This window comes from Patella vulgata, chromosome 4, assembly GCF_932274485.2.
Source record: "Patella vulgata chromosome 4, xgPatVulg1.2, whole genome shotgun sequence".
Lineage (NCBI taxonomy): Eukaryota > Metazoa > Mollusca > Gastropoda > Patellidae > Patella > Patella vulgata.
The window spans coordinates 46,367,445-46,511,623 of NC_065882.2; the positions used below are offsets into that span (position 1 = coordinate 46,367,445).

At 35.7% G+C, this 144,179-nt stretch overlaps 3 protein-coding genes across 8 annotated transcripts in view; 2 read left to right on the top strand and 1 right to left on the bottom strand.

Annotated features, from left to right (window-relative positions):
• Window positions 1-21,782: 21,782 nt before the first annotated feature.
• On the top strand, window positions 21,783-97,156 carry LOC126817600 (chromodomain-helicase-DNA-binding protein 1). 6 transcript variants are annotated; one of them, XR_007679064.1, is made up of 41 exons: window positions 21,783-21,878; window positions 22,141-22,257; window positions 41,811-42,019; window positions 42,387-42,612; window positions 45,197-45,280; window positions 45,657-45,703; window positions 45,893-45,982; window positions 52,797-52,952; window positions 66,365-66,501; window positions 67,154-67,379; window positions 67,646-67,746; window positions 68,104-68,291; window positions 71,154-71,281; window positions 72,969-73,185; window positions 73,889-73,978; window positions 75,216-75,406; window positions 77,756-77,891; window positions 78,017-78,069; window positions 79,567-79,714; window positions 80,619-80,771; window positions 81,267-81,338; window positions 82,137-82,286; window positions 83,503-83,651; window positions 83,999-84,101; window positions 84,986-85,118; window positions 85,865-85,986; window positions 86,605-86,819; window positions 86,999-87,141; window positions 87,302-87,434; window positions 89,369-89,519; window positions 90,255-90,365; window positions 90,566-90,814; window positions 91,038-91,139; window positions 91,838-92,016; window positions 92,348-92,450; window positions 92,895-93,055; window positions 93,389-93,568; window positions 93,849-93,944; window positions 94,226-94,450; window positions 94,694-95,836; window positions 95,887-97,156. XR_007679064.1 is itself a non-coding variant. In XM_050544672.1 (40 exons), the coding sequence occupies exons 2-40, from the start codon at window positions 22,249-22,251 to the stop codon at window positions 94,806-94,808; spliced, it is 5,481 nt and encodes a 1,826-aa protein (XP_050400629.1). In that variant the 5' UTR covers window positions 21,783-21,878; window positions 22,141-22,248; the 3' UTR covers window positions 94,809-97,156. The 6 variants fall into 6 exon arrangements, 5 of the variants coding, with proteins under 5 accessions (XP_050400629.1, XP_050400630.1, XP_050400631.1 ...); XM_050544672.1 differs by having other exon boundaries at window positions 94,694-97,156; XM_050544673.1 differs by having other exon boundaries at window positions 84,002-84,101; window positions 94,694-97,156.
• A 16,529-nt stretch (window positions 97,157-113,685) lies between these two features.
• On the top strand, window positions 113,686-122,780 carry LOC126817613 (opine dehydrogenase). The gene is made up of 3 exons (XM_050544706.2): window positions 113,686-113,842; window positions 119,959-120,170; window positions 120,276-122,780. Exons 2-3 carry the CDS (start codon window positions 119,973-119,975, stop codon window positions 121,287-121,289), a joined length of 1,212 nt encoding a protein of 403 aa, XP_050400663.1. The 5' UTR covers window positions 113,686-113,842; window positions 119,959-119,972; the 3' UTR covers window positions 121,290-122,780.
• Window positions 122,781-141,635: 18,855 nt separating this feature from the next.
• The window catches only part of LOC126817614 (opine dehydrogenase), a 10,860-nt gene continuing 8,316 nt past the window's right edge, over window positions 141,636-144,179 (bottom strand). Inside the window, exons 2-3 of the mRNA XM_050544707.2 lie at window positions 143,838-144,049; window positions 141,636-143,172 (exon numbers count right to left, since the gene is read on the bottom strand). Of these exons, the coding sequence (XP_050400664.1) occupies window positions 142,159-143,172; window positions 143,838-144,035 (1,212 nt within the window). The 5' untranslated portion in view covers window positions 144,036-144,049 and the 3' untranslated portion in view covers window positions 141,636-142,158. The remainder of the gene's footprint in view (window positions 143,173-143,837; window positions 144,050-144,179) is intronic.

Sequence of the window (144,179 nt, forward strand, 5' to 3'; positions counted from 1 at the left end):
CAAAGATTCAGAAATGCAAAAAACATATAGATCAATTCAAAGTTCCAAATATAACAGCATTCTATCATTTTTTTGGGGGGTGGGGGGGATATTTGTAAACTTGTAAGATGTTGTATAACATTCTGGATAATTATTGTTGAATGTGATGTGCCACCAAGCGAAAACAAAACGTTTGAAGACATAAATTTAATACAAGGCCTAACTATCTATTCATTTAGCTATAATTATTGCAGTGTGCCATGAATTGGGCATGGTATGCTTACTCTTTTTACAACACCTAAATCCATTTCTCATTTGAGAATTTCAGATACATGTATCTAACAGACAGGTTCTACTTTTGAGTTAGTATTTTGAACCCTGCTGCGGTTCAAAAAGGTATCATTGATAATACATTATTATAAGTTTTATATAGAGGGAATGGGGTGGGGGCTAAGTTATAAAGGTTACCCTCCCTGACTTGAGGAAAGACTCAACATTTATGGTTAGATTTTTGAAAATCGCATTATCCACGCACTGATACAGTCATATTTATGTTAAATTTCAGCCATGTAACTGATGACCTCACAAAAATCCCCATTTTTAGGGCGTGGTCGGGCAGATTTTAGAGCAATCTGACTTGGGGAAAGCCCCCAAACCGTCTAGACGAAAACAGCATGTACCAAGCAAACTCAGAATGTCCGACTTCCTCGTAAAAATTAAATTTTTTATCATGAAACCAAATATAGAGAATTAGCAAACGACGTTTACTTTTATTTTACATGTACAGTGGTAAAGAATTGTACTGTATTTGGGAGGTAGGGGACGGTTAAACCAGTATATATTTCATCTGGTGTAATGACACGTACCTGCCATATAGATTGACATGTTTGCATGTAGCTTCCTAATAAGCATCTCCTCCTATACGTCTCCCGTAAACTTCGGAACCGTGACTCTAGGACTAATGAGTTTTAAAACAATAAGAATTGTTCCTAGTATATTTAACCCCCAGTGATACGAGGCAAATGTTCAGATCTTAGAGAATGCGTTTCTGGAAGATACGGAACTATACAGTTCAGAATGACACTTAATAAATAAAAACTAAGACTATGACCAGTCGCTAATAGATAATAATAGTCGTTACCAATTCGTGCCCAAGTTAGAAGAGCTTATTATTTTTGACTGATCTTTAATTAAATGATTCCAAGAAAACAGATGAATTATCATTTCAATTATCCAAGTATTGCAATTTTAATATGTATTGAAATTACTGTAATATTTGATATGGGCTATATAATTGAGCATAATAATTGTCATAACAGTTATTCTGATTATAATAAGTTTACAATATTTCATAGACTTGTACGTCACTTACATACTATGACGTTGGTAAAAATTATAAATTATATTTATTGTCATTGGAAATTAAAATTTATAATAGCTCTCGTATGTGTCTTACAGGCTGTGTCACTATAGCTCCGCTGCCCAGGTTAGGATATAAATCACACATGACCTGATTTCCATACGGTATACATGTACAAAGAAAGGTGTGTGTACACAAGTCATTAGATAGAATTGAGAACTTAATAAATACATGGATACAGATCTATATTAAATTTATGGTTTTGTTATCCCGAATATAATGACGTCGTGGCGGCCTTGAGATTATCATTTAACCAAAAACAAATTCAAACTGATAACCAAATGTTTATGGCGTCTGTAATCGTCTGCGAGCTTGTTTCTTTACAGTTTGACGTAAACACGCGAGTGGTTTCTTCCTAGCACATTAATTTTATTTCTTTAAAGGTTCAGCAGTTGTACGGGTTTCGCCCATTTTGAAGATGTTGACGTTTGCCGAGTTAAATGTGACGAACATTTATGCTGCTTCGAAGACTAATTTACCACACAAATTTAACGTTAGCTAATGTCAACAGAAGTTATTTCAGCTTACCAATACAGATTGTTTTTACGTCAATTTATTGGTCGGCAATATTTAGTTGTTTTCGGGAACAAATGCGTCATAATTGGTAGTAGCAAAAAATCGTTAAAAAGAAGTTGTTGGTTTGAAACAATGTCGTAATTTTACAGATGAATTTGAGATACTAATTTGAGAGTTCTCAACTTTAAAAGCACATAGTAAACTCCTGATTAAATGATGTGCATTTCTCAAATCCTAATGAACAAGAAAATTATTTGTTGGACAAATAGAAGAATTACAACGGATCAATTGATATAATTTTTAAAATTAATTAGACACTACGAATAGCCATGCAGATTAAACCAAAATACAAAAATGAGGATACATCAATCCAGGACCGTAACTAGCTCAGAGCAAAGGGGGCGGGAAGTGTTCTCAGGGGTGCTGTAAAATTGACGAACAATGTATCTATTTTTTTTTATGGTCGACAATTTCAATTTCAATGCTGATATTACACAATGGTTTTTTCTGGCTTATGTTCCTGATTGTTTGTTTTTAATTTTGAGTGAAGTCTGTAAGCCTACAGACCCGGGACTGCACAGCGCAGTGGAACCTTATACGGCTAGCCCCCGAATCCATAAACATGCAATTTACCGCCCCACATTTCAGTCTGACCAACCTCTCAAACCAAAACCTGGCAAAAAATGTATTTTTAGACCCTTTTCTTCGATTGTACACCAAAAAGTCAACAAAAATCGCAATGCAACGGTGGGGGGGGGGGGGGGAGAAAGACTAAAATAACTTTCGCCCTTCCTTCGTTGGTGACGGCGTAGGAGAGCTGTGTCCAAGAGATACGATTTCGCCTTAAATTTCCTATCATGCACTCATTCACTCCCAATACTACGCTTGGGTATAGCCTCTCAAACAGGAAACATTAAAAGAACGAACGTACACCATTTTTCACCTTATTGTGTGCGCTTGTAGGGGGGGGGGGCATGTGCAAGGAAAAGGTACACAATCAACAGAAACAATTTACTCTTTGGAGGCGTGTCTTCCTTCGCGTCTTGTATTTTATTGCCCCCCTTTCACGACGATATGAAGGATGAATACAGTCAGAAAAATGACATAAATTACAATTCTCCATGGCAGCCAACAACTTGGCTTGGCTAATAAAAAAGAGAAAAATGACCGAACTATCGTGTTTTCTTGTTACGAAATGGGCGAGATTTTAAATGGCAACAGTTACTATCAGCCACACAGATACGAGTTATATAATTTCTTACGAAATGGGCGAGATTTTACATTACTATCAGCCACATAGATATAAGTTATATAATTTCTTACAATTCGTACGAACCACAGTCCAACAAGCTGTCGTATAGTGTACGTGGTGATTTAATAAAAATAAAAGATAAAAAAGAAGGGAAACCATCTAACCAAACCTCCCAAACCTATGTACAAGAATAACATTTAAATATTTTTATTTACCTATATAGATAGATAGACCTACTCACTAAATAAAAGATAATGCTAGCCAAATTACAGGTGGGTCTCTATCGGCGGTTTTCACGGTGATTTGTTTATCAGATATCGAGGTTAAACGGAAACCAAGAGTTCCGACAACTACTCCAAATATTGTTTATGAACCATTTGTTATGCTTTTATGTCAAGTAACGTTAACGTGTGACAGTTTATAGTCTAAAGTACGGTTAAAAAAGACCATTACCTTTATTATAGTACATAGTACAGTTATTGAAATAAGAAATGCCAAGGGGTTTGTGAGTGGTAGAGTGGTATAATGAACACTTTTATATAAACATATGTAGATCAATCACGTACGCCGCAGCTTGATTTTAGTTATTATATTACTTTGAAGAAAAACGAATTTCGTGGGCGAAAATATAAAATTTAAATAAATAAACATGTTTATGCTATGGATTGTTGCTAATAAAAAGTTTAGGTGATTTTAGTTTTAAAACGGAATGAGCACGTAGATTTGTTAGAAATCGATGGATCAGGAAGATACCTGTCAGATAATGTTTGCGTGGAAAATAAATCAGAAAGTTAAGACTGGATGGGCTATGTAAATTACACAATATACGTTTAAACAACGGACAAATAAAAATGTGTCAGTCCTTTTTAGTACACGATTTCCGCCTGTATGCAATAATCTCTATAAATCATCGTTATTGAAGTCGAAATAAGAAAACATTGAAAAAAAAAAGGATATACAAGTACTTCAATTTCATTTCTTTTTTTTTCCTATTTTTGTTTTTGTTTTTTTTAATATTTATTTTGCTGACATTAGCCTGATATCAATCATACAACATCTTTAAACAAATCCGGAGTTGGTCTTACTCTATCATTACTAAAAGAAACGTAAGACATGACCATAGAAACCAATTCCAATCAAGATGTGTTACCTTGGCCAAGAACGCTTCGAGCTATAGATTTCAAACAGAACGAGTGGCTGCATGAATATATTCTTTTTTTTTTAAAGAAAAGAAAAAAAAAGCTAGATCTTATTACAGTGTAGATTTCTTAATTGCTGAAATAAGAGCCATATAATTTTAATTTGATTGCTCTAAATCGTAGTAGTTGACTTTTTTGTCTGGAAGAAGCTAACCTTTCCCCGCCTTTTACGCAGGTTTTGTTTTGGATAAAGTCGCAGTTAATTCCAAAGGACGCAAGCACTTTAACTGGATGAAGCTGTACTGCAGATTTGGCTAAATTTGACGTGATGGATATCTTTCTTCGTTTTAAAGTTTGCATCAATGTGCACATAACTTAATGATATATTTTCTTTTTAGTCGCGATCTTTTAAGAGGACATAATCATCGATTGGAAAACCTTAGATATCAATCTGTTGAAATAGTAGTTAGCTCATGCTAATGTACTAATTTGATCGAGATTTTTTTTACCTTTATCCATTGACCTGGCCGAAGAAGTAGAAATCTTATAGTCCAAAGTGAAATGAAATGGGGTTTAACGTCCTACTGCTAACCTGGGCTAATGAAGACGGGCATACGCCATACAGTGTGCTATGAGGGAAATTTTGCCCGGGCAGTGGCGCTATGGCCTACTCTTATATCGAATTCCAACTGCCAAGGAATTTTTTTACGTGCACGCCAATGTGTACACGGGACCTTGGTTTTTCGTCCGACCCGAACGACTAGACAGCCGCCTTGTCAGGCCCTCCATCCTGCATGACTGACAAGGGGAAACCACGCCGGAAAATGTGAATGAACTTTCTTGGCCAATGCAGGGATCGAACACCCGACCTCCAGGCTAGCGAGCCAGCGTCTTACCCACTTAGCCACGTGATCCCCATAGTCCTAAGTAATTTGTTTATTAGGCAATAGGCCAATTTTACAGGATGAACCGATTTTGTTTTAAACCGTTCATATTAAAGTAACCCATACCCCACCCCTCCGAAACTTATTATTAATTAAATTTTTAGCTATGTTTTAGAATGCCCAACACGCCTGTTAGCCGTAATTGATGGTCGTTTCCTTCATATACATATAGCCTACTTAATTCGAGTGAGTCAAAAGTGGCAGTAGTTTCAAATAACACTCTAGTCGTACCATATAAGTTTAACTAAGACATTGACATATATATCCTGACATGCCCAAACAGAAAGGTTTCACTTGTGATGATTGTTTCTATCTCTGACTTTCATCTCATCTTATAGTTATGGTTTCATATAGTTAATTAGCGTCTTGATGTTACGGTTTCATGTAGTCAATTATCCTCTAATCTCTTCCTTTTGTATTATTAGTAGTCAATTATCCTCTAATCTCTTCCTTTTGTATTATTAGTGTTATTCTTTCATCATGTTAATTTATATAACTTCTTTGATCTTGATAATGCGTTGTTGATAGTATTGATTATTCTGTTAAATGGTTTCCACTTGTTACCTATATATTGTACCACATTTATTGTTGATTATCATTATTTGCTTGAAAACGATATCTGTATGTGTATCGAAACGTAGCATGTTAATAAATTCAGAAGTAGTATATCCATATAAGTGTGTTTTATTTTTAGAAAAAAAGACATCTGAAAAGTCTGTATTTTAATTAACGATTTAATAATAATTATCACCGTCTAGAACCTAGACTACCAAATACAAACTGCAGTCGGGCCGATAACTGTCGAAATTGTTTATTGACTGTTGGTTGTAATCTTGGGTAAGAGGGATGGAAAGGGGTGAAATGAGCCCTTATCCAAACTCTATTAAATAGTCCCGTAGATATAAATAAATGCAATGATGATTTAGATCGCTTTGTATCCATGGAACATAACAATCTTAAAAAATATTTTAAAAAATACACAAAAATATAGCATGACTCATAGATATCTTTATGCAGACACAATGTAATGGCTTGGTGAGATGCTCTTCCTTAAACCCGCCTGACATGCGTGTCACATAGATTAAAATTTATAGTTGCCTGGAAGTAGTAAGTAGAATAACATGGTGGCTCTGTGGGTAAGGCGTTGGGCCACTAATCGGTAGTTCTAGGGTTCTATCCCGGTATTGGTCGAGTATTTTCCCGGCATTTTCCAGTGTGGTTTCCCTTGTCAGTTGTGCAAGGAACAGCATCGTTTCGGCATGAGAAGTTAAGGCTAAATACGTTAAATGGGTGCCAAAAAGAGCGAACTGAGTCAGTCCATTTCCACTAACGATCTAAAACCGGTGGTCTCATTCTCATCGAAAAAGCCAAACAAAATATACTATTCAAAAAAAGTAGGGGATATTTGATTTTGGGGGCATAATACTAAAATATGCAAATGACTACGAAAAAAGTCACTATAGAACCTAACAGAAGAAACATTTCCAGTTACATGTGACGCCCAAACGCACCAATAGCTACCGCATGGAATGCAGGTGATGCTTGGGATCATCATGGGGGTCCAACCCAAGATTTGCACGACTCTGACTTTGAATGTTACAGTCATTGTGGCATTGAATTCCAGGGTGGAAACATCAGTTTAATTGTTTTAGTGACCAGAAAACAAATTTTGATATGCGTCGGCTTACCCAAAATGAAAGGTTACGTGCCCTTGGCATGCTACAGATCGGCACAACACAGGCGGTTGTGGCGCGGACGATGAATGTTTCTCAGTCTGTCATAAGCAGGCTATGGTCCAGATACCGTGATACACAATCTGTACAGGACAGACCACGCTCAGGTCGACCAAGGGCGACAACTCAAGCCCAGGATCGATTTATCCGTACCTTGGCCTTGAGAAATCGTGTCATCACAGCAAATCAGATCAGCGCTCGTCTTCAAACAGACACTGGTGTGAGAGTGAGTGGCCAGACGATTCGGAATCGACTGCATAGGGGTCACCATCGCGCCCGATGTCCTCGCGTGATCCCTTGTTTGAGAGATCATCACATTCAGGCAAGACGTCGTTGGTGTAGGGATCGTCAACACTGGGATAATCGACGCTGGAGCAATGTGATGTTTTCAGATGAGTCAAGGTTCACTGTTGATTTTTGGGACAGACGTAGGAGGGTGTGGCGTCGTCGAAAGGAGCGCTTCCAAGACGTTCACGTCATCAGACATGATCGATTTGGGGGTGGTTCTGTTATGGTGTGGGGAGGCATCACTGTTGCTGGAAGAACGGCTTTACATGTTGTTGCAGGGCGTGTTACAGGCCAGTACTACCGGGACAACATCTTGGCAGTCCATGTTGTGCCGTTCGCACGACGTCATGGCCGCTGTTTCATCTTCCAGGATGACAACGCAAGATGTCACAGGGCCAGGATCGTTACAGGTTACCTCCAACAACAGAACATCACCACATTACCTTGGCCAGCACTGAGTCCCGACCTCTCCCCCATCGAGCATGTCTGGGACATGCTTGGACAGAGGTTACGTCAACGTCAACAACGTCCTGCCAATGTCCAAGAACTTGCTGCTGCGTTGCAACAGGAATGGGACAATCTGGACCAAAATGACCATAGACGTCTCATTAGGAGTATGCCACGTCGGATCAATGCTTGTTTGGCAAACAGAGGAGGATTTACCCGTTACTGACTTGGTTGTGATGCTGTGGTAACTTTGCTGTTTGACCCCGGGTATCATTTTACCCTTATAATGGTCAGTCTGTGCCTTACTTAGTCTAACGATCATTTGGAATAAATCGATGAATGTGAACTTCATTTCATTTTGTCATTTGTTTCTTCGTCAGTTTCATTAGGTGACTTTAATAACACTTAAAAATCAAATATCCCCTACTTTTTTGAATAGTATATGCAAATAGTACGCTATTTACAATTCAGATTTCTTGAGTTTGGTATAAAATACCCTCTCCCCCCGGACCTATAAGTCACCTAAACACTTGGTGGGTCTGTTCCTTATCCCAGGGGGTGGGGGTGGATGACCGAATGGTTAGCATGTGCGCGTTGTATCATACGAGTCAACTGTCGTGGTTTCGATTCCCCGGTTGTAAGTGACAAGGAGTAGGGTCGCCTGTCCAACCTCGTGGGTTTTCTCCGGGTCCTCCGGTTTCCTCCCACTGCTAAAGACCCCTACTCGATAGCGAATTATTGAAATAAAATTGAACCATGTGTTAGTCCCGAAATGACCTAGTTTGTGTCGAGTGGACGTTAAACCCATCTCTCTCTCTTTCCCTCTCTCTCTCTCTCTCTCATCTCAGCTACTGAACTACCACGATAATCAAGCCTCAATGACCGCTTGAACTCTTTAAGCCAATCCCAATCCCAATATTTTCACTCAGTGCCCGAGCGTAACTCTAAAGATTAAATTGTTCCAAATTTGGTTTAAAATGACATAGTTATACACCAAATAAAATCATTTATTCTTTAAGCGCACATGTACATTACTATACAATTTACCCCAAAAATTAACATTTGACGCAAGACACATCTTCCGTTCTTGTCGATATAATTCTGTATAAAAATAACATAAATTGTTATATTTAGATATCCTTTCTTGTAGAAAAGGGAAATATTTAGTCCAGAAATAGATTTATAGTAGCTTCTAATATCATTATTTTTAAGATAGTTGGAGATAATATATACTGTTTCAGTCTTTACGCTGCTGGATATAACAATTCCTCTTATTAGCCACACAGAAGCCCACGGCACGCAACTTCCCACAGAGTAGATTTTATAAATGACGAATAGAGAGCATAGCGTTTAGTATTGGTCGCTTACTAAACCTTTTCTGCAATTTTGAATCGGCATTCGGCATATTAACGGGTATCCTTACACAATTTTATCACATTAATATTCTAGAATTAAAGATTAAGCAGTAAATATTATTTAAACAGTTTATGCACTTTCTATTCATAGCAGATAGTCGTACCCAAGCTCCATGAGCCAATGTTCCGTCTTCCTGGTCGGTGCTAGGTGCAACTATTTCTGTTGAAAGTGTTCTTTATCCCAATCTGATTAAAATGCAGATCCTATTTCGTTTCGTTTTTATAGTTCAAAATTTCGTTTTACTTGTCTTTACTACACTTGGATCTGGAAGAGTTGTTATTTAACTCGTGTTCTGAATGGTGTCAGGGATAAGCCAATGAAACGGTCTGTTACGGCGAGCTTTAGGCGTGTTTATTACGGAACTGTGGGTAATCCACTAGTAACATCAATGCTGATTGGTTAATCAAATGTCTGACGTCATAGGGTCATAAGTCGGTCTTTTGACCCCTGACGCGACCTATCGCTATAACTTGTCAGATCTTCATGTAGTGTTGGCCATTGAAAGTATAAAAAAACGAAACGAAATATAGATCTGTATTTTAATTAGATTGTTCTTTGTCCAGGACATACTACAGATCGTATTTGTTCGAGTATTTGTTTAATTTGAACATTTTATCGGAGAAGCCCACGCCCGAACAATCTTTTGGAAAATCCTGCCCAGCCGCTAATTAAATATTATGCAAATATGTGTTCATTTATAAATTGTCCCGGAAAAAACACCGAAACCCAGTTTGGGTTGTAATGGAAAATTAAAAAGTCTTACACGAGCGAGGTTCAATCTAATTTTACGTAGTTAATAATATTATTCTATAATGGGTGACCTAAACTGATAATGGTTTGCTGTTGGGTCTTTTTATTATCTTAGAAAATACATAATTCATATAAACTGAAAGACTTTTTAAACAAATTGTTCGACTTCTAAAAATATTATAAATAACTATTAAATTATCATCATCCATAAGCCGCCTACAATCACTGAATATTATTATGGTTATGTAATACACATGTACGAAGCTTGAAACAGGAAGTTAAACAACACCAATTAATAACTTGCTTCATTATACATTATTTCGTTATACTTCCTTTGTAAGGTCTTTGCGTAATATCATTTTTCTCATAAGCACAGACTAATGATATAAAGTTCACAATAAAATAAAACGATCACAGCCGGCAAACAGTCCACGATTCAGAAATCAGCTGAAGCTTTATTATAAAATTTGTGCTTTATTCTTTGGCATTTATGACAAGGACAATGACGTCAACTGTGTCTACAGCACACGCAATGCCTAGAGTTATGACATTTCTTTCCTCTAGAGAACGACATACCTTGCCAACATCGCCTCTAATAAGTTACATTACGAGTTATAGATGTGCAAATCAGACATGGTACATGTAATATGTTATGGGTGTTTTTGTAAGTTCTTGGTTTGATCGAATCCGTTGAGAAACTGTCATTGTTGCACCGTATTGATTGAGTATTTCGTTATGTAAAACATGTATTTATGGTCGTCTTGGTGCTATTTCAATGTCTGAATAACATAACAGTCCGATTATAGCATAATATCAACAAGGGTTACGAATGAGAATGTAGCATATCTAATTAAATTTTTTAGATTAGGTGCATAGTATAGGCGGAATGCATTTGATGTCGGATGTCATAAATTTGAGACCGTTATTAACTTAATGGCACTTAACATGTAATAGAAATTACATGTACACAACGTCGGATTAACCATGGTGGGGGCCCTGGGGCCTGGAACATGTGGGGGCCCCCTGATCACCAACTGCGGAGCCCCGCAAGGGGGGTTTGGGGACCCCCCCCCCCCCCGAAAATTTTCAGAAATTGGAGGCCGGAAACGTGATTTCCTGGCATTTCAGGCACTTGTGTGGAGCCATTTAGAAGTACCTCCTCCAGAAAAAAATAAAATTCTGCCACAAAATTAGCGCATTCTGGCGTTATTTCAGTGGACCAATCCATGCGAGTGCTATGAAATGATGGCATTTCTAGAGGAGGGGGCTGGACGCAACTGAGATTTTTGTGGGGGCCCTCTAATGTTGGGGGCCCTGGGGCCTGTGCCCCATGGTTAATCCGGCCCTGCATGTACAGCGAGATTCAATCCATTTCGACGTAGTGTGTGGAATTGTTACTTATACTAGATCTCAAACGAATAGGAGACCAACCAATTGCAGTTGAACAGTGGCGGATCCAGGAATTTTTGCAGGAGGGGGTTTGCCAGGTTCCTGAGACAATGTACCCCCCCCCCCCTCCGCATGATCTCTATGGTCATTTTGGCGTATATACATACACATTGATCTTTTTAAAACAGAGAAATTCAACACTACGTTTGATGTCAATTTTTATTATGAATTAATACAATGACTTTGTCATTCAATTTCATGGATGCAAAGCATTAATTGTGATATCACATAATGTCTATATCATTATCTCGTGTTTTGAGTGCCCATCCTGTCCCACATCTGACGATAAAGGATAAAGCACAAGGCCGAGAAACTTTTCTCGTAAAAAGTACTGATTTACTAAAAAATTTATGTAGCTGAGCAGGGGGGGGGGTCGACCCCCCCCCCCCTTGATCCGCCCCTGTTGAATATTATTATGTTAGCTTAGATCAGAATCATTTCCCGAAATGTATATCAGAAAAAAATGTAGTCAATCAAAGATAAACATATAGATATTCGAGCCCAGAACACGAGGCTGTGTTATACACTGTATGCATGCGCCCGATCTTTAACGATGGAGTCAATCCAAGTACAATTGGATGTTTTATGATAGCCTTGATCAGCAACATTTCCCGAAATATTTATCAGGAAAAAAAACATAGTCAATCCCAGATAGATGATATTCGAGTCCAGAATTCGGGGCTGTGTTGCACTGTATGCCACGGGTTGATAAAATGAAATAAATAATTATTGCACCTTCACATTATGATTAATGGATTTGATATCAAAGGTAATCTGTTTCTGACGGAGAATGAACCCGACAGAACCACACGCACTGTTCAGATTATAGGCTAATTATTCGATAACTACATTCTAACATACCAAGAGAGTATTAATACTTACAATCTGGCCTGTTTTATGTAACGTGCACTCTGTTACATTTTATCTACATTTACACTTGGGGTTTTATAATTGCTAATTGATAAGTGTGGTATACAATCAAGTACTGAACGTATCTTATTTTCTTAAAACTGGGCAATTAAAGTTCAGATTGGAATTTATTCCTCGCGTCGAATTAACACTTCGTACCGTTCTGTTGTTTACGCAAACATGTATTTAGATGTTTATGGAGTAACCAACAGAATATATAGAACGACAATAACATCCAGTTTAATAAAATTGTTATTTCCCTCAAACCCGACATAACCCCACTTTGAACAATAGTTTGCCCGGGCAGAGGCGTCCGCTCCTCATTGAATGTCAGCTATCATGGTTTCTTTTACGTAAACGCCAACATATACACGGTTATTCTAACTACTAGACAGTTATCATTGCTAGGCTATTCGTCATGCACGCCTGACAAGGGGAAACCAGGCTGGAAAATCCCGAAGAACTAAGACCAGGATCGAACACATACAAGAGGACAATAAAATAATAATACTACAAACAGTGTTAATCGTATTGAGGTGTACATAGTATACATACCTCCGTGGTTAATCTCAAGAGGCGTTATGGTTGACAAGTACTCACACCTAAAAACAATTACTCGTTCCGTTCCCAACCCGTATCCGCGCCTGCTTACACTTACCCAATAACAATTATTTTTGTTATTTTGTTACATTTTTAAAAAAAAAAATACCGACTTTAGCTCAAGATTCTCACAATAACGGTCATTGACTGTCTTTCTTCTCAGTGATTTGGGGGAAGGCATGGGGTTACTGACTGACAAATCTATCACCTTCCACCTTACAAAGGTGGTCAATGTGAAGACGAGCAACAACCCTCCATATAACATAATTTAAAAGAATCGATAAAACTCAACAGTCGCCTCGATTAATTATGGCGCAACATGTAGTTCGACAAACGCTCTGCGCTAATGGCAGTTTTACTATAATTAAATAATGTTGCATCAGCTTGACACAAGTCGTCCATATCGCCCATGTTTGTTCAAGAAAGTTTTTGGATATCACTCAATTAATTTCTCCTGCGTTATGTTTTGAAAATATATTTAGTTAAATTTACGGCAGTGATATATTTTGTGCCTGTGTTATTCTGTGATTTTGTGACTAGTCGTATCTGCTTTAAAAGCAATGTTCAAAAATCATGTCCGCCCGGGTCCCGCCAGGCTCTCTACTCGCATCACATCGCCATCATATTTAATTAACGAGGTAGTACCACTTATTTTATGGTGGAACTGACTTTACCTTACAAATGCTCGGTTCCCACTGAAGTGCGCTACGTTTATCCCTATCGAGGCCACGATCTGGTACGAGCAGATGCGTTCGGACACGTTTCAATACCATCAACACGATTGCTACGACTGACCTCAATGTATGATAAGACCTGATAAGATCATCACGATTATTCCACGATTAAAACCACGATTTTAATCGTAGCGCGAATTGTGATAGTGGGAACATAAGCATAATGAAGCGATATACGAAATTAGTAATGTAAATGCCTACACAGTTAAAAATAATAAGGAAGTTTACACCAATTCGGGTGGCAATTAGTTGCCACCTAAATAGGAGTAACTCCTAGCCTTTAGTGGTGTAAACCGATAACACCCAACTAGTGTAGAACATTACACCAATTCAGGTGTAAACTAGTTGCCACTTCCAGTAGTGTAACCTGCCTGATGCACTCAGTGTAATGTTACATATAAATAGTTTACACCCGTGGGTGTAGATTAAGCATTATCCGTATTCGTAGGAATGTTTCCCTAAAATAATTACACCTGTTGGTGTAAATGCAATGTAACGCTTGTATAGGGGTAGCTCAAACCAAACACCCATTAGCGGCTACAATTACACCTATCCTGGTGTTCAGTACTCATGAATATCGATTACACTTTTGCAACCCAATAGACGCTGTAAAATTAACGCTGTTCTATGATTTATTCCCCAATAATATACTATTCAAAAAAAGTAGGGGATATTTGATTTTTAAGTGTTATTAAAGTCACCTAATGAAACTGACGAAGAAACAAATGACAAAATGAAATGAAGTTCACATTCATCGATTTATTCCAAATGATCGTTAGACTAAGTAAGGCACAGACTGACCATTATAAGGATAAAATGATACCCGGGGTCAAACAGCAAAGTTACCACAGCATCACAACCAAGTCAGTAACGGGTAAATCCTCCTTTGTTTGCCAAACAAGCATTGATCCGACGTGGCATACTCCTACTGAGACGTCTAAGGTCATTTTGGTCCAGATTGTCCCATTCCTGTTGCAACGCAGCAGCAAGTTCTTGGACATTGGCAGGACGTTGTTGACGTTGACGTAACCTCTGTCCAAGCATGTCCCAGACATGCTCGATGGGGGAGAGGTCGGGACTCAGTGCTGGCCAAGGTAATGTGGTGATGTTCTGTTGTTGGAGGTAACCTGTAACGATCCTGGCCCTGTGACATCTTGCGTTGTCATCCTGGAAGATGAAACGGCGGCCATGACGTCGTGCGAACGGCACAACATGGACTGCCAAGATGTTGTCCCGGTAGTACTGGCCTGTAACACGCCCTGCAACAACATGTAAAGCCGTTCTTCCAGCAACAGTGATGCCTCCCCACACCATAACAGAACCACCCCCAAATCGATCATGTCTGATGACGTTAACGTCTTGGAAGCGCTCGTTTCGACGACGCCACACCCTCCTAGGTCTGTCCAAAAAATCAACAGTGAACCTTGACTCATCTGAAAACATCACATTGCTCCAGCGTCGATTATCCCAGTGTTGACGATCCCTACACCAACGACGTCTTGCCTGAATGTGATGATCTCTCAAACAAGGGATCACGCGAGGACGTCGGGCGCGAGGGGACCCCTATGCAGTCGATTCCGAATCGTCTGGCCACTCACTCTCACACCAGTGTCTGTTTGAAGACGAGCGCTGATCTGATTTGCTGTGATGACACGATTTCTCAAGGCCAAGGTACGGATAAATCGATCCTGGGCTTGAGTTGTCGCCCTTGGTCGACCTGAGCGTGGTCTGTCCTGTACAGATTGTGTATCACGGTATCTGGACCATAGCCTGCTTATGACAGACTGAGAAACATTCATCGTCCGCGCCACATCCGCCTGTGTTGTGCCGATCTGTAGCATGCCAAGGGCACGTAACCTTTCATTTTGGGTAAGCCGACGCATATCAAAATTTGTTTTCTGGTCACTAAAACAATTAAACTGATGTTTCCACCCTGGAATTCAATGCCACAATGACTGTAACATTCAAAGTCAGAGTCGTGCAAATCTTGGGTTGGACCCCCATGATGATCCCAAGCATCACCTGCATTCCATGCGGTAGCTATTGGTGCGTTTGGGCGTCACATGTAACTGGAAATGTTTCTTCTGTTAGGTTCTATAGTGACTTTTTTCGTAGTCATTTGCATATTTTAGTATTATGCCCCCAAAATCAAATATCCCCTACTTTTTTTGAATAGTATAGTTACACCCTTTGGTGTAAATGGAGTATAACACATGTAGTGGTGTAGCTTATCCAAAACACGCCACAATCACACCTATTCAGGTGTTCAGTAGTCATGAATATCGGTTACACTTGTTAGGTGTAGTTCTTTTAGTCGGTTACCCTTGGAAAGGTATTACATTTAAACAAAGCTAGCTGTGGTGTAAAGTTTACACTTAATTAACACTGCTTATAGTTTTTAATTACACCCATTTTTCACAGTGTACTTGTCTCGGAAAGCGTGGTAAATATTTGGGTATTTTTTGTAGAGCATCTTTATTTCATAAATCTTTTATTCCTTATTGAACAACTTTGTATAATCTTGATCAGAGTATACGTTATAAGTAACAATCAAGCAAAATCAATAATCAGTTGTTAAATACACCGTCCTGACAAACAATCCTAACCAGTTTCCAAATACACTGTCCAGAAAATCAATCCTAACCGGTTTTAAAATACACTGCCCAGACATCAATCCTAATCAGTTTTTAAATGCACTGTCTAGACAGTCACACCTCACACTGAACATTATGTGACACATACCAATATCCCCCGGTACCACAGACGCGTTATTACGCAAATTCGTTGCGGTTCTCTCCCCACAGCCATCGACGGGTATTCCAGACCCCCATTACCGTTATGCGACTGAAAATGTGTTTTCTGTAACTTAAAGCTACGTTTCCAGAAAAGTATTTATCGGGTGGTTATTTCCAATAAAAGTATGGCAATTTTGGTATATATGGAAAGTAGAAATATCCAATCTTACTAGAAAAATACTGGATTCCCTGAAAAACACTCGTGGAGCGCATACAGGACAAAAATGTACGGGTTTCCCTAATCGACAGTCCGACGATTAGAAGTGTCTGCACGCATGACGCCGAAGGTTGCACGCGGAGATTGAGCACTTGATGTACATGTTGATAAACTTTATGAAGAGTTAGACGTACAACACTTTCTGAGATACAAATCACGGAAAAAGACGCGTGCAGTAGATAATCCGAGAATTTAATTAGGCTTCGATATTTTTAATAAATAGTCAGCGATAAAGGCAACATCGTCTTGTGTATGCAATGAATTCTCCCCCGACTTCGCACCCATTGTGTCACGTGACACAAACATGACCTCTTTTGGTCGATTTTTTTTATAGCCGGCTATTCCCTGACAATTGCAATGTTTTGAGAAGGATTTAAAGCAAAATTATGATAAATTAAACATGCATTATGCAAGAGCAAAATCTGCTTATTACAAGTCTTTCTTTAGGCCTGAAATGTTATCTAAATTATCAATTAGACATTAATTAACTTATCCAGACCATAATAAACTCTCGATGTCAAGGCTAGCCTTCGATGTTGGCTGGATTAGATTCCTATATGTCGCTAACGGCTATGGATAATTAAATCAATAAAAGTGGATAATCGAGACTATGCTGTTTATATTAATGATTTTAGTAATGATGACCGAGACTATGCGAAATTTTCACCCGCTTCTTTCTCGGCTCATAGTGGATCAATTTGACTGAATTACTTAATCTATCTATAGATATATTTATGACTGTCGTTTGTCTGTCTGTCTGTCTGTCTGTTCGGGGTTGGCGGCTACACTAGGTCTGCCCCGAGTCTGAAATTTGGGGTATAGGGGTAACTCGGACCGGGGAGTAACATAGGCCAGGTGGCGTTAGTCCACCACTTCCGGTTTCGGAGTTATGACCCCCGAGGAAGCCGGTCTGTTCGGGGTTGGCGGCTACACTAGGTCTGCCCCGAGTCTGAAATTTGGGGTATAGGGGTAGCTCGGACCGGGGAGTAACATAGGCCAGGTGGCGTTAGTTTACCACTTCCGGTTTCGGAGTTATGACCCACGAGCGAAGCCGGGTATCTGTCTGTCTGTCTGTCTGTTCGGGGTTGGCGGCTACACTAGGTCTGTCCCGAGTCTGAAATTTGGAGTATAGGGGTAGCTCGGACCGGGAAGTAACATAGGCCAGGCGGCGTTAGTCTACCACTTCCGGTTTCGGAGTTATGACCCCCGAGCGAAGCCGGTCTGTTCTGGGTTGGCGGCTACACTAGGTCTGCCCCGAGTCTGAAATTTTTGGTAAAGGGGTAGCTCGGACCGGGGAGTAACATAGGCCAGGTGGCGTTAGTCTACCACTTCCGGTTTCGGAGTTATGACCCACGAGCGAAGCCGGGTATCTGTCTGTCTGTTCGGGGTTGGCGGCTACACTAGGTCTGCCCCGAGTCTGAAATTTGGGGTATAGGGGTAGCTCGGGCCGGGGAGTAACATAGGCCAGGTGGCGTTAGTCTACCACTTCCGGTTTCGGAGTTATGACCCCCCGAGCGAAGCCCGTCTGTTCGGGGTTGGCGGCTACACTAGGTCTACCCCGAGTCTGAAATTTGGGGTATAGGGGTAGCTCGGACCGGGGAGTAATATAGGCCAGGTGGCGTTAGTCTACCACTTCCGGTTTCGGAGTTATGACCCCCCGAGCGAAGTCGGGTATCCTGCTAGTATATATACTAATATTTGTGATTGTCGTTTGTCTGTCTGTTCGGGGTTGGCGGCTACACTAGGTCTGCCCCGAGTCTGAAATTTGGGGTATAGGGGTAGCTCGGACCGGGGAGTAACATAGGCCATGTGGCGTTAGTCTACCACTTCCAGTTTCGGGGTTATGACCCCCGAGCGAAGCCCGGTATCCTGCTAGCGGCTACACTAGGTCTGCCCCGAGTCTGAAATTTGGGGTATAGGGGTAGCTCGGACCGGGGAGTAACATAGGCCAGGTAGCGTTAGTCTACGACTTCCGGTTTCGGGGTTATGACCCCCTAGCGAAGCCGAGTATTCGGGTATTGCCGAATCTATTATGGCAACACATAATTTGAGCCCAGGGAAGTGCTGTACCGGTAAGCTCATTGGCCATACAATAAGGGTGCCTGCTAATACTAACCTGCGCGTCTGTGTTTAACTCAACAAATTTTATGCTGCAAGTCGGAATGTAATGTCTGAAATTCAGATTTCTCAGGAAAACAGATTTCATTTTACACAAAGCTATAGAAAGGAAAATAATGAGTATGTTTATTGATTTAAAAATATTTAACAGTTAACTCTTAAGTAAATCTGTCATAAACATATTTAGATATAAATCAAATTTCATTGTAGTATAAATTCATGTTTTCTTTCAGATATGACCAAAACTGCTGCAGGGAGACAGAAGATATGTAAAGAGTGGATTATTAAACTTATAAACGTGTGCATAGAGAAAAGAAGGGGAATTTCCGATAGGCCATGGTAGCAAACGGTGGCTGTACGAAATCACAGAATGATATGACACTTCTGTGATCTTTGTCTGTTACAGAGAACATGCATAAGTTAGCAGCGTGGTAAAATTAGATCCAAGTGTCAAATGATTTTATCTACATGTATATCAAAATAACTGACAATCTTAGTGATGGAAGCTAGTTAGATTTATTAATAACACCGTTTACATTACAAATTTTAAGCGTGCCAGGCACGGTACCAGGCACGGCATGGTTAATTTTTTCGTAGTGTAATTTGTAAACGGGTCAAACATAAGCTGGCCGTACTGAGTACCGTGACAATTTGGCACACTGAAGTGAGGTATGAGCATCCGTGTTACGAGTGGCATTCTCTAGCGTTCAGATCACATGTGTAAAGGGAGATAACCCAAAACAAAGTTGTGGAAGCAGACCACCATTAAACAGACATGCAAGAGCTAAATCTGCCTATTGCAAGTCTTTATTTAGGTTTCAGATGTTATAGAAATTATCAATTAGACCTTTATTTACATGACAAGCTCAAAATCAACTCTGTAGATTCTCGGATGGCTTGGATATAGCTTGGATTTAAACAGACGTGCATTTAAAATTAAATCAAGAAATGGCCGACCAAACTAATGTTTACCGTTAGTCACTACCGGAAACTAGTGATGAAAGGCCTACCAAGCGAGGGTACCATAGCCATTGAGAATGTTACTTGATAATCGAGAATATGTGGGTGGAATTATCACCTGTCAATCAAACGATCGGTAATTCTCGTAGACGGTTCGGACACAGTTGAGCCTATTTCTAGTTCAAACTTCCAACAGCGACAACTTCGTTCACAATACAGTAATTTGACTGAAATTTTCAATATTTTCTTTTTTTATCATCTATTTTTGAATTATTACAGCAAGAATGGTCAACTCTTTATTAAACTCTTAACTAAGGTATCTTTAAAGTATCTCTAATGAATCTTGGCTACCAGTTAAATCCAGCAATGTCTATAACATTCGAGCATACCAATTTTAACGCCATTGGTTAAAAAAATTATTTTTAAGGTATTTTTAGCTATCATAAACTCACAGCGTGTGATTTAGATAGTTATGCTTACTCTTTCTGGAAGTTCTAAAATTAATGGGGTTTTGTACTGTCCTCATGATTGGCTTTTAATGTGTTGCTTTGTCTTGAGGGATAATATGACGTGTTATGAAAAAAAGGACTAAACTTTATCTTTCAAAAATATCACCACATAGCGCTTGTCCCATTGCAAATCGTCTTAGTAACACACCCGATCAAATCAATTCAATACCGGTACTTTATTTTAAGCTAAACACAATCATGTGCCCGCATTTAAATTAACTCCTCCAAATATTTTGTTCACATTTACAAATGCAAAACTATAGTAAATTAGTTCAGATCTATGGTCATGTTAGCAACAACAAAACAAAAACAAAATCCCAATCCTACAAAATGTTCGTAGTGAGCTAGGCCTACCGGTAGCCTATTCAGTAGCTTTTTTTATAGAATCCTATAAAATTAATATAGCACTGTACTTCCATAGGGTTTCATGACCCCTACCAAAAACGCCCGCATTCCACGCCCCCCCCCCCCCAACAAAACAACAATTGCCGCATTAGTCATAAACTGGCCTTAGTAATAGTAAGTGCAGGGGGACTGCACCACACATAATTTACACAAAAACAAATACAATGTATTATATGGACAAGACATAATACGCAGAAATCACAAACGAACAATTCAAATAAAGGTGTTCATGTAAATAACATATTAGGCCTAAGCATTTTTTATGCCAATATATTTATTCTAGCAGTGAAATTTGACTTTATTCATCATTGAAAATGAATAAATAATTGTTTAATATTAATAATAAAATCGTTCTGTTCAGGTGAGTGGTATCATTTGCTGGCCTCTATGTTAGTATGTACATGTATTTACCCAACTTGGTTCAATAGAGAAAGTTTTTCATTTTGCATTTAAATTGAATGTCTGTCATTTCATTTTTATTTTTATTTTAATATTTATATTATAATACCGTATTTATATTAAAATTCCTGTACCGTACGCGATATTTGTTTTTATTTGCGTAAAAAAAATTCGTTTTAGTGATTCTCATATTGGTGGAGCAATATTTTAAATAAAACAACACATTTTTATTGTTTTCTCTTTTTTAGTTTTATATGTACCGGTAGGCCTATAGATGATTAACATGCCTATTGCTATTCCCTAAACTTTACTGAAAAAAAGGAAATAAATGCGATTCCCTAAACTTTATACTGAAAGTGAGAAAAGGAAATAAATGGAAGAACAACAAAGCAAGAAAGACAACTCTTATTGTTATCGTAGTGGATCCTGGTCTTTTGATCTCAAAACTGGCTCAACCCAGGCTGTTTCTTCCCTACCATTTTTTTCATAAGCAGGGTCCGTGAGAATAAGACAGGAGGGGAGGGGAGCTGCAGGAAGCTTGTCCCGGAGTAAAAACAATAAACAACTACAATGTGTTGTTTTATTCAAAATCGGGTTGTTTTGGGTAAATCTATAGACCGCAATATAGCCCGTTTGGAGCTGACGTACCATAAAACTCCATTTCATCTCACCATTTTCCATTTTGTGTTCTACCATTTGCAATTCATTCAAGTAAATCGCTAAGAAAAGACAGCAGGTCGCTCAGCCTATTGAACACGAAGGTTCACTCGTGTCTAAAAATACAAAACCATAATGCATTGCGGCTTCGCGCAGCCCGCAGATTAATAATGGCCGCCATTTTATAGAAGATATTTCAGATTATTTACCTGTTTTATGCAGAAATGTAGTCCTTGTTAAACGTATGTTTGCTTTTATAGTTGTTATTGGGGTAAAATAGACCGAAAGCTTTCAAAATAGTTACATTTTGGAAATATCTAGGGGGTGTAAAATGATTTACGGAGTAAGAGTTGTGCATTTTTTGAGGACAAATAGCATTTTGTATGAGCTGAGGTCCGTAGCCCTTTGGACATTTAATAATTCTGGTTGAAAAACCGTTAAATGTCATATTGTGTTGAATTCATGTGGTAGATCTTCTCAAAATGCGTGAAATTTTACTTTTAGGGTAATCTCTGACGTAGATTGGAACAGACGTAACACGTGATTAGAAAGGAATTTGCCTCATTGTTACATTTGCTCAGACGCCATGATGACGGACCGAGACTGGCAACGATGAGTAAGGTTTGTGTTGACACTTCTCTTTAGAACTGAGCCTTGATAGGTCTGATTAATGAACATTGTCTTTATTAATTGACTTTGAACTCTTTTTATTGAATTTGATAATTTTATCTGAAGCGATTTATTCATATTTGCAACGAGACGCTTGGCCGCCATATTGCAAATTTTGATTTTGATCCTGAAAAATTTTCTTCATTGAAATTTTTGATATTTTAATTGTTTTTAATAATTTTTTTAATTTGTTTTTGCTCTTTTGGAGTTTTTTGAACTCTTGAGAATGTATTATATCATCATTTGTATAGATTTGCCTACCCGTGTTGGAGAAATATGCTTCAAAATAACATGACAGTATCTTTGTTTTTGGTAGTTTTATTACAATTCTGGATGTATTTTTGGCAAAAAAATACCATAATTGAATATGAACCACTCTAATTTTTATCACAAAATGTTCCAGACATGCATGTCTTTGAAATGACCTTGGTTAATTTCAATATCTTGGGGGGCCCATTTTTGATATTTTGACTTATAGTTTGGTAAATATTCATATTTTGTATGATTTTCTACTTTATTCTGATATTTTGGTCAATATTTTGTTATAAAATATTGTATTTTTTGTGTTTTGCTTAGGTTATCCCATCTGCATTGACAAAGTGTCTTTGCTGGTGTTTATTTTGGTAAATTTTGGTGTAATTTCCTGTAAAACAACTTTGTGTTGGAGTGACCGCCAATAAATGTTTATATTTTGTGGTCGTTCAGTGTGCTTGAATTGTTACAGACATTAATGTACCCAGTGCCTACTTTCATTGTTCGTTTATAATGCCTTATTAACTGTGCATTTAGTTTTAATAAACGCTGTCTTACCAGCAAAAATCTTATATAAATTTAGAGGATTTCGCATGGTAATGCATTCAAAATGGTCTGAGCAATTGATGCTTGAATGAATTTGATATTTTTATTATCTTTCTGCTCAATAATGTCATTAAGCTATTAATATTTTGCAATTAAAATGAATTTATAGCCTTCAGAAGCCCATGGTTGTTAAAATTAATAAATTAAGTATGAAATACTCTGATATTGTTTGATACAAACAGTACATCTTTTTGATTACATGACTTTTTAAATCATTTTGGAATTTACATCTGTAGGTCACCTTTCTATTTAGAAATATGCATAGCCACAATCATATGAGATACGTTTAAATGAAAAAATTGAATTATTAAAGTCTTCATTGTGGATATTCATTATTGAATAGACTATCTTCCTTCTTTGGTCAAGAGATTGTAAGCATCTAAAGCAACTAGTTTTTCCTCTATAAGCTTAAATATTTAATCCGCAAAACAATTGAATTGTCCAGTTTGATATTGCTAATTAATGGCACTGGTGGTACTATTGATTGAACAAGGATTAAAAATATGTTGCTTACAATCATTAAATGGTTGACTTCTGGGGTTGCTTTTAACAATTTGATGGATAATGTTATATCTGAAAATATTATTTCAATACACTATTGAAAAAAAATTGAAAGTAGGTCATCTGGAAAAGGAACTTCTTGGATTGTTTTAGATGTAAGCTCACTCATACATAGTTTAAATCCCTAATAGTAACTTAACATGTGCATCACACTTAATGTAATTGTTAACATTTGATAGATTTGCCTACCTTTAATATTTTGACAGATTAGTAAACTCAAGCAGTGGAACCGCTTACGGTAATTAGGTCAACTATGGAAACATCACCTGAAATCGCATTGTAGACCTACCCCTATTTCTGAATTGCGCTAGGACATCACCAGAACACAATGTTGGGACACGCTGATCATAGTGTGCGAAACCCTTTATGTTATAAACGAGAGATCCCACTATAAGACTGATGGTAGACATCATACTGAAACCCATGTTTCAGAGACCTATGAGATCATCACTGATGTTTCATGCCATTGTACTGGTACGAGGGCAAGATTTTTAAATGTAAATAATATTGCAAGTTCAGTTTTGTCATTGATATCTATATTAAAAGATCAGTCATTGATGTGTACATGTATATTCATTTATGCATGGATGGACTAGCTTACAACACTAACATAATGAGAATGTCGGTAATGAATTGGTTTCGATTTGTTGCTTCTTGTACATTGTAGAATTCAAAGATGAAAGGTATTTATATTTTGATGAATTTGCACATTAAATCTTCCTTGCACTTAGTACATCTGTACTTAGGGTTTTTACCTTCAAAGATAAGTGAAATAAAACCTTATTTAATACAAATACTTTAAACTTATATACAATCAGACCATGCAATCTAGCACTCCCTGTTTTGGTAATTGCAGGCTATAGTCCTATTTACTTACTGTTATAATCTATGAAGATGATTTCTGCTGTAGATAAAATGTTGCTACATGGACATCACGGAATGTTGACAGTTGCTACATCAAATAGAAGACCATTTTGCTAAAGCAACAGCTGTGAGTTTTACGACATCTAGCCATTGCTAGATTAGTCTGAAATTCTCAAACTTTCAATTAGTTATCTCCCTTTACCACAGACAGATGATACAAACACGTAAAGGAATATATTTGTTTACGGCTGTTGAAAGCTTTTTTTTTTTAGTTGAAAAACAATCGGAAAACAAAAGAAATGCAACCTTACTAGCATAATGGAAGAACAAAAAGTAAATTACAAAGGCTTAGACTAAGATGTGAAGTGGGTCATCGTTGAAAAGCAGAAAATGCCAGCAACCTTGACATTGAGCAAACCTTGAACTTTGCTCTTCCATTATCAGTTACACATTTCAGTTGGAAAGCGCGCGACTTGGTATTCGCGATATTTTCTATTAAGGCATCTAACAGATTCCCAGGTGGGTCAGCGACCAATAGAAATTAGTGTTGAAAAATGTAGGGTATTATGTGAAGGCCTAGATAACATGTATGGTGGAGTTAGAGCGAGATCAAGTCTTCTATTGAAGATGGTAGATGACTTTACCTAAAATGTACCTCTGTTTTTAGTTCAGTGTATTTGGTGTATATGTACAGGCATTTAGACTTTAATACACATGAGATAGAGTTAGGTTTTATATCTATCTTGGCTCTTATTACTACAATATTCTGAAGTATGATATATTCAGTTTGTATATTATAAAGGAAAGCTTCCATTATTATTAGTAACATTCATTTGTATAGTATACACATACATACATACATGTAGGCCATGATCTGAAATACTTTGTTTTGTATGAGATTATAGTCAGTTGGTATGAAGAATTAAATTAAAGGCAGTCTTTTATTTTAATAAAATGCTTTCAAAAGTAATACTTTTTGTTTTTTAAGAGTAATGAAATTCAAGGGAGATAACCAGTTTCAAAATAACTGTTTGGAAAATGGAAATATTTGGACTTCATTTATAAATGTTTATGCAGGTTTTAGGGGACAAAACTATGTGGATGGGATTAAATTTATGAAAATTTACATATTTTTAAAGTAAATCAAGTCATAATCCTTTGTAATGTTGATCTTTTTATCCATTTCTCTATATGCTTAACTCAACTATACCGATAATTGTTAGCAAAATGAAATAGTTTGAACTTTTCACATTCAGATAATCGTTCTAGTTTCAAGAAAAGTGAATTTTTTGGTTATTATTGAATGTGGACCATGCTATTTTGGTTGTTATAATTACAATTAGTGTATTATTGATTACTAGCCATTACTTTTGTTCAGTTTTCTTTTGGACCCATTTTTAAAAATTGACTTTGAAATCAATTGTATTGCTATGATTTGGTTCGGTTCATTGTATTGTATTGAAGTGAATATGGTAACAAACGGTCACATTAATAATGAACTATACTGTCGGTGACTTTAATTAAATTTTTTATTTTGGATTGCCACAAGGATTTCATTAAAATTGATGATGGTGGTTTGACTTAATAATATGCATTTTCAGAAGTAACTTGCCCTGTAGCCAAGATTACCCCCATCCAAGTATTGGCTTATGAATTAGATCAGATTTCTGTAAATTGTCATCTAATGTTTATGTATTAATGAACTTTGTGAAGGGAGGTAACAGGTAACTACATTTGTGTGACATTCTCACAAAATATGAACTTAAAATGTCATCCAGACTTAAGTACACATGAAACTGAGTTAGGTTTTGTGAGCTTTACTATATCTATCTTAGCTCTATTACTACAATGTTCTGAAGTATGATATATTCAGTTTGTATATTAAGGAAAGCTTCTGTTATTATTAGTAACATTCATGTGTATAGTATACTCATACATAGGCCATGATCTGAAATACTAAACTATTTTTGTTTATTATGCGATGCTGATTATATTCACTTGGTATGCAGAATTATCTTAAAAATAGTATTTTATTGATGAAATGCTTTCAAAATTCATCTTTTTTGTTTCATGAGTAATAAAATTCAAGGGAGATAACCAGTTTCAAAATAATTGTTTAAAAAATGGAAATATTTGGACTTCATTTATAAATGTTTATGCAGGATTTAGGGGACAAAACTATGTGGATGGGATTAAATTTATGAAAATGTACATATCTTTAAAGTAAATCAAGTCAAAATCCTTTGTGATGTTGATCTTTTTATCAATTCCTTTATATGCTTAACTCAACTATACCGATAATTTTTAGTGAAATGAAATAGTCTAAACTTTTCAAATTCACCTAATCGTTCTAGTTTGAAGAAAAGTGAATTTTGGGGTTATTATTGAATCTGGACCATGCTATTTTGGTTGTTATAATTACAATTAGTGTATTATTGATTACTAGCCATTACTTTTGTTCAGTTTTCTTTTGGACCCATTTTTAAAAATTGACTTTGAAATCAATTGTATTGCGATGATTTGGTTCAGTTCATTGTATTGTATTGAAGTGAATATGGTAACAAACGGTCACATTAATAATGAACTATACTGTCGGTGACTTTAATTAAATTTTATATTTTGGATTGCCACAAGGATTTCATTAAAATTGATGATGGTGGTTTGACTTAATAATATGCATTTTCAGAAGTAACTTGCCCTGTGGACAAGATTACCCCCATCCAAGTATTGGCTTATGAATTAGATCAGATTTCTGTTAATTGTCATCTAATGTTTATGTATTAATGAACTTTGTGAAGGGATGTAACTACATTTGTGTGACATTCTAACAAAATATGAACTTAAAATGTCATCCAGACTTAAGTACACATGAAACTGAGTTAGGTTTTGTTAGCTTTACTATATCTATCTTAGCTCTATTACTACAATATTCTGAAGTATGATATATTCAGCTTGTATATTATAAAGGAAAGCTTCCATTATTATTAGTAACATTCATTTGTATAGTATACATACATACATGTAGGCCATGATCTGAAATACTTTGTTTTGTATGAGATTATAGTCAGTTGGTATGAAGAATTAAATTAAAGGCAGTCTTTTATTTTAATAAAATGCTTTCAAAAGTAATACTTTTTGTTTCAAGAGTAATGAAATTCAAGGGAGATAACCAGTTTCAAAATAACTGTTTGGAAAATGGAAATATTTGGACTTCATTTATAAATGTTTATGCAGGATTTAGGGGACACAATGTGGATGGGATTAAATTTATGAAAATTTACATATTTTTAAAGTAAATTAAGTCATAATCCTTTGTAATGTTGATCTTTTTATCCATTTCTCTATAGGCTTAACTCAACTATACCGATAATTGTTAGCAAAATGAAATAGTTTGAGCTTTTCACATTCAGATAATCATTCTAGTTTCAAGAAAAGTGAATTTTTTGGTTATTATTGAATGTGGACCATGCTATTTTGGTTGTTATAATTACAATTAGTGTATTATTGATTACTAGCCATTACTTTTGTTCAGTTTTCTTTTGGACCCATTTTTAAAAATTGACTTTGAAATCAATTGTATTGCTATGATTTGGTTCGGTTCATTGTATTGTATTGAAGTGAATATGGTAACAAACGGTCACATTAATAATGAACTATACTGTCGGTGACTTTAATTAAATTTTTTATTTTGGATTGCCACAAGGATTTCATTAAAATTGATGATGGTGGTTTGACTTAATAATATGCATTTTCAGAAGTAACTTGCCCTGTGGACAAGATTACCCCCATCCAAGTATTGGCTTATGAATTAGATCAGATTTCTGTAAATTGTCATCTAATGTTTATGTATTAATGAACTTTGTGAAGGGATGTAACTACATTTGTGTGACATTCTAACAAAATATGAACTTAAAATGTCATCCAGACTTAAGTACACATGACACTGAGTTAGGTTTTGTTAGCTTTACTATATCTATCTTAGCTCTATTACTACAATGTTCTGAAGTATGATATATTCTCTTTGTATATTATAAAGGAAAGCTTCCATTATTATTAGTAACATTCATTTGTATAGTATACACATACATACATACATGTAGGCCATGATCTGAAATACTTTGTTTTGTATGAGATTATAGTCAGTTGGTATAAAGAATTAAATTAAAGGCAGTCTTTTATTTTAATAAAATGCTTTCAAAAGTAATACTTTTTGTTTCAAGAGTAATGAAATTCAAGGGAGATAACCAGTTTCAAAATAACTGTTTGGAAAATGGAAATATTTGGACTTCATTTATAAATGTTTATGCAGGATTTAGGGGACACAATGTGGATGGGATTAAATTTATGAAAATTTACATATTTTTAAAGTAAATTAAGTCATAATCCTTTGTAATGTTGATCTTTTTATCCATTTCTCTATAGGCTTAACTCAACTATACCGATAATTGTTAGCAAAATGAAATAGTTTGAGCTTTTCACATTCAGATAATCATTCTAGTTTCAAGAAAGGTGAATTTTTTGGTTATTATTGAATGTGGACCATGCTATTTTGGTTGTTATAATTACAATTAGTGTATTATTGATTACTAGCCATTACTTTTGTTCAGTTTTCTTTTGGACCCATTTTTAAAAATTGACTTTGAAATCAATTGTATTGCTATGATTTGGTTCGGTTCATTGTATTGTATTGAAGTGAATATGGTAACAAACGGTCACATTAATAATGAACTATACTGTCGGTGACTTTAATTAAATTTTTTATTTTGGATTGCCACAAGGATTTCATTAAAATTGATGATGGTGGTTTGACTTAATAATATGCATTTTCAGAAGTAACTTGCCCTGTAGCCAAGATTACCCCCATCCAAGTATTGGCTTATGAATTAGATCAGATTTCTGTAAATTGTCATCTAATGTTTATGTATTAATGAACTTTGTGAAGGGAGGTAACTACATTTGTGTGACATTCTAACAAAATATGAACTTAAAATGTCATCCAGACTTAAGTACACATGACACTGAGTTAGGTTTTGTGAGCTTTACTATATCTATCTTAGCTCTATTACTACAATGTTCTGAAGTATGATATATTCAGTTTGTATATTAAGGAAAGCTTCTGTTATTATTAGTAACATTCATGTGTATAGTATACTCATACATAGGCCATGATCTGAAATACTAAACTATTTTTGTTTATTATGCGATGCTGATTATATTCACTTGGTATGCAGAATTATCTTAAAAATAGTATTTTATTGATGAAATGCTTTCAAAATTCATCTTTTTTGTTTCATGAGTAATAAAATTCAAGGGAGATAACCAGTTTCAAAATAATTGTTTAAAAAATGGAAATATTTGGACTTCATTTATAAATGTTTATGCAGGATTTAGGGAACAAAACTATGTGGATGGGATTAAATTTATGAAAATGTACATATCTTTAAAGTAAATCAAGTCAAAATCCTTTGTGATGTTGATCTTTTTATCAATTCCTTTATATGCTTAACTCAACTATACCGATAATTATTAGTGAAATGAAATAGTCTAAACTTTTCAAATTCACCTAATCGTTCTAGTTTGAAGAAAAGTGAATTTTGGGGTTATTATTGAATCTGGACCATGCTATTTTGGTTGTTATAATTACAATTAGTGTATTATTGATTACTAGCCATTACTTTTGTTCAGTTTTCTTTTGGACCCATTTTTAAAAATTGACTTTGAAATCAATTGTATTGCGATGATTTGGTTCAGTTCATTGTATTGTATTGAAGTGAATATGGTAACAAACGGTCACATTAATAATGAACTATACTGTCGGTGACTTTAATTAAATTTTATATTTTGGATTGTCACAAGGATTTCATTAAAATTGATGATGGTGGTTTGACTTAATAATATGCATTTTCAGAAGTAACTTGCCCTGTGGACAAGATTACCCCCATCCAAGTATTGGCTTATGAATTAGATCAGATTTCTGTAAATTGTCATCTAATGTTTATGTATTAATGAACTTTGTGAAGGGATGTAACTACATTTGTGTGACATTCTAACAAAATATGAACTTAAAATGTCATCCAGACTTAAGTACACATGAAACTGAGTTAGGTTTTGTTAGCTTTACTATATCTATCTTAGCTCTATTACTACAATATTCTGAAGTATGATATATTCAGTTTGTATATTATAAAGGAAAGCTTCCATTATTATTAGTAACATTCATTTGTATAGTATACACATACATACATACATGTAGGCCATGATCTGAAATACTTTGTTTTGTATGAGATTATAGTCAGTTGGTATGAAGAATTAAATTAAAGGCAGTCTTTTATTTTAATAAAATGCTTTCAAAAGTAATACTTTTTGTTTCAAGAGTAATGAAATTCAAGGGAGATAACCAGTTTCAAAATAACTGTTTGGAAAATGGAAATATTTGGACTTCATTTATAAATGTTTATGCAGGATTTAGGGGACACAATGTGGATGGGATTAAATTTATGAAAATTTACATATTTTTAAAGTAAATTAAGTCATAATCCTTTGTAATGTTGATCTTTTTATCCATTTCTCTATAGGCTTAACTCAACTATACCGATAATTGTTAGCAAAATGAAATAGTTTGAGCTTTTCACATTCAGATAATCATTCTAGTTTCAAGAAAAGTGAATTTTTTGGTTATTATTGAATGTGGACCATGCTATTTTGGTTGTTATAATTACAATTAGTGTATTATTGATTACTAGCCATTACTTTTGTTCAGTTTTCTTTTGGACCCATTTTTAAAAATTGACTTTGAAATCAATTGTATTGCTATGATTTGGTTCGGTTCATTGTATTGTATTGAAGTGAATATGGTAACAAACGGTCACATTAATAATGAACTATACTGTCGGTGACTTTAATTAAATTTTTTATTTTGGATTGCCACAAGGATTTCATTAAAATTGATGATGGTGGTTTGACTTAATAATATGCATTTTCAGAAGTAACTTGCCCTGTAGCCAAGATTACCCCCATCCAAGTATTGGCTTATGAATTAGATCAGATTTCTGTAAATTGTCATCTAATGTTTATGTATTAATGAACTTTGTGAAGGGAGGTAACTACATTTGTGTGACATTCTAACAAAATATGAACTTAAAATGTCATCCAGACTTAAGTACACATGACACTGAGTTAGGTTTTGTGAGCTTTACTATATCTATCTTAGCTCTATTACTACAATGTTCTGAAGTATGATATATTCAGTTTGTATATTAAGGAAAGCTTCTGTTATTATTAGTAACATTCATGTGTATAGTATACTCATACATAGGCCATGATCTGAAATACTAAACTATTTTTGTTTATTATGCGATGCTGATTATATTCACTTGGTATGCAGAATTATCTTAAAAATAGTATTTTATTGATGAAATGCTTTCAAAATTCATCTTTTTTGTTTCATGAGTAATAAAATTCAAGGGAGATAACCAGTTTCAAAATAATTGTTTAAAAAATGGAAATATTTGGACTTCATTTATAAATGTTTATGCAGGATTTAGGGGACAAAACTATGTGGATGGGATTAAATTTATGAAAATGTACATATCTTTAAAGTAAATCAAGTCAAAATCCTTTGTGATGTTGATCTTTTTATCAATTCCTTTATATGCTTAACTCAACTATACCGATAATTATTAGTGAAATGAAATAGTCTAAACTTTTCAAATTCACCTAATCGTTCTAGTTTGAAGAAAAGTGAATTTTGGGGTTATTATTGAATCTGGACCATGCTATTTTGGTTGTTATAATTACAATTAGTGTATTATTGATTACTAGCCATTACTTTTGTTCAGTTTTCTTTTGGACCCATTTTTAAAAATTGACTTTGAAATCAATTGTATTGCGATGATTTGGTTCAGTTCATTGTATTGTATTGAAGTGAATATGGTAACAAACGGTCACATTAATAATGAACTATACTGTCGGTGACTTTAATTAAATTTTATATTTTGGATTGTCACAAGGATTTCATTAAAATTGATGATGGTGGTTTGACTTAATAATATGCATTTTCAGAAGTAACTTGCCCTGTGGACAAGATTACCCCCATCCAAGTATTGGCTTATGAATTAGATCAGATTTCTGTAAATTGTCATCTAATGTTTATGTATTAATGAACTTTGTGAAGGGATGTAACTACATTTGTGTGACATTCTAACAAAATATGAACTTAAAATGTCATCCAGACTTAAGTACACATGAAACTGAGTTAGGTTTTGTTAGCTTTACTATATCTATCTTAGCTCTATTACTACAATATTCTGAAGTATGATATATTCAGTTTGTATATTATAAAGGAAAGCTTCCATTATTATTAGTAACATTCATTTGTATAGTATACACATACATACATACATGTAGGCCATGATCTGAAATACTTTGTTTTGTATGAGATTATAGTCAGTTGGTATGAAGAATTAAATTAAAGGCAGTCTTTTATTTTAATAAAATGCTTTCAAAAGTAATACTTTTTGTTTCAAGAGTAATGAAATTCAAGGGAGATAACCAGTTTCAAAATAACTGTTTGGAAAATGGAAATATTTGGACTTCATTTATAAATGTTTATGCAGGATTTAGGGGACACAATGTGGATGGGATTAAATTTATGAAAATTTACATATTTTTAAAGTAAATTAAGTCATAATCCTTTGTAATGTTGATCTTTTTATCCATTTCTCTATAGGCTTAACTCAACTATACCGATAATTGTTAGCAAAATGAAATAGTTTGAGCTTTTCACATTCAGATAATCATTCTAGTTTCAAGAAAAGTGAATTTTTTGGTTATTATTGAATGTGGACCATGCTATTTTGGTTGTTATAATTACAATTAGTGTATTATTGATTACTAGCCATTACTTTTGTTCAGTTTTCTTTTGGACCCATTTTTAAAAATTGACTTTGAAATCAATTGTATTGCTATGATTTGGTTCGGTTCATTGTATTGTATTGAAGTGAATATGGTAACAAACGGTCACATTAATAATGAACTATACTGTCGGTGACTTTAATTAAATTTTTTATTTTGGATTGCCACAAGGATTTCATTAAAATTGATGATGGTGGTTTGACTTAATAATATGCATTTTCAGAAGTAACTTGCCCTGTGGACAAGATTACCCCCATCCAAGTATTGGCTTATGAATTAGATCAGATTTCTGTAAATTGTCATCTAATGTTTATGTATTAATGAACTTTGTGAAGGGAGGTAACTACATTTGTGTGACATTCTAACAAAATATGAACTTAAAATGTCATCCAGACTTAAGTACACATGACACTGAGTTAGGTTTTGTTAGCTTTACTATATCTATCTTAGCTCTATTACTACAATGTTCTGAAGTATGATATATTCAGTTTGTATATTAAGGAAAGCTTCTGTTATTATTAGTAACATTCATGTGTATAGTATACTCATACATAGGCCATGATCTGAAATACTAAACTATTTTTATACTTTAAATTTATACACTGTGTTTAAGGTCATGAGACGAAGAAGCCTATTGATTTTCAGCGATTTCTGATAATTACTGCCAGAGTTATGGCCCTTGATCACTTCAAAAAATCTTATGGACACTCTAGAGGTCAAAGTTAATATCCGATTGACTTTAAATTAATACACAGTGTTTAAGGTCATGAGACGAAGAAGCCTATTGATTTTCAGCGATTTCTGATAATTACTGCCAGAGTTATGGCCCTTGATCACTTCAAAATATCTTGTGGACGCTCTAGTGGCTAAAGTTAATATCCGATTGAGTTTAAATTTATACACAGTGTTTAAGGTCATGAGACGAAGAAGCCTATTGATTTTCAGCGATTTCTGATAATTACTGCCAGAGTTATGGTCCTTGATCACTTCAAAAAATCTTATGGACGCTCTAGAGGTCAAAGTTAATATCCGATTGACTTTAAATTAATACACTGTGTTTAAGGTCATGAGACGAAGAAGCCTATTGATTTTCAGCAATTTCCGATAATTACTGCCAGAGTTATGGCCCTTGATCACTTTGTAAAATCTTGTGGACGCTCTAGAGGCTAAAGTTAATATCCGATTGAGTTTAAATTTATACACAGTGTTTAAGGTCATGAGACGAAGAAGTTTATTCATTTACAGCGATTTTTATACGTCCACATTCATAATGTGAACGTATTATGCCGTCGCCCCTGTCTGTGTGTGTGTGTGTGTGTATGTATGTATGTGTGTGTGTGTGTGTGTCTGTGGTTCGCCTACAGGGCGCAATTCTTCATGGATTTTCTTCAAACTTGGTATACTTATTCCTTATACCCCAAGGAAGATCCCTATTGTTTTTGGTGCATGCCCGACCCCCCGGGGCAGAGCCACGCCCATTTCTAGTATTTGTTTGTTTGTCGTCTACAGGCCACATTTCTTAACTAATAATCTTGAAACTTTGCATACACATTCTTTGTACCCTAAGGAACATCCCTATCGTTTGGGGTGCATGCCCAACCCCCAGGGGCAGAGCCACGCCCATTTTCTTTTCGTGTGTCTTTGTGTCGCCTACAGGGCGCAATTCTTACTGGATTTTCTTCAAACTTGGTATACTTATTCCTTATACCCCAAGGAAGATCCCTATTGTTTTTGGTGCATGCCCGACCCCCAGGGGCAGAGCCACGCCCATTTCTAGTATTTGTTTGTTTGTCGTCTACAGGCCACATTTCTTAACTTATAATCTTGCATACACATTCTTTGTACCCTAAGGAACATCCCTATCGTTTGGGGTACATGCCCAACCCCCAGGGGCAGAGCCACGCCCATTTCCCATTTTCTTTTCGTGTGTCTTTGTGTCGCCTACAGGGCGCAATTCTTACTGGATTTTCTTCAAACTTGGTATACTTATTCCTTATACCCCAAGGAAGATCCCTATTGTTTTTGGTGCATGCCCGACCCCCAGGGGCAGAGCCACGCCCATTTCTAGTTTTAAAAAGTACCATATCAATCAAAGCAGGAATGTGGACGTATATTGCAGCGGTAGCGATGCTCTTGTTGATAATTACAGCCAGAGTTATGGCCCTTGATCACTTAAAAAGATCTTGTAAATGCTCTAGAGGCTAAAGTTAATAACCGATTGACTTTAAATTGATACAGAGTGTTTGAGGTCATGAGTCGAAGAATCGTATTGATTTTCAACGATTTCCGATAATTACTGCCAAAGTTATGGCCCTTGATCACTTTTAAAAACCTTATCACCCCGATTGACTTCAGATTCATACACAGAGTGTAAGGTCTTGAGACAAACAAGTATATTGATTTTCAATGAATTTTTATGACTTGAACAGCTAAATCCATGATGTTAAAACTTTTCTATACTAAACGTTAGCATGGGGCAAAACTTTATAAAAAACAAACAAATTCTAATGGTTTTCTGATAATTACTTAATGAGTTGTTACTCTTAATCAGATTTTAATGTATTATAAATGTTTCATTACCGAAAAAAGTAAAAATATGTGACAACTCTTGTTGACTGCCCGGACGAGTTAGCTGCTGTGGGCGTATGTTTCGTTGCCTGGCAACCTATCTTTGTTTATTATGCGATGCCGATAATATTCACTTGGTATGCAGAATTATCTTAAAAATAGTATTTTATTGATGAAATGCTTTCAAAATTCATCTTTTTTGTTTCATGAGTAATAAAATTCAAGGGAGATAACCAGTTTCAAAATAATTGTTTAGAAAATGGAAATATTTGGACTTCATTTATAAATGTTTATGCAGGATTTAGGGGACAAAACTATGTGGATGGGATTAAATTTATGAAAATGTACATATCTTTAAAGTAAATCAAGTCATAATCCTTTGTGATGTTGATCTTTTTATCAATTCCTTTATATGCTTAACTCAACTATACCGATAATTGTTAGTGAAATGAAATAGTCTAAACTTTTCAAATTCACCTAATCGTTCTAGTTTGAAGAAAAGTGAATTTTTGGGTTATTATTGAATCTGGACCATGATATTTTGACCGTTATAATTACAATTAGTGTATTATTGATTACTAGCCATTACTTTTTGTCAGTTTTCTTTTTGACCCATTTTCAAAAATTGACTTTGAAATCATTTGTATAGCTATGGTTTGGTTCATTGTATTGAAGTGAATATGGTAAGTCACCTTTTGAAAATGAACTTTATTGTTGGTGACTTTAATTAAATTATTTTTTTTATATTGCCATTAGTGCCGATATCAAGTAAAATTTTATGCATCGATGCATCGGATGCAAACATCGATTCTCGCATCGATGCATCAGGAATTTTTTTGCCGTCATTTTGTTAATCAGAAATAACATTAGTATTTCTGATAGAATTATAAATTTCCCTAACAGTATTATTAGGCCTATTATAGAAATGTTGATTATTTGAATAAATTTATCTCCACACTATTCTGTTATTTATTATGACATTAATATCGTCCGATTCACTTCAATTGACACTCGTTAGCCATTGTTCAAATTTGTTGTGAAGGGGTGAGTGTGTGAGGTGATTACTAGAGACAGTTTGCATTATTTATACGAACGTATCAAAGCCTGTCTATAGGGATTTATGAAGTACATTCTCTATTGCCCGTGACAGAAAATAAGACTGAATTGTTTTAAAACTAACATTAAAAACCCTCCGGGAAATATTATCCTCATGACATAGTTCCTTTGGTCATTTAAATGAACCGTGAAATTGACCTTGGGGTTAAAGGACATGATAGCCAGGGGACGTAACCAGCAAACGCAGTCTTTGTAGTCACTGGAAAATGGAGACAAACATAAAGGAAGCGTAGGGTAAACAGGTCAAGCCTAATACTTTGTTCCGTTACATATTAGCTTATATTGTTTTATTTTGAATTATAAAAAACACGCAGAAAAACGAATTGAAACGGTGTTACTTATTCTAGTTGCTGAACTCCTCGGAGTCCTCGGACACATAAAGCTAATTATTAGTATTTTTTGCCGATGCATCGATAATACAAAAAAGCACAGAGAATCGAATCGTCGTCAGCCGAATCAATCGATGAATCGTGAAGCATACTTGATATCAGCACTAATTATCATAAGGATTTCATTAATGTAAGGCTTGCTTTGATGATGGTGGTTTGACTTAATTATTATGCATTTGCTGAAGTAACATTCTGTCACCAAGTTGACCCCATTCAAATATTGTTTTATAATTATTTAGATATTTCTAAAAATTGCATCTAATTTTTTTATTTTTTTATTGATATTTGTGAAGGGAGGTAAGGCCGCAGTTAATTACATGTCTGTTTCTCATGACCTGTGTTTGTGAAATATATATGCTACATGAGGGAATTATTAATTATTGAGATGGAATGCCGTTTCTATTTCAGCAATAACTAATGTCGGTTACTTGGTCATTGAAAACTCAACTGTATCAGGGGTCCATACATGATTTATTCACATTTAATAAATTTTTATACGCCTACATGGAAATGTGGTCGTATAATGCATCCGTCGGTCCCTCCTTTTGATAATATTCGAATCCACAGTTGTACGTGACGAGGAGTAGGGTCGCCTGTCCAACCTCGTGGGTTTTTCCTGGGTCCTCCGGTTTCCACCCACTGCTGAAGACCCCTACGCACAAGCGAATTAATGAAATAAAATTAAACCATATGTTAGTCCCGAAATGACCTAGTTTGTGTCGAGTTGGCGTTAAACCCCATTTCTCTCTCTCTCTCTCTCTCTCTCTCTCTCTCTCTCTCTCTCTCCTTTTGATAATCACACATATCCGAACATAACTTACTGGATTATTGCCCCTGATTGTTCGAAAAATCGCATCTTTAGCTTGTAGTTTCTCTAGAGGTCAAAATTTCTTTTTTGATTTTAAAAACCGTTTAGATATATCACCATTCCACCATAATGATGGTTGAATTGGGGATAATCGAAATGAAACTACCTGACAAAATGGCCGCTCTTTCTACGCTAATTGTGTAGAACCATGTAATACAAAAGATATGGACTCTCTAGAGGTCACAATTTTTATCCGATTTTGATGAAACTTAAAACATCTCTCAGTCCCTTTTGATATTTGCGCAATGCACATTTCAGACCATAACTTTCAGGATTATTATTCCCGATTGTACAAAAAATCGTGTCTGTTTTTAGTTTGTTCTCTATCCATCTCTTGCAAAATGTGGGCGTATTCTACCTGACAGTCGCTGGTTTCAACAATTAGTAATCAGAAAATAGGTGTTTTTGGTGCTTTGAGCAATGATATGTATGAATTTTCAATTGGACCCCTCATTAAAAGAATGACCCATGTCTCCCAGAGCTCTTACTATGTGTGTCGCCACAGAGCAACTTCACCTATCAAATTCCAACTGCCAAGAGATTTTTAATGTTATTCGAATGCTATTTGAATATTTGATTACATGCATATTTTTTGGTGCATTTTCAAGATTCTATATTTTACTGAATAAATATATTGTGATATTATTGTAGTTCTCATGACTAGTAGTATTAATTACAATCCAACTACGATGATCCGCCGTGTTATTATTATGTTATTTGATTTCTTGAACGTCGTCATGAAATATGTTACTTTCGTGTAATGTGTGTCCTTGTATCATTACATTTTTCCGATAGCAAACGTTATGTTCTAGAACATGTAAACTCCTCGAAATTCCATAAAATGTCATTGTAAATTCGTACGATCTCAACCTAGTCGTCCATGATAGATTTTACAAACAAACGTCATTGAAATGTCAAATATATATATTCTATTTAAACCAGAAATGTTGAATATTGTTAACTTATTTCTACTGTTATTGTATTTATATTGTTTTTCTAACTTATAATTGGCCGTACTTAGTAATGTAAAGTGCGAACTACGTTTTGTCCATCACTTATTGTGTAATGACGCACGACGCCACTAGGCTTATGTGTGCTGGGGCTTTGTGTTGATACTTGTCCGTTTTATGATTATTTCATTAATTCTTATTCTGTATATTTTAAATCAACTACTGCTAAATTTAAGCAGATCGGACATGCACCGGACAAGTCGGCATAGGCTGTTATCGTTTTAAATTATAATGTTATTGTCGTTAGGCTGTAATTAGTTCCGACGCTCCCAAAAAGGGCAACCTACCATTGGTCAATCCGGACACCTGGTACGTTGGTGTTGCCTATATAAGACTCTGTTGACGACGTGATGGCAATCGACTTCGGTCAGCAGCATCTCTACTCTGGAGCCTTTTGAGTATTCTTAAGATCAATCACATTATATTTCAAACTATTCTAACAGTAGCACCTATTGTTTTACATGATTGTTACATTTTCATTCTTATAATATTATACGATATTTCATGATGTTTTTCAAGCGTTTCACGGCTTCTACTATTTGCCGCTTTAAGGAATTGCGGCGCCATTATCATTATGCTCAGGTGTGCGTAATGCGTCTTCCTTAGAATTTGGCTCTAGACAATGCTATCTCCCACCACGTAGGACATCGAACGCTATGCTTTCAATATTGTTTTTCCAATGAATTGTAAATACTTATTTTAATACATATTGCATACAGTAATCATATTCGCAGTTGCCTAAACCGAATAAATAACTTTATTGGCCTTGGTAAATACGGCGTTACTTGGTTACTAGTTAATGGGCTGCGATATGTCCAATGGAGTTATGCCCCTTTATACGCTTTAAGGCCCCAAACTACCGTACATATTCCTAGCGCATAATTACCTGTTCACGGGAGGAATGGCATCAGCATTCCTGGAGCAGCAACGGCGGAGTGATGGAGGGCTTGTCTAACAGGACAGTGACAAAGGAGGAGGCATGGAGAACCTAAATCAGAAATTGAGGGGATTAACTATTAAGGCCTTGGTGGAACTGCCCCGTACAGGAGCGCCTTAATATAAAGCCATAGTACTGGAAGAATTGCTGTCGTAGGAATGGAGAAAGGACTTGAATACTCCCCCCCCCCTCCCTCCGTGTATGATAATACAGATCTCTGTATTTTTTCGTAACGTCTCGCCGGCAATGCTAGGATGCTGGGTGGCTTAACAATATTAAATATTTCCTCCTGTTTGAGACAAGAAACTGATTAAATTCCACAGTTTTTTAGCGAATACCTTAAAAAATTATTCAGATTAATTGCCTGTATTAAATGGGAACTTCAGGTTTAAGATTCAATTTCTGACTAAACGTATTGATCGTTTGTGAGTTAAATAAATTTTAAAAGTATTTTGTATTAATGGGTAAGGTGACATCACACAAATAAGATTCAGTGAGTCACATGGATTTTTATTTTCTATCAACAGAAATGTTTGTTTCTGAAATCAAAATATTCAAGTTGGTATCATCGGGCTAAAATATCAGTTATTGGCACATACCGATAACAACCATATTGGCTCATAACTAAAGATATGTAGTGGTAAAGTTTACCAATCTACCCTGCAAAAATAATTCTTAAAACCTGCTTCACTGAGATAACTATCAAGTCATAACTAAACACTTCAAATAAATCATTTATAATTTTTTCATTACTAAACAGCTTTGAACAATTGTTGAATACTGTACATGTACTTAGAAAACAGAAAAGTTGTTGGTTGTTTGCTATTTCAGTTTGATTGGTCAGATGTAGTGCAATGTTTTGATGATTTAGATATTGGAGTAGAACTTGAAATAGACTTGCAGGTTTACAATCAAGTTCTTGTGTTCAGTGGTATTTTGTTAACCTGTTGAATTCTACTACAGAGTTTGCTAATCAAGTCTCTGATTCAGTATTGATGAAAATGATTATTATTGATGTTATTTTTCTGTTTTTCCCATTTCATGTTATTTCAGTTACTGTTAATTATTGATAATTGATTAGTTACTGTTGATTATTAATAATTGATATGTTATTTTTTTACCATTCATCAAATTTGTTGTTTATGTTACTTGTTTGTGTTTATTCTTTGGCTAGCTGTTTATGCTTGATCTTTGAATAAGAATGATAATTGGAATATTCAAAATAAAAGATAAAAGCTCCTATATTGATGGATTCCTAGATCCAGTTCACTTGTTAAGATTCATCTGTCTAATGTTTATTGTTTAATACATACTCAAGTTTAAACTACATTTGTTTAAAAAGTGATAAAATTTCAAAACTGGTAATTTGAAGTGTGATGCTTTATTATTAGTAATAAAATATTTTGTATTAATATTTTCAGGTTGAAATATCTGATATTGGAGATTTCACCACCCCACTGTTTGGGCCAATAAAAGAAAATTCTAATAAAACCCTTGAGACGACTTCAAAACTTCCTGCTACTGATTATACTGCTGATGTAAACTATAAACATCAATTACCAGAACAGAAAGATGGTAATGTAGAGAAAAGTGGTAGTTCTGCATCTGATTCCAGTTCTTCAGATTCTAGGTAGAATTAGGTCCACTTTCCATACGAATAATCTGCATTTTTCCATGACTTATTATGAGCAATAGATAAACTAACATGTTGAGAAAATGATGAAATAGAAATTGATGTCTGGACCTCTGAGAGTAACTTAATGTTTTCTAATTTCTGATTTTATCTACAAAATGGACTTATATGTTAAACGTAGAGTATAGAATTATTATTTTTCATAACTAAACTATTAGGCTTATTTATTATTTTTTTATGGTAAACATTACAGAAATAAATTTAAACATATTAACTTGAAAGATTAACTGATGTCTTAAATGTAGTTTCAAAAGGACATGTATTTAACATTGAGAGACTTGTATACTTTCTTTTAAAATTTCAGCAGCTCAGATTCTGATGCTTCGAAGTCCAGCGATTCTAAGAGTGGATCAGATTCCAGCAATAATTCAGACAGTGATGTGAAAAGTTCAAAACACAACAGTTCGAATCAGTCAAATAAATCCAGCACTAGGGTACAGAGGAGTGAATCAGAAGATGATGATGACGATGATGATGATGAGGTTGTTTCACAGAAACCTAGGAAACGAAATACTAAAGAGTTAAAAGATGTAAGCTATTATTGGATGGGTTCCTGCCACCCGGGATAGGTTGCTGTTCATCCAATATTTTGTCATGGATTTAAACCCATACTGCTTTCTATTTTAAATTTACATGGACAACTTTACAGTGAGCAAAATATTGTCTTGAAATAACAGAAACTATGTATTTTGACTACGTTTTTGTGATATCAATTATTATTAGTTATTAGGCCATGAAAAATTGATACCTTCTTTCTTCTCGCCCGTTCGCTTAGGAATTGGGACACGAAAATCACCCACACAGCGTCTTAACACAAGATAAAAATACATACTAAAAAAAATATGAAGTTTTAATTGAATAAGCGATCTCTGAATGTTCACAAGTTCATATTATGCCGATTCAGGTCTATAGCCATCGATGTACATAGTTGGGGCTTCGGTATACTGTAGATAATGTAACAATGCCTTTTATTAGCCAGGGATGTCTGTTTTTATATGCCCACATGGAAATGTGGACCTATATTGCCGTCGCCCCTGTCTGTCTGTCCGTCGTCTACAATATCTTGTGAATGCTTTAGCTCCAAAAGTTATTATCCGATTGTTTTAAAATTGATATGTGGATTACATTAGTGAGGTGAAGAAGCCTATTTAATATCAATAATTTCTGTTCATTTCTTTGAGTTATGACTCTTGTTTCACTTTATTGAACCTTTTGAACGCTCTAACGCCAAAAGTTAACATCCGATCTTTCTGAAATTTATATGCATTATTTAAATTAGTGAAACGAAGAATCCTATTGAATTTCATCAATTTTCGTCAATTACTTCTAGAGTTATAGCCCTTCTTTCACTTTCTTGCAGCATGGGAATGCTCTACATGTAACATCAAAAGTTATCTGCCGATCTCTATGAAATTTACATGCGTCATTTAAATTAGTAAAGAGAAGAATCCTATTGAACCTTGTGAATATAAATGACATTATTATTATTACCCTCAAATGGCAAAAATCATAATCGGATCTGTATGGAACTGGCTTGTAAATGCCCCCAGTTACCTACAAAGGAATAAATATGCGACAAACCTTGTCGACCTCTCAGAGGATTTAGCTGCTGTGGGTGTATGGTTCGTTGCCTGGCAACCTATCTTTGATATCATCCAATGAAAATATGGATATTAAAAAAATGTCAGCATGCCAAATTCATATTGTATAAAGGCCTTACAACCAGTGATGCGATTTTACCCGTATATTCCGGACTTGTCCAAATCTTTTTTCGAAACGCCCAATATTGTCCGAGCGGGAATATGCCCAATCGGACATCAAGACATGGTGAATAATATTCAAATTCCAAAATTAATATAGTGTACTGAGTGTATAACTACCGTGCAACCCGATTATCGTTGAGAATAGGCTGGATTGATTAGGTAATTAAGTGATCGACTATTTATCGTCTACACACCTACCTTGATTAACTACTTATTCTGCCTTGATTGGCTGAATTAATTCTTTATCGGACAATTCATCAAATCAATCCTGAATGGACGATATATCAATCCAATAAGAGTGATTATAAACTTAATCTGATTAACCTGTGATTTCTCCATTGTCTCACGTTTTAATCTCCTTTGTGTCGGACAATAACACGTAGAAATTAGTCACATATGTGTAACATATCTTGATAAAATATAAAACCTCAAATCAACATACATTGTATCCGATAACTTGTCTGTCATATATTTTCGCTGGCAGCCAAAGTTAAATAAAGATATTTCACACACACGCACATGGCGCTTATATAGTTCAGTAATTAAAATGAAAGTACAAATCTCGCGAGACATGTGAAATTAAGAGATATATACATGCCGAATGCAATACGCCTGATATCCAAGAAAAGATTCTATTCTGATGGCATATTGTCGGATTTATGATCATATAAATAAACAAACACGCTAAGAAATGTTGACGAATATTTCGATTGGAATGACGTAAGTAGTTAATTGTTTTAGACGATAGCGCGTGCTACAGTCGAATGCAATTATTTAGCAGTTGGTGTCACTCGCTCGTTGTATTAGAGCGTTGTTAACTACAGTTTACGGCCAAATAAATTTCGTGATGTCATTTTTTTACTTTCCGTATATAAATCGAAACTGAGTATCAGACGAATGTCGGACTTTGCTGAAAAATGTACCGACGTATGACCCGAAAAATACGGTAATTTGGGGGGAGTTCGAAACAGATCGGCAGCTGTCGGCACGCTGCCATTCTATAGTATTACGATGTCATGAAATTTTGTAGGAATTTTATTGACATAAATTTGAATACCATTCGGGTTTTAAACATGAAATATAACGAGGTGCACCTATTTTATTTTACATATGAATTTGAATATATTTTGTTGACACGTGATTCTTAATTGTGTTTTGAAAACGTCTGCTTAAATTACGATAAGAGTTGTGCCCCTTTATTTTCGGGAAAAAATGTCTGACAAGAAATTTTTTGAAATCTCATCACTGCTTACAACAGTTTGAAAATTGTTTTTACCCAGAGCATGGGGAGAAGAAACAATGTATCAATTTTACACGGCCATATTATAACAGAATTTAAATATTTTTGTAGCAATGGGTTCAACAACCAGATTTGTATGGTATAAGACGTTCTGGCCGACAAAGAAAAGAAGTAGATAGATTTAATGCTGCAGAGGTTTGTAATTAATAAATCTGTCTAAAATTTACAACCAACTAGAGAGGGAGTGATGAAATTGTTACTTTCTCTAGTACGATTTTTTGATGCAAGACGGAGGGCCTGACAAGGACAGCTGTCTAGTCATTCGGATGGGACGAAAAACTGAGGTCCCCTGTACACATTGGCGTGCACGTAAAAGATCCCTTGGTGGTTGGAATTCGATATAAGAGTAGGCCGTAGTGCCGCTGCCCAGGCAAAATTTCCCTCATAGCACACTGTATGGCGTATGCCCGTCTTCATTAGCCCAGTTTAGGAGCAGAACAGTAATACATTAAACCCCATTTCATTTCATTTCACGATTGTTTGATTAATAAATGTAAATTGAATCTTACAGGCTGACAGCGAAGATGAGAAGCCAAAAAAGAGAGGAAATCGCAAAGGGTATTAAATTTTATTACTTTTTTCAACTATATCATAATCTTAAAAATTTTCTTGTTTTAAATACCCTGATGATAAATTCTGAAAATAGAAATTTGGGCCAATATAAATCAAAAGTGAAAGTTGAAATGTTGAGGGTTGCCCTAGAAATACTAGGGCTGCAGTAGTAAATTTAGTCAAATCATTCTGTAGGTCGGATGATTGGGCAAACAGTAGCGAAGAAAGTCAAAGCAGTTCATCGGAAGATTTTAAACCACCTCGTAGATCTACTAAAACAACAAGGTACTATAAATCAACTAACCCCTTTCACTACACTTCCTCAAAACATTCAACTAACATCATAGTCTGACAATTATTTGAGACCATTTCCAGCGAGTTTCTTGGACAGTGTGATTGACTGTAACAGATCAACCATAGTTCATACTGTACAAAAGAAAACCTTTTCATCTTTTCTTTGTCAGTTCAGGACTTTTTATACGCCCACATTTTCATGTGGACATGTATTGTTGTCGCCCCTGTCCGTCCACAATTTGTTTTTGGACACTCTACCGGTCACAATTTTTATCCGATTTTGACCAAACTTGAAATGTAGGTCTATCTCCCAAAAATCTCAGTTCCTTTTGATATTGGCATGTATCGGACGATAACTTCATGGATTATGGCCCCCGATTGTACGAAAAAACATGTTTTTAGCTTGTGGACACTGTAAATTAGACACTCATTATCAAAATTGAATGGTCAGCTTTAAACTGGACAGAAGTATAAATTAAACGATTTATGGTGATTTTAAATAGTTTTTACGAATTTTTAAAAAAAGATTGGATAGTAAACGAATGTGAAAGAAATTAGTGCTATATACACAAGATTAAATGATACCTGGTTTACAGTGTCTAGAAGTCACAATTTTTTTTCCGATTTTGAAAACCGTTTAGATATATCACCATTCCACCATAATGATGGTTGAATTGGAATTTCGGGAAAATCGAAATGAAAGTGCCTGACAAAATGGCTGCTCTTTGTACGCAAATTGTGTATAAGTATGTACTACAAGGGTTATGGACCCTCTAGAGGTCACAATTTTAACCGATTTTGATGAAATTTAACATCCCTTTCAAAAAATCTCAATCCCTTTTGATATTTGCACATTTCAGTCCATAACTTTCTGGATTATGGCACTGATTGTACAAAAAATTGTTTTTAGCTTGTTCTCTATCTATCTCTTGCAAAATGTAGGCGTATCCTGTCTGGCAGCCGCTGATTTTTATTAAAATGGGTCTGTCTGTCCATCTGTCTATCCATCTGTCTATCCATCTGTCTATCCATCACACTCTTTGGGACACAATAACTCTCCTAATTTAGCTAAAATGTTCAGACTTGGTGTAGATATTTGTTGGGTGAATGCCTTGATGGAGGCAGAGATAAGCAAAAAAGCAATTTGATTGATTGATGAATTGGAACGCGATAACTTTGGTTCTAATTAAGTGAGAAGGATGAAACTTGGTGTATAGTTTCATTACATCAATACCTTGACTAAGTTGAATAATGAGCACTTTCTGCTCAGTGTAAGCAGAGCGATAAGTTGGGATGAAACGATACGCTGTGCCATGATACATTATCATGTCCTAGCCCAACGATACGGTTGCATCACAATACGTGCTTTTACAGTGAAATTGACCAAATATTGTTTGAAATAAAGAAATAATACATAATGTTTTAAAGTTATATTGTTTATTGATCGATAAAATAAAATTAATATTTAACCAATATTGTTGGCAATTTTTTTTATCAAATTGAATCAAAATACACAATCTCTGACAAAGTTAAATATGCAGTCACACAGTCAAGTTGGACAAAAGTCGGGTACACATACATGAGTACAATCCATTATTCTATAACTACATGCAAATACAAGCAAATATCATTGAATCGGGGGTGTAAAAAAATTTTTGAATCCACTAGCCCAGGGCTAGTTCGACAAGGTACAAGATTTAATCTTCAATATTTGGGCATATGTTTAGTTGGCTGCCAACCTATCGTTTTTGATAAAGATCGTAGACTTGATTGCCTAATAATTAAGGATGTATACGGCTACTCGGTTAACCGGTCACGGTTTGGTTGCACTGGTGAAACGGTTCAAAAAACTACAAACTGATATTGATGTGCTGATATAATAATAAAATAGTCAGGATAGTAAAATTGTTTTTATTATCACACGAGTGCCATGCTGTGTGCCGATAGGGTCAAAGTTGACGACACACAGGTCACTGGAACCATTCTAGTTTGGCTAAATAGATCACTAGCCCGCAAGTTATTTTTGGAAGCCCCGGGCGTCAGGCTAGTGGATTTTTACAACCCTGCATTGAATACATTGTATTCAATGGCTTGTACACTTACTACTTTTGTCCAGAATGACGTCACTTTCAGAATTACGTCAAACTGTAATGATGTCAACACTAGCAACCACAATTTTGTAAAAAAAAAAAAAAAAGAAAGAAAAAGGGCGGAACCTATAGCTATGATGAATTCTAACGTTATTGTGATTTTGTTTTTGATAATCTGGATAGAACAGTGTATTTTGAGATTTACATTTAGTTATAGAATAAAAACAGAACTCAAATGACCATTGAATACCGCTCAGGTTATTCAATGGTTCAAAACAGTGTATCCCTGCGCAAGTATATATGTATACTGTAATTGGGTATGACATATTTTGCAGACTGAAATTGCTTTATTTTCTTTCCTGTTGACTTTACGTAGGTGACAGGAAAACCGAAATGATCCCACACTTTTGATCGGTAAGATGCAGGTAGTTTTTCGATCTCAACTTCACCCAGTATAATATTATTGGACGTGGACATAAAAATACTGTCAAAAGTTAAACAGATATTTCAACACACATTTTGTAAGGGCCACCGGCATCACAAACTCGATTTTAATTGGTGTAAAATTGATGGCTTCCAGTATTTTGTCTAATGGAAAATATTTCTTATCGAGTTTCTAGGTCGTATTTTGCAAAAGAGTAGGTCAGTTTTTGCAATGATATGAAGTCTAGATGGCAGGGACATATTATTCTGCCAGGATTTTTCTTTACACTGAACTGATAGGTAATTTCTATAGATCCTACCGCCTAATTTATTGAATAAATATCGTGATACAGTGTGAAGTTTACCGTGAACCATAAATTGGAAAAAAAAAACCTGTTAGCGAATTTCTTGTAAAAAGTATCGTTTTTATGGAAAAAAATAGCGGTTCACCTTTGAATTGTTTCAGCCCTAGCAATAAGCAAATCACCGGCCTTCGCTTTCCCTAAACCTCAGCGGTGCACAATTCCTGACGCCCGGGACAGGTTAATTTTGTTGTTGGACAGCTGAAATTTCGCATTCCGTCCGCCCGCGGACAGGCCAATTTTCTCTGACAGAAATTCTTTGAAATTGAACAATACTTTGTGATTGAACAATACTTTGTGATTGAACAATACTTTGTGATCGAACAATACTTTGTGATCGAACAATACTTTGTGATTATTTAAAGCATTTTAGTTCAGTAATTATAATAGCCGAATAGACTAACTTCAGTCAGAATAACTTACTAAGCACACGATAGTTCTACCGGTAATAGCTTCTGGTACTAAAAATAATTTTTCTAAAATTAACGAGTATTGTCGAATGACAACATTCCTTACCGAAGATACCGCAATTCTTTTTTTCTATGTATTTTGTGAAAATATGTCTTCCTTTTATTGTCATTCACAGCTTTTTATTGTTTAATGATAAATAAACAGCAATAAATACTGTTATTAACTCCAAAGTGTTCATTTCACAAACATGCAAACACTGTAATAATATAGCGTTTTTACATCACATGTCTTCTCATTCACTTTTCCACACGACCTGTGGTACTGTCAGAATTATCCCTGTTTCACAAATTATGTATACCCACACTTTGATTTTCCAAAGGAATCATTGATTTCTGATTAAAATATACTTTATGTAGGCAGAAATGTGAAAAATGCTAACTATATTGAGAGGTACCGGTAGACTGAATGACATTGTGTCATAGTGCCAGTGGTCCGTAAATCGCATGATCCGAAAAAAGGCTATTTGACTTAGTTAATGGGCATTTTTTGAGACAGCACTCATATTGTATAGTTTAATTTAGTGTTCTTGTATTGTAATATTTGATTTTCTATACGGCATACTGTCACAAAATTGGACCTTTGGTTCTTTTTGGGGCGGATTGACAGTCATGTACTTATAGTTCACATTAACAAAACACAGTATAATTTAAATATCTTTATATAACTACAATATAAGTCAATACAATTATAATATGTATATATATATATATATTTATGTAATTATTCTCTAATAATATCACCGTCTCCACCGATTCAAAAGACCACTAATCACGTTTATATGTTGATGAGATGACGATTTGATGGTACACGCGCACACAGCAGTCACCAACCATTTGACTCTCCACGGCACATTTAAAAAGATGATTAAGATGATAAGGTTGATGAGTTATTCATTCGTGTATATCTTTTAATTACCATAAAATAACTAACTGGAACAATAACGACCAGACTAACAATATAGGTAACACTATCCGTAGCACATTAACATTATCACAATCACAATCACAATCAGGTCACCTATAAAACATAACACAATGTTTAACAAATAATCAAATTATTTCTATTCATCCACGATTATCAACATTACAAAAATCAAACAATACTTACAAGTAAATGTACTAATTATTGCTCATAATCACACAGATTACCATTATAACGACACACAGTCAAAACCAACGAGACACACAGTCTAACACCCATTTAGTTGAAATATCTTTACGAATGATTCATGAATGATATGATCAATGAATATGTGTGATTCTCCCAAAATCCATTATTAGAGTGACAATATAAATTCATATCTCCCACCACGTATACTACAGTTTCACTCACAACCAATTAAATCACGACAACAAAACAGGCAGTTCACATGCATTCAATGCAATCATATCTGCAACCAAACATGTGGATTACTCAACCTTGGCAAATAATAACTATCATACATCTTACAAATAACAATAAAATCAACTGTTTATAATCAAACTTTATTACCACAATCTGAAAACATGTTCACCAGTTGTCATAAACTGTAATAAACAACAATAACATATATACTATATTTATTAATGTACAAATACTTGTGACCTTGAAACATTCAGCAATACCAGCGTGAATATATATGTATTATTCAGTACATCCACGACAAACCACATTGTAACCTATCATTATCTAATAAAGATATTGTCATACGTGACACATACGCTTGAATGAGAAAAAATGAGTTTGCAAGGGTAAATTGAACCCGTAGCTATAAAAATGACCGATAGAACAATACAAACTTTTTCTGATATTTTTTTCCTTTTTATCCCTCCGTTTATGGTTGTTGCTGTCTATTACAATTATAACATCCAATACATTATTGATGATAATATGGATAGGTTGAGACAGTATTGGAACATTTGGATGCTTAAATATTTGTTATTATTTTTATGTTTAGTCATTAAGATAAATTAAAAACAAAACAACCTTATTTTTATATTCAGGGCAGGTGTATTTCTCTGTAGGGCTAGCAAATTTTGTCATGACACCTGCCCATGGGCTAGTGGTTCAAAAGTGAAATTGTGCACTCCTGAACCTGTGTAAACCAGTCCTTAAATCAGCAAATAGAGAGGGTAGAATTATGATTTCTCAATCAAATGGAAAGTTGAAGGGGAAATAAACATAAAAAAAATTCATATAGAGAGGGTAGAAGTATGATTTCTTGATCAACTGGAAAGTTGAAGGGGAAATAACCATAAAAAATGTTCATATAAGTTATTTAATAAATAGTTATTTAGATAAAGTGTTAAAAGTATAAAAGATAGGTTGCCAGGCAACGAAACGTACGCCCACAGCAGCTAAGTCGTCCAGGGCGTCGACAAGGGTAATCGCATATTTATTTATTTTTTTTGTCAGAAATCAAAACATTTACAACACAATAAAATCTGATTACGAGTAACAACCCATTTGGCTTCTAGTTCTGCCCTATTCTAACAATCGGAAATTGATGGGCTAAGAATTCTTAGTCTCTAGAGGGTCCACAAGATTTTTCACAAAGGGACCAAGCTCCATAACTCTAGCAGTAATTATCGGAAATCTTTGAACACCAATAGGCTCCTTCATCTCGGGACTTGAATTTAGTTGAAACACTATATGAATTTAAAGTCAATCGGATATTAGATTGATCAAGGGCCATAATAGGAATAGGAATAGGCTTCTTCGTCTCATGCTTTGGGACAAGATAACTTTGATTCTAACTTATGGAGAGTGATGAAACTTAGTGTAGAGTTTCACCACTAGGTACTTCAAAACCTTGACTGAGTTCAATGTGCGTCCTCGCTGGAGGAATTCCCACCAGACGTCGCTAGTAAAAACTCTGGTTACACGTGACCATATCAATGGTAAGAGAACCGTATTTCGACATATCAGTATTAAATTCCATTTCAACAACAAAAACTAATGTTTGTCAATACACTCGTTCGTAATGAATGTACAGGAAAACAATGCTGTAAGGTAAACAATGAGGTCACATGGGACCGCCTCCTCTATGGTGTCACCTATAAATTATGTCCCTTTATCTCTAGCGAGGAAGTCCATTGTGAACATATTCTGCTTAGACTAAGTATAGATAATCAGTTTGATTGCTTGATACTTTTGAAAAAGATAAATGTGCGATTAATTAATGTGTCGTCTATTTATTTCGGGATTTCAGCGGGTGACGACACCCTCACTGTTGGCTTGTTTCATTCATTTCATGGTCATCACACCTCTCTTGGATTTCAGTTCTTGGATGTCCGATATTTTCTTCCCAAACCAGATTTTTGCCCCAAAATTGTTGCATTATATTGGGCTTACTTAATAATTGTAAATAAAACTCAGAACTATATTGAAGTGTTTATAGAAATGATTAATTACATAGTGGAAATATACATTATGTTTTTCATTTAAAAGTTGCAATTAATTCTCTCTATATACACACAGAACCAAAGGTCGACCATCAAAGAGACATGCCAAACCTTCAAAATCATCCAGTTCTCGTCGACGTAAATTATCAAATTCTTCCTCGGATGACTTCAGCGATGAAGATGATGACGATCGAAGGTTTACAGCTCGCAGAAATACCTCCAAGAAAGTCAGGTAATTATTTGCATGTAATTTAGTAAAAATATATATATCTTATAAATGGAATTGGTAATTGGTTGATCAGTGCCCTATCGGTATAAATTGGTATTGGCGATAAACGGCAATTTCGACGATACTTGCATAGCCGATATCTGTTCAAAAAGACTCGAGAAATACATTTTAAATATTATTCAAATTGTGAACAAATTATTCTCTTGCTCGGCCCTTGGCCCTTTTTATATTAGTTGCCGTGCATGTGACTATTTAGACATAATACAATACTCAACGTAGGGCTGGATGATATTTTCGGTAATTCGATAAATCGTGATATTAAAATTTGAATTCCGATATTTTATAAACCACCTAAAAAATCGCGGTATAATGAAATATCGTATTGTGTGTTTTTCTATCAATATACCGGTATTTTACACGATATAATCATGATATTATGTGCTGCATTTGGGATGGGATTGACATTGAACAATTTACGACATTACATCACGATCGAAGACTCGGATGACTTGTCACTTGTTCATTGACAAGGCTTACTAAATACATGACTAGTCTAGTAGTTTTCTCGATTATTAAACTTGATAAATAAATTCATAATTGAAAAATTATTATTTAATTTATATAGGCATTCCCCTCTTGCCGTTGGAATTTGTCATTATAATGTCAAACCCGTTGCTAATGCTGTGCAATACTCGAATAACCAGCCAAGTAAGTCATGGCGTAATATCTTCTCTTCGCCATCTTCGGTCGATTTATCATTGGCACTGTTGGGAAAAAGTTATTATCATTTTATGTATGATGCCGTTTGTTAGTTAACTATCGTTTTGTGTGTGTGTTTGGGTGGCGTTTTTTTGGTCAATTTTTAAACTGAAGCCGATTTAGATAAAAGTAAAATGTTATTTGTAAATAAAACTAAATTGCGCTAGATATTTGAGATTTAGACAAACTCCAGAGATGGCGGAACATTGCAAAGCTCAAGCTGATCGAACAGTAGCAATAAAGCCTAAAAAACATTGCACGAGTCGTATATGGCTATACTTTGTTTTTGATGAGAACGACGAAGCGCAAACAAAAGTTTTATGTAGATTTTACATGCGTCGTGTAGCTGCAAAAGGCGGCAACACCAGCAACTTGTACGTTAAATTAAAAATACATTACCCAATTGAATATGCCGAACTTCAAGAGAGAATTAAAACCAACGAAAGACACTTACATAACCAAGGCATTCCTTTCACATCAAAACAGCAGGGGGGGGGGGAATGACCTGTTTTTAACACTTATATAATCACATCTTTTATAATAAAACTAAAATATCGGGATATTGTGATATATCGCGATATATCGTTAGCTTTTTATAATAAAACTAAAATATCGCGATATAGTGATATATCGTCGTTTTTTTGGGAAATATCGCGATATTTGATTTTACCAATATCGTCCAGCTCTAACTCGACGCTTAGAGGCCTTAATAGATGGTTGTATTTTCAACTCTATAGTGTCATGTGACATTGACAAAGACAGAAGCTATCACCATTAGCTGTGAACCATTCTACTGGTGCAGCCAAAGTTAGGGATTTACATTGTATATTTAATCACATTTAATAAATCATAATCTCGATCATACAGTCAGTGCTCAAAATTAACCTTGGCATACAGCAAAACTTAGTCTCAGTCACCCAGAGCCTCCAAGTCTTCAACATACAGAGGGTCTGGGACCGTTGTCAATATTTGATGTAAAGTCCATTGCCCATGCGTAACGGAGAGTTTAGTTTTTAATGTGGTTGATTATCCAGTATCTTTGGCAAAGTCAAGTAAGAGTTGCACCCCTTCCCACAATAAATCCCATAATTCTTGCATTGATAAAACAAACATGAATCGTGACAACGAATTAGGATTAATTTGAAAAAACATAGATATGGCCCATAAAGAAATTTTACAATAAAAAAAAAAAAAATGTGTTGGATATTGAATGGGCATGCAATCAAATGGATTATTTGAAATGGAATTCTTACATTAATTTCATGGTCTTCATCATCTTGTTTTAGGACGAGTTACCTCCCTTAGACGTTGTTTATAATAATGTAAAAGACAGGATGGGTAGGTGGGTAAGGCGCTGGCTCGCTAGCCTGGAGGTCGGGTGTTCGATCCCTGCATTGGCCGAGAAAGTTCATCCCGATTTTCCGACGTGGTTTCGCCTTGTCAGTGATGCAGGACGGAGGGCCTGACAAGGACAGCTGTCTAGTCCTTCGGATGAGACAAAAAACTGAGGTCCCGTGTAAACATTGGAATTCACGTAAAAGATCCCTTGGCAGTTGGAATTCGATATAAGAGTAGGCGATAGTGCCGCTGCCCGGGCAAAATTTCCCTCATAGCACACTGTATGGCGTATGCCCGTCTTCATTAGCCCAGTATAGGAGTAGGACGTTAGACCCCCATTTCATTTCAGTCAATGACCTATTATTCTCAAATGTTGACAACACATCCAGACTAATATTTGCAGAATATTTTTCTGGATGATAGAGACTAAGCAAACCTGGTAAAAGGTGAAGCAAACACAGACTGCTACGGCAAAATAGAAAAAGCCTAAGTTGTTCTATTTCCACGCGTACATTGCATCAAGTATTAATGTTATAAAAATGACATACTAGATAGTTTTCTACACAAAAATGTATTCCTTTTATAAAGATAGTAAAGGTGATAGGTTATGACATAATAGTTTTCTACAAAAAAATGTATTCCTTTTATTATACACCCAAATTGAAATGTGGACGTATATTGCCATCACCCCTGTCCATCGGTCGGTCCGTTCTCCACAATTTCTTGTGAATGCTCCAACGCCAACTGTTATTATTGATATATGTTGTTCACATTGAGATGAAGAATCCTATTTAATTTCATTACGTCTAGAGTTATGGCCCTTATATCACTTTGTTGGACCTTGTGAATGCTCTTAACGCCAAAAAAGATCTTTGTAAAATTTATATGCATTATTTAAATTAGTCAAACCAATAAGCCTATTGAATTTCAGCAATTTCCGTTTATTACGTCTAGAGTTATGGCCCTTGTTTCACTTTACTGAACCTTGTGAACGCTCTAACTCTAACGTCAAAAGTTATCATTCGGTCATTCTGAAATTTATATGCATTATTTAAATTAGTGAAACAAAGAAGCCTATTGAATTTCAGCAATTCCCGTTTATTACGTCTAGAGTTATAACCCTTGTTTCACTTTATTGAACCTTGTTGAACGCTCAAACATCCAAAGTTATCATCCGATCTTCCTGAAATTTATATGCATTATTTAAATTACTGAAACAAAGAACCTATTAAATTTCTGCAATTTCCGTTTATTACGTCTGGAGTTATGGCCCTTGTTTCACTTTATTGAACCTTCGATTTTTCTGAAATTTATATGCATTATTTGAAATAGTGAAACCTCGAAGCCTATTGAATTTCAACAATTTACAATAATTACTTTTATAGTTATGGCCCTTGTTTCAATTTGTTCAACCTTGTTCTCGATTGATGAAAGTTATCATCCAATATTTATGAAATTTATATGCATTTAAATTTAAATTTGTGAAACAGAGGTCTATTGAATTTCAGCAATTTTTGTTAATTATTTCTAGAGTTATGGCCCTTGTTTTACTTTGTGAACCGTTTGAATGACAAAAGTGATCATCCGATCTGTATGAAATTCATGTGCATTATTTAAATTAGTAAAATGAAAAAGCCTGTCAAATTTCAACAATTTCTGTAAACTACTTCCAAAGTTGAGGCCCTTGTTTCAGTTTGTAAAACCTTGTGAACCCTCAAACGACAAAAATTATAATCTGATCTTTATGGAACTGTCTTGTAATGGCCCCCAATTACCTACATGTACAAAGGAATAAATATGCGACAACCCTTGTTGACCGCTCGGACGATTTAGCTGCTCTGGAAGTATGTTTCGTTGCCTGGCAACCTATCTTAAAGATAGTAAAGATGATAGGTCATAATCTTTCAATATACAGTCGTTGAGGGATGGTTGGACTTGGAATTAGGCCCATAATTCAGAGATGAAAGATCAAGTTTTAGATGTTTACCGTTTAGTATTTCATAAACATGCTCAGTTTCTAAAATAGTTTCCATATTGTCCCCCACCTTTCGAAGAAAGCAGGGGGCTATTAAAATGGGTTCATCTGTCTTTCTGTCCATCCGTCTGTCCCTTGCACTTTTTCGGACACAATAACTCTCCTTCTAATTGAGCTAGAATGTTCAAACTTGGTGTAGGTGTTTATTAGGTCGATGCCTTCATGAGATGCCTTCATGAGTTTGAAGATGAGCATTTTCTGCTTAGGGTAAGCAGAGATAAGAAATTTGATTGGTTGATGCCTTGGGACACAATAACTTCAGTTCTGATTAAGTGAAAGTGATCAAACTTGGTGTATAGTTTCATTACATCAATACCTTGACTAAGTTCGATATTGAACATTTTCTGCTAAGGTTAAGCAGAGCGATAAGCAATATGATTGGTCGAGACTTTGGGACACAATAACTCTCCTAATTGAGCTAGAATGTTCAAATTTGGTGTAGGTTTTTATTAGGTTGATGCCTTGGAGTTCGAAGATGAGCATTGTCGGCTTACGGTAAGCAGAGATAAGCAGTTTGATTCGTTGATGCTTTTTTCCGAAACTATAAATTTAGTTCTAATTAATTGAGAGTGATGAAACTTGGTGTATAGTTTCATCACATCAATACCTTGTCTAAATTCGATACCCAGTAATGAGCATTTTCTGATGAGGGTAAGCAGAGCGATAAGCAAATTGATTGGTCAAGACTTTGAAACATAATAACTCTCCTTCGAATTGAGCTAGAATGTTCGATGATGATGGAGTTCGATGATGAACGTTGTACATTTGTGCAAGGGCGAAGTAGTAACAGGCATCGATATCAACGGTAAACAAAGCATTTTCAAAACAATACAACACATATTGGCTGTGACTAGGGCTGCAACGATACACCAGGCCACGATACGATGCTCATCACGATTCATACCCCACGATACGATTAATATCGCGATGCAGTTTTCTCGGTCCACTGAATGAATTCCATTCTTGTCATAATTTACGGGAAATCCAAAAAACTCCCATACTTGTGACTTATATTGGCAGAGGGATTTTCAATTTCTACATTATTTTTGTCGCCCGTACGACCTGAATTTGTTGACGAATGCATCATTATTAAAAATATTCTGTTGCTGAATCAATTCAATGGCTGGCTCGTATTGCTACAACAATTTCAGCCAATGGAAAGCTTTCTCGTTGTCAGGTCAGTCGTAGATGAGAGAATGGCAAAGAAAATAACAATACGAAATTTGAATGTCAAAATATTATTATACATTGAAAATATAGAAAAGATAATTGTGCTGATCATTGTATGCACCTATCACCATTCTTGCACAGTAGTCTTATTACAAATCGCATATTACTGACGTATTTATAATAATATGTTGTATGTTTTTTCCGCATATTATTCAAGTGTGTAATTTGCAAGTAACCTAATTTCATGCCTGACTTGCTTATCCAGACTGATATTTTATTTTATTCTTGACGAAATAGCTGAAAGTCTCGAATTATTCACGTGCCGAAAGCGAGTTAACACGTACTCGCTGAAAGTAAAAAAAGTTATTTTACTCATAGACTTATTTAGGCATTCCTCGTTAGGATATTTAAACGACAGAATGTCAGTCTATTTTTTTTTAATTTTGGATAACGAATCGCGATACGGACATTGATTTTTAAACTATCGCGGTTCATCGATTCATCGATGAATCGTTGCAGCCCTAGCTGTGACAATGTTTAATAGTTTCAATGATAAAAAAATTTATTTGAAATCAACAGGAAATACAATTCTTTAAAATCAAGCGAAGGACTCGAATCCTAAATCTCCGTTACAACCTCTAGCTTAGTCCAGAAATAACAGCCAATCAAAAGCCATTAATGTCAATATGGCTGCGGATACTATGTTTTTCATGTATTTCTGTATAGATAAGACAAAATACTGATTTGGTTCTCTTTCTTTGAAATAATTTGATAACAAAAAGAATAATATTTAATAAACATAAAACTGTGATTGAAAGGGGATGAAAGGTGTATATTTATTATTGTTCTATCAACATACGGTACACTCAATAAAGAACAACACTTCTGTGATGAGTGAAAATTTCTGTAGAACGATAGAGGTAGTAAAACAATTCGTCAATTGTTATCCAAATGATAAGGAAATGCATTTAGAAGTATAATGTTGGGTTGATAATTAAATCTACGGCAATATTATTAGTTCCACTAATCTAAACACATAAACGTATAACAAACAAGGTAAATGAGTGTCTGAGAGTGGGGTGTTAAAAGAATAATGTCTTACTGAGTGAGTTACGTACATTGTCGTACATACTGAAAAAAATATATGTTTGCAGCTAAAAGATCTTTGTTAATTTATTTAGCATTTTGTGTAACTTAATAAAATTGGTGGCGTCAATGCATGAAATTTGACATTCCTTTGTTCAAGTCCCCCTATGTCTCCCTCACTTCTCCCTGTTCTGCCTGTAGGGAGAAGTCACTTCTCCCTAAAATTTGCCCCTAGTTTGAGCCCTGAACTAGTTGAGTTTTGTTTTGTTAAAATGGACTCATCTGTCTCACTATTTGGAACACAATTACTACATGTATGTGTCTAATTGAGGTAGAATGTTTAAATTTGGTGTAGATGTTCATTAGGTGAATGTCTTGGCTGAGTTTGATTTCTGTGTAGGCTAAGAAAAGATTCACAATTTGATTTGTCAATACTTTGTGACAAAGTAACTTTGATTCTAAATAATTGAGAGTGGTGAGACTTTGTGTATAATTCCATTACATCAATACCTTGACTAAATTTTGGTAGTTTTGCAAATTTCTCAGTTTAAATAATCTGAGAATTTTATTACTTTGCCTCGAAGCACACTGCATGACCTATGCCCGGTTGGTGCAGAAAAGTATAAGGTACTTAAACCCCATTTCATTTATTTTTACTTGATTCCATAATTGAACAATATTGACATTGTGTCATCTTATTTACTAAAGTAATAAACCTAGAGTGTCGAGGAGGAAATCAGGTCGTCAAACTGTCAGGTAGTATTCTTACAGATTTGGATGTTTGTATGTATACAGTGGCTTTCATTATGTATTGCTTAACGATCTGCTACTATCAGTTGTCACACGTACTGTAACTGTATGTTAGAGAGTCTATTAATCTTAATCTGGGAAATCTGTCAATGCTATTCATAAAGTCATCTTTTATTTTGAATATAGCCATGAAAGCAGGCCTTGTCGTTTGTAATGCGAGGAGAGTCATTTATGGTCCTCCTGAAAATGTGTACAAGAGGCATGGACTACAGTGGTGGGTCAAGGGTTTCTTTTTTTTGAGGGCCTTAGAAATATTTTAAAAATTAAGCATTTTGGTGCAATGAAATCTTCAATTACCTTTGAAATTTGAAAATTGGTTACATTATAGGCTGCCCAATAACTCTTTGCTACGTGATTTGTGATCCGAAAAATTACTTATTTAATGGACATTTGAAGTTGTATAGTTCTATTGGGCAATTGAGTATTATTGTATTATAAAGTTCATTTCTAAGAAACCAGTTACTTTAATGAGAAAATTGAGTTTGCAAAGGTAAATAAAAGGCCTCCAATCATAGAACTAAAGACAAACACAGCCGTTTTGACCAACGATAGCACCCTTCATAGCTACCCTGACGCTTCAACAAAATATCCCAAGTTCTCGTTTAACACATAGACAAATGAGAAAGAAAATGGAAGAAGCTGGTAGTATTCCATACTTGAACTTATCATTATACACAAGTTTATCATTATACACAATTTTTGTTGATATTTAGGGATCAAAATCACCCTTTTTACGCCCTCATGAAAATGTGGTCGTATATTGCTATCGAATTCGTCTGTCGTCCACAATTTCTTGTGAACACTCTTGAGGCTACATATATTATCTGACAGTTTCAAATTTATATATGTTAACATTAGTGAGGCGAAGAAGCCTATTTTATTTCCACAATTTTTATACGCCCACATTTTCATGTGGACGTATTATGCCGTCGCCCCTGTCCGTCCGGACAGGTCACAATTCTTATCCGATTTTGACGAAACTTGAAATATAGGTTTATCCCCAAAAGATCTCGGCTGCTTTCGATATTGGCATGTATCGGATCGAAACTTCATGGATTATGGCCCCTGATTGTACGAAAAATCACGTTTTTAGCTTTAGAGGTCACAATTTTTATCCGATTTTTTTGAAACTTGCAATGTAAGTTTATAACCCAAAGATCTCAGTTTGCTAGACAAAATGGCCGCCGTTCGTACTAAAATAACGTAAAAATAAGGTATATCAAGGTTGTGGACCCTATAGAGGTCACAATTTTTATCCGATTTTGTTGAAAATTGAAATGTAAGTTTATAACCCAAAGATCTCGGTTCCTTTCGATATTCGTGCATATCGGACTGTAACTTCCTGAATTATGGCCCCTGATTGTACGAAAAATCACGTTTTTAGCTTGTGGACCCTATCCAATTTAAAAAAACGTATTATTATATCACCGTTTCACCCTAAAGGAAGGTTGAGTTCGAATTTCGTGAAAATCGGCCCAAAATTGACAGACAAAATGGCCGCCGTTCGTTCTTAAATAGCATAAAAATATGGTATATCAAGGTTGTGGACCCTATAGAGGTCACAATTTTTATCAGATTTTTTTGAAACTTGAAATGTAGGTTTATAACCCAAAGATCTTGGTTCCTTTCGATCTTCGCGCATATCGGACAGTAACTTCCTGAATTATGGCCCCTGATTGTACGAAAAATCGCGTTTTTAGCTTGTGGACCCTATAGAGGTCATAATTTTTATCCGATTTAATAAAACGTATTATTATATCACCGTTACACCCTAAGGAAAGTTGAGTTCGAATTCCGTGAAAATCGGCCCAAAATTGACAGACAAAATGACCGCTGTTCGTTCTCAAATAGCGTAAAAATATGGTATATCAAGGTTGTGGACCCTATAGAGGTCACAATTTTTATCCGATTTTGTTAAAACTTGAAATATAAGTTTATAACCCAAAGATCTCAGTTCCTTTCGATATTTGCGCATATTGGACCGTAACTTCCTGAATTATGGCCCCTGATTGTACGGAAAATCGCGTTTTTAGCTTGTGGACCCTATAGAGGTCATAATTTTTATCCGATTTAAAAAATCGTATTATTATATCACCATTACACCCTAAGGACGGCTGAGTTCGAATTTCGTGAAATTCAGCCCAAAACTGACAGACAAAATGGCCGCCCTTCGTTCTCAAATAGCGTAAAAAATATGGTATATCAAGGTTGTGGACCCTATAGAGGTCACAATTTTTATCCGATTTTGTTAAAACTTGAAATATAAGTTTATAACCCAAAGATCTCAGTTCCTTTCGATATTTGCGCATATTGGACCGTAACTTCCTGAATTATGGCCCCTGATTGTACGGAAAATCGCGTTTTTAGCTTGTGGGCCCTATAGAGGTCATAATTTTTATCCGATTTAAAAAATCGTATTATTATATCACCGTTTCACCCTAAGGACGGCTGAGTTCGAATTTCGTGAAATTTAGCCCAAAACTGACAGACAAAATGGCCGCCCTTCGTTCTCAAATAGCGTAAAAAATATGGTATATCAAGGTTGTGGACCCTATAGAGGTCACAATTTTTATCCGATTTTGTTGAAACTTGAAATGTATGTTTATAACCTAAAGATCTCGCTTCCTTTCGATATTTGCGCATATCGGACCGTAACTTTCTGAATTATGGCCCCTGATTGTACGAAAAATCACGTTTTTAGCTTGTGGACCCAAGAGAGGTCATAATTTTTATCCGATTTAAAGAAAAACCAACATATTATTATATCACCGTTACACCCTAAGGACGACTGAGTTCGAATTTCGTGAAAATCGGCCCAAAATTGGCAGACAAAATGGCCGCCGTTCGTTCTCAAATAGCGTAAGAATATGGTATATCAAGGTTGTGGACCATATAGAGGTCACAATTTTTATCCGATTTTGGTGAAACTTGAAATGTAAGTTTATAACACAAAGATCTCAGTTCCTTTCGATATTTGCGCATATCGAATTATAATTTCCTGAATTATGGCCCTTGATTGTAGGAAAAATCACTTTCTTGTTAGCTTGTTCTCTATCCATCTCTCGAAAATGTGGGCGTATCCTGCCTGGCAGCCGCTGGTTGAACCTTGTGAACACTCTAATGACTAAAAGTTATCATACGATCTGTATTAAATTTACATGCATAAATTAAATTAATAAAATGAAGAGGCCTATAGAATTTCAGCAATTTCTGTTTATAACATCTAGAGTTATGGCCCTTGTTTTACTTTGTTGATCTTGTGAACACTCTAACGACTAAAGTTATCATCCGATCTGTATTAAATTAAATAAATAAAATGAAGAAGCCTTTAGAATTTCAGCAATTTCTTTTTATAACATCTAGAGTTATGGCCCTTTTTTCACTTTGTTGAATCTTGTGAACACTCTAACGACTAAAGTTATCATCCGATCTGTATTAAATTGAATTAATAAAATGAAAAAGCCTTAAGAATTTCAGCAATTTCTGTTTATAACATCTAGAGTTATGGCCCTTGTTTCACTTTGTTGAACCTTGTGAACACTCTTAACGACTAAAGTTATCATCCAATCTGTATTAAATTTACATACATAAATTAAATTAATAAAATGAAGAAGCCTTTAGAATTTCAGCAATTTCTGTTTATAACATCTAGAGTTATGGCCCTTGTTTCACTTTGTTGAACCTTGTTAACACTAACTACAAAAGTTATTGTCTGATCTATACTAAATTTATCTGCATTAGTAAAACGAAGCCTATTGAATTTAATATCTTCTAGAGTTATGGCCTGTATTTCACATTGTTGAACCTTATGAACTCTCTTATTGACAAAAGTTATCATCTGAACTGTATGAAATTTATATCACTAAATCAAAGAAGCCCATTGAATTTCAGCAATTTCTGTCGATTAGTTCTCGAATTTAAGCCCTTTTGTCACTTTGTTGAACCATGTGAACGCACTATAACAAAACAACTAAAGTTGTGATCCAATGTGTATTAAATTTAAATGCATTATTGAGATTAGTAAAACAAAAAAGCCTATAGAATTTAATCAATTTCTGTTAATAACTTCTACAGTTATGACCCTTGTGAACATTCAACCCATTCGATCTGTATGAAATTGATATCAGTGTCTTGTAAATGCTTGTATTACCTACAAAAGCCTAAATATGTGACAACCCTTGTCGACTGCTCGGACGATTTAGCTGCTGTGGGCGTATGATGCTTTACCTGGCAGTCTATCTTTTAGAAAGTAATTTTAGCCATGTGTGCCAATGTGATGCTTCTTCCGGCATAATGACGAGAATCACAGAGCAATTGGGTTACAGCACACTTGAAACGACAAGGCCTGATGAAACTTTATGTAAACTATTAAGCATCAGTGGAATATGGTTTCCTTTGTTTTAGAAGGATAATGTTGGTGTCCCAACAATTAAAATTACATTTGGAATGTGTTTAACCAGCTCTATACCATATCAAATTGGAGATCAACATTGTCCTTTAATACATGTATTTATGTTGAATATTGTAATATGAATTGTTATCTGTATTGTTGTCATTGTAAATCGATATAAGTATAGAGCACATAAAATGAACAAATAAAAGTGTTATGATGTGCTTGTCCCGTTGTAGTAAGGTACATTTTATGTGCTCTTTAAGTTTGTATTAAGGTATAAAGCAATGACAAGCTTTCTCTGGGAGCATGGTTATCTAAAATCATGTATACTTTCTAACATATTAGTGACATACATGTAACACCTATCAATGATGACAGAAATTTCAATTAATATGAAATATATCCCTTGAATAATAGTTAAAAATACTGGTACCATAGGTACTCTTTTCCTTGATATCCGTATAAATAATGATGAATTTAAGGTTGGAATTTTCTATTGAACTGATCAATTCTCCAAATACATGTACACCTCTCTTAAAAGTAATGCATTTTCAACTATTTGTCTAGATTAAGGTCTATTTTGGTTTTTATACGCCCACATTTTCATATGGACGTATATATTGTCATTGCCCCTGTACTCTACTTGAAATGCAAGTTTATAACCCAAAGATCTTGTTCCTTTCAATATTCGCGCATATCGGATCGTAACTTCCTGAATTATGGCCCCTGATTGTACCAAAAACCATGTTTTAAGCTTGAGTTCCCTCTAGAGGTCACAATTATTATCCGATTAAAAAAAAATATTCAAATATATCACCGTTACACCGTAAAGTTGGTGGAGTTTGAATTTCGTGAAAATCGGACAGAATGGCCACCAATTGTGTAAACATATGGTATATCAAGGTTGTGGACCCTCTAGAGGCCACAATTTTGATCCGATTTTGATGAAACTTGAAATACATATTTATAACCCAAAGATCTTGGTTCCTTTCGATATTCATGTATATGGGATCGTAACTTCCGGAATTATAATAATAATTATATGTCCATTTATAAAGCGCTATATCCACAAAACGTGCTCATGACCCTTGATTGTACGAAAAAACAGCGTTTTTAGCTTGTGGTCCCTCTGGAGGTCACAATATTTATCTGATTGAAAAGAATGTTGAATATATAACCGTTACACCCTAATGATGGCTGAGTTTGAATTTCATGAAAATGGGACCAGAACGGGCTGCCCCTTGTATGCAGATAGTGTAAATGTATGGTATTATCAAGGTTGTGGACCCTCTAGTCATCACAATTTTGATCTGATTTTGATGAAACTTGAAATATATCTCTATAACCCAAAGATCTTGGTTCTTTTCAATATTCATGCATATTGGATCGTAACTTCCTGAATTATGACCCTTGATTGTACAAAAAATCACTTTTTTTTTTTAGCTTGTTCTCTATCCATCTGTTGTAAAATGTGGGTGTATCTTGCTTGGCAGACTCTGTTTTTTTTTTTTCAATTCACTGCCTTTAACAGGCATTTCTAAACTACCTGTTCTTAAACATTAAAATGTGATTGAATATTGTCATCATGCCTATCCAATAGTACAATTGGGTTTAAGTTTGCACAGTGTTTATATTGATAACCTGAAGTTAAAGTTATGAGATTAATATGTATTTAGACATTTTAAAGTGAACTGAAAACACTAAACGATACTGTTGCATGGCCTGATGAATAAACTATTATTCTAAACAATGGTTATGAAATCTGTTTAATTTATGAATAATAGTTTCCTGGAGTTCTCGTTTAAAGATTGATAATTTTTGTAGTTATAAAGAATCATCAGAAGAACAGACAGATTCTGATGATATTGTCGAAGCAGCCGCACCAACACAGGAAGAAGTTGAACAAGAAAGTCGTGAAACAATAGAAAAAGTTTATGAACAGAGAAAGGGTAGAATAGGAGGTAAAAAATTAAAAATGAAACTTACTTTCTGAAAAGTTATTGAAGATTGAGAAGTTGTAGTTCAAATTCTGTCTTTGTTTCTAGAACAATTCTTTAAAGATACATTATGCAATAGCTAAATTGCCTATTACAGGTCTTTCTTTAGGCCTGAAATGTTTTCTAAAGTATTAATTAGACATTAATTAACTGATCCAGGCCTTAATCAACTCTCGATAGCATCAGATTTCTCTGATATTAAATAGATTAGAATGGTTCAGCGATACTTTGATTTAATCAAATATGGAGGACCGAGACTTAGCTTCGATCAACCAGTACGGTGGTTGAAATTATTGCACACGTCTGTCAAACCTTCAAAGGCTAATATCTTCGCTTGCAATAGAGTAATTTGAATGAAATTTTCAAATTATTCATTTTACATCATCTACTTTCGAACTATTATAGCAGGAATGGCTAGTTCTTTATCTAAATCTTACATAATGTATCTTTAAGTATACAGTATTCTATTTTTGTTTCTAAAACAAATAACTTGGATTTTACGATAAATGTACATTAACCATATAACAGACAGAAAGAACAGATGAGTAGGACATTAAACCCCATTTCTTTTATTTACTCTTATTTTCTTTATAATAATACCTCCACTTCTTTACAGCAACTGGAAGTAAAACTGCCGCATATAATGTGGAAATTAGTGGCGATCCTAATGAAGGCTTTGATCCAGAGAAAGAGGAATATGAATTGCAATATTCAATAAAATGGAAAAATTGGTCCAACATTCATAATACATGGGAGACCGAGGCTTCTTTAAAAGAACAAAAGGTAAATGGATTAAAAAAGTTAGAGAATTTAAAGAAAAGAGAAGAGGAACTGGCAGAATGGTGAGTACTTCCGGATGATTTTATGTGTCGTCTTACCTTTCATTTAATTGATAATCTAACCTATTAACGAAATATGTTACTCAAGGCTGATAAATCTTTGATAGATTTTTTTAAAAAATAAGCATGAATTGTGTTAATCTGTTTGTCATTTGCTAATTCTCATGCCTTTGAAAAAAAGATATGTTCTAATTATGTATTATAACTTTTTTGTAACAAAGACTTGTGCTACAATAAATCTGAATCCTTGAATTACTTCCTATTTTCAGGGCAGAATTGGCAACACCAGAAGACAGAGAATATTTCTGTTGTCAGCAAGAAATGATGTCTGATCTGGCCAAGAACTATTTGAAGGTAGAAAGAATTATTGGTATGTTCATGTCTTATCAGTAATGTAAAAGTTTTGATAATAAAATAATTGTAATACTTTCATATAAGTTTATTACATTGGGACAATATAAAGAAAAATCATTGGAAATTTTAATAATACATCATATCTTTGTAAAAACTGAACGGAATTGAACCATTTTTGGTTTGGTACTCCTTTTAAAGATTTTGTAGTTTGGCTAATGAGGATCAGAGACTTTCATCCTTTATTTCTCCAACCCCACAAATTAAGAAAATGCAATGAAATCAACAATTTTATTTCTGACCTGAATTCAAAGATTTCATTTTGAATAAACTATTGTTCTAAAACCTTAAAAATACGAATTGATTTTTGTTTTAGCTGTGTCTAAAGAGAAATCTACAAGTGAACAGAATGGTTTCCCCGATTATTTATGTAAATGGGCTGCTCTCCCGTATGCTGATTGTACGTGGGAAGATGGTGAACTTATATCTCGACATTATCAGTCATTCATTGATGCCTATTACGCTAGAACTAAATCTCAAAGAATACCCACTAAGTTATGTAAGGTATGTAAAAGATTTTGATCCCAAGTCATTCATTAATTCATTAATTTATGATATATTCAAAATTAAACTGTACAAATCACATGTGCTTGTAAAATGGAAAATCTTTTAAAAAATAGCATTAAGCTGTGACTTATTCCTGAAAAACACAACACAATCATATCATAACTTCCTTTATTTATGGTTCCTGATTGTACGTAAAATAGCGTTTTAACTTGTGGTCCTTTTAGAGGTCACAATTTTTATCCGATTGAAAAAATATTTGAATATATCACTGTTACACCCTAATGATGGCCGAGTTCGAATTTCATGAAAATGGGACCAAAACTGCCGGACAAAATGGCCGCTCCTCGTATGCAAATAGTGTAAATATATGGAATGTCAAGGTTGTGGACCCTCCAGAAGTCAAAATTTTGATCCGATATGATTATAACCTGAAGATCTTGGTTCCTGTCAATATACGCGCATATCGGATCATGACTTCCTGAATTATGGCCCCGGATTGTATGAAAAATCTACAGATCACAATTATTATCCGATTTTAAAAAAAAACAATGTTCGAATATATCACCGTTACACCGTAATGTTGCTTGTTCGAATTTTGTGAAAATCGGACGAAAACTTCCTGACAAAATAGTCACCCCTCGTATGCAAATAGTGCAAGGCTGCGGTTAATTAATTGTCAGTTTTTCATGACCTGAGTTTGTGAAATATACATGCTACATGTGGTAATGATTAATTATTGATGAAATTTAATTTTTATACGGCCACATGAAAATCGGACCAAAACTGCCGAACAAAATGGTATATCAATTTATCAAGGTTGTGGATCCTCTTAGAGGCCACAATTTTTATCCGATTTTGATGAAACTTTTAATTTATGTTGATAATTGCGCATATCCGAACGTAATTGCCTGGGTTATGGGCCCTGATTGTTCGAAAAATCGCATTTTTAGCTTGTGGATTCTCTAGAGGTCACAATTTTTTATTTGATTTTAAAAAATGTTTAAATATATCACCATTCCACCATAATGAGGGTTGAATTCAACTTTTGAGAAAATCAAAGTGAAACTTGCCGACAAATTGGCCGCGTTTTGTACGCAGATTGTGTAAAAGTATGTAATATGAAGGTTGTGGACCCTCTAGAGGTCACAATTTTTATCTGATTTTGATGAAACTTAAAATATATCTTTACATCCCAAAGATCTCAGTCCCTTTAGATATTTTTGCATTTCAGATCAGAACTTTCTAGATTATGGCCCCTGATTGTTGTGGACCCTCTTAGAGGCCACAATTTTTATTTGATTTTGATGAAACTTTAAATTTATGTTGATAATTGCGCATATCGGAACGTAATTGCCTGGATTATGAGCCCTGATTGTTCGAAAAATCACAATTTTTATCTGATTTTGATGAAACTTAAAATATATCTTTACATCCCAAAGATCTCAGTCCTTTCGATATTTTTGCATTTCAGATCAGAACTTTTTAGATTATGGCCCCTGATTGTACAAAATTGCTTTTGTTTTTAGCTTGTTCTCTATCCATGTCTTGCAGAATATGGGCATATCTTGCCTGCCAACCGCTGGTTTATTTTTAAAATTTTAAAAAAAAGGGAAAATCATGTAAGGCTATTTATTAATATCCTGAACTAAAAATCAAATTCGGTTGGCCTAAATATGTACATGTTAGCTACTGTTTGTCAAATATACACTATGTCAAATATCCACCATGTGTGTGACCTCAACTTGTTTGGTACCCAGTTGGATGAAAGTCAAGTATGAATATTTTTTGAAACTTGTGTTTTGCTATAATCCTACAGTTTCTTCATTAGTACATGTATCAATGAAACCTACAGAGTTAGGCCGTGTTAAATTAATTCTACGTTTCGGGTCAACCGCGGTAGTTTGTGTTGTGTTTTGATTTCGGCAGCTCTGGCGCGTACCTTCCCATACAGTACATTCTTCACTATCGAACACACGCCTCTCTATTTTAGGCGACATACGCACATTTTTAATTTACACGCATAAATATTGGTTTAAAAAAATAAAATAATATCGTAATTTGTATACAGAAAGATTTGAAAACAAATCACGGTCATAAATTTAAAACGGTATCACATTACTCCATGTGTCAGCACGCAAACTTTCGCTGCCATGTTGTCCTTGGTTACATGTGTACATAGACTTGTTTGTCCTGACACTCGCTGACTTCTAATAACAGTTTAAATTAACAATCCATTAAATATGGATGGCAGCGCCACTGAACTGCAATGATAATATCAATAGACCAGTTTGAGTGCCTCCAGGCACTAGGAGTCTGACCTTCTATCCGTATATATATATGCATACTCCATGTCCAACCAATCTTTTTTTATTATTTATTGTCTGGTTGGACATGGTGTATGCATATATATATATATATATATATATATATACGGATAGGTCAGACTCCTGTGCTCCAGAGCGGCTTTAAAATGCAGTTCTAGTACAACATAGAATGTGACATCCACACCTGATGGATTATCTAGTAATAATAATAGAAAATCTTCCTGGAAATCAGAAAAACAATCCGGTAGATGGCTCTATAATATTTGGTATATTCAGCTATATTCTGAGTTTGTGTTGTGTTGAAAAAATGTGTGTTGTGTTAAAAATTGGGAGGTGTGTTGTGTTGACCTCCCTCCCTCATTGAATTCTGGAGACTCTAAAACCGGAAACACAGAATTAATTTAACATGGCCTTACTTATCTTGTCAAATGGCTGTTTCCCGGATTTGATTTGGGATTCTTATTGAAATGAAGTAATTTCTAAAATCTTAATCGGCATGTGAAATGATTAAAATAAATGGTTCATTTATTTCCAGGTTTTAAAAAGCCGTCCAAAGTTTGTAACATTAAAAAATCAACCGGAATATCTTGGTGGATATGATAAATTAACGTTAAGAGATTACCAATTAGAGGGTGTAAACTGGATGTTACATGCCTGGACAAAGTAAGTCGATGATTTGTATCACCACATAAGTCCTCAAAATCTTGAGAAAATTAACAAAAAAAAATGTTAACAAAACAACAAGAATGGCAGCAGACGGTACTTCTTTTTTTTAGTGAAATGCCAGCTACCGAACATGGGAGTTAACTCTATTAAAACGCCAGGAAATAAATACTATTCTTAAAGCCGGAATATTCCTGGAATAATCCAGGTAACACGGGACAAATCGTTGGGTTGGAGCAAGAATGTCGTAAGTGACAAAATTTGCGATTTCCATGTTACGATATATTATTGATAGTTGATGACCAACTTTTCAGATGAGCATGGTTTTGCCCCTTATGTTGTCATGGAAACCGGAAATCTTGGCTGTGCGAAATTGTCGTAAGTGAAAAGTTGACCAAATTCTTGGAGCAAAAATGTCGTAAGTGACATTTTTCATTACCAGATTGTTATAAGCTGAATTTGATTTCATGATAGAACATCAATGTCACATAGGCTATGAGGTCATCACCAGTATGATGTCATAATCATTATAATATTAATATTAATATGTATTTGGTCGAGTTTATTTATCTTTTATTTATTAGGTCAATGTGAGTTTTTGGTTACTTCCTGCACTTACGACAATTTTGCACCAAATATCTAGCCCGAAATTTGTTAATAGATTTAATCTTGTTCATATTTCCCCAAAATATGATATTATAATAGTTATATTAATTCTTAATAATAAAATATATTTGGTCGAGTCTATTTATCTTTTATTTATTGGGTCAATGTGCGTTTTTGGTTACTTCCTGCACTTACGACAATTTTGCACCAAACATCTAGGCCGGAATTTGTTAATAGATTTTATCTTGTTCATATTTCCCCAAAATATGATATTATAATAGTTATATTAATTCTTAATAATAAAATATATTTGGCCGAGTCTATTTATCTTTTATTTATTGAGTCCAATGTGAGTTTTTGGTTACTTCCAGCACTTACGACAATTTTGCACCAAACATCTAGGCCGAAATTTGTTGGAGCAAAAATGTTGTAAGTGAATTTTGGCTACGAGCCAAAAATTTATACAAGGCCCTGACAACACTCAATCACTTGAAATGTATTATATATCAGAGATATGAATCTCATTAGTAAATAAATAATGACACGGAATCATCATTTTTATTTAAATCTTTAAATGCAATTTTCTCCATTTTTTGAAAATGCCACTTACAACATTCTTGCTCCAAGCCAACGAAATAATATATTTTTTTCTGTCCATTGAAGTGTGGTCGTATATTGTCATCACCTCAGTCACTGTGGCGTCTGCACTTGATTTCGGGGCAAAATTTAAAATCCAATTAACTTAAAATTGATACAGTGTTTAAGGCCATGGGACAAAGAGATCTATTGATATTCTTTGATTACCAATAATTACTTCCAGAGTTATGTCCCTTGATATTGTTTTGTATACTAAATGTTAAGATAGAGCAGAACTAGAAGCCAGACACATTCTAATTATTTCTGATAATTACTTAATGGGTTGTTACTCATGCTCAGATTTTAGTGTTGTAAGTGTTTTCATTACTGACAAAAGACAAAAAATATGTGACAACCTTGTTGACTGCCCGGACCACTTAGCTGCTGTGGGCGTATGTTTCTTTGCCTGACAACCTATCTTTAATCATATTGTTTGTATTTTCAGGGAGAACTGTGTAATATTAGCTGATGAGATGGGTTTAGGTAAAACTATACAGATAATTAGTTTCCTCTCCGTTCTCTTCAACCAGTATCAGTTGTATGGTCCATTTCTATTGGTTGTACCTCTCTCAACTATTGTTGCCTGGCAACGCGAGTTTGAGAATTGGGCTCCAGAGATGAACGTTATTGTTTATATTGGTGATATATCTAGTCGAAACTTTGTAAGTAGTAATTTTCTGTGATAGATTATTTCTGTTTTGTAAGGTCAATTTAAAAAGCAGTTTGCATTTTTTCGGAAATGATAAAATTTCTCATGGCTTTATCCACCGCTTATATGTACTTGAGTGAGTGAGAGACCCAGAGAAAGCCCACAAGGTTGGACAGGCAACCCTACTCCGTGTCAGGTACAACTTCGAAATCGAAACCACCTATTCAGGCATCTAACACCCCCCCCCCCCCCAATGTACTCGGGTTGATTATATGTATCATTCCCAGACAAATTATTTTCTTCATCACCCTATATTGCTCTTATGTGGTTGGATGGCCGAATGGTTAGCATGTGCGCGCTGTATCATAAGGCCTGTCATTGAGTCAACTGGCGTGGTTTCAAATCCCCCGGTTGTACGTGACAAGGAGTAGGGTCACCTGTCCAGCCTCATGGGTTTTCTCCGGATCCTCCGGTTTACTCCCACTGCTAAAGACCCCTACGCACAAGCGAATTATTGAAATAAAATTAACCATATGTTAGTCCCAAAATGACCTAGTTTGTGGGAGTGGACCTTAAATCCCATCTCTCTCTCTCTCTCTCTCTCTCACTCTCTTTTTGAGACTCCTCCCCGATCGCCCTTTAAATTGTAGGTGTATATTTCAGTGCCTTGCAAGTATTTTTTTTTAATAAGAGAAATTAACTTTTTTATGCTATAGATTCGTGATCATGAATGGTGTCATCCAGGCAATAAACGATTAAAGTTTAATGTTATTGTTACAACCTATGAAATATTGTTAAAGGATAAGGTAAATCTATCAGTTTTATGTTAAGCTTGATCCTGGCCTTTTTGTGTGAACTTGGATCTTGGATTGTATCTACAAATAAAGTGTCGAAAATGACTTTTTATACGCCCACATGGACGTATATTGCCGTCGCCCCCGTTCGGCCGTCCGTCATCCACAATTGATATATGTGGTTTACATTAGTGAGATGAAGAAGTCTTATTTAAATTCAATAATTTCTATTCATTACTTCTAGAGTTATGGCCCTTGTTTCACTTTTGTGAGCCTTGTGAACGCTATTACGCCAAAAGTTATCATTCGATCTTTGTGAAATTTATATGCATTATTTAAATAAGTGAAACAAAGTAGCCTATTGAATTTCAGCGATTTCCGTTTATTAGGCCTAGAGTTATGGGCCTTGTTTCACTTCATTGAGCCTTGTGAACGCTCTAACGCCAAAAGTTATCACCCAATCTTTGTGAAATTTATATGCATGATTTAAATTAGTGAATTTCAACAATTTCCGTCAATTACTTCTGGAGTTGTTGCACCTTGGGAACGCTCTAACATCAAAATTTATCTGCCGATCTGTATGAAATTTACATGCGTCATTTAAACATACATTATGCAAGAGCTAAATCTTTTTATTGCAAGTCTTTATTTAGGCTTCAGATTAATGAAAGTTATCATCTGATATGTATGAAATTTATATGCATTATTTAAATTTGTGAAATGGAGGTCTATTGAATTTCAGCAATTTCCGTCAATAATTTCTAGAGTTATGGCCCTTGTTTCACTTTGTGAACCTTGTGAACGTTTGAATGACAAAAGTGATCATCTGATCTGTATGAAATTTATATGCATTATTTAAATTAGTAAAACGAAAAAGCCTGTCAAATTTCAACAATTTCTGTAGACTACTTCCAGAGTTGAGGCCCTTGTTTCAGTTTGTAGAACCTTGTGAACCCTCAAATGACAAAAATTATAATCTGATCTGTATGAAACTGTCTTGTAAAGGCCCCCATTTCCCTACAAAGGAATAAATATGCAACAACTCTTGTCGACCACTCGGATGAATTAGCTGCTGTGGGCGTATGTTTCGTTGCCTGGCAACCTATCTTTTTGGTTAAATTACAATAAATGTTAACAGCATGACACAAAGAGAATGCTTTAAATGTAGAATTTAGAAATGAAACTGTTTTTTTTTTATTATTATTATTATTTTTTAACCAAACGATTCACTTTTATTTTTTGCTTTCAGTCATTTTTAGGAAGTGTAAGTTGGGCATTTCTTGGTGTGGATGAAGCTCATCGTTTAAAAAATGACGACTCGTTATTGTATAAAACATTAAAAGACTTCAATACTAATCATCGCATTCTCATTACGGGCACTCCATTACAAAATTCACTTAAAGAACTCTGGTCACTACTTCATTTCATCATGCCACAAAGGTAGGTTTCAAAATTAAATTGTTGCTTTTATGTGTTGAATTGTGTTATGGGATGACCACCTGTTGGTTTGGGTTTTTTTGTATAGGCACAATACTAAAACAAATCTTAAAATTTCCGAACAATAGTTTAATTGTATAGATTTTGTCCTGTCACTATTTTGAATAACACTTCAGCATCATCCAATTCAATGCCTTATTTTGACCTAAATCAAACCGTTTTGGTGCCTTTATGTTTAGACCATTTTAACAAAATCTTCTCTTTCTCAGATACTCAGTCCTTCACGTTTATAAAATTGTGCGGTAGCCATAAAAAGCTCCTTATACCTTGAATATATGCAGTTTAAAAGTAAACAAAAACTGAAAGTAGTTTCTTAATCTCAATATTTAGGAGAGCGACTTGGCTAATTTGCAGGAGTCTTTAATGACTCTTTCGAAAGGAAAAGCCGGCGTGCGTCGAGAGGAGCAGGAGCAAAAGCTCCCCTTAAACGTGAAGGACTGGATACTCACTTAAAAAGAGCCACATGATCTATTGTATCAAAAAATAAAAACCGTCTCATTAATTACTGGATGTAAATATTTCCCCCATTTACAGGAAGTAACTATAAAAAATTTGAATGAATCGGACTCAATTATTAAGAACCCAGCAGAGATAAATGTTGACAATCATAAATTATACTGGATAAGCATAAATTCATGGGGCCACAGTGGCTCAGTGAGTAAGATGTTGACTTTAGATCCTGTGTTCGATACCTGCGTTGGCCCGGGAAGTTTGTGATTTTCCGGCATGCTTCCCCTTTGTCAGTGGTGCAGGACAGAGGGCCTAGCAAGGGACAATATATAGTCATTTGGATGGAACGAAAAACTGAGATGACATGCACATAAAAGATCCTTTGGCAGTTGGAATAGCACACTTTATGGCATATGCCCTTCTTATTAGCCCAGTGAGAGCAGAATATTTCATAAATTCATGTCGACATGAGATAATTGTAGTGCCTTGAAATGTGATATTTATGAGAAGTCGTTAAGCCCAGTAGTGATCCTTTGACAAAATAAAAACCTCCCCTAATCAGATGTTTTTTTAAGGATTGTCTGAGAATTGAATGAAGAAAGCAGGGGACTATTAAAATGGGTTCGTCCGTCTGTCACACTTTTTGGGACACAATAACCCTCCTTCTAATTGAGCTGGAATGTTCAAACTTGGTATAGGTGTTTATTAGGTCAATTTCTTGATGGAGTTCGAAGATGACCATTTTCTGCTTAGGGTAAACAGAGATAAGCAATTTGATTGTTTGATGCTTTGGGACACGATAACTTTAGTTCCAATTAAGTGAGAGTGATGAAACTTGGTGTATAGTTTCATTACATCCACACCTTGACTAAGTTCGATAATGAACATTTTCTGATCAGGGTAAGCCTAGTGATAAGCAATTTGATTGGTCGAGACTTTGGAACCCAATAACTCTCCTTCTAATTGAGCAACAATGTTCACACTTGGTGTAGGCGTTCATTTTGTGAATGCCTTGATAGAGTTTGAAGATGAGAATTTTCTGCAAAGATAAGCAATTTGATTGGTTGATGCTTTGGGACACGATAACTTTAGTTCTAAATTAAGTGAGAGTGATGAAATTTGGTGTATAGTTTTATTATATCAATACCTTGACTTAAGTTTGATAACTCCCTTGATGGAGTTCAGTGATAAACATTGTCTGCTTACGGTAAGCAGAGATAAGCAAACTGATTGGTTGATGCTTTGGGGCACGATAACTTTGGTTATAATTAAGTGAGAGTCATGAAACTCCGAGTATAAATTCATCATATCATTACCTTGACTAAGTTTGATGATGAGGATTTTCTGCTTAGGCTAAGTGGAGATAAGCAATTTGATTGGTCAAGACTTTGGCAAATAACAACCCTGCTTTTAATTGAGGTAGAATGTTTAAACTTAATGTAGTGTTTATTAGGTGAATGTCTTGACCGAGTTCAATGATTAACATTCAAGCTAAGCAGAGCTAAGCAATTTCATTGGTCGATGCTTTGAGACAAGATAACTTGTTAGAGTGATGAAATTTAGTGTATAGTTGATAACCGGTTTGATTGCTTGATACTTTTGAAAAAAATAAATGTACAATTAATTAGTATGTGTCATCTATTTATTTTGAGATTTCGGCGGGTGACATCAGTCTCACTGTTGGCTTGTTTTTTTTGAGGACCAATAGATTACATTAGGAATGTAATTGTTTGTGATATATCAAGTCAAGGGAGCATCATTTGTAAAGTTTTGAATTTAACATCGGAATAAGGTTTCTTTTCCTTTGTTTGGAGCATTTAATGATTGAGTTGTCTCTTGTAGGTTTCATGACTGGACAGACTTCGAAGAACATCATTCCACTTCAGATAGTTCTGGTTTTGCAGCATTACACAAAGAATTAGAACCATATCTAATCCGTCGAGTGAAAAAAGATGTTGAGAAGTCCCTTCCCGCAAAAGTAAGTTCTACACTAATGTTCTTTAGAAAGTATCAAATGTTGTTACATGCAGTTCTCTTCGTTTCCTTTTGCTCATCTTTAAATTAAAATCTTGAATCTGAAAAACAGTGTGATATGTTTTTCAGGTTGAACAAATTCTCAGGGTAGAAATGTCTTCATTACAAAAGCAGTATTATAAGTAAGTATTATAGAAATAGTATAACTCTGTTGTCTGTGTTGTGATAGTATTTCACACAAACTTTAGTAGGATTTTTCATGACTAATGCGTTCTTTTATTTTAAAGAATCAGAGATGGAATTGTGGACGAATATTGCCGTTGCCCCCGTCTGTCCGTCCATCCCTCGTCCACAATTTCTTGTGAACGCTCTAACGCCAAAAGTTATCATGCAGTTGTTTCAAAATTGATATATGGTCCTTGTTTCACTTTGTTGAACCTTGTGAACGCTCTAATGCCAAAAATTAACATCCGATCTTTGTGAAATTTATATGCAATATTTAAATTAGGGAAACGAAGAAGCCTATTGAATATCAGCAATTTCCGTTTATTACTTCTAGTGTTATGGCCCTTGTTTCACTTTATTGAACCTTTGAATGCCAAAAGTTATCATCCGATCTTTCTGAAATTTATATGCATTATTTAAATCCGTGAAATGAAAAAGCCTATTGAATTTCAGCAATTTCCGTTTATCACGTCTAGAGTTATAACCCTCGTTTCACTTTATTGAACCTTGTGAATGCCCTAACATCAAAAGTTATCTGCCGATCTGTATGAAATTACATGCGCCATTTAAATTAGTAAAGAGAAGAATCCTATTGAATTTCAGCAATGTCCGTTTATTACTTCTAGAGTTATGGCCCTTGTTTCACTTTGTTCAACCTTTTTAATGCTCAATTGTTGAAAGTTATCATCAGATATGTATAAATTTATATGCATCATTTAAATTTGTGAAACAGAGATCTATTGAATTTCAGCAATTTCCGTCAATAATTTCTGGAGTTATGGCGGTTGTGAACCTTGTGAACGCTTGAATGACAAAAGTGATCATCTGATCTGTATGAAATTTATATGCATTATTTAAATTGGTAAAACGAAAAAACCTGTCAAATTTCAACAATTTCTGTAGATTACCGGTACTTCCAAATTTCAACAATTTCTGTAGATTACTTCCAGATTTGAGACCCTTGTTCGAGTTTGTAGAACCTTGTATGGAACTGTCTTGTAAAGGCCCCGCCCGGACTATTTAGCTGCTGTGGGCGTATGTTTTGTTGCCTGGCAATTATCTTTTAAAAAAAGTCTGTCCTCCCGCACGACCAAAAACTATAGTGTTTCAGTAAAATTTATTTTTACCAGAAATTTATCAGAATTCCATTTAAAAAAAAATAAAATACTGCCTACTAGCTCCAATTTTTCAAGAAATACTAACTTTTTCTTATGCACACTCACATTATAGTTGGGGCACCAGTACAAATAAAGGTCCGTAGAAATTTTAAAATGGTCGCCAGACTATGGTTTGCATCAATTATAATAGAGAAATTTAGCCCATTTTGTGAATGCTTTATTATAAAGAAACAAATATTTAATTAACAAGGATCATTTATCGTGTCCTGTGAATATCAATATCTCTAATATCATATGCAAATTATTTTATTATTATATATCTTTTTCTGATATCAGATGGATCTTGACAAGAAATTATAAAGCTTTGAATAAAGGTACAAAGGGAAATATTAGTAGTTTGTGTAATATAGTTATGGAATTAAAGAAATGCTGTAATCATTCGGAGTTGATTCGTCAATCAGAATCAGAAGAGGAACGTCTACAGGTACCGTATTTAAGATTTTGATAAATCTTTACAGAGAAAATGATGAAATGTTAGAAATTGATGTCTGGACCTCTGAGAGTAACTTGATGTTTTCTAATTTCTGATCTCTGGTTGCAAACATACATTTCATTAACCTTTAGGTAAAAAAAGCCCCATTGTCTTGGGAATTATTCTCCAGTCGCTCATAGCACATGCATCCATAGCTACGAGTACGTAACTAAAAATGTTGAGATATACTGATGTGCTTGTTTTTAGCTAGGATTAGGTTCCTTTAGTTTCACCTGGCAAACTTAATTTATTTATTAATGCATGGACCAACTTAAAATAAATTAATTTTATACTATTAGTACTTATTACACATACGTAGCCCAATCTACTGATACAACAGTCATTTATCAGCAAATATTGACAATAAAGTAAATTAAGCATTGTTTTTATCAAAATTGATACGGACATTCATAATTACGGTGTATTACTCTTGCGCAACTCTAAATCAGGTTAGTACTTTGATTGGCTATTGCACACGAGGCCCCGCCTTTATGTGTTAAAATGTCGAAGAAAGCAATCTTGTATCGCTTCGATTTAAAAAGAGAGGATTTGTACCCGTGTCGGGTAGGATTTTCTGCTGAATTGTAGTTGGATGTGGCAGAAATGCTATAAATAACTATAATCAATCATTGTTTTGATGAAAAATGTTGTCAATTTTGCTTACTGATGCCCGATGCAATTTGCTTTGGCCTTTGCTACCTGGAACTATATAGGACCATCTCTTATCTTGAAACACGGAGGGTTGAGAGATGAGGGTTGTTATCTAATGCATCCACAGTAAATAAAGATAACCCTATATGTTCAAAGGGTTAAGTCTTCATATCATGTTCGGATCCATTTTTTTGTTTTATTTCAGTCAATAATTCGTGGTAGTGGTAAACTAATATTGTTAGATAAGTTATTATTACGGTTAAAAGAAAGTGGTCACAGGGTCCTTATCTTCTCTCAGATGGTTCGTATGTTAGACATACTAGCTGAATATCTACGTCTACGCCATTTTACATATCAGGTATGAATATATTTACATTAATAATAGAATGAAGTAAGCTACGCTAAAAATTAACATGTTATGTGGTAACTACCATCTAGGTTTTAAACAAATGAATCACAGTAGCACTAGAATAGACTCCGATCCAACAACATTTTTAGTATATTTTCACAAAAACTCAGTTTTACAGAGTATCTACTCTAGAGAAAGTGCAAAAATAAATTGCTCTTCCTTTTCTGCATAGTTGAAAATATTATAACAGTAGACAAATTGCAGTGTCTGGATTTTTCTTTCAATAGAAAGCATAATAAATAAATAAATGTAAACATTTTAAGATTAGAGATCAGATGTAAAATCATGGACTAAGATATGATGATATTCATTGATGTCTGGACCGTCTGATGTCAATAATCTGATGCAGACTTTATTTATATCCTGACCTTAGTTCTACAACTTGGTACTATTTTACCATTATTCCATGTAACTGAGTAGTACAAGAATATTGTGTATTTGTAGAGATTAGATGGAGGGATAAGAGGAGAATTAAGAAAACAAGCTTTAGATCATTTTAATGCTGAAGGTTCACAAGTAAGTTCTTATTCTTAAATATTTCATAAACTATAACTTAAGGTTCATATAGACAGTGCAGGAAAACTGCAGAACAGAATACAGACAGAAAAAACAATGAATACAGCACAGACAATATGGTGAGGTACATAATTTTGAAAAAGCATAAATCTTTGATATTGGAAATGATATTGTGATTCATACTGTAACACAATGTCTGATCAGTAAAACATTCAAGTACCATACTGTTATTGTCCTCCGCCTTTCGAAGAAAGCTCGGGACTATTAAAATGGGAATAGATTCATCATTATATCAATACCTTGACTAAGTTGGATGATGAGAATTTTCTGCTTAGGCTAAGGAGCGATAAACAATTTGATTGGTCAAGACTTTGGAACATAAGTCTGCTTTTAATTGAGGTAGAATGTTTAAACTTAAGTGAATATCTTGACTTTGGAACATAACTCTGCTTTTGATTGAGGTAGAATGTTTAAACTTAAATGAATATCTTGACCAATGATTAACATTTTCTGCTAAAGCTAACCAGAGCTAAGCAATTTCATTGGTCGATGCTTTGGGACAAGATAACTGATGGAGAGTGATGAAACTTATGTATAGTTTCATCACTAGGTACTTGAAAACATTCAGTTTAATCGTGAACATTTTCTGCTTAAACTTAGTATAGATAATCAGTTTGATTGCTCGATACTTTTCAAAAAGATAAATGTGCAATTAATTAATGTGTCATCCATGTATGTTGGAATTGCGACAGGGGACATCAGCCGCACTGTTAATTTTATGCATTTGTTTATTTTCAGGATTTTTGTTTTTTATTATCTACAAGGGCTGGTGGTTTAGGTATAAATCTAGCTACAGCTGATACAGTTATAATATTTGATAGTGACTGGAATCCACAGAATGATTTACAAGCTCAAGCTAGAGCTCACAGAATAGGCCAAAAAAATCAAGTTAGTCTTTTCATACTTTTTATATGCCCACATTAGAATGTGGTTGTATATTGTCATTGTGGCCGCCCGGTGTCCACAATTGCTTGGGGACGCTCAAGGGCCTAAGATTAATATCCGATTGACTTTAAATTTATACAGAGTTTAAGGTCATGAGACGAAGAAGCCTGAAGGGTATAGATGTTCAACGGTTTCCGATAATTACTGCCAGAGTTGAGGCCCTAGATCACTTTGAAATTTTTTGTGGACACTATAGAGGCTAAAGTTAATATCCAATTGACTTTAAATTTATACACAGTGTTTAAGGTCATGAGACGAAGAAGCCTATTCCTATTGATTTTCAACGATTTCCGATAATTACTGCCAGAGTTAAGGCCCATGATCACTTTGAAAAATCTTGTGGATGCTCTAGAGGCTAAAGTTAATATCCGATTGACTTTAAATTTGTATACAGTGTTTGAGGTCATGAGATGAAAAAGCCTGTTGATTTTCAACGACTTTCGATAATTACTGCCAGAGTTATATCCCTTGATCACTTTGTGTTTGGCCCTTCACCTAAAAAGTTTGCTCACCATTGCTCTAGAGGGTCAAGTTAAGTGTTTAAGGCCATGAGATGAAGAAACCTAGTGATTTTCAATGATTTCCGATAATTACTGCAAGAGTTATGGCCCTTGATCATTTGTGGATTCTCCAGAGACCAAAGTATATTGATTTTCAATGAATTTTGATAACTTGGACAGCTAAATCCATGATATTAAATGTTTCGTATACTAAACGTTAGCATGGAGCAGAACTAAAAGCCAAATGAATTCTAATGATTTTCTTATATTTAATGAGTTGTTACTCTTATTCAGATTTTAGTGTATTATAAATGTTTCATTATGGACAATAGAAAAAATATGCGACAACTCTTGTTGACTGCTCAGACGACTTAGCTGCATGCAGTGGGTGTATGTTTCATGGCTGGCAACCTATCTTTATAAACACTAGCAGCAACCATTTATAATACTAACATTTAATACGGAGGAAAGGAAATGTAACTGAATGACTGTTGCAAGCCTAAATTTGATCTGTTTGAAAGGAAAAGAAATTAAATTATTGCAAGAATGCTGCAAAAGAACACTGTGTTTCGTGAAGTATGTTTTAACATGTGCAAAATATTAGAATTATTGTTTTTCCCATTAATATATTTCAACGATTTATTTTTGTGTGTTTTTAGGTGAGTGTGTATCGTTTAGTAACTAAAGGTAGTGTAGAAGAAAATATTGTAGAAAGGGCTAAAAAGAAAATGGTGTTAGATCATTTGGTTATACAGCGTATGGACACTACTGGTCGTACTGTTTTAAGCCGAGGAAATGCTCCTTCCAGGTAAATTTAGTTTATTTATGGGAACTTAGCCTCAAGGTTCAACAGATAAAATGATGAAATTGATGTCTGATCTGACAAAATGTTAATGGTCTTGGATATGAACTCTCAATTACAGCAAACAACCAGGCTGATAAAGGCAGACACATGCCTGGCAATGAGGGAAATTTTGCCCTACTGCTGTTTTTTTTTGTTTTTTTGTTGTTTTTTTTTTCTTCCATTCTAAAAATTTAACTGGTTCTCCAAATCTGGTTAAAATATAAGATAGAAAGAACCTGAATAAAAAATGGATTTGGTTTGGCCGTAAATAATATACATTTAAATAAATGTTGATATATTTTTTATTTAAGCAGTAGCTCAACACCTTTTAATAAAGAAGAATTGGCTTCCATTTTGAAGTTTGGTGCTGAAGAATTATTTAAAGAAAGTGAAGGTGATGAAGAAGAACCACAGGTAATTATTTATGCCTGTAGAATTTTGATCAAGAGAACCATCTTTCTATTTATAGTTAATACACTCTCTGAAATAGGATTTTTGTATTGGCAATTGTAGAAATAGAACAATCCCTGCTCAACAGTAGTACAGACAATTTTTTAAGTAGAAATGAGAGGTGGTTTATACTTCATAATGTTTCGGGTGATACAACCCTTTTTCAAATAATAACATTAAATAATCCTTTGCCGCCTTTATATATACAATAGTAGTGACGTCACAGGATTTTTAAAATTTATGCGATGTACAAATAATGATTTTTAAAACAGAAGGTTATTAAAGGAATGGATAATTGTTTAATTCAGCAGCTACACAGATCTACCGGCCTGTCCAGCCTTTTAAGGGAGTTCTGCGGTTCCCCCTCCCTCTTTCTCGTTATATTATCAATTGTGAAAAATACCACAGGATACTCTCCCTCGACTGCTCTGGACCTGTTTGACAAAAACAACCTCTATATTGGCACCTTGCAATTAATGATACATTATGTAAGATTTAGGTAAAGAGCTGGTCGTCCTTACTATAATTGTTCAGAAATAAATAATAAGAAATTAATATATTGAAAATTTCGGTCAAATTACTTTATTCTGAACAAAGTTATTGAATTAGTTTTGACAAGAATGTGATGATTTAGCTTTTACAGAATGTATCTTTAAAGTAAGAATAACCATCCAAGATGAATGTACATGCCATTATTATTTGTTGGATACTTAAAAGTTCACCTTAGGAAAAAAATCGAAATTATAGATATTAAGTTGAGGGTTTAGTTAACTTCATTAAACCTATTTTATTGCATCGACTCCAATTGATGAATTGGTCATTATTATTATTATGTTGTAATAATATAGGTTGATATAGATGAGATATTGAATCGAGCTGAAGTAAGTGAAACAGTAGCTACATCAGTTGGTGATGAATTGTTATCACAGTTTAAAGTTGTTAGTTTTGATAATATGGAAAACGAAGAAATTGAAATGAAAGGTAATTTACATTATTTGAATAATTCTTAGTAGAGTTTTTACAGGGCTAGCTCTGGAAAAAAGATCCATTAGCCAAACTCACTGGCAAAGGGGCAAACTGATAGCCAAATATCAAGCATGTTAGCAAAAAAAAATAATGCAATTATTGGGTCAGGCGATTGAATAATCACCTCCTTTCTCAATAATTGCTGTATCACGATATATCAGGATTATTTTCAAATAATATTTGGGACATATTTCGTATCCTTACTTGCTACTCCACGAAAATAAAAATTTGTCGCTAGAATTTTTGCCAAAAGGGATTTCTGTTCACCATTCACGAGCAGCCAGAGGGGGCCCTGGTTGTTTAATGTTATCAAACTGCTAAATTATCATGTAATAGTAATCGGGCTTTGAAATGGAGCACTTGTTTTTATTAATATTTCGAATAGTAATGTATAACACAAAGTTCAAAATGTCATGTACCAGGGATGGACAATAATTTTAATAAATCATTTAATCACAATAATTTAAATAACTTACAATGAGGAACACAAAGTTTGTTTCTTATTTTTTTATGGAACTTCTAGGATTTTAATACTAAACTAGACTCACATTGAGTGGACATAAAACCCAATCTCTCTTTAAACTTGTTTACTGATTGATAAAAGTTGTGCTATTGATGTGAGATTCAGATAATCTGTAATGGATTCATACATGGCTGAGATCAGTGGATTCAGTGTTATGAAGTTTAAATTTTCTTTGAAGGAGGAAGAGATTGGGAACAAATTATACCTGAAAATGATAGAAAGAAAGTCGAAGAAGATGAAAGACAGCAACAATTATTAGAGTTACATTTACCACCCCGCAGTAGAAAAACTATACAACAGGTATTTAAATATTGTTTCTTCTTTAAATTAAATCTGCACATTAAATTAAATCTGCACATTAAGTTAAATATACTTGTATTTCTTTTCGTAAATCATGATTTATTAAAAATATTTGCATTTTGCCTATCAAATGTATGAAAACAGAAATTTCAGTCTTTGATATTTTTCATGAGACGGCATTGAAATGTGGTGGTATATTATTGTCACCCAGGTGAGATGAAGAAGTCGATAATCACTTTCAGAGTTATTGTTTTGGATTACTATTAAATATCTTGTGGCCTCTTTACTATTTAAAATTATTATCCAATTGATTTGAAATTTATACATGGTTAAGATTAAGAATCCTATTGATATTCAAAGATTTACGATAAATCCCAACAGCTAATTGTATCCTGATTACAAGTACATGTTTTGTATAATGAATGTTAGAACTAGGAAGAAATAGAAGTCAATCAAACTTTAATTACTTCATGTGTTATTTTAAATGTTCCTATTACCTGCAAAGGAATAGATATGCGACAACCTTTGTGGACTCCTCAGATAAGTTTGGCTGCTATACACGTGTATTGCATTACCTTTCAACCTATCCTTGACAGTATTTGCAATTTATTATTTTAGTTACAATTAGAAGATTCAGATGGTGATAAATCGCGTAAAAAGAAGAAAGATGACGATTCAGAAGGTAGTGAAGATGGAGACGATGATGATGAAGATCGTCCCAAGAGAAGAGGAAGACCACAAACTGTTGCACGAGAAAAATTAAAAGGGTTCACAGACCAAGAAATCCGACGATTCATCAAAAGTTATAAAAAGTTTGGTGCACCCATTACCAGGTAAATCTAAATTACCAAATTGTCTTGATCCTTAATATATTAGCAGAATAGTCTGTCTGTGGATATTGCCAAATTTTGTGGTTTGATTTTGAAATTTTTGTCGTTCAGAATTACATAAGGAAACTTGATTATCAATGTTGTCTATATAAGATAATTTCAGATTTGTTTATGTGTTTTAGGCTGGATGCGATATCCGGTGACGCTGAACTACAAGAAAAATCTGAATCTGAGTTAATGAGATTTGCACAGTTGCTTAAAACCACATGTGAAGATGCTATGGCAGAATATAAATCCAAATTAGCAGAAGATCCGAACTTTGATGGTAAGGTTAACATTTATTCTATATTGTCTTTCTGACCAGCCTTTTTCAAAATAACAGAACATTTAAAACCTGTTTTCTCAAGTAAAAACATATTAGATGTGTCCAAAGTTGAAATTAAAGTGAATGTGAAGTTTATTTTTTGAAATATTATTTTAAACAGGAAAGAAAACACATCGTGGTCCTACTGTCAAGTTATCAGGTGTAATGGTTAATGCTCAGGCAGTATTAAAAGCTGAACAAGATTTAGAACCATTGGTACAATTTATTACTACTGATCCTGAAAAACGTAAAAAGTGAGTTTATCATTATAACTGTAATGCTTGCAAATGTTAAATTACTTAAATTAAAGAAGTTAAAAGTTATTTGGTCTAAGAACAGTTTATGATCTTACAAAATAGTGAAGTCAGAGTATGCAAACATAAAATAATTAAATCCATTAACTTATTTTAGCCATTAGTACTGGTACTATGTTAAATTGAAAAATCTGGATTGTCGGTCTTTTCCGCAGGTTAATTATTTCAGATTTGTTTAAGAATATATTGTGGATACTCATACATTCATCAAACACACACTTAGTGTTTAAGAATTAGCTTATAACTATTGCAGTTCAAAGTGCAGTGTTGTAAAATTTAGCTAATGGCAAATTGTAATTAAAAGTAGTGTTGTAATATATACTATTCAAAAAAAGTAGGGGATATTTGATTTTGGGGGCATAATACTAAAATATGCAAATGACTACGAAAAAAGTCACTATAGAACCTAACAGAAGAAACATTTCCAGTTACATGTGACGCCCAAACGCACCAATAGCTACCGCATGGAATGCAGGTGATGCTTGGGATCATCATGGGGGTCCAACCCAAGATTTGCACGACTCTGACTTTGAATGTTACAGTCATTGTGGCATTGAATTCCAGGGTGGAAACATCAGTTTAATTGTTTTAGTGACCAGAAAACAAATTTTGATATACGTCAGCTTACCCAAAATGAAAGGTTACGTGCCCTTGGCATGCTACAGATCGACACAACACATGCAGTTGTGGCGCGGACGATGAATGTTTCTCAGTCTGTCATAAGCAGGCTATGGTCCAGATACCGTGATACACAATCTGTACAGGACAGACCACGCTCAGGTCGACCAAGGGCGACAACTCAAGCCCAGGATCGATTTATCCGTACCTTGGCCTTGAGAAATCGTGTCATCACAGCAAATCAGATCAGCCCTCGTCTTCAAACAGACACTGGTGTGAGAGTGAGTGGCCAGACGATTCGGAATCGACTGCATAGGGGTCACCTTCGCGCCCGACGTCCTCGCGTGATCCCTTGTTTGAGAGATCATCACATTCAGGCAAGACGTCGTTGGTGTGGGGATCGTCAACACTGGGATAATCGACGCTGGAGCAATGTGATGTTTTCAGATGAGTCAAGGTTCACTGTTGATTTTTTGGACAGACGTAGGAGGGTGTGGCGTCGTCGAAACGAGCGCTTCCAAGACGTTAACGTCATCAGACATGATCGATTTGGGGGTGGTTCTGTTATGGTGTGGGGAGGCATCACTGTTGCTGGAAGAACGGCTTTACATGTTGTTGCAGGGCGTGTTACAGGCCAGTACTACCGGGACAACATCTTGGCAGTCCATGTTGTGCCGTTCGCACGACGTCATGGCCGCCGTTTCATCTTCCAGGATGACAACGCAAGATGTCACAGGGCCAGGATCGTTACAGGTTACCTCCAACAACAGAACATCACCACATTACCTTGGCCAGCACTGAGTCCCGACCTCTCCCCCATCGAGCATGTCTGGGACATGCTTGGACAGAGGTTACGTCAACGTCAACAACGTCCTGCCAATGTCCAAGAACTTGCTGCTGCGTTGCAACAGGAATGGGACAATCTGGACCAAAATGACCTTAGACGTCTCATTAGGAGTATGCCACGTCGGATCAATGCTTGTTTGGCAAACAGAGGAGGATTTACCCGTTACTGACTTGGTTGTGATGCTGTGGTAACTTTGCTGTTTGACCCCGGGTATCATTTTACCCTTATAATGGTCAGTCTGTGCCTTACTTAGTCTAACGATCATTTGGAATAAATCGATGAATGTGAACTTCATTTCATTTTGTCATTTGTTTCTTCGTCAGTTTCATTAGGTGACTTTAATAACACTTAAAAATCAAATATCCCCTACTTTTTTTGAATAGTATATATTTCTATATTTGTTTTACAGTTTACAGTTAACCTGTCATGTAAAAGTAGTACACTGGGATTGTCTGTGGGAGAAAGAAGATGATTGTAATTTATTAAAAGGAATTTATGATTATGGTGTGGGCAGCTGGGAAGCCATTAAAATGGATCCTGATCTTAATTTACATAAAAAAGTAAGTATTGGCTTACACCAGTGGTTCTCAACCTTTTTTTTTTTTGCCAATGGCACACCTTGGAATACATGAAAAAATAGTGGCACACCTGGCTAAATATATATGAAAAATAATAACATACAACCGTAGACAGAGATTAGTCATAGTCGCATAGACTGACTCGAACTAAATGAAGAAAAACACAGCTATGAACTAATCAGTAGACACCAGTGAATACTCAATTGGGATCACATGGTTTTTCACATTTTCTTAGTGTGCTGTTCAAAATTTCGCGGCACACTTAGGAAGATCTTGTGTGCGGCACACTGGTTGAAAATCACTGGCTTACACAATCAGTCATGCCAACAACCATTAAAATTTTCTCTGAAAATATTAATTAGTTCCACCATAGTTTTCTGGAGTGTTTTTGCTTATATGAAGTTGTAAGGCTATTGTTCTGATTACATAATCTGCTAGATATGTTATGTCTGTCCATCATACTTTTTAGGACACAATAACTCTTCTTCTAAATGTGTAATTAATTAATGTGTCATCTATTCATTTGTTGGCTTGTCAGTCTTTCTTTTGCAAATTCGAAGATGTAAAGATATTATACTTTTATATAATTAGATGTATGTAATATGTTATAACTGTATACAATGATCTACATATTTTATCAGTCTTTCTTTTGCTCATGCGAAGATGTCAAGATATTGTACTTGTATATAATTAGTTGTATATAATATTGTGTTACAGATTTTACCGGATGGAGAATGTAAACCTCAAGCTAAACATTTACAGACACGTGTAGATTATCTATTAAAAGTGTTACGTAAAGTGTCCGATCCCATTAAAGAGCCCAAACCTGTAAGTTAGATTACCCTATATTTATATTAAACTTTTTATTAAACCTCTAAACTGCGTTCTGAATTAATGTTCTTGGGTCTTTGGTTATGTAGATATTAATTCTTCACATTTGCACATGAACATTCGAGCCTCCACGTTAAAATACTGTGATTTTGGTTGTAGAGTCAATGTTAAACATTTAATCCTTTGTGGTTTTCCAGCCCAAAACACCTAAAACTCCAAAGTCCCGGAAAGGTAAGAAAGTGAAATCTGTTGCAGAAGTAAAAGATGAGATAAGTAGTTCCGATGATAATATACAGGAAGATACTAACGATAGTTTTGCTGTAACTAGTCCTAAAAAACATGATGTGGATGATACAGATAAAAAACATGAAGATAAAGTTAAAAAAGAGAAAAAGGAAAAGAAAAAAGGCAAGAAAAAAGAAAAGGATAAGGAAAATAAACAGAAGGTGTGTTCACCATTACAGATGAATTTGTATTACTCATTTCTGTGTCAAAGTAATGGTTAGAAATTAAATTATTTATTTATAAAGAGTAAATGATGAAATGTTAGAAATTGATGTCTGGACCTCCGAGAGTAACTTGATGATGTCTGATTTCTGATTGCCCAATACATGGTAATAATGTTATTTTTGTGAAGCGAAAACTATGATTTTGTATTTGATATTACAGTCTGAAGATGGACCAAAACATTTTACTGCCTCATCTGAACCTATCAATATATCTGAAGAAGTGGATATGCCAGTAGAATTAACACAAGAAATCTTTAGTCAGGTAATTTTGGAATTGTTTTCTAACCTTCCTTTGACATGATTAATCATCCATGAAAGAATGGACGTAAAATATAATCTTTAAATGGCATTTAGTAATTGAATTAAGCAAATTCATGGTCGCCATTACCTGATGATAATTAACGACTGTCCAGTACCGATTATAATTCTCAATTACATTTATGAAGGTTGTGTTCTGATAATTAAGCCTAAGATACACTTACGGTTTCAACAACAAATGTTTGTTACTTCTCTTTGTGGGGAGTTGGATGGCTGAATGGTTAGCGTGCGCGCGCTGTATCATAAAGTCTGTCATTGAGTCGACTGGCGTGGTTTCGAATCCCCGGTTGTACGTGGCAAGAAATAGGGTCGCCTGTCCAACCTCGTGGGTTTTCTCTGGGTCCTCCGGTTTCCTCCCACTGCTAAAGACCCCTACGCGCAAGCGAATTAATGAAATAAAATTTAAAAACCATATGTTAGTCCCGAAATGACCTAGTTTGTGTCGAGTGGACGTTAAACCCCATTTCTCTCTCTCTCTACTTCCCTTTGTGCCTTGAAATTTACGGTAATCTGAAGATTTTTTTGAAATAAAAACTTGTCATGTTGCCCTTTTCAAGGGACATGGCAGTATCAGAACCAGATTTATTTATTTTTTCCATAATGCCTTAAGGTATTTTAAAAAGAAGTATTGTGTACTTACAGTGTAAAGAGAAAATGAGACCAGTAAAGAAAGCCTTAAAACAATTAGATAATCCAGAAGATGGTTTAAATGAAAAAGAACAAATAAACCATATGAAATCCTGTTTATTGAAAATAGGAGATAGAATAGCGGAGTGTTTAGAACGTATCAATGATCAAGAACGTATTCGACTGTGGAGGAAGTAAGATATAGTATATATTTTAGAATGATAATAAAGATTGTATTGATATCCTGCAGATATATTTTATAGGGAATACTCGATTGAACGCTCCAGAATTGAAGTCTCTAAATCCCCATAATAGTGACAATCGAGTGAGATAAAAAAAAAAAAAATTAAATTCTGAAAGGTTCTGAGATGATAATTTTACTGACTTTAAATCACACAAACGGTCCATGTTCCCAAAAAGGTTTAAATTAGATTGCCAGTTTGATTAAGCTACAGACAATTTGTAGACATTTGAATGAAGAATTATGTATGTATATATATATATATGTATATTGTTTTATTACAGTTATCTATGGTTGTTTGTATCACGGTTTACAGAACTTGATGCCAGTAAACTTCATAAGTTATATAAATCAGCTGTTAAAAAACGTATTAAAGGAAAAGAAAAAGTGAGTTATATGTGTACTAATGGTGAATCTAAAGAACAAATCCTTGTCTGTCAGTAATACATAGGGGATGGTCAATTCACAGTCCAGAATGTCCCGAATTGACAGAATTGCAATTGAGTAACGCGGAATTCAGTTCTGTCACAGTTCTGTCAGTCCCGACAACGAAGGTGGTGTGAGTAGAATTGTGACGTAATTAAACACAAGAAATATGTTTCGGCTGCATGGTTGGTTGAGATATTTACTTATTCAGTCGATTGTCACTATTTTTGTGATTGAGAGAATTCAATTCTGGAACGTTCAATCGAGTACCCCCATATTCATTACCACTGTATCTCTATTACTGAAACAAAAAACTGATAAAATATGCATTTACTCAATTGAGGTAAACGTTGTTTGCGCGCAGAAAGATGAGAAAAGAATAAAAAATGACTTTTGTTTTTTTAGCCAAAGATAGTGTCAGAGTCTTCCAATCTGAGTTTACCTGATCAACATTCCAGTAAGTCAAACCGTAAAAAACGACCATTAGAGAAATCAGGTGATTCTGGAAAGAAAGATAATACATCGTATAAAAAACATCATAGTGAAAGTGACAAAAGTAAAGACAGGTCAGTATCCATCTATTCTTTCCATTGATCCATACTGGCGGAGTTTCGATTCGCCGGTTGTACGTGACAGGGAGTAGGGTTGCCTGTCCAACCTCGTGGGTTTTCTCCGGGTCCTCCGGTTTCCTCCCACTGCTAAAGACCCCTACGCGCAAGCGAATTATTGAAATAAAAAAATTAAACCATATGTTAGTCCCAAAATGACCTAGTTTGTGTCGAGTGGACGTTAAAACCCATTTCTCTCTCTCTCTCCCATTGATCCATGAATTTTGAATAAATTTTTATCATTAAATGCTCATTGAAGGAAAGTTTTATAATAATTCATGTTTATTATAGTACAAGTAACGGTCAAAAAACATCTACTACACAAAGTAGTAGTCATTCATCATTCCATAATGCTGTTAGTACAGCTAGTAGAGATTCACTACATCATGAAAACAGCAATAGCTCTAGTCCAGTAGAAAGATGGCAGCTAGCTAGTCCATTAGCTCGTGCTGAGGAACCACCTAGAAACAGGTAAGCTATGGCATTTACCTTGATTGCTTGATGCTTCTTGGATTTTGTAGCTTAGTCTTTAGCATAATTAAAGCTTTATTGTACAATTGAATATGTATTATAGAAAATGAATGCATAGGCAGCAAAATTTGATACATAGTCTCTGACAAAAAAAATTGAACAGTGAAAGCCATACTAAACTCTTATTTAATGAAAAAAGCTGTAGTGTGGTTGTGTTAATATCGTAATTAGGTTGACTAGAAATGAAGGATATTATATTGTCGAATGTCTGTTATTATAGATATGATGGAGGAGCAGGGGCATATGGTAGTAGAAAACATTATGATTCTCATAGATCTCATCATGATTATAAAACACAGACAGATTCTTATAACAGGTAATGACGCTTTACTTTTATTTTATTTGCTGTGGTGGAACTCAACTACTGCAATGGCTTTACATAAGATGGAGAAATTGAAAATTTAACATATTTCCTAAGCACATTGTTATGTATAAAAGAAGAAATGAAATATTGTTTTAAAATTGACACATTTTTATAATTTTGTCTTTGAAACACCGTATTTTAAAAAATCTTTTTGTATTGAACCCTAAAACAAATTTATCACTTTTTACAAGAAAACTTAATATTACATCTTTAATTTTTCATTATTATTTTAGAAACAACAATAATTATCAGCGACATCATGGCAGCACAGGTTATCATCGGCATGATCGGGACAACCAAAATTATAGATCTGATCCTTATCAACGTCGAGATACATCTCATCGTAGTGAACAGTATCGTTTAGATACATATCGTACTGAATCAAGGTCAGATTATGGTGGACATTATCGTGATCAAGAGGCACATTACTCTAGACAAGGTGAAGATTGGACCAAAAGGTAAATCATTGTCAACTACAATTTGTTCAAATTGGACTCCCCCCCCCCCCACACACACACACACACCCTCCCCAACTCTGATTCTATTTTGCAGAAACTATCAATTAAAAAAATCCAGGATAATTGAACAGCAAAAAACATTCAAAACAAACAATACATTGGAAAACCATTAAATACACTTTCTTGGATAAAGTGCAAATATTGTATGATGTGACCAATAATAAACATATTTTTGTCTTGTAGTTCGTCGACTGAGAGGGAGAGAAAAAGAAAGAGTGACGACTATTCTGATCATTCAAGAAGATTATCCAAAGATCCACGATTAGATGCAAATCGTCCACAAACTAGTCCTACCTAGTTATATATGATAGTTAGAGACCTATTATATGTTTCAATCTGTGATTCCTTGGTGCTGTATTGTGCTGTTTAATCCAACACGTACAGGAAGTTGTTAAATGCCCCGTTGAAAGCTGTGATAATGCCTTATGACTACTCATACAGCCACTGTGTGTTGATTTTCACAAACACTGTTACCGGACTCAAAATGTCTCATGTCAGTTATTTGGAACTTATTTATTGCTCATCAACTAGATATGACTGCCAGCCGAGTGTTGCATAATGTTCCTATTAAATGATTAAATGAGTATCTGTGTGTGAGTGAGTTTTTGAGAGATTTTAAGTGGGAAAAATGTATCTTCACAGTAAAAATAAGTATGGGGTAACTACATAATTTAAAAGCTATATATTCAAACAGGCTTGATGTTAGCTTTCAGTTATTATATCTTGCATACTATCACCAAACAGTTGTTATTGAGTACTGATTCCATACATACATGTTAGTCTCAAAATGGCTGAAGTTAAGACATTAAACTCCATTCCTTTCCTTTCCAAATGTTGTTCATGTTAAAATAAGGTTGTAGTCGGGAGAAGTCAGATATTTCTATACAGTGTTTGCATTTATCTACTGTGTGAGTGAATAATTAAAAAAACAAAAAAAAACTTTAATAAGAACTCAGGGGTTCCAAATACCATAGTGTGCTTTATTTTAGATCCAAACTATTTTCTATGCAATGTATTTTTAGTTTAATATTAAGAGCTGGCTTTTGTGTTAAAGTTTTGTTCATGAAAATTGTGGTGTACATACTATTATACTGAAAATTTTTACAAGCTTTTGTTGTCCTGATTCATTAGAAGCTAGCAAGAAGAGTGAGATTGCCATTATTGTATTTATGTATATAATGAAATTTAAAAAGGTATTTATTTTGAATTTTGTTGTCTCTTCAAAGATTTTGAGAAAAAAACTTCTCTTAGAAACACATTCCCGACAGCGTGTTTTTCAGAGGCGCCTGTATTTCTTTTTTTCTCCGAGTCATGTATATGTAAAAGGTTTTTCAAGGACAAAATTACTTTACATTTGAAAAAAAATCTGTATAGAGATTGAAACATTTTAAAATATGTTGATGAAATGAATCCTAATTGATATGCTGACTTATAGGTATTGTATTCTATTTACAACTTACATAAATTTTTCTCTGGCATCCAACTTGCTTATGCAATTTCTTGCTTTGTGGTCAACAGTAATTAAATTTAGTTTGTGCAGAATTTGTTAAAAACTAGGCAAATAAATTTTAAGCTGATTTAAAAGGATAAACATTAAGACTTCAATTTTTGATTGGTTGGTTATGATATAAAGACATCAGGTTTCTTGATTGGTCAGACCAAATTGAAGCTTGTACGGATTTAAAATACAGATGTGACATCATCCTTTGATGTTGCCGTACAAGACATTTCGTAATATGTGGATATATTACATTTCGTAATATGGGGATATATTACATTTCGTAATATGGGGATATATTACTTAATGCCTCGCACTCGACCATTAAACCACACTTAATTTCCACAATAGGACATCTTTATGGATGTTGTGCAGAAGTAGGTGTTTGGCTTATATAATTGGTCTGATCTGATTGGTACTTGACTTGTTAATACAGAAATCTTCTGTTCTTAAACACCAACAAAATCATGCATTATTACCATTTATTTTTCTTAGGCCTATGCACACCAGATTATGTCTGTGACTGATGAATAATAATTGGATTGTGGTGACAGACAGCCTGGCAATTTGTCCCCAATGTTTCAAGGTTCAATAATGTATTCTATTAGTAGACATTCCATCGCTGACAGTATATGTTGGCTGATTAAATATATTTCCAAATGCACACTTTTATAATGTAGATGGTTTATTTAAGCCTACTAAGCTAATTATTGTATGCGAAAATTCTAGTGCGTGACATACAATCAGAATGTCATCAATGAGAAATTGTGTTTAGGGAAACTTGTGTATTGAGTTTTTTACCCAAACGATTGTCACAAACAAGTAATTGGGCTGTTGGCGACAAATAATCTTTAGTGTGTGCAGGCTCATAGATTTCATAACTCAGTTAATAGGATACATTAAAAGCTAGAAAAGGTGAAGTTGTATTGAGTACAATGTTATTAAGAAGAGTGATGTTTATTTTGTACACAAATTATAAAGGTTGTATGAATGTTATTGCTGTATAAATTGTGTTCCTGGTCTGTAAGGAGTCTTGTATGAACTGTAAGATAAATTGTAAATATTTTCTCTCCCTTCCCATCCATGTCCACACAATGTAAATATACATCATGTAGAATTTCTACATACAAATAAATCATTTAACTAATTCTAGTCTTGTTTGGAATTTACTAAATGTTAAGGGGTGGTTTCCTCTTTGTCAGTGGGAGGAATTTCTACATACAAATAAATCATTTTACTAATTCTAGTCTTGTTCGGGATTTACTAATTGTTAAGGGGCGGGTTCCCCTTTGTTAGTGGGTAAGGATGAATGGTCTAGCAAGGAACCGTGTATAGTCATTTGGATGGGACAAACAACTGATGTCCTGTGTACATGGTGGCATGCACATAAATTCAAGATGGCTTATCCTCTCTACTATTGGGAACGCACATACATGACTGCATAATTTTGTATGTCATTTTAGAATTCAAGATGGCCACCAAGACGTTTTTAATGCTTAGCCTCTCTACTTTTGGGAACACATACATGACAAATATTTATTTTATTTTTTTTAAGTTGGGGCTTCAGAGGAACCGAAATTTTGAGCAATTATAAATATTATTTTTTTTATGCAAGCAACTTATTCCTCTATTATTCAGACAAATTTTCTACGTACATTGAAGAATAGGAGGTTCTTGGTGACCAAGGCTCCTTATTCCTCCCTCTTTTTATTCGACCACATTTTCGATTAAGTTATGATTCCACTTCCTATTGTTAGTGATGGTTGTAGTGCCAGGAGCAAGATGGACATAAGATACCCATTTCCCATTGTTTAGTTATAAGTAATGGTGGATGTGCAAGAAGCAAGATGGACAAGGATAACACTTCCTATTTAGTGACATATATTGTAGATCAAACTTTCGATTTGTATGGTTATAGATAGTGATGGGTGTAGTGCAAGGGGCAGGGATGAGATCAGGGCCCGTGAGAGGGTGGTTGGGGGCAGCGGGGACACTTGTCCAGGGGCCCCGGACCCTAGAGTGGCTCGGAGGTGTGCAGGGTAATGTTTTTATACGCCAACATTTGGTTGTGGACAGTCGACAGGTCTCGATTTTTATACGCCCACATTTTAATGTGGACGTATATTGTCGCCCCTGTCCGTCCGTCCGTCCACAATTGTTTGTGAACAGTCTACAGGTCACAATTTTTATCCGATTTCAATGAAACTTGAAATATAGGTTTATCACCCTAAGATCTCGATTCCTTTCGATATTGGCATCTATCGGACCGTAACTTCATGGATTATGGTCCCTGATTGCACGAAAAATCACGTTTTTGGCTTGTGAACACTGTAGAGGTCACAATTTTTATCTGATTTCAATGAAACTTGAAATATAGGTTTATCACCCTAAGATCTCGGTTCCTTTCGATATTGGCATCTATCGGACCGTAACTTCATGGATTATGGCCCCTGATTGCACGAAAAATCTCGTTTTTGGCTTGTGAACACTGTAGAGGTCACAATTTTTATCCGATTTTGTTGAAACTTGAAATGTAAGTTTATAACCCAAAGATCTCGGTTCCTTTCGATATTCGCCCTGATTGTACGTAAAAACGCTTTTTTTGGCTTGTGGACCCTATAGAGGTCATAATTTTTTATCCGATTTAAAAAAAAACGTATTATTATATCACCATTAAACCCTAATGACGGTTGAGTTCGAATTTCGTGAAAATCGGCCCAAAACTGACAGACAAAATGGCCGCCGTTCGTTCTCAAATAGCGTAAAAATATGGTATATCAAGGTTGTGGACCCTATAGAGGTCACAATTTTTATCCGATTTTGTTGAAACTTGAAATGTAAGTTTATAACCCAAAGATCTCGGTTCCTTTCGATATTCGCGCATATCGGACCGTAACTTCCTGAATTATAGCCCCTGATTGTACGAAAAATCACGTTTTTAGCTTGTGGACCCTATAGAGGTCATAATTTTTATCCGATTTAAAAAAAAACGTATTATTATATCACAGTTACACCCTACGGACGACCGAGTTCGAATTTCGTGAAAATTGGCCCAAAACTGACTGACAAAATGGCCGCCGTTCGTTCTCAAATAGCGTAAGAATATGGTATATCAAGGTTGTGGACCCTATAGAGGTCACAATTTTTATCCGATTTTGTTGAAACTTGAAATGTAAGTTTATAACCCAAAGATTTCGGTTCCTTTCGATATTCGCGCATATCGGACCATAACTTCCTGAATTATGGCCCCTGATTGTACGAAAAATCGCGTTTTTAGCTTGTGGACCCTATAGAAGTCATAATTTTTATCCGATTTAAAAAACAAAATCCGTATTGTTATATCACCGTTACTCCCTAAGGACGACTGAGTTCGAATTTCGTGAAAATCGGCCCAAAATTTACAGACAAAATGGCCGCCGTTCGTTCTCAAATAGCGTAAAAATATGGTATATCAAGGTTGTGGACCCTATAGAGGTCACAATTTTTATCCGATTTTGTTGAAACTTGAAATGTAAGTTTATAACCCAAAGATCTCGGTTCCCTTCGATATTCGTGCATATCGTATCGTAACTTCCTGAGTTATGGCCCCTGATTGTACGAAAAATCACGTTCTTAGCTTGTGGACACTGTAGAGGTCATAATTTTTATCCGATTTAAAAAAAAAACGTATTATTATATCACCGTTTCACCCTAAGGACAGCTGAGGTCGAATTTCGTGACAATCGGCTCAAAATTGCTAGACAAAATGGCCGCCGTTCGTTCTAAAATAACGTAAAAATATGGTATGTCAAGGTTGTGGACCCTATAGAGGTCACAATTTTTATCCGATTTTGTTGAAACTTGAAATGTAAGTTTATAACCCAAAGATCTCGGTTCATTTCGATATTCGCGCATATCGGACCGTAACTTCCTTAATTATACGATTGTACGAAAAATCGCGTTTTTAGCTTGTGAACGTGGACCCTATAGAGGTCATAATTTGTATCCGATTTATAAAAAATATAATTATATCACCGTTACACCCTAAGGACGGCTGAGTTTGAATTTCGTGAAAATCGGCCCAAAATTGACAAACAAAATGGCCGCCGTTCGTTCTCAAATAGCATAAAAATATGGTATATCAAGGTTGTGGACCCTATAGAGGTCACAATTTTTATCCGATTTTGTTGAAACTTGAAATGTAAGTTTATAACCCTACGATCTTGGTCCCTCTCGATATTCGTGCATATCGGACCGTAACTTCATGAATTATGGCCCCTGATTATACGAAAAATCTCGTTTTTAGCTTGTGAACCCTATAGAGGTCATAATTTTTATCCGATTAAAAAAAACGTATTATTATATCACTGTTACACTCTAAGGACGGCTGAGTTCAAATTTCAGGAAAATCGACCCAAAACTGACAGACAAAATGGCCACCGTTCGTTCTAAAATAGCGTAAAAATATGGTATATCAAGGTTTTGGACCCTGTAGAGGTCACAATTTTAATCTGATTTTGTTGAAACTTGAAATGTAAGTTTATAACCCAAAGATCTTGGTTCCTTTCGATATTTGCGCATATCGAATTGTAATTTCCTGAATTTTGGCCCTTGGTTGTAGGGAAAATCACTTTCTTTTAAGCTTGTTCTCTATCCATCTCTCGAAAATGTGGGCGTATCCTGCCTGGCAGCCGCTGGTTAGTTTGTGAACCCTCTAGAAGTCACAATTTTTATCCAATCTTAAAAACCGTTTAAATATTTCACAGTTACACCCTAACTGCCCGACAAAATGACCGCTCCTCGTCGCAAATAGTGTAAAAGTATGCAATACCAAGGTCATATGATACCACATATGATTTACATACTGTTTACAATCAGTGTATGTATAATACAAACTATATGGCTACAAATGGGAACCGCGGTTGCTAAGTGCGTAAGACGTTGGTTCGCTAGTCTGGAGGTCGCGGGTTCGCTCCCGGTGTTGCCCGAGAAAGTTCATCGGGATTTTCCGGCGTGATTTCCCCTTGTCAGTGATGCAGGTTGGAGGACCTGACAAGGGCAGCTGTCTAGTCGTTCGAAACGAACGAAATACCGAGGTCTCGTGTACACATTGGCGTGCACGTAAAAGATCCCGTGGCAGTTGGAATTCGATATAAGAGTAGGCCGTAGCGCCGCCGCCCGGGCAAAATGTCCCTCATAGTACACTGCATGGCGTATATATGCCCGTCTTCATAGAGGCCAATGAATAACATGGGATTACTAGTCTTATACCTTATAGAAGAGTTACCACTCGACCCCATATTACAAGAGCTAATTCATGGGAGGACGAGCCATATGATGCTGTCATAGATAAAATTACTTTTATAAGATGTATTCGCAATTCTGAACACATTTATTCCTTTGGAATAACAATGTTAAGTGTTTGCTTTCATAGATATGGTTCGTTTTAATAACTATGGTGTTTGATAATACGTATTAATAAGAATATGAAGCGTAATCTTTCATAGATTTTATTGGTTCTGAAAAGAACCGTTTATATAATTTTCAGTCGGTGCCATCTGAATTCATTCTGATGATGTTGGAATAATCTCATCATAATTGTCATTTAAACTTCTTATCTTGTTCCTCAGAGATAAAATGTCTTCTGCTTTCTGCCGAGCGTATTCATAATAAGCATTTCTTACACCTTCAGCTCCTGACATTCTCAGGCGTATGTTGTAACGAAATGAACGTTGTCCGTCTCTTCTGGCTCTGTCGTATCTAATTTGAAGTTCTTTTAGTTTGTTATTTATTAAAATAACCTGCTCACAAGCTCGACGAAATCTATACTCGGTCTCAGACAAGGTGATGTGAAGTCTTGAAATAGATTCCATCTTTGATGTTCAATATTTTCAGCAGTGAAGATGTATTAAGATTAGAAGTAGAGTTGTCTAACTGATAAATCAGAATAACATATCAACTTCTATCATCGTTATTTATACCATCATGAAACCATTGACATTATTTTCTCTGTATGACAATCTGACACTAGTATTTATCTGTGTATGGCTGTCAGGTATTATCTGATGTGTTGTGATTATACTGATTATCTTATTGTATACTAATTAATCAATTAACGACATTTTAATTACTGTGATACATTTTGATTAATTAGTTGACCTTCGTGTGACCCTTTTCCCGTAAAATCTAAACTTATGTATTGTCCAATATATTGTTTTAGTGATTTGTTTGTAGTATCATGTTTATTTTACTATAAGGATAAAATGAGAATTCGTGTTGAAACACTTTCGTACAATTATAAATCATTTATATTTTACTATTTCGATTTATGTATTGGGAATCGAGGCGGTTCAATGAGTAGATCTCTGGTTTGTTAGCTTGGGGTCCCCGGGTTCTACCCGTGTTTTGGTCGAGAAAGTTCATCGGGAATTTTCGGCGTTGTTCCCGCTTGTCAGTGGTGTATGGCAGAGGGCCTGTGGCCACTCTATTGATGAAACTCTAAATGTATATTTATAACCCGATGATCTCGGTTCCTTTCGATATTCGCGCACATCGATTGTACGAAAAATCTCGTTTTTAGCCTGTGGTCCCTCTAGAGGTCACAATTGTTTTTCCGATTTAAAAACAAACGTTCGCATGTATCACCATTACACCATAATGACGGTTAAGTTCGAATTTCGTGAAAATTGGACCGAAACTGCCCAACAAAAAATGGCCGCTCTTTGTACACATATAGTGTAAAAGTATGGAATGTCAAGGTTGTGGACCCTCTAGATTTCGATGAAACTTAATATGTATGTACTCCTTGTATGCAAATAGTGTAAAAGTGTGGAATATCAAGGTTGTGGACCCTCTAGAGGTCACAATTTATATCCGATTTTGATGAAACTTAAAATAATATATGTGTATATCCTTTCCTTCGTTATTCGCGAATTTCGGAACGTAACTTCCTAGATTATGGCCCCTGATTGTTCGAAAAATAGCGTTTTTAGTCTGTGGACCCTCTAGAAGTCACAATTTTTATCCAATCTTAAAAACCGTTTAAATATTTCACCATTACACCCTAACTGACCGACAAAATGACCGCTCCTCGTACGCAAATAGTGTAAAAGTATGCAATACCAAGGTTGTGGGCCCTCTAGAAGTCACAATTTTTATCCGATTTTGATGAAACTTACAATATATGTTTATATCCAAAAGATCTCGGGTCATGTCGATATTCGTGGATATCGGACCGCAACTTCCTGAATTATGACCCCCGATTGTACAAAAAAATCATGTTTTATTAGTTTGTGGATTCTCTAGATGTCACAATTTTTATCGGTTTATAAAAACCGTTTAAATATATCACCGTTACACCCTAAGGAACGTGAAAATCGGACCGAAACTGCCCGACAAAATGGCCGCTTCTTTTACGCAAATAGTGTAAAAGTAAGTAATACCAAGGTTGTGGACCCTCTCGATGTCACAATTTGTATCCGATTTTGATGAAACTTAAAATAATGTTTATATCCAACAGATCTCGGTTCCTTTCGATATTCGCGCACATCGGCCTATGTGTAATTCCTGGATTGTGGCCCCTGATTGTATATAAAAAAACCAACGCATTTTTAGCATGTGGTTCCTCTATAGGTCACAATTTTTATCCGATTTTTTAAAAAAAAAATCGTTTAAATTCATACCCGTTACGCCATAATGACGGTTGGGTTCGAATTTCGTGAAAATCGGACCGAAACTGTCGGACAAAATGGCCGATCCCTGCACGCAAATAGGTTGTGGATTCTCTAGAGGTCACATTTTAAATCTGATTTTGATGAAACTTAAAATGTTTGTTTATAACCCAAAGATCTTAGTTCCTTTCGATTCTTGCGCGCATCGGATAGTAACTTCCTGGATTATGATCCCCGATTTTACGTAATATAGCTTCTCCTCTATCCATCTGAAATCTGTTTCACAGAGAATTACGAGTCTTCTCTGGTATCTCTGTAAAAGATGACTGCCTTTAACACGTGCCGTCACAGCACGCGGCGTCAATCATTGGCTGAATGGCGCGTGCATTGTTTACATAAGACGTTACTGATTCGGGCAGAATGCTGCATTTTAGTCATTTTAATACCCATTTACACTAAATAGGAAATAAATTTTACCTACAAATAAGTCAAACGTCTTTATTTATTTTTCTAATACATCAAAAAAATGTTTTAGAATTTAATTTGTCGGTGGAAAAAAGTTAATATTTGAGACTCATAAGTCGCATTGATGTCATCCTTATCGGTGATTTGTAGCGGCCTAGCGAATATTCACTGCTGATCAGTGTGGCCCATCTGTTGCAAAATAAGGGTTAATTTTCATGGTTACCGCTTGTTTAATAAATCTGTTGGTATAAATTAATAAAAGAAAAATACATTGTAGAAGATCGTAAAGTAGAAGCGCTCCGTCCTCGTTCGTCGCCGCCAGGGTATCCGGGTCCCCTTCCGTTTGAATACAATTCAACGTGATTTTGGATATTGCAAAAGATAAACGAATAGTTTGATATTTTGGCGGTTTTTATTTTTCCATTGGTTTGTTTGCTTGCTTAAAATGAGAGAACCCCCTCCCCCGCGCGTTGCTTGTCCGAGGGGGGGGGGGGCTCTGTCGCGCGCCCAGAGACATATGATACCACATATGATTTACATACTGTTTACAATTAGTGTATGTATAATACAAACTATATGACTACAAATGGGAACCAGGTGGCTAAGTGCGTAAGACGTTGGTTCGCTAGTCTGGAGGTCGCGGGTTCGCTCCCGGTGTTGCCCGAGAAAGTTCATCGGGATTTTCCTGCGTGATTTCCCCTTGTCAGTGATGTAGGTCGGAGGGCCTGACAAGGGCAGCTGTCTAGTCGTTCGAAACGAACAAAATACCGAGGTCTCATGTACACATTAGCGTGCACGTAAAAGATCCCGTGGCAGTTGGAATTCGATATAAGAGTAGGCCGCTGCCCGGGCAAAATGTCCCTCATAGTACACTGCATGGCGTATATATGCCCGTCTTCATATAGGCCAATGAATAGCATGGGATTACTAGTCTTATACCTTATAGAAGAGTTACCACTCGACCCCATAAGAGCTAATTCATGGGAGGACGTGCCATATGATGCTGCCATAGATAAAATTACTTTTAATAAGATGTATTCGCAATTCTGAACACATTTATTCCTTTGGAATAACAATGTTAAGTGTTTGCTTTCATAGATATGGTTCGTTTTAATAACTATTATGTTTGATAATACGTATTAATAAGAATATGAAGCGTAATCTTTCATAGATTTTATTGGTTCTGAAAAGAACCGTTTATATAGTTTTCAGTCGGTGCCATCTGAATTCATTCTGATGATGTTGGAATAATCTCATCATAATTGTCATTTAAACTTCTTATCTTGTTCCTCAGAGATAAAATGTCTTCTGCTTTCTGCCGAGCGTATTCATAATAAGCATTTCTTACTCCTTCAGCTCCTGACATTCTCAGTCGTATGTTGTAACGAAATGAACGTTGTCCGTCTCTTCTGGCTCTGTCGTATCTAACTTGTCAGTGATGCAGGACGGAGGGCCTGACAAGGACAGCTGTCTAGTCGTTCGGATGAGACGAAAAACCGAGGTCCCGTGTACACATTGGCGTGCAGCGTAAAAGATCCTTTGACAGTTGGAATTCGATTTAAGAGTAGGGTGTAGTGCCGATGTCCGGGCAAAATTTCCCTCATAGCAACCTGTAAGGCGTATGCCCGTCTTCATTAGCCCAGGTCGGAGCAGAACAGTAGGACCTTAAACCTCATTTCATTTCATAATTCGGTCTGTAAAATGCTTGTGAATTTTCTTGTTACATCTCGTTTGGACTTCTGTGTAATCTTCCTGCAAATAAGTTGTCTCTCCTCCAGAAAATTCAGAATAAAGCCGCACGAATCATTTCCAGAACTAAACCTACTGATCACATTATCCCTGTTTTACATGATCTACACCGTATCATTTTCAAAACACTTACACTTACTTACTCTACATTACATTCAGATAATTCACCAGATTACCTTAAATCTCTTATCTACCTATATACTCCGATCTCAAAATAACAACTTACTTACACCTTTTTATCCTTCCACATCTTATGGTAAACGCTCTTTTTCCCACGCTTCTCCTTTTATGTGGAATACCCTATCTCTCAATATTAAACTATCTGATAGCATTGAAAGTTTTAAACGCAATTTAAAAACGCACCTTTTTGTTGACTACCAGGACTTTTAATACATGTATCCGAGTTCATTTTATTCTGTTTTAGGCACTATTCTATTTTATCCTTCATTACTTTTATCTACTTTAATTTGTTTGTTACATGTCATATTTTATTATAAACTTTACTACCATATTTTGATTGTTATCGCATGCCATTTTAATTTCTTTTATCATCCATTTAATTTTAATGCGGTCGCTTTAGATCATAAGGTCTATCACTGAGTCAAGTGACGTAGTTTCGCCTGATCAACCTCTTGTGGGTTTTCTCTGAAATAAAATTGAACTACTATGGTAGTACCGAAATGATCTAGTTTGTGTCGACTGGACGTTAAACCTCATTTATCGGTCATGTAATTTGTATGAGTGGGTGTCAAAGTGGGGCATCTGTCTCCCCCCCCCCCAACCCATGCCACATTGAATCTGGTCTGCCCCCTGTTGCCCCCCCCCCCCACAAACACACAATAATTTAAAAAATATATATATTTGTGATATGTTTCGGTAATCAATACCTTCTACGGTGATTAAATCCTATATTCTCACTCAGTCATAGACTTGCATGTTTTCATCAAAATCGTTATTCTTGGGTATTCTGATAGCACACTGCACTTTATTATTGAATTATTGCATTTCTGCTCGCAGTGGTGTTTATAATTTTCAACGTTTTTGAGCACTGAACTGCAATTTAGTGTATTTTTGCGAAAAATGGTACAAATTAGTATCTGGATTACGTCTGATATTTCATAACTTTAAACACCAAATACATAAAGCATGAAAATGAAATGAAATGGGGTTTAACGTCCTACTGTTCTGCTCCGACTGGGCTAATGAAGACAGGGTGCTATAATAGAAATTTTGCCCGGGCAGTGGCACTGTAACCTACTCTCATACCGAATTCCAACATCCAATGGATCTTTTACGTGCACGCCAATGTGTACACGGGACCTCGGTTTTTCGACTAGGCGTAGTCCTTTGACAGGCCCTCTGCCATACACCACTGACAAGGGGGAACAACGGCGAAAATTCACGATGAATTTTCTCGACCAAAACCGGGGTAGAACCCGGGAACCCCAAGCTAGCGAACCAGAGATCTACTCATTGAACCGCCTCGAATCCCAATACATAAATCGAAATAGTTAAATATATATGATTTATAATTGTACGAAAGTGTTTCAATACGAATTCTCATTTTATCCTAATTGTAAAATAAACGTGATACTACAAACAAATAACTAAAACAATATATTGGACAATACATACGTTTAGATTTTACGGGAAAAAGGTCACACGAAGATCAACTAATTAATCAAAATGTATCACAGTAATTAAAATGTCGTTAATTGATTAATTAGTATACAATAAGATAATCAGTATAATCACAACACATCAGATAATACCTGACAGCCATACACAGATATATACTAGTGTCAGATTGTCATACAGAGAAAATAATGTCAGTGGTTTCATGATGGTATAAATAAGGATGAGAGAAGTTGATATGTTATTCTGATTTATCAGTTAGACAACTCTACTTCTAATCTTAATACATCTTCACTGCTGAAAATATTGAACATCAAAGATGGAATCTATTTCAAGACTTAACATCACCTTGTCTGAGACTGAGTATAGATTTCGTCGAGCTTGTGAGCAGGTTATTTTAATAAATAACAAACTAAAAGAACTTCAAGTTAGATACGACAGAGCCAGAAGAGACGGACAACGTTCATTTCGTTACAACATACGACTGAGAATGTCAGGAGCTGAAGGAGTAAGAAATGCTTATTATGAATACGCTCGGAAGAAAGCTGAAGACGTTTTATCTCTGAGGAACAAGATAAGAAGTTTAAATGACAATTATGATGAGATTATTCCAACATCATCAGAATGAATTCAGATGGCACCGACTGATAATTGTATAAACGGTTCTTTTCAGAACCAATTAAATCTATGAAAGATTGCGCTTCATATTCTTATTAATACGTTTTATCAGCTCAACTTCATCAAACGATGGCTTAGAATAAGTTGAAATGGCACCAAATGGCTTAGAATAAGTTCACATGTCCCCAAGGCTTAGAATAAGTTCAAATGGCATTAAATGGCTTAAATAAGTTCACATGTCCTCAAATGGCTTAGAATCAGTTCAAATGGCACCAAATGGCAGGAAACTATTTTAACGGATCGTTTCGGAACCTATTAAATGTAGTTAAAATAACGCATAATATTCCGATTAAAACCGACGAAATATTTGTATAATGGACCTATAATTATTCAAACCAACAATAACTATAAATGCACACACTTCACATTTTTCTTCAAGTGGACTAAATTGCACGTTGACACAATGGACTAAAAATCTAAATTAATGATCTTGACTGTGTATATCATACTTGTTTTAAAGTCAGGTCAGCATTAACTTTTCTAAAGGACTCACTTCTATATATTGACTTTAATGTTAAATGCATTCCAATTATCGTAATTATTTTCACCACAAAGAGTCCAACACGTCACAACCTTCTGATAAAAATACTTATGGGAGTTGACCATTTATGGGAGTTGCTACCCCTGGTAAAAGGAATCTTATGGCTGTTTAACCACTGAATTAAACACAGGCGTTCTATGGAAAACAATTAATGTATTTTGCTTGAAAAGAGCAAGAGACTCATTGTAGAAACGTAGCCCCGATTAAAAATACTACACTAATTGTTTTCCATGGAACTCCTGTGTTTAATTGAATCTATCGATGAAGAAATGTCAAACATTTAACATTGAAGTCAATGGTGAGAGTATTACCAGTCCGAGACCATATATAGACGGATAACCCGAGATCAGAGAAGCAAGTCTGGATCCATAATATATAATTCAGTATAAGATAATTGGCAAGCAGCACACAGTAAATAATACGCAACTAACAAATGTGAGGAAGAAAGCTCTTCACAACGACATTACAAGGACCATAAAACTGTCTGCTATCTGAAGTTGTGTCACGTGTTTTAGAAAACGTATGTCTATCCTGCTTATTGCACGGCATCCATAACTACTTGAAAGTACAATTCCACGCTGAAAAAATCGACTATGTACTTAGATCACTGAAAATCGCCGGGGTTTATCCTGTCATGAACTCAAGGCTTCCATCGCAATTTTGAAAAAAAAATCTTTTCAAAAACTGTATCCTCCAGCGTGTTCACAACTTTTTCGGAATCGGGGGTGGGGGGTGGGGGTGGTTTAACTCTAGAACGGAAGGTAGCAGAACGCTGATATTCGATAGGTTTCACCCCTTCGTGACACCATAGCTTCATACCAAATTTGATAAAGTTCCGGTAAATAAAGTACATGTATTCGAAATATAGGGGTGACTCAGGAATGGACGTTCGAGAAATACTGGACATCAATGCTTCACACCAAATCTGTTTAAAATTAGCCCCTATCGCGTTCACAATGGCAATTATGACGATGTTAGCCCAACATTATCAAACTAAATCCAAATGACACCAACTGGGAAATATATAAATGGCTCTTTTCAGAACCAAGTATATCTATACATGATTACATGATACACTTCACATTCTTATTCAAATCGAATGACTAAGAATATCAGGACTTGGAAGAGTAATAAATGACCCAACCACAAGGCATGAAGCTAAACTACGCAATGTACTGACCAAACTGAAAGATGACAACCAACTTGATAACAGTTTATATTACAAACTTAAACCATCACACACAGTGCCACCTTATGCTAGAGCGACTATCAAGATCCACAAAGACCCAGTCAAGGCCCGACTTCTTATTATTTTGTTACAGGGACAATACCTCTCAATACCTCTCCAAGCTCCTGTCACCTTTAGGGAAAACAGCTGAATCATTTATACAAGACTGGCGAATTCTGCGGGAAAATAAGACTGGTAAACTCCGACTGTAAGATCATCTCCTATGAGAGAGAGAGAGAGAGAGAGAGATGGGGTTTAGCGTCCACTCGACACAAACTAGGTCATTTCAGGACTAACATATATGGTTCAATTTTATTTTCATAATTCGCATGCGCGTAGGGGTCTTTAGCAGTGGGAGGAAACCGGAGGGCCTGGAGAAAACCCACGAGGTTGAGCAGGCGACCCTACTCCTTGTCACGTACAACCGGGGAATCGAATCATCTCCTATGATGTAGTGGACCTCTTCACAAATGTGCCCCGCGATCACACATTACAAAGTTTTAGAGACAGGATAAACTACCTTGATACGCCACTAAACACAACTCTCAGCACCGATGATATCATGGAACTTATAAAAGTATGTATTTCTTCTACCTATTTTAGATGGGGTGACGACTTCTATGAGCAGATCCATGACTTACCCATGGGTAGCCCCCTCTCACCTTTGGTCTCTGGAGTATTTGTGACGTCCCTGTTGTTCTTAGTGTTTAACGACCACTTCCACCGAAGGTGATATCGCAGACAAGTCTTATTTTTTTTATCATCTTAGCGCACGCGCAAACCGGAGTACCTGGAGTAAACCCACGAGGTTGAGAAGGAGCCACATACGCTCACACCAGGATTCGAAACCACAGCCGCAAGCCAGAGGTAACCGGCTAACTAGAGATCGAAGCGCGGCACTCTAGACCACTAGTGCATCTCTCCCCCACCCCCCTATGACGCCCCTCGAACAAGAATCGTTAAAGACGTCAGTCATCAAACCTATCGACTGGTATCGCAAGGTGGACGAAACCCTTTGTCGTGCTCAACAAAGATAATGACCCCAACAGCCTCTCCCAACATCTCAATAGCCAGACACACAGAATTAACTTCACCATGGAAGCTGAAGAAGAAGGCACAGTTCAATTTTTGGACGAATTAGTCACTATATCGCAACACTATACAGACCAATATATTTATTTCAACTCAAATCACCCATTAAATATTAAGAAGTTTATTCTTTCAACCCTCACCAAGCGCGCCACTACTATTTGTCAAGCAGATTCATTAACTACAGAATTAATTAACTCATTTACGGAAAGTCTTCTACGTATTTAATAATTACCCTACACATTTTGTTAACCAAGCCATCAGAGAATTGACCAAACCGGCTACGAGTGGTATAAGGGTATCCACCCCCTTTATTGACTCTGGATCACACTAAATTAGAAGAATACTTCAACAAGCAGGAATCGAGACCTGCTTCTCTAGTGACAAAACAAATCCAAAGCATCCTGGCAGCAAATGGTAAAAAAGAACAGACGAACCCACCACCACCTAAGGGTTGCATTTACGAAATAACCTGTTCCTGCAACAAAAAGTATATAGGGGGACTAAACGGCCGCTGGATAAAATAATCAAAGAACACCAATCCTTGGCAGCATATAACCAATCAGCAGTGGCTGAACATCTTAGTGATAAAAGACGACATCGTGTAAATTGGGACTTGACACGGACGCTAGCCGTAAACCAACACCAGGAAAAAACCCAGAAAAATCCTTGAAGATATTCACATCAGAAGAAACCAGTCAGTACTCAACCGGGATACTGGAGTATACCTACCACACTCATATGACTCATTGATCTTAGGAACTGTTAACTAAATTCGTTCTCTGTGTTGTGTAAGTTTTTAACTTTTGGCCTTTCATCATATTGTGAACAGAATAACTCCACGATACGTCGCTTTAAATAATAATTAGGTTTTATAGCATTGGTTGTGTTTATTACGCGCTCAGCTGCCAAATGCCTCTCAGAAGCTATCGTTCATTTGGAACATCTTTATCAGTACAGTTGTAGTTTGTGTCTTTTTCAATACTAGTATATGTGTTAAGATTTGCCTCACATCACCGCCCCGCCCACTTAATTGGTTTTTTTTAATCCCTCAATAGAATTTGTTTCAACCAGAGTCATATATGATTTTCTTTTTTATTATGGTTTTGATTCTGCATAAATTGTTAGAGTACTAGATTTTTTATAAGATGATTGGTTATATATTGTTGTTTAATAAGAGTTGGAGATTAATGGTATATATCAGTAATATATAGTTTCTTATTCACTGGGTTTTTTTTTCGTTTTTTTAATATGGTGATTGAGGGTTTATTATTATCAATTGGAGGGTCTAGAGCACAAGTGATCTAACAACCAACTAAAATGGTTGGTAGTTAGATCACTTGTGCTCTAGACCCTCCAATTGTTGTTTTATTAGCATGAATTTGTAGATTTCATTCCCTTTAAGGTTTTCTTATTGATTAATAATAGTTTACTTAAAGTAGCTAAGTCTCTAACTCAATATCGCTCAAAATCTTTGACATTGAAAACACAATTTAATTGTCTATTTAAATCAACATTCATGTCGTGATCTTACCAGGAAAAGATGGGCTTCTGATACTATAGCAATAAATACTATCGATGTAGACTAGAATAACCAGACGCTAGAGATTGTCATTCGATTGAGACCTCTGGCGTATTTCGCCGAACATAACTGATTAGAAATTAGAGTAAAAACGGAAACGATTGAATGTAAATCAGTTTATATACATTCATATTACATTATTATGTGCGTTGCAACCCATTTGTGTCAATTTCTAGGCCCCAAATATTAGAGATTTAGTTCCTTTAAGTATGTGGTTTGACTTTGAATGGCTTCGGCTTCAAATTGTTTATTAGTTTATTGTTATCCGTTTCTATATAAACTTCTGTAACATGTTGATTGTATCATTGCTGGATAACGATGAGAGTGTCCTCATTGAAACATTTCAGTTAATAAACCTAGTGAATATTATCCATAAAGCTGTCTGTTATTATATATCGCTTTCACTAAATGCCTTTTAAAGACGCCTGTCTATTACTAGATAACTTGAATAATTTGTGTGCTTTAAATTAAAAGTAATAATGGAAAGAGAACAAGCTACAATATTTCAGAAGGAATGCACATAGTTACTACATGTACATAAGAAGTTGCATGCATTAAAGCAAGCATATTAAACATACAATATGCAATGCTAAATCTGCCTTTGGCAGGTCTTTCTTTGGGCCTGAAGTGTTATCTAAATTATTAATTAGATATTTATTAACCCATCCAGACCATAATCAACTTTCGGTGTTATCGCTAGCTTGTGGTATTTACTGGATTTGAATCGGATTTGCTGCTCAACGCTCATTGATGATTTAATCTAAAAATGGATAATAGAGACTATGTTTTTTATCGTACCGACTTTAGTAATGATGATCGAGGCTAGGTCTAAAATCCAAAAGCTAAAATCTAGGTTCAGAGTGGATCAATTTGACTGAAATTTTCAGCAAATTCCCTTTACATTATCTAGTTTTTAACTATTATTGTGAGAACTGCCAGCTCTTTATCTAATCTCCCATAATGCCACTTTAACGGAAGCATTACCAGGTGAATTCTACCCCATCCAGATCGAATATTAATGTTATAATAAGTACGATAACAGCACAGTATCAACTATGACATAACAGTTGTTACTTTATTCTCTTCATATTGTTCACGCTTAAAAGTTTGGATGTCTGCCACAAAGATTGTAAGACGCCACTAAATCAGCTGATGTAAAGACTCACATTTGCTTATTTAAAGTCTACCTGGTCGCATATCACAATACTAACAAGCAAGGTAAGCCAATCTCTTATCATTTTAATTTTAAAACTTGCTTACTGATGTTTGTTATAAATACAATATACATGTAGTATTTAAGGCTATCAAAAGATTAATGTTAAGATTTGAACTTTAGTTTCAAAAGATCAGACTGATAAATTAATATATAGATATACATATATATCTATATATACTATATATTCGAAATAAAGGTGTTTTAGGGAAAAAAACTAGGTTTTTGCGAGTACTTTCCGCTTTATTAAGCTTCTTCAGGCAAATTTTACCAATTCCAATAATTGATGTGACGTAATAACGTCATGGTTACAACAATGAACTATAATGGCTATAATAAGCACGATAAGATAATATTGCATACATTATGTATCATTAACAAAATTATTAATTAAACATTTATATTTTACACAACTACAATGTTAATATAACAAAAATCAACACCTTGAATTAAGCAATGGTTTGAATTTTTCAATAAAATATGATTCCTTTGCTTCTAATAGATCGTTGTTTTTGCTGTTTAATTGATATAACGGAAAGACATTAAAATTGCATTTGCCACAAACATCGAGGTGTCGGCTCAGGGGTATCATCCTGTATAGCGGATTAAGAATATGTTGTCGATGGAGGTTCATTCTTAATCTAAGCATATTTATGGTCTTTCCGATATATCTACCCTTACAGCCCGGACAAATTATTACATATATAATGTAATCGGATTTACAAGACATTGGTTGTTTTACATGAAATGTAAAATTGTCCGTGATATTTATGGATGAACCTTCAATTATGATTGAACACGTTTTACATTTGGATTCATTACACTAAGACTTGTTAACTGTGGGTATGATTTTAGTTGATTCGAATTTTGATGAGATTAGTAATTTAGCCAGGCTTTGAGGTTGCTTTAAACTATTTATTATTTTTGCCTTATTTAATATATCATCCATAATCGGGCTATTTTTAAGAATATGGAGATTATTATTAATTATAGATTTACCATCTAGTTCATTGTTGTAACCATGACGTTATTACGTCACATCAATTGTTGGAATTGGTAAAATTTGCCTGAAGAAGCTTAATAAAGCGGAAAGTACTCGCAAAAACCTAGTTTTTTTCCCTAAAACATCTTTATTTCGAATATCTAACACTTAAGAGTAGCTTTAACTATAACCTTTTATTATATATATATATATATATATATATATATATTGGCCCTTAGAATAAATATTTTCATCAAATTATTTACATTTTGTTTATTTTTAACCAGGACTCGCACTTGCCTTCAATTTATATAAAAATTGTTCATCCTCGTCAACTGGAATGCTATTTTAATTTCCAAGGATTTGATTGCTAAATTACAAAAAAAAAGAAAAAAAAATATTTAGCTCGTAAGCGACACATTTCATCAAATCTTTTGCGGTTAGTCTAATTTTAGTCGTTCTTGTAACTGATTGTAAAACATCTATTTATCAACAAAATGATGCTGGTTCATATAAAATAAAACTGATGGCATACCTTCAAGATGTCTGGCATTATTGTAAATCAAAAGTTGTTACTTCTGTATTTTCTTTACTAAATATACATGATTGTTATTATTGTTAATTGTGCCAATAATTTAAAATTATCGCGTGCAATTTATATTCATAACAGTATTGTCCTATCTGTGACCTCTCATTTCTACATGACCTTGACAAGCTTTGTAAAACGAAAACGGCCTTGATGCGTTATTCTCTGTGTTAAAGTAATTATACTTATCCTAACAAGATACATACAAATCATCTTTAACATCAGGTGAATATAATAAATATGTCGCTGTAATTCGACTTTTCCAAATACATGTATTTAAAAACTCTCAAGATTTTGCAAATAAAAGTCGTTTTATTTAGCGAGCTTTTGGCGATCTTACTTTCCTGCACAAACCAGGATCTTAAAGACCTTGTGTTATGGGCGAAAATTTGTCTGGATCCCTTCAAGAGTTCTTTTACGTCTACAAATACAACGATGGACCATGAAAGTTTGAGAAACTCTACTGGCGTCTATTAAAATAAAAAAATTTTTTTTTTTTTTTAAAAAAAACCCTTTAGATCTAGTCTAGTACATAAACACCACTGGGGAACATTGACAACCTCGCGTAAGAGTCAGTTGTCAGTTAGACAACAAAGTAAATGCTGACGAAACGCAGGGTCATATTATATTCATTACCTAAACACTTCTCCTTGTGGTTGTCAATTATACGAAGATTTATTACCAAGAGTGAACATTTTTGAATTATTACAATAATTGCATAATAATACATATTTTAAAATATATGCCAATTATTAAAATCCACGCAACTCACTGGATAATGCTATTCTAGATAATACGTTAGAGATAATATTTCCCAACTTAACATGGTTATCATTAAGAAAAGCTGCCTTGTAGTAGACTACGATGTGCTTTGAATGCAAAATCTCAAGAAATGATCGACCTAGACATACACAAAAACCCTTAATGACAATTACAAATGTTTCATGCTATCTTATGTATGGCATACTAGTATGTTGTGGATGGTTAATTTGGGTATGATTGTTTCTGGCAAGACTAGAAAATCTTCACAGCGATGAGCGAATAATTTAAAGGAGCAGTCCCAGACATATTTTAGTCAATAAAGCCGGTTAATTCGGAGTGAAAGACTCTTATTACTAATCTGCGCAACTATTTAAAACTATGTTAGACCTGTCAAAGAAATACAAACTTTTAGTTTTCGCGTGGGGTTTGCTAGAAGTCCGCAAATTCCGCGCTGTGCAAGTCCTGGGATATTCATATATACTTGCCGAATTTATAGTTTCAAATTATGGACGCGATTATCAAGTCACCCATACAATTGAAGAATGAAATTCCTTAAAAAAATAGTTACGGAACTCCATTAAGCAAAGCCAGTCACCATTTCTGAACGGCACAACATTTTATTTTGAAATTTTCAGGCAGGGTTAATAGTCTATATCGTTACAATTTGGCTTTGATTTACAAAATTCCACTTATATTTATTTACGATGTATTGTGAAATCAGGGACTTCACCTTTAAACATACATTATGCAAGAGCTAAATCTTCCTATTGAAGGTATTTTTTAGGCCCGAAATGTTATCTAAATTATTAATAAGACATTAATTAACTTATCCAGACCATAATCAACTCTCGGTGTCATAGCTAGCCTGCGATATTTACTGGATTAGGATCCGATTTGCTGCTCAGCTTTCATTCATGATTTGATCATGAAATGGATAATCGAGACTATGTTATTTTATCGTACCGACTTTAGTAATGATGAGCGAGGCTAGACCGAAAGTTCAATTTTCAGCAAATTCCCTTTACATTATCTAGTTTTTAACTATTATAGTGAGAACTGCCAGCTCTTTATTTAATCTCCCATAATGTATCTTTAAGTGTTTTATGGCATGGTTGATGTAGATATACTTTACATTTGTTACTACATGTATGTATACCGGAAATCTAGAACACGGGTAATTTATGGTTTCTAATAAAAAAAACCTAAACAGTCTATGTTTTTGATACAAAATTCTGAAAATGTGCAGACTTATCCAATTACAAAGTACATGTACAAAACAATAAGCATACTAGTCTGCGATTATATGCCAACACAGACACCATAATATACGTAAAAGAGCACTACTATTGATTATTTGGTTTGTTTCCGGATTAATTATCAACTTAAAATAACAAAAACGTTTATACCCCTCATATATATCATACCCTAGTGCTTGGGGAAGTAACAGAATTAGTCGTTCAGACATTTAAGAACAGTCCAATGCTTCCTTAGAAGGGATAAAACCAAACTGCCAGAGTTTATCAGGATGGTTTTAAAGAGCAAGGCCCACAAATTAAACGCAACGATTGAAGACATAGACCAAATGGGTTGTTTGGAGGTTTCAACTGAAAATATCTAGCCGTTCGTAAGTGATCGCTAGATTTGCTTTACGGGGTTGCGTAACTCATTGAATGAATTCTACTGTTCGTGATTTGGTAATGGCGGCAACCATTTTTCCACTATAACTTAGCTAAAGATACATTATAGGAGATTAGATAAAGAGCTGACAGTTCTCACTATAATAGTTAAAAACTAGATAATGTAAAAGGAATTTGCTGAAAATTTCAGTCAAATTGATCCACTCTGAACCGAGATTTTAACGATTGAATTTTCGGCCTATCCTCGATCATCATAGTCTCGATTATCCAGTTCATGATTAAATCAAGAATGAAAGTGGGGCAGCAAATGGGATTCTAATCCAGTAAACATCGCAGGCTAGCGTTGACATCGAGTGTTGATTATAGTCTGGATAAGTTAATTAATGTCTAATTAATAATTTAAATAGCATTTGAGGCCTAAAAAAAGACCCGCAATTGGCAGATTTAGCTCTTACATAATGTTTAAGAATGTAGATGTGGCTAACCAGACAATGGGAATAGTTTCAAAATTGGAGACATGAAAAATGAGAATTAGTATTTCAGCGATAAAGTACAACATAGCTTTAAAGTTGTACACGATTAGGAAAATGGTTCTATGACTCTTCCTTACGGAATTAACCCGTCTGAATCACTAAAATATTTATGTGTCGGTTTCTTTAACTCCAAGGTATGTGTGTATGGTATCTACATTTACTGCATGTAAATGGCGTTGATCCAAGAGAGCACGTAGAAGAACTAATGACAATGACTAGAATTCAATAATGTTAGATAATCTTAAGTTGACGTTCTAGGCAAGCGTTGTTTTAAGTTTATCGAGGAAACCAAATCGATGCCTAATGCAGAATATGCTATTACAATTCCCATTTATGCTATATGAAACGCGTAAAATATCTAAAAACTATCAAGAATAAAGAGTAATATTAAATCAAAGACCTCATTTTAAACATGGTAAGGTAATTAATTTGGCTTGTGAACGCGATAGAAGCTGTAGTTTTTTTCGGATTCTTTTCAAATTGGTGTAAGTACTGTGGTCATGAGAGGACAAACCCGATCGATAGTCGGCGTTCTGCGACTTTTCCTTCCGGAGTTATCCCCCACCCCCTTTGCCGAAAACCTTGTGAACGCGATATAGGCTACATTTTTTCGACGGATTCTTTTCAACTTTGGTGTTGTGGTCATGAGAGAATAAACCCTATCAATATTCAGTGTACCATGGTTTTCGGTTCCGGAGTTGTCCTCTATTTTGCCGGAAATCTTGTGAACACGACAGAGACTATAGTTTTCGGTGGGAAGCATAGGGGTCATGAGATATTAGATTTCCTCAACATCCAAATTTTCATTTCCAATAAGCTGCAGTTAGGACAAAGCTGCTGTGTGGGCGTACTCTACGCTTTGCGTTGCTATCTATTGGAAATCGCAATTAGGCGACGTGTATTTATCAAATACTGCAGTTATATTCATTTATGATCCGACATATTAAACGTTCTTGCAAATCGTGTACGGTAGGCTATTCATAGAAATAGTGATCTCTTCAGGTTTTTATGTACTTTCGGTCAGATTTTCACTAAGTATACATATCACAAATCTGAATTTCGTGTGCATTCGAAAACTGGTAGTGGTACGAAAGAATAAGGGCAAGAGTAAGCATACCATACCTTGTACAGGACACTGATGACTACTTGACGTGGATTACACTTACAGAAGTCGATATACTAAATTTCGATAAAAAAAAAGGCCCTACTAATCACTGACAAGAACCTTTTTTTCTCAATTTCACTTACCCATTGTTTTATCAATTTTTTCATGAAATCATTTCAATTTTTGGATATGATGTGTAGAATATGCATATTTATTACATCTCGTTCATTGTTTCTCACTTCTTCAATACTTTTGGCAATAATGACCACAAAGAACGCACTTGTCAGTGATTAGTAGGCCACATTGTTTAACATTTCTAGATTACTAAACCTCCTTCTATGTATTTATAAAACTTCCCGAGAGACTAGATAATGTGAGGTACTGGTAATTTAATTTTACAGAGAACTAAAATATCAGTTTGCCAGAATGTTGATGGTGGTCGGGAATTGGTTCGATATTGAAGAACATGTTATAAAAAGAGAAGAAACTCGTTGATAAAATATTATATATTTTCAGCAAAACAAAAGACCATGTCTGAAACACTCACTGCTGTAATATGTGGAGGAGGCAACGCTGCACATGTAATGACAGGTCTTGCATCCTCTCGTGAAAATGTTGATATCCGAGTCCTTGATGTATTTTCCGATGAAGCAGAAAGATGGACGAAAACACTAGGAGCTGATCCATTAGTACTTACCGTTAATCACCCTGATGGCACCCATGACGAGGTACGTATTATTAAAAATGATTCTCGAAGGTCGTAAACTTAACCCCAAAATAGTCATAATCCATATTATTCATTCATTCGATTCCATTTCTGGTTTCTTTTGCAGGTTCGTGGAAAACCCAACATCATCACCAATGATGCCAGTCTAGCTGTTCCAGGAGCCAGTGTAATCATTTTTGCCGTCCCCGCCTTCGCCCATGAGTCCTATTTCCAAGCTATCAAACCATATCTTAAAGCAAATACCACTATCGTTGGTATGCCTGGTCAACCTGGCTTTGAGTTTCAGTGCTTTAGTATCTTAAAAGATACCGCGCCAGAATGCTGTGTCGTCGCATTTGAGGGTCTGCCATGGGCTGCTAGAATAAGTGAGTTCGGCAGAGCTGTTACTGTCTTGAGCACCAAAGATTTTCTAGGCTGCGTCGTCATCAAAGGCAAAAGTAATGTGGGTCCCGATCCCCTGAAACCAGTTCAGTATCTTCTTGGTCCCCGCCCAGTAGCTCAAATATATCACAACTTCCTTGAACCAACTCTGAACACTAAATCCATCATGCATCCACCTATAATGTACGGAACATGGTACGAATGGGATGGTCAGCCATTGGACAGTAAGCCATTGTTTTACCAGGGTCTTAATGCAGAAGCTGCTGAATTAATGTCTGGAATGAGTGATGAACTTATTGCTACAGCTAGAGAAATTTCCCGAAAGAAGCCAGAAATTAATCTTGACGAAGTTGGGCATCTTTTTGATTGGTTTAAGTTGATCTATAAAGATGAGATAAAGGATAAAAGCAGTCTTCTGACAGCACTACAGACTAATTCAGCATACAACGGACTCCTTCACCCAATGAAGGAGACCCCAGATGGCAAGTTCCTTCCCGATTTCACTTACAGATATATGACAGAAGATGTTCCGTTTGGACTTGTTGTTTTGAAAGGAATCAGCGAGATTGCTGGTGTGGCCACTCCTGTTACAGACAAAGTTCTGGCTTGGTCGCAAAAAATGATCGGCAAGGAATACATTGTTGGTGATAAACTGTGTGGAAAGGATGTGGCCACTTCAAGAGCACCACAACGCTATGGTTATAAAACCTTAGACGATTTCGATATTCTTTTGCAATAATTGTGCTCAAACTGGTGATTAACCGCCTTAATCTAATTAAGAATTCAATCAATGTTTTTAATTAATGTATGGTTCCAGTTACATCTATTACTAATGGTATTTTTTTCACATTGTCCAAACGAGGTACCACGTTACTGTTCATCTTAAGATGAACTGCCTAGAAGTTCAATTTACAAAACATGAACATGTATTTACAACTGCTTTCTTGATATATATATATGTATCTTTTTAAGTTTTATCTCATAGCCTTAGGACGCTCAAACCTTTAAGATTATTTTACATTATTCAATTGTTCAATCATAACTTTACATTTCTCAATAATACAAAACAGAGTTATTTAAAATGTTTGTTGTGTTACTTCTTTCATTTCCCCGTGTTTTCGTTAAAGATATATTTAATCTAAAGATGCGATCTTTAATACAAAATCATGGATTGGAAATCATATTCAAACTATCACGACAATGTGTGTATGCTACCAAAAGCATTGTATCTTTTGAGATACTTCTAGGGAATTTTAAGGGGGCCTCCATTACGTATTATAACTGAAAGACGACGAAGTGACGAGCGCTAGCTTTACTTAGTTTGTGAACAATGCAGACGCTTAGGTAACAAAGTCAAACTCGGTGGGTAACGTTTATTTACAAGACAGTAACTTGTTTATTTAATTATGGGCCAATTGTAGCAGTTTTAGTCTATAATTTGAAATACCTAACACATTCAAACAGTTCACAAGAAAATAGTTTATCCCTTGTCTTCCAGAACAATGAAATGTTGTAAAAGTATTACCATGTCAAAATTGTTAATTTAATTTTGACCCATGTAGGGTGAAGAGAGGTTGACCGTCTTATTTTTCTGCACTAAACCGACATACACCATAGGTCTGTTGTTTAAAAGAGAAAATATTTATTATTTAATCTCTCTACCATCTTGAATTTTAGGTGCTATTTTGAATACATCAAAATTAAATATAGATCAAATTAAAATGAAACGGGGTATAATGTCCTACTTTTCTGTTCCGTCCGGGCTAATGAAGACGGCATACGTCATGCAGTGTGCTACGGACATATTTTTTCCCTGTCATCGACGTTATGGCCTACTCTTATATCGCATTCCAACTGTCAAGGGTTCTTTAAGGTGCACGGGAGCTCGGCTTTTTCGTCCAACCAGAATGACTAGAGGCCGTTCCTTGTCACGACCTTCATCTTGCACTATTGACACGGGAAAACCACGACGGCGAATCACGGGGAACTTTCTCGGCCAAAACCGGGATAGAATCCGGGAATCCATAGCTAGCGACCCAGAGATCTACTCAGTGAACCACCGCGGCTCCGGATAAAATTGAACAATTTTACGATTGAATTGTGATATTTACGTAAATTGATTACAATGGTGGCCTATAGTCCTTGCTTCACGTTGTGGTATCTTGCGTACGCTTTAACAGTTATCATTTGATCTGCATGAAATTCCAATCTGATTAAACCACAGATCCTTTTTCGTTTCTTTTTTTTATAGTTCAAAATTTCGTTTTCCTTGTCTTTACTACACTAGGATCTGGAAGAGTTGTTATATAACCCGCGTTCTGGTTGATGTGAGGGATTAGCTAATGAAACGGTCTGTTGCAGGGAGTTCTTGGCGTGCAATGCACGGAACTGTGGGTATCCTACTAGAAACGTCAACGCTGAGTGTTTAATCAAATGTCTGACGTCATAGGGTCAAAAGTCGCTTGCATGACCCCTGATGCGAGCTCCCAGTACAACTGATCAGATCTTCAAGTTGGTGAAGTACAGATTGCGTTCTGTGATAAAGTAAAAAATCCTGGTGTGTATTTGGACTCCAACAACAGGATGACCAGTCATGTAAACTATCTAACCAAGATATGCTACTACCATCTTAGAAACATTAGTAGCATCCATCATAATTACGTTAACGTCAGAATCCACAGCAACCGTTGTACGATCATTAATTTGATCAAAATTAGATTACTGTAACACTCTTCTGGCTGGAATTTTATCTGAATTATAGTCTTCAAATTTGGTTTTAAATCATTTGAAGTTTCAGCGGCTTTGACGTGGAATGCCCTCCCGTTAGCTTTAAAATCTGCTCCAACATTTTCGACATTTAAATCTAAAGACATTCCTATTTTCTAAATATTAAAAACAAACTCTGAAGTAACTTAGAATTAACTTTGTGTGTGCTTTGAGCAGATTTAATTGTTTGGAGTTTAGCGAGATATAAGAATCCTATTATAAAATCGGGTTATGGGAGGCTCGCTCACTGCGCACATCATAATTTCCAAACTAGCTTTCGTGGCTCCAAACATGCCACCCTTGTCAGTGGTGTAGGACGGGGGTCTGGCAACGGACAACGTATAGTTAGTTGTTCGATTCCGGGCACGGGATCCCGTTTTAGTTATCCCATCCGAACGACTATACGTTGTCTCTTGCCATGACATGGGGGAACCAGGCATAAAAAATCGCGATAGAGGGCAAACGTCCTTCTCACTGAGCCACCGTAGCTCCCACCTCATTTTTTCTATCCCATCCGAACGACTATACGTTGTGCCTTACCAGGAACTTTGATGAGCCACCGTAGCCCCCACTACATTTCGAATCCGGACACGGCACCTCGTTTTTTTTTTGTATCTCATTCGAACGACTATACGTTGTCTCTTACCAGACCCTCCGTCCTACACCACTGACGTGGGGGGGGGGGACGCATGAAAAATCCCGATGAACGTTGATGAAGTTAGAGAGCAAAGAAAGATTCGACTGAAGACTTAAAATCAAATACAGAATACAATACTATCTGTCCAAAAGCAGATTAAAACTGATTAGGAGTTTTAAAACTTTCTTGAACTCCAAACATTTCCGTCTATTTGAATCTATGTTCAAATATATATAAATGCCGATACGGTAGTCAGTGGACTTCCGAGGCGAGTACGCGAGGGAGCGAGAAGTCCAGAATGTGACGAAGCGAGAAGTCGATAAATACTCAAAGTCGAGAAGGTGAGGGAACGAAAAGTCGAGGATTTTCAAAGGCGAGAACGCGAGGGAGCGAGAAGTCGAGGGCGAGAGTGCGGGAACGTGAGGATTTTCAAAGGCTAGAACGTGAGGGAGCGAGAAGCCGAGGTAAAAAATAATCTCGTTTTTTCGGTGCAAGATCCTCGCATTCTCGCCCTGTTTCCTCGCGTTCTCGACCTCGACTTCTCGCAGCGAGACGTCGAGATTATGAAATGGCCGCAATAGGCTTCCATATCAAACTCAAACTGTCCAATCAGTGACAGGTCAGTTCTTTATTTTAGCTACGAGCACTGTGGGGGGCAATCTGAACGACAGACTCACCCGACCTACAGAGAAGTGACTCTGATACAGTGAATAGCCATAATATCCATATGACGTTATCTAAACGTCACAGGTCATGAGGTCACATCAACAAACAAATGTAAACATCATCATTATTGTGCTTCGGTCGTGTCTATTTCAGATATACACAATCAATTCTGTTAATGTTTTTAGCGTGGGGATTGACTAAAAGTTAATTTATTTCAGTTCTAAACAAAAATTTAAAACTTTAACGCAATTTTAAAAAAATAGCCAAAGTCTGGCTGGGATTACTGAGCAAAATGGCCATTCACTGTATACGTGCGAAAAAAAAAGCCAGCTACCATTTAATTTTCGTACGTTAGTTACGTACGTGTGGGAGGCATATACCACGAGGTTCGCATAAGAGACTGGGACTAGGCATAAGGGTCAGTGATTGGGCCTCTTTAGGCCCCCCTTAGTCATAAAGAGATGTGATCCAATAATAAAGCCAAAATATTAAAATGTGCATGTCCTTCCCACACTCTGACTAATTTCTTGTCCCATTCCTACCCTTTGAAATTGCTCAAGATGAACCCAAATACCAAAATTTTCTTGCCAGGACACTGGAAATGTACGAAATGCTCCTAAACTGATTCTAAGTATACCTGGTTGTGTATTGTGTCGAGCTCTTTGAGATAAGACTCGCGTTCAGACCCATACACAATACACCCATAATCGATGAAATGTTTTAGTCCCAAATGTCCACTGGCCGAAACGTCCTACATTTGAAATGTAATACACCAGAATATTCGAGGTTTCTCACGCCCGTTTTCCACTCGTTTGGGTTAAAGTCTGCTGGCCTGCCATTGGCAGTTTTAAGAATATGAAAGAATAACCTTTTCCAGATTTTATTGGCTCTGAAAAGAGCCGTTTGAAACAGTCTTTGCGGAGTTTATACTCAAGCCATATTTCGTATCTTGTTCCTCAGAGATAAAACTTCTTCCGCTTTCTGATGAGCGTATTCATAATAAGCATTTCTTACTCCCTCTGCTACCGACATTCTCAATCTAATGTTATAACGAACTGGACGTAGTTCATCTCTTCTGGCTCTATTGTAACTAACTTGAAGATCTTTTAGTTTATTATTTAATAAAGTAACCTGCTCACAGGCTCGACGGAATCTGTACTCAGTCTCAGACAAGGTGATGTGAAGTCTTGAAATAAATTCCATCTTTGATGTTCAATATTTTCAGCAGTGAAGATGTATTAAGATTAGAAGTAGAGTTGTCTAACTGGTAATTAAAATAACATATCAACTTCTCTCTTCGTTATTTATACCATCATGAAACCACTGACATTATTTTCTCTGTATGACAATCTGACACTAGTATATATCTGTGTATGGCTGTCAGGTATTATCTGATGTGTTGTGATTACACTGATTATCTTATTGTATACTAATTAATCAATTAACGACATTTTAATTACTGTGATACATTTTGATTAATTAGTTGATCTTCGTGTGAGCTTTTCCCGTAAAATCTAAACTTATGTTGTTTGTAGTATCATGTTTATTTTACTATTAGGATAAAATGAGAGAGAGAGAGAAAGAGAAAGAGAGAGAGAGACGGGGTTTAACGTCCACTCGACACAAACTAGGTCATTTCAGGACTATGGTTCAATTTTATTTCAATAATTCGCTTGCGCTTAAGGGTCTTTAGCAGTGTGTGTGTGTGGGGGGGGGGGAGAACCCGGAGAAAACCCACGAGGTTGGACAGGCGACCCCTCCCCCTCCCCCCCCCCCCGGATAAAATGAGAATCCATGTTTTTATATCTCTAAAATAGCTGTGGCTTCTGAAATGGGAGGTCAAACTATCGATTACTTTAGTTACATAGTGTGACATATAAAATATTCTCTGCGTGCCTTTTAAAGTTCAATGTATGTATATTATACAATAGAAAGTAGTGGTATATATATGCATATATATAAATTAATTAACAACATTTTATTAATCGTCATATATGTTAATATGATATTAGTTTGAACAACCTGTCAATCTTTGCATGACGGTTTTCCGTAAAATATAATAATGAAGTACACAAGTTTATATTTTATGGAAAATGATATAGTTTCAGCTATTTGTGTTTTTATGTTTAGGCCACGATTTTAACAAAGTGAGAATCCGTGTTGAAAAAATAGCTTACATTATTTGTAAAATTATGTTTTATTTATATCATCTACTTGTAGATATATTTTAATTGAGCGTGTAATTTTTACTAAACCTTCAGTGATTTCTTTTTCTAGAAAGTTGAAATTGTATATTGTACAAATTTTATACTTTGCTTTTTCTGTGATACGGTGCTTACATTGAGGCGGTTGGGTGGCCGAATGGTTTAATGCGGGCGCTTTAGATCATAAGGTCTATCACTGAGTCAAGTGACCTCTTGTGAGTTTTCTCTGAAATAAAATTGAACTACTATGGTAGTACCGAAATGATCTAGTTTGTGTCGAATTGACGTTAAATCTCATTTATCGGTCATGTAATTTGTACGAGTTGGTGTCAAAGTGGGGAATTTGTCCCCCCGCCCCCAATTCCACATTGAATCTGGTCTGTCCCATGTTCGCCCCTCCTCCCCTCCATAATTTTTAAAAAAATATATTTGTGATATGTTTGCGTAATCAACCCTTCTTCTACTGTGATTAAATCCTACATTCTCACTCAGTCATTGACTTGTATGTTTGCATCAAAATCGTTATTCTTGGGTATTCTGATAGCACACTGCACTTTATTATTGAATTATTGCATGTCTGTCCGCAGTAGTGTTTATAATTTTCAACGTTTTTGAGCACAACTGCAATTTAGTGTATTTTTTGCGAAAAATGGTACAAATTAGTATCTGGATTACGTCAGATATTTCATAACCAAATACATAAAGCATGAAAATTAAATGAAATGAGGTTTAACGTCCTACTGTTCTGCTCCGATTGGGCATACTGGGCTAATGAAGACAGTGTGCTATAATGGAAATTTTGCCCGGGCAGTGGCACTGTAACCTACTCTTATACCGAATTCCAACTTCCAATGGATCTTTTACGTGCACGGCAATGTGTACACGGGACCTCGGTTTTTCGACTATGCGTTGTCCCCTTGACAGGCCCTCTGCCATGCACCACTGACAATGGGGAACAACGCCGAAAATTCCCGATGAATTTTCTCGACCAAAACCGGGGTAGAACCCGGGAACCCCAAGCTAGCGAACCAGAGATCTACTCATTGAATCGCCTCGATTCCCAATACATAAATCGAAATAGATAAATATATACTGAGCGCCATGGAAAACGCATCACTTTTTTTCCCAAATATTTTATTACTAGGTGGTTTTGTATGTATAATATTATGCAATACTATGAACTATTGTTTCACAACAATGCTCCCAAACGCAAAAAATATCGGCCCGTGTGCACAAAAAAAAATTGTACGAGATGCACATGAAAAACCCAATATTCACGTGCAGCATTGTGTGTGAGCCCTTTAAAAGCATGTTTTCAACTTAATGTGCAGTACATGAACTGTGAAACGTCAATCTGTCGTAATTTGTTGTTGGACGTGTGAAGGAATCGAGCTAGAGATGCCGAGACTTACTGAAAATCAACGGAATGAAGCCTTGGGAATGTCCCGGGCTGGCATGTCTACACGTGCTATTGCCAGACATTTCAATTGTCATCAGTCCACTATTGTACTGTTGGTGGAAAGTGTTCGAGTTACTGGATCAACACGATACCGTCACCGTCCTAGTCCACAAAGCGTTACAACCAAGGCTCAAAATCGCTACATCCGGGTCACTCATCTGCGTGACAGATTCAGGTGCAGCAGTCGTCGGAAGACAAGGACCAGTAAGTGCCAACACCGTAAGACGTCGTCTAAGAGAAGTAGGACTCCGTGCACGACGACCTTATGTTGGAGCTATCCTCAGGGATCATCACCGTCAGCGGCGTTTGATATGGGCTCAAGGACACCAGACATGGAGAAGAGTAGACTGGCAAAGTGTGCTATTCAGTGATGAGAGTCGCTTTCATCTTTATCACGCTGATGGCCGTGAACGTGTGTGGAGACGTCTTGGAGAACGTCTTGCAGATTGCTGCGTCTTCGAAACGAATCGATGGGGTGGGGGAAGAGTAATGGTGTGGGGAGGCTTCACATTTCATCACCGGACCGCCCTACGCATTTGCAGGGGTCGCGTTAATGCTGTAGCCTACCGTGATGATGGCCCGTGGGGGACACACGCGCTTCTGACATCTGTGTCGTACTTTTGGTTTTGACCCCTCTGACTTTGTACCCTTGATTACAGATTAAACATCCATAAGTGTACAAATGTGTTGTTATTGATGTGTTCCCATTTGAATATTGTTCACAATAAGAGGCAAAATAAATAAGATATGTTTACAGGATCATTTTGTTACACGAAAAACTAAGTGATGCGTTTTCCATGGCGCTCAGTATATATGATTTATAATTGTACAAAAGTGTTTCAACACGAATTCTCATTTTATCCTAATAGTAAAATAAACAAGATACTACAAACAAATCACTAAAACAATATATTGGACAATACATACGTTTAGATTTTACGGGAAAAGGGTCACACGAAGATCAACTAATTAATCAAAATGTATCACAGTAATTAAAATGTCGTTAATTGATTAATTAGTATACAATAAGATAATCAGTATAATCACAACACATCAGATAATACCTGACAGCCATACACAGATATATACTAGTGTCAGATTGTCATACAGAGGAAATAATGTCAGTGGTTTAATGATGGTATAAATAACGATGAGAGAAGTTGATATGTTATTTAGGTTTATCAGTTAGACAACTCTACTTCTAATCTTAATACATCTTCACTGCTGAAAATATTGAACATCAAAGATGGAATCTATTTCAAGACTTCACATCACCTTGTCTGAGACTGAGTACAGATTTCGTCGAGCTTGTGAGCAGGTTATTTTACTAAATAACAAACTAAAAGAACTTCAAGTTAGATATGACAGAGCCAGAAGAGACGGACAACGTTCATTTCGTTACAACATACGACTGAGAATGTCAGGAGCTGAAGGAGTAAGAAATGCTTATTATGAATACGCTCGGAAGAAAGCTGAAGACATTTTATCTCTGAGGAACAAGATAAGAAGTTTAAATGACAATGATGATGAGATTATTCCAACATCATCAGAATGAATTCAGATGGCACCGACTGAAAATTATATAAACGGTTCTTTTCAGAACCAATTAAATCTATGAAAGATTACGCTTCATATTCTTATTAACACCCCTTATAATCTCAACATCATCAAACGATGGCTTAGAATAAGTTCAAATGGGTTCAAATGGCACCAAATGGCTTAGAATCAGTTGAAATGGAACCAAATGGCAGGAACTGAAACTATTTTAACGGATCGTTTCGGAACATTTAACTAAATGTAGTTAAATAACGCATAATATTCCGATTAAAACCGACGAAATATTTTTATAATGGACCCATAATTATTAAAACCAACTATAACTATGAATACACACACTTCATATTCTTAATCAAAATAGACTAAATTGCACAACATTCTTATTAAAAGTAATTTTATCTATGACAGCATCGCAGTACAGACGACACATCCTGTGGGGCCGATCAAATTTATTTCAACATTTCCGTATAATTACCACAAGCAATTTGATTGAAAAATGATAAACTTTTTACGAAAGTATCAAAAATGCAATAGGACGACGAAAAGGATGTATGACACGGGATATTTGAGTCGCTGACACAATGAACTAGAAATCTAAATTAATGATCTTGTCTGTGTATATCATATTTGTTTTAACGTCGGATCCGTATTAAAGGGGAATTATGGAAGATTAGATGAAAAGCTGGCAGTTATCACTATAATAGCTAAAAACTAGATAATGTAAGGGAATATGCTGAAAATGTCAGTCAAATTGCTCCACACTGAACCGAGATATGAGCGATAGAATTTTAGACCTAGCCTCGATTATCATTACTAAAGTCGGTACAATAAAAAACAAAGTTTCGATTATCCAGTTTTGCGTTTAATCATCAGTGAGCATTGAACAGCAGTTCGGGTTCAAATCCAATGAAAATCGGACACATAAGATAGCATCGAGAGTTGATTATGGCCTTTTCATGTTAATAAATGTCTTATTAATACATGTAGTTTATAACATTTCAGGTATAAAAAGGCCTGCAATAGGCAGATTTAGCTCTTGCATAATGTATATTTAACTTTTCTATTAACGATATTTTAACTACCGTGACATATATTGATTAATTAGTTGATCTTCGTGTGACCCTTTTCCCATAAAATCTAAACTTATGTATTCTCCAATATATAGAGGATATTTGTCTTTTAGAGTGAATAACATATTTTATTTCATCGAGAAGCAAGAAAACTTATATTTTCAGGAATGCGTAGCATGAGTGAAAATATAAACGTTTTCTTGCTTAGAGATGAAATAAAATATATTATTCACGACAAAACGACAAATGTTCTATTTATTTTATGATTTTACAATCATTTTAGGTAAAAACAACATGGACTACTGCTAGCCAGTGGAATAACACATCAGATAATACCTGACAGCCAGAAAATAATGTCAATGGTTTCATGATGGTATAAATAACGATGAGAGAAGTTGATATGTTATCTATTTCAAGTCTTCACATCACCTTGTCTTAGACTGAGTACAGATTCCGTCGAGCTTGTGAGCAGTTTATTTTAATAAAAAACTAAAAGATCTTCAAGTTAGATACGACAGAGCTAGAAGAGATGAACTACGTCCATTTCGTTATAATATTAGATTGAGAATGTCGGTAGCGGAGGGGGTAAGAAATTCTTATTATCAATACGCTCATCAGAAAGCGGAAGAAGTTTTATCTCTGAGGAACAAGATACGAAATATGGCTTGAGTATAGATTCTACAAAGACTGCCTCAAACGGCTCTTCTCAGAGCCAATTAAATCTGGAAAAGATTATTCTTTCATATTTTTAAAGCTGCCAGTGGTAGAAAACTGTCACATATAATAAAGGTACAAGTCAATTCGGTATACTTCTATAATCATTAGAATCCCATTAAGCCCTCAAATAACCTTTTTGTTTTGGGGATTTTTCTTTTGTTTGAAAAAATCATAAATAATGATACGTTAACCTATTGCATGTTTACATTGTTTTGGTTCATGACATGACCATATAAAAAAGTCCAAAACGTTTATAAGGTTTCAATAACGTGGTCAACACAACTCACAACTATGCACTCTCAATTTCTATAAAGTTCATCCTTACAATTTAAACATTTCCAGCAAGTTTAAATGAAATAATGTTTTTATTGTATATTTGTGACCACATCTCCAACTTTACCTGAGCAATAAGGCTCCTTCCCAAACACAGAATTAAACCCAGCAAATGTTCTCAAAAACGCAACCGGACTTCTGAGATGGTAATGTGTTCTCCATGATTTTCATGTAACTCATGCTGCACGTGCTGTTCACCGGGACCAGCCCTATAAAATGCACCCGTACCTGGATGACATATTCACACTACTAGGCCAGCAGCACGTCACGACTCACGACAGCTCAGAGGAACCAGGCGCTTGGAAGACACGACGCTGGCCACACTGCCCAAGTCATTGCCAATCACTTCCAGGTCAATGTTCCAACCATCTACAGGCTTCAGCAACGCTTTCGGGCCACCAACACCACGGATGATCGCCCCCGAACTGATAGACCAAGGGTTACCACAAGGCGACAAGACCGCCATGTTGTACGACAGCACGTGCAGAATCCCTTCACCCAGGCATCTGAGACAGCACGTCAGACAGTGGGAACACACGGAAGACCCATCAGTACCGATACAGTGCGCCGACGTCTAACCAGAGAGAACATCCATTGCCGTAGACCTTGCCGTGGACCGATCCTCACCCCTCGCCATCGACGTGAACGTCTACAGTTTGCCCAAAAACACAAGCACTGGCGACACAGGCAATGGAGAACTGTTCTGTTCACAGATGAGAGTCGGTATTGCGTATCAACTGCAGATGGCAGGACCAGAATATGGCGTCGACGTGGCCAACGTTATTCTGACCAATGTATCATGGAACGAGACTCATGGGAAAGTCCAAGGATAATGGTTTGGGATGGAATCGGCCTGAACTAGAGAGTGGGTCCTGTGGTGTTCCAAAATCTTGGTCCAGGGAGAGAAGGCGGCATCACAGCAGTGCGCTATATCGAACAAGCTCTCAGACCCCACGTCATACCACATTTCGCACTTCATTGAAACGACGTTTCTAGCATGACAACGCCCGTGCCAACACCGCCAGAGGTATTCGGGACTTTCTACAGCAGAACACAGCCGATGGATTGCGCCAAGCTTTTCTGGGAGTGTGGTTCCAGGTGCCAATGGCGTTCATCAATCGTCTGGTCCACTCCACGTACAGCCGTTGCGCTGTTGTTATTGACACTCGCAGGTGGATATACCAGATACTAATGTATAGACTGTGTACCTTCTCGTAATGTCTTGGAATTGTGATGAATTATTCACTAATGTGCTAACATATTGTTGACAAAAAATTTCTTTGAACCATTTAGTAAGTCGTTTTCTAGAATGATTTGATTGAAGTGCCTCTCTGATTTTGAAATCGTTCTGAAGTTTTTTTTTGGTTTTTTTTTTTTTTTGGGGGGGGGGGGTATGTTTAGTATAGGAACGTCTGAATGGGACGACAGGAAGTTTGCCCAATACTACCCAACATAATTGAAGTATTATGTTAGTTTCCCACAAAGTAGTATTTAGTTAGTATTGGGTAGTAGTGAGTAAATCGCCCAGCCCGGCGGGGATACCCCACCACTGAAAATATCCAGGGGTGGTCTTTTTCAACATGTTTCGTGTGATTAGTAAATGAGCTGGTGGGCTGGGTGGGACGATGAGGGACGCCTGGCGAGTTTACCCTACCACTGACAATATCTGGCATCTGGCACTTTTAACGCACGCGACGATACTGAACATTATGGAACAAGTTTCATGCAGTTGGTATTTGCGCTGCTCTAGCGTAGCTTTTGGGATGGGGAAGGGGCATTTATGGACGTCTTTACAATTAGAATTTCCCAACATGGGAATTTACTGATTTTGTCGATGTTTTAATAGCAGAAAAGCATTGTGATGCACAAAAATATTCTCAGCATGCCGAAAAAAGTGACGAAAAGTTAGAAAATTGTCGATTTTATAAGTCGAATGGGTACAAAAACCAGAATGCCTGTAACCGTAAGGCCGATTTTGGTGGATTTTTATATGTCCACATTCATAATGTTGACGTATATTGCCGTCATCCCTGTATGGGTGTGTGGGTGTGTGTGTGTGTCGCCTACAGGCCAAAATTCTTAAGTGATCATCTTCAAACTTTACATACTTATTCCTTATACCCTAGGGATAACCCCTATTGTCTTTGGTGCATGCCCGACCCCCAGGCGCAGAGCCCCGCCCAATTTTTGTGTTTATCGTTTACAGGCCGGAATTCTGAATGGATCAACTTGGTACTTGGCATATGTATTCCACATAGCCTAAGGACGTCAGCTATTGATTTTGTTGAATGCCCCGACCCCCAGGGGCAGAGCCACGCCCAATTTTTGTATTTATCGTCTATCGTCTGAATGTATCATCTTGGAACTTTGCATATTTATTCCTTATACCGTAAAGACAGCAACTATTTATTTTGGTGCTTGCCCTAACCTCCTGGGGCAGTGTCACACCCACTTTTTTGTTAGTATTTTGTCTGTAAATTTGGCAAAACAAACCTAACGCCTAGCCTTCTTTGCATCTTATCATATAACAGCCATTTCATATTTCATTCTCTTCTTTCTAAAAAGTACCATATCAATCAAAGCTGGAATGTGGACGTATATTGCAGCTTTAGCGATGCTCTCGTTTTCCTGAAGTTGTACCTTTCATAAAAAGCAAAAATCATTTGTTTCGGATTTTTCCCCCAGCTCACCTAAATCCGAAGTTCTCCTACCAGCCTATATGTGTCATGACCGAACGAGACGGCAATATGGTTCCCAAAATTCGACAAAATAGCTAAGTTTAGAAAACCACGGAAGAAAACAGTAAGAGTGCTGTAGAATGGGCGTTAAACTACATCGAAGACACTCTTCTCCCTGTATTCTTATAAGAACACAAAAGCTTCACAGCAAATGTTTCTTAAAGTTAGCTAGTGCTTACTTCTGATATGATAGAGCAGCAACAAGTTCATTCTGGGGCGGGTGAGTGTTTCTGGCTATTTGTGAGGTCAAAATGTATGAATAGTGCCATGATAATACAATGATGCAATATACAGCGAAATGTGTGTACAATGACCAGAAGATTGAAACCTTTACAGCTTCCTGTGCTTCTAAATGGAGTTCTATATGAAACTAAGAGCTTTTGCTGTTTACCACAAATTGCATGGCCATACGAACAAAAGCTACAAAGAGCGAATTGTCAAGCATACATTATGTATTGTTTAATGGTCGAGAGCGAGACATTAAGTAATATATTGTAACAACAAGAGGACCGTCAGGTCCGAGTGTTTTTACAATATATTACGCAATGTCTCAGCTCGAGACCATTAAACATCTTAAAATACAGACACTCCGCACGTGCGTTTACAGTGAAATACGTCACTCGAGTCTAATATTTGACAAGGTACGATTGGCAAGTTGCCCGTACGATTATTTGAAATAATGGTACGCCAACATCAAAGGGTGACGTCACATCTGTATTTTAAAATCCACTATGACACCCGTACGTGTCACCTTCTTTACTAGAAAACGGAGGGGAATAAGATATGGAAAATGTTGGCCAGCGTCATACGAAACTCCAGCTTTACCCGTGCGTATGAGTAGTCTAATGACAGTCAGTCAAGGTTCATACCCATTGCGAGTATTCCAGTGGCGTAAGCGGAAGCGACAAATATGTCAGGTCGGGCAAGACAAATATGTGAGCATTAGTTAGCTTTTAGAAACATTTGCTTTCAACTCACGATGGTCAGATAGTTGATTTGGTTTGACCGTGTATAATTTGTGTTCTTATAAGAATTCAAGGGGAAGAATATCCCCGGGTTGGTTGTTCTTGATACAAATGGTTTTACATTACTAAATTTGTCCATGGTCTCCTAAACTTACCTATAATGTCAAGTTTGAGAACCACATTGTCATTTATTTCGATCATAGGACATTTAGCTGTTCAAATATGAATTCAGCGACCCCGATAACCTACAGTTTGACGTATTACACTATCACATTACTAATACCGACAACCTATATTTCAATATATTGCACACCTTTTTAGAGAACTTTTTGAGTTTCCCGCCAAAATGAGTCTCCGTTGGATTCAGCGTGTCCAATTCGTATAGAAACCACCTTCAAACCGAGGTCCAAGAGAATCTGTCACAAATTTTACCCCACTAAATAACCAGAAAAAGCCTCATGGTGGCCATTTTGAATATTTGAATCTACTCATATTGAAGATACATAATCCACCGAAACCTATATTCCAATATATTACACATCTTTTTTCGGGAACCCTTGAAACTTTGTGAGTTTCCCGCCAAAACGAGCCCCCATTTTGATTTTAGCCCCCTAGTGGAATTATCTGTCACTTATAGGAGGAATACCCAAGCTGATTGGATTCAGCGGCTCGAATTCCTACAGAAACCATCTTGAAACCGGGGTCCGACAGAATCCGTCATGAATTTTACCCCACTAAACAACCAAGGGTGCCAGGGTGGCGTCATCAGGATTCTGAATCTACGCATATTGAAGATATATAATCCATCAAAAATCGTTAGGTGGACTATATTTCTATGTCAAGGCTTAAAATGGGGTTTGGCTGCCGGACTAATGGTTCTTGAAGTTCGTGTGTGTTTCTTATTCGTATAGTTCGTAGCAGTTCGTAGTTCGGTCACGAAAGTTTTTGTTTGTCAATTGTAACACAACACTATGTAGTTTATGTTCACTGATATTTATGTGTAACGCATACATCCTTCATTCAGATTGATACGTCCTTCCAAAACTGAACATGCTTGAAGATGTAATAGCTCCGTTAATAGCCTGACGAAGCGTAGTAAACAGTGGAATTTAATTAACTTGTCGACAGAATGTTATTTATGTCTAACATACAGTAACCAAGTAATCGATATAGATAATTGTGTTTAAAACTATGTGGATAGTTTGAATTGAAATGAATGAATAAAACAATATGGTAAGTCGATACTGGTCTCAGTATAAAATTGATAGTCTGTCCGAAATTTAGATAACTAGATGAAAACAAAATCATTTTTGTCAGTATTCAATGCGATTGAATTTCGAAATTCGTAAGAAACCGTGTACAATAATATTAGACTGCCATTAGCTGGCTTGCTATATTTTTCAATCGTTGAAACCACTGAAAGATTCTATATGCCAGCAGTTTATCGTCAGATTTGTCTCAAATTTTGAATACTTACTTTAAAACTCCCTAAATCAGTTTTCGGTTTTCTTTTATGTTCACAATATTAAAAATGTAAGGTGATTACCCTGTAATATATAATCGTGCTTTTGTCAGCTTGATTACCTTTAAACATGACTGCTCAAACTATAGTACCAATCGTCGTATGAGACAAATTTCTCTGACTCGCTACGCTCCGCCATTTGGATTGTTAACCAGAACGAGTTTGGGGGGGGGGGGGTCTGTTTGGTATTTTTCTGTTCTTTTCAAGGTTATTATTTCTTTCCAGGTGACTTCAATGAAAATTACGACGACAAAAGAGGGTAGGGCAAATGGAAAGGGTTTAACGTTCTACCCTTCTACACTAATGTTGATAATGAAGAAGAATATACGTCATACAGTGTTCCATTATGAGGGTAAATTTTGTCCGGAAGGCAGCGCTACGATCTACTCTTATTTCTGATTCCAACTGCCAATGGCTCTCTTACGTGCGCTCCAACGTGTACACGGGATCTTGTTTTTGCGCAGACTCCAAACGACTGGACAATGTTTCTTTCCAGGCTCCCCATCTTGCGCCACTGACAAGGGGAAACCACACTGGAAAATCCGGGAGAACTTTCTCGGCCAAAACCTACCCACTGAATTAAAGTACGTGGAGAAAGGCTGCTTAACGATTATGCTAATCATGTAACACGATTTCCCGAAATTATTCATTGCTGCAATGTTTCCACGTTTTGGTTCCTGATGATCACAGAACCCCTCTGAACAGCATGTAGAACAGCCAGTGGCGGCGCCAGGGGGGCAAGGGGGAGCATTTGCCCCCCCCCCCCATTAATCTGGTCTGCCCTCTGTTTGCCCCCCCCCCCCAAATTTAAACCAGCGGCTGCCAGGCAGGATACGCCCACATTTTCGAGAGATGGATAGAAAACAAGCTAAAACGAAAGTGATTTTTCCTACAATCAAGGGCCATAATTCAGGAAATTACAATTCGATATGCGCAAATATCGAAAGGAACCAAGATCTTTGAGTTATAAACTTACATTTCAAGTTTCAACAAAATCGGATAAAACTTGTGACCTCTATAGGGTCCACAACCTTGATATACCATATTTTTACGCAATTTGAGAACGAGGGGCGGCCATTTTGTCTGTCAGTTTTGGGCCGATTTTCACGAAATTTGAACTCAGTCGTCCTTAGGGTGTAACGGTGATATAATAATATGATTTTTTAAATCGGATAATAATGATGACCTCTATAGCATCCACAAGCTAAAAACGTGATATTTCGTACAATCAGGGGCCATAATTAAGGAAGTTACGATCCCATATGCGCGAATATCGAAAGGAACCGAGATCTTTGGGTTATAAACTTACATTTAAAGTTTCAACAAAATCGGATAAAAATTGTGACCTCTATAGGGTCCACAACCTTGATATACCATATTTTTACGCTATTTGAGAACGAACGGCGGCCATTTTGTCTGTCAGTTTTGGGCCGATTTTCACGAAATTCGAACTCAGCCATTCTTATGGTGTAACGGTGATATATTAACACGTTTTTTTAAATCGGATAAAAAATTATGACCTCTATAGGGTCCACAAGCCAAAAAACGCGTTTTTGCGTACAATCAGGGGCCATAATTCATGAAGTTACGATCCGATATGCGCGAATATCGAAAGGAATCAAGATCTTTGTGTTATAAACTTACATTGCAAGTTTCAACAAAATCGGATAGAAATTGTGCCCTCTATAGGGTCCACTACCTTGATATACCATATTTTTACGCTATTTGAGAACGAATGGCGGCCATTTTGTCGGTCAGTTTTGGGCCGATTTTCACGAAATTCGAACTCAACCGTCCTTAGGGTTTAACGATGATATAATAATACGGTTTTTTAAATCGGATAAAAATTATGACCTCTATAGGGTCCACAAGCCAAAAAACGCGTTTTTACGTACAATCAGGGGCCATAATTCAGGAAGTTACGGTCCGATATGCGCGAATATCGAAAGGAACCGAGATCTTTGGGTTATAAACTTACATTTCAAGTTTCAACAAAATCGGATAAAAATTGTGACCTCTACAGTGTTCACAAGCCAAAAACGTGAATTTTCGTACAATCAGGGGCCATAATCCATGAAGTTACGGTCCGATAGATGCCAATATCGTAAGGAACCGAGATCTTAGGGTGATAAACCTATATTTCAAGTTTCATTGAAATCGGATAAAAATTGTGACCTGTAGACTGTTCACAAACAATTGTGGACGGACGGACGGACTGACGGACAGGGGCGACGACAATATACGTCCACATGAAAATGTGGGCGTATAAAAATAAAAAAAAGTATTTGTGATACGTTTCGGTAATCAATACCTTCTACGGTGAATAAATCCCAGATCCCCACTCAGTCATAAACTTGCATTTTGTAGAGCATTTCCGACAGTCTATTTTTCAAATTTTCTTGGCGAGTACCCAATGGACTCGCTACTTTGGCGCTCACAAGGGGAATTCGTTGAGGTTCGCAAGTCCGTTCGTTTGACATTTTGTTCTCTGCACGTATATTAAGTCAGTATTTGAGATTTTTCCCTTCTATTCTGGCATTGTTTGTTTACCTCATTAACTCATTTCGATGCATAATTTTGAGACCGACTGCAGTGACTGCACTTATTTTGAGACCGACTATTTTTCTCCCTGGTTTTTTTTTCTTAGACCAACTCACAACAGAATAAGGTTAAACACACATTTTTTCAAACATGATAAGTTAACGAGGTTATTTTATACTAAAGTTTTGGGTGAGTAGCGTGACCTGTGCAATTGAGGCGCACGGATTCACGCAAATACATAAAATTTTGGATTTTTCCTTCTATTTTGGCACTGTTTGTTTACCTCATTAAATCAGTGAGCACTTATTTTGCGACCGACTGCCTTTATTTTGTGATCGACTGCATTTATTTTGCGACCGACTATGTTTTTAGATGGGGGGTGCCCCCCCCCCCCCACACACACACATTTACGCCCCTGAATAAAGCGTACAATTATATCACGCCCCTTTTCTCAGCGTTCGGCGAGTTCGGCTAATTTGGTTTAGTGTAAGTTTGGCCTGTTTTTCAGGAAGTATGTCATTGTTAATAATATTTATAATTATATTATCAGTGTTTTCGTCATGTGTTTCGGGGATGCCACTAAATTTAAATTAGGCATGTTCGCCTAAATACTGTTCTAAGTCATCGACTCGGTTCTCTAAATCATCTATACGATTGCGTGGAGGGTTTGTTAATGTTGGATGAATTATTTTTATGATGTGGTCCATGATCAAATCTCTTTTGAATAATTCTCCAACGAACGACTTTAAGGATGATTCGTTCGTAAAAACATCATCTAAAAACTCGAGATGCTATGGGAACTGGCACATGACTCAAAATTTCCACGTTTACGTTTTATGGATTCAGACCGACCTCTATGTTTGGATACAACCGGTTCTTTCACTTTAGGCATGTTTGGTATTTTAGTGCAAGGTTGAACGAACCTGGCTGATACAAAATCTACTCTCAACAATCTCACACAGGTGGGTATATGTCAACCGAGGAAAATATCTACACTTGTAAAAATCAAATATTTTAAAATCGGCTCTACATAAAGTTAATCAAATATCACAGAACACTTCGTCTTCATACTTATCTAAACTATGCAGTTTTTAGAACTATAATTTAAAGTAAATCACTCATGATTTATAACTTGCTATGACCAGGTACACGTCTAACTTCTGTCGGCCATCTGTTGCCTCCACCTCGTTCACATAGTTTTGGTAAAGGGGATATAACTCTAGAACAACAATTAGCAACAGGGTTCATCATCTGATGATCCCAATGGTTCCCCTTAAATTTAAAAAGGTCAGTCGCAGAACACTGAATATTGATAGGGTTCATCCTCTCATGACCCCATTGCTTCACATCAAATTTGAAAAGAATCTGTATAAGAAACCTATCGTGTGCAGAAGATATTTAGCAAAGGGAGGTAACTCCGAAAAGTAAAGCTGCGGAAACGCTTATTTTCGACAGGGTTCGTCCTCGCATGCCCTAAATGCTTCCCACGAAATTTGAAATAGATCCGTTTAATACTGTAGCCTCTATCGCGTTCACAAGCTTTTCAACAATTGGAGAGGTAGGATAACTCCAAAACAGAAAGTCGCGGAATGCTGATTATTGACACTGTAAGTCGTTTCATGACCCGGGTGCTTCCCACTATGGCCTATATCGCAAACACAGGGTTTTCGGAAAAGTAGACATAGCCCTGGAACCGAAAGTAGAACGCTGAATATCGATAGGGTTTTCGTTCTCTTATAACCACAAAGCTTCATAACAAATTTGAAAAGAATCCGTTCACAAGCCTATAATTGACTTGTGAACGGATTCTTTTCAATTATTGTTCAAATATATCATCAAACCAGTTTGTACGTGTGGGGTATGTTAAACGACGCTGAAACTGGGAATTGAAAGGAAAACAAACACAAAAAAACTATTTAAATATACACTGTTTTGTATTATTGAGATGTAAATTGATGACTAAACAAAAAATCATAAACGATACAAATACCAAGAAGATAGTTGTGAAAACATTTAACTTTAAGACCGTTCAATTTAAATAAGACAGATACGAAAACGGGAGTTTGCGGACGATGGGGTGCCTCATGATCAATATGTAAATGTGATTTACACCAGGCACATGGTAGTTTTCCTATCAAAGAAAAGAAGGGAAACTGGATCCGCGTTTGGGTCACATTAACAAAATAACATGTATCTGGGTTATTTCGGTATTAATTGTAAATTGAAACCATCGGTGAAACCAAAACATCAAAATAAACATGTTCTTATATTTGGCCGGAGAGGTATGGTTGATCCATTACTGTTTCAAATTTATCGAAAACAAAATAAATTTAAACCTTCATATGTTTTTTATACGTTGGAGTTAATGCTTTGTTAATATGGAATAATTAGTATTAATTAGATTAAGGAGGTTAATCATGGGGTTGAGCACAATTATTGCAAAAGAATATCGAAATCGTCTAAGGTTTTATAACCATAGCGCTGTGGTGCTCTGGAAGTGGCCACATCCTTTCCACAAAGTTTATCACCAACAATGTATTCCTTGCCGATCATTTTTTGTGACCAAGCCAGAACTTTGTCTGTAACAGGAGTGGCCACACCAGCAATCTCGCTGATTCCTTTCAAAACAACAACTCCAAACGGAACGTCTTCTGTCATATATCTGTAAGTGAAATCGGGAAGGAATTTGCCATCTGGCGTCTCCTTCATTGGGTGAAGGAGTCCATTGAATGCTGAATTAGTTTGTAGTGCTGTCAGAAGACTGCTTTTATCCTTTATCTCATCTTTATAGATCAACTTAAACCAATCAAAAAGATGCCCAACTCCGTCAAGATTAATTTCTGACTTCTTTCGGGAAATTTCTCTAGCTGTAGCAATAAGTTCATCACTCATCCCAGACATTAATTCAGCAGCTTCTGCAGTAAGACCCTGGTAAAACAATGGCTTACTGTCCAATGGCTGACCATCCCATTCGTGCCATGTTCCGTACATTATAGGTGGATGCATGATGGATTTAGTGTTCAGAGTTGGTTCAAGGAAGTTGTGATATATTTGAGCTACTGGGTGGGGACCAAGAAGATACTGAACTGGTTTCAGGGGATCGGGACCCACATTACTTTTGCCTTTGATGACGACGCAGCCTAGAAAATCTTTGGTACTCAAGACAGTAACAGCTCTGCCGAACTCACTTATTCTAGCAGCCCATGGCAGACCCTCAAATGCGACGACACAGCATTCTGGCGCAATATCTTTCAAGACACTAAAGCACTGAAACTCAAAGCCAGGTTGACCAGGCATACCCACAATGGTGGTATTTGGTTTAAGATAAGGTTTGATAGCTTCGAAATAAGACTCGTGAGCGAAAGCGGGGACCGCAAAAATGATCAGACTGGCTCCTGGAACAGCTTTACTGGCATCATTGGTGATCATGCTGGGTTTTCCACGAACCTTCAAAAATAAAAGATAAGTTGCCAGGCAAAGAAACATACGTCCACATCAACCAAATTGTCCCTGCAGTCGGTAAGGTGTGTCACATATCTATACGTTTTCAGGTAATGAGAGCATTTTCAAGACAATAAAAACTTTTCGAGAGTAACAACACGTTGAGTAATTATCAGAAATAATTAAAAGTTTAATTTATTCTAGTTCTTCCTGATGCTAACACCTATTTTACGGCTAAACAGATGGCAAATTTAACTGTTCGTTAAAGTCATTGAACATCATTGAAAAAACTATAGAATTATTCGTCTTTAAGCAATGTGTATAAAGTTCATGCCAACAAGTTGATAACTTTTCAAGGGAGATAACTCTGGTGGTAATTATCAGGCAACGTTGCAAATCAATATTTTTCTTTGCTTCACGGCCATAACCGCAGTATATAGATTTAAAGTCAATCGGGTAATAACTAGGCTCTAGAGCGTTCAGAAGCGGGCGACGAGAGGACGTGGTTACGACAATATACTACCAAATTTCAATGTAGATGTATAAAAACCCAAATAGATTAAAGTTCCCATTAACAGAGATATTGTCATTTAGTAACGATTATATAAATAGTTTTTTTTAACTTTATAAGGATTTTACGAACTTCAAGAATCAATTTTAATAATACGTACCTCGTCATGACTGCCATCAGGGTGATTAACTGTAAGCACTAATGGATCAGTTCCTAGAGTTTTCGTCCATCTTTCTGCTTCATCGGAAAATACGTCAAGGACTCGGATATCAACATTTTCACGGGAGGATGCAAGGCCTGTCATTACATGTGCAGCGTTGCCCCCTCCACATATTACAGCAGTGAGTGTTTCAGACATGGTTTTTTATGTCGCTGAAAATATATAATATTTTATCAGTGCTTTTATTTCATTCTGACAATCTAAAATTTGGTTCCCTGTAAAACTACATAACAGGGTGGGGTCATTTTGCCAAATTGCCAAAACCGCCAAATGACAAGATTG

Coding starts and splice junctions, on each gene's coding strand:
- LOC126817600 (XM_050544672.1), top strand. Junction 89,520..90,254: donor ATCTTAATTTACATAAAAAA/GTAAGTATTGGC, acceptor ATTGTGTTACAG/ATTTTACCGGATGGAGAATG. Junction 92,451..92,894: donor GTATTAAAGGAAAAGAAAAA/GTGAGTTATATG, acceptor TTGTTTTTTTAG/CCAAAGATAGTGTCAGAGTC.
- LOC126817613 (XM_050544706.2), top strand. CDS start 119,973: ATGTCTGAAACACTCACTGCTGTAATATGTGGAGGAGGCAACGCTGCA. Junction 120,171..120,275: donor CTGATGGCACCCATGACGAG/GTACGTATTATT, acceptor TTTCTTTTGCAG/GTTCGTGGAAAACCCAACAT.